The sequence below is a fragment of the Seriola aureovittata genome, chromosome 22, assembly GCF_021018895.1.
Source record: "Seriola aureovittata isolate HTS-2021-v1 ecotype China chromosome 22, ASM2101889v1, whole genome shotgun sequence".
NCBI classification, from domain to species: Eukaryota; Metazoa; Chordata; class Actinopteri; order Carangiformes; family Carangidae; genus Seriola; species Seriola aureovittata.
The window spans coordinates 302803-404416 of record NC_079385.1 but is presented as its reverse complement, the minus strand read 5'-3'; the positions used below and the strand labels follow the sequence as shown (position 1 = coordinate 404416).

At 40.7% G+C, this 101614-nt stretch overlaps 3 protein-coding genes across 16 annotated transcripts; 2 read left to right on the top strand and 1 right to left on the bottom strand.

Moving 5' to 3' along the window:
• Positions 1-14103: 14103 nt before the first annotated feature.
• caprin2 (caprin family member 2) lies at positions 14104-30924 on the top strand. 5 transcript variants are annotated; one of them, XM_056368175.1, is made up of 21 exons: positions 14104-14293; positions 14904-15159; positions 15255-15317; positions 15417-15503; positions 17471-17709; positions 18918-19000; positions 21184-21294; positions 21442-21479; positions 21609-21785; positions 22731-22769; positions 22863-22991; positions 23142-23226; positions 23873-23919; positions 24024-24131; positions 24219-24320; positions 24421-24561; positions 25853-25997; positions 26091-26267; positions 26420-26481; positions 27461-27515; positions 28099-30924. In XM_056368175.1, exons 2-21 carry the CDS (start codon positions 14917-14919, stop codon positions 28671-28673), a joined length of 2706 nt encoding a protein of 901 aa, XP_056224150.1. In that variant the 5' UTR covers positions 14104-14293; positions 14904-14916; the 3' UTR covers positions 28674-30924. The 5 variants fall into 5 exon arrangements, with proteins under 5 accessions (XP_056224150.1, XP_056224151.1, XP_056224147.1 ...); XM_056368176.1 differs by having other exon boundaries at positions 21561-21785; positions 26091-26207; XM_056368172.1 differs by having other exon boundaries at positions 21561-21785.
• A 1012-nt stretch (positions 30925-31936) lies between these two features.
• On the top strand, positions 31937-100519 carry ipo8 (importin 8). Of its 10 annotated transcripts, XR_008826400.1 has the most exons (29): positions 31940-32277; positions 33381-33462; positions 38958-39114; positions 39317-39475; positions 41721-41877; positions 42040-42129; positions 42959-43053; positions 43133-43217; positions 43307-43441; positions 51304-51403; positions 51759-51835; positions 58503-58619; positions 58713-58802; positions 63525-63690; positions 65153-65313; positions 65442-65567; positions 65653-65728; positions 67013-67138; positions 67642-67739; positions 67844-67939; positions 68656-68876; positions 77538-77743; positions 78566-78787; positions 82784-82913; positions 96930-96987; positions 97100-97148; positions 97236-97464; positions 97756-97859; positions 98017-100519. XR_008826400.1 is itself a non-coding variant. In XM_056367046.1 (28 exons), exons 1-28 carry the CDS (start codon positions 32194-32196, stop codon positions 86858-86860), a joined length of 3336 nt encoding a protein of 1111 aa, XP_056223021.1. In that variant the 5' UTR covers positions 31937-32193; the 3' UTR covers positions 86861-87580. The 10 variants fall into 10 exon arrangements, 7 of the variants coding, with proteins under 7 accessions (XP_056223021.1, XP_056223020.1, XP_056223022.1 ...); XM_056367046.1 differs by lacking the exons at positions 96930-96987; positions 97100-97148; positions 97236-97464; positions 97756-97859; positions 98017-100519 and adding exons at positions 84140-84239; positions 84911-84983; positions 85682-85725; positions 86789-87580 and having other exon boundaries at positions 31937-32277; positions 65653-65719; XM_056367045.1 differs by lacking the exons at positions 96930-96987; positions 97100-97148; positions 97236-97464; positions 97756-97859; positions 98017-100519 and adding exons at positions 84140-84239; positions 84911-84983; positions 85682-85725; positions 86789-87580 and having other exon boundaries at positions 31937-32277.
• Positions 68883-75339, bottom strand: LOC130163147 (uncharacterized). The gene is made up of 2 exons (XM_056367053.1): positions 72028-75339; positions 68883-71929 (listed from the first exon to the last, which is right to left on the bottom strand). Exons 1-2 carry the CDS (start codon positions 72421-72423, stop codon positions 71282-71284), a joined length of 1044 nt encoding a protein of 347 aa, XP_056223028.1. The 5' UTR covers positions 72424-75339; the 3' UTR covers positions 68883-71281.
• Positions 100520-101614: the final 1095 nt, after the last annotated feature.

The following is a 101614-nucleotide window of genomic DNA, read 5'->3' as shown; positions in this document are numbered from 1 at the left end:
GCTGAGCTTCCCTTGCAGTCTTAGAGCAATCGCCACTGTTTGAAACCTATTACAAATCTTTATACTCTCAGTCAAATCAGGTTAATAGAAACACAATTGTTGAATTTCTGAACTTTCTAGACCTTGCTATACTTGGTAAAGAAGTTAATGATAAACTTGTCTCACCAAAAACAATGGAGGAAACAGGGCTATTTCAAACTTGAAAACCTGCAAGTCGCCTGGTACCAATGAAAAATGCTGAAAAAGCCTTTGACTCGGTCGGTTGTTAAAGGTAGCCTCTCTAATTCCATAACTCTACAACGTGGATGTAGGCAGGGCTGCCCCACTAGCCCTAATCTTTTCAATTTATTAATTGAACCCCTAGCCCAAGCAATTAGGCAGGAGACAGAATTGAGGGGTACATTTATAGGAGGAGTGGAGTATAAAGTAAGTTTGTATGCAGACGATGTATTGGTTACAATCATGGACCCAGATTCAGGCTTACAACTCATGGAAACATTGGAAACATATGGGACATTTTCAGGGTATGCCCTCAACGTAAATAAAACTCAGGGTTTGACATTTATTTAGACTCCCACCCAAGAATGTATCACAAAATATAACTTCAACTGGCACTCATCCCACATCAAGTATCTGGGAGTAAATTTACCCAAAGATCTATCACAGTTATTCAATATTAACTATAATGACATTAATAAAAAAAAAAATATGATGACCTCAGTGGGTGGGGCCTGCTCCCTCTCGACTTTGGCAGTAGAATAAGATCAATTAAAATGAACATTCTCCCTACATTATTATATCTTTTTCTATCACTCCCAGTGGAAATTCCTCAGGAACAATTTAGAGAATTGAATAAGCATATCTCTCGATTCATATGGGATAAAAAGAGACAAGGGTAAAATTCTGAAATTCTCTACTCTTCTCCTGCCAGGGGAGAGGGGGGGCATGGCCCTCCTATTATTATTACATGTCGGCACAGTTGAAACCTCTTGTACTCTGGTGTAACCCATTTTATGTAGCCAAGTGGAAGAGTATAGAGTTATCTTTAATAGATATGCCAATACAGTCACTGCTTGGCTGTGTGGGCGGGCATAAGGAAATATTACAGACGTCGAGTCAATGGGTGAATTTTTTGTTAAAAGTATGGGTGGAAGTAGTTTAACACTTCCAACTCCAAAGAGAGGTTAAATTATTTAGATGGCCAGCATATGATCCTGGCTTCATGCCAGCTTTGGGGTTTTGGCTTTAGGTTTAAAGTCTCTGTGCGTGTGTATGTGCGTGCGTGTGTCTGTGTCTAATGGCAATGCATATCCCTCTGTTGACTGCTTTAAAATGCAATGTTTGAGAGATGCTTCTGGTGTTACATCTAATATGTTATATAGTTCAGTGTTTTATGGATATTCATAACGTTGCTTCTATGTAATGTATTGCTTTAAACTATGAGGACTGATGTTGTCGGCTATACCTGGTCATATTGCTGTTGGTTATGTTTAACGTGATGATTACATGATGCGCGAATACAGTATAAGATTTTAAAAATATACGTACTGTAGGTTAATAATAATTGTGCCCTCCCATGCATTTCTTGTGCCCCCCTTAAGACTGATGTCTGGCGACGGGTCTGGTCACCGACCATACCACAGTTCCTCCAGCATTTGTTGCTGGGATTGTTCTTGGAAACAAAAGTTGTTAGTGGTGTCCTGAAGAAGCTAATTTTGACCTTCCAGTCAAATTATTTGTATAGTTAGCTTCCAAACCCCCTATGGCATCTGGAACATATGTTTTCCCAAGAGTCATCATCTATTATTGCATTCAGCTCCAGTTCCCATTGTTGCTTGATGTGTAGTGTATTGTCTGACATATCCATCATTAATTTTTTGTACATGTGGGATATTAGTTTTTTTGTTAAAGAACAGTGTTCAAACAGATGTATGAAATAGCTTTCTATATTTGTAGGTTCCTTTCGTATATTTTCCCAATCTGTATTTTTGTGACATAATGTCTGATTTGTAAGTATCTATATAGATCACTTGAAGGTAAGTCAAATTTGTCTCTAAGTTGTGGAAAAGATTTAAATACCTGTCCATCCAGGAGTTGATTTATTATTATCAGACCAGTCTCTGCCCATCTTTTATAAGCCCTATCATACGTAGATGGTAAAAACTCTATATTCCCTGCTATAGGCATAGCCCGTGACAGGGTTACAGCTCCCTTCTTACATTATCAGTTCCCTGTCTATTGTTAATAAAACCCGTCTGGTCTGACTTTATAAGTTTTCTAATGTATTTTTGTATTCTATTTGCTATAATGGAAGTCAAGATTTTAAGATCTACACATAGGACACTGATAGGGCGGTAAGATGTACATAGAGTCGAGTCTTTATTGTCTTTATGAATAACACTTATCACTGCATCTGACCATGACCCAGGGGGGTGTCCTTCTGTTAGAGCGTAGTTATAGACTCTACACAAAATTGGAGTTAACTCATTTATCAGGGTTTTATAATATTCTCCAGGAAGGCCATCTACCCCTGGAGATTTGTTATTTTTAAGTCTGAGAATATTTTCCTTGATTTCTTCTTCTGTAATTGGACGTGTCATTGTATCTGCCTCCTCTACTGTTAATCTGGTTAAATTGATTGAATTAAGGAAGGATTCAATCTTTTCTTTTTTATGAGGCTGATCTTCAGCTGTATACAGCTTTTGGTAATAAGTAGCAAATGCCTCTGAGATATCTTTTGGTTGGGTTAACATCTGGTTATTATTCAGGCATTGTATTTAATGCACTACTCTGTTAGATTGAGCTTTACACAGCTGGAAGGCCAGTAGGCGGCTTGCTCTGTTACCAAATTCGTAGTACTTCCTGTTAATAAATCGCAGTGCTCCTTCTGCCTTGTAGGTCAATAGGTCATCCAATTTCTGTCTCTTCTCTTTTAATAATACCAGGACTTGGTGTTTTTTTTGATTGTTGATACTGTGCCTCTAGCTTTTTAATTTCCCTCTCTAATCCAACCTGCTGAGCTAGTCTTTGTTTTTTTAAACTGGATGAAATAGCAATTATGTTGAGTAGAGGGGGAGACTGCGTCATTATCATTAGATTTCAAATAGTCTGTTAAGTTTTCACAGATTTCTTGTTGAATTACTTCATCGTTTAATAATGATACATTGAGTCTCCAGTATTTAAACTGTTTGTTTGGTCCTATCTGTATCTTTAGAGTTACAGGAGCATGGTCTGATATAGTTATTGGTTCTATGTTACATTCACAGGTTCTGTAAATATCTGTTTCTGATATCAAAAACATGTCCAGTCTAGAGTGGCTGTCATGTACATGTGACATGAAAGTATAGTCCTTTTCTCTAGGACGTAGCTGGCGCCAGACATCCACCAGGCCTAGTTCATCCATCATTGCATGAAGAGTTATTGATTTCTTGTACATAGGGCCTACTCCTGCTGGAAGCCTATCTACAGTTTGCCTCAAAATGCAGTTGAAGTCTCCACCTATTAAAATAATTCCCTCTGCTTTGTCTGCTAGTAGAGCTGCTATCATCTTAAAGAAATTTGGACAGTCTTCGTTCGGGGCATATAGATTAACCAGTGTAACTTTAGTACCTCTTTATCCTCAATTGTTTTTTCATGGCTAAAATAAACTGATTTATTTAGCAAGATAGCAACTCTTCTTTTCCTCCCGTTTTAGAAGGAGGAGTTATATATCTGATCCATCCATTCTCTTCTTAATTTTAAGTGCTCTTTTTCTGTCAAATGAGTGTCTTGTATCATTGCTATAGAACATTGTAGTTTTTTAAGTTGGTTGAATTTTTTTTCTCTTAATTGGACTATTTATACCCTTTACATTATAGCTGACACAGTTTAAACTATCCATGAATTATTAATTTGTGCTTTTTAGTATACACTCCTTTCAGTATTTTACAAATACACCTTAAATCAGGAAAAACTGAAATAATGCATAATGACAGTGACCCATGTTCAATCTCAAGGCAAAATAGAACAAATAGCATTAAAGAAACAAAATATAGTGAACTTCCAAATAAATCCTCTCGTTTTAGATGAGCTTGCATAGTGCAGGGTTTCAGCAGCACTCTTGCGTTTTGGGGCACTGGCTTTAGACGTCATCCTTCTTTCACAATAACGCTCCACTGTGGGGACAGAGATTGTTTTCAGGCCGAGTATTCATTGCTTCATTCAATATGTCCTCCTGGCGAGCAGAGCCCTGCTCCCTGCACCTCTCCTTCCCGGGAGGCCCTGATCCCGCAATCCAAGCCAGGATGACCACAGTTCTTCTCACCGTTTGTCATGGTTTGCTATGGCAGACACTTTTTGTTAGTTTTGTTTTGGACTTTTTTGCACTTCCTGTTTTATTTTGTAATTGGTTTCCTTGTGTCAGTGTTTTGCTTCCTGTGTTGGTCCTGTGTCTGTGTGGTGATTGTCTGCCCCACCCTAATGTGTTTCACCTGTGTTCAATCACCCTTGCCTCCCTTGGCTATATAGTCCTTGTGCTCCCCTTTGTCTGTGTTGGTTTGTCTGTTTATTTCTGGGTTCGTCTCCAAGCTGTTCAAGTCCTGTTCATCTCTGGGTTTGTTCTTGTTGCCTGTTTATCCCTGCTGTCTCGCTGTTGTTCTCTGGATCTTGTGTCAAATAAACCTGTCTGCACTGTCCCCAATGTGTTGGCTGCATTTGGGTCCTACTTACCTTTAACCCGTGACACCGTTGTTCCAAAGCAGCAGTAGCCGCACCAAGGTTTTCATTCACACTTCCAGTGCCCTCCTCAGGCTGGAAACTTCTTGGCTCAGCTGCTCCACTCTACTAAGCAGCCCCAAGGCAACACACAGTGTTGTGTAGTTTTCGAGCAAGCTTCAAAAGCTGCAATCCATTCAGATGAGATGTTTGAAGCCAGCAAAACTACTTTTTACAATTGTGACTCAGAGTCCTCATTTTCACGACAAGAAAGTTCAAAAGTTCATCTTCAACTTTCACCTGCCCATCAGCCATTCTGTAGATCTTGGATTTTGCTCCATTACAAGTATAACTGTTGCATTCAAAATCCTGCTCAAGTAAAAGTATAGAAGCTAAATGTACTCTAAGTATCAAAAGTAAAAGGACTTACCCCTTGTGACTGATATCTGAATTTATATAATATTATCAGATTGTTAATACATCAGTGTTTATGCAGCGATTTAATGTTGTAGCTGCATGAGGTGGAAACCATTTTATAGACTGGTAGTTTTGTCCTGCAGTTTCCAAGCAAAGGTTCAGGGCCAGATGACAAAGAAAGAAGAACAAGACTAGGTCAAAACCTAATATATGTCTGGACGGCCTACGGTGAAATCCTGATTTGATTTGAGATAGAGAGGGATGTATTCCTGTATTAGGAACAGTGAAAATGCATCATTCATAGATGAATATCTTAATCAGAGATGGAGGTGGTCAGATAAAATGTGTGGGAGAACTTAAATGTCACGATAATAAAAAGGAAATCTATTTTCTTAATTTTTGAAGTACCAGGGACCCCGAGACAGACTATTTTTCTTATTTAGTCTCTCACGCAGCTCGTAGCCTTCATCTGGGACCCACAATAATTTACCCTTTATTTATTTATTCTCTCCCTCCCTCCCTCTCTCCTGCTTGGTGTGTCTTACGTTTACTTATTCCTTTGCCTCCTTAGCAAGGCTTAGTGTATTGGAAGCGCGCCTCCTCTTCCTTGCTCCACTGCCTATAGCAAGAGGTATAGCCCTAAGCAGTTGGCATCCATACACAGTCCAGTCATGAGGTCTATACACAGTCTGTTTGAAAAAAAGTCTTTAAAACTATAGACATTGAGCTGCAGCTGCCAACACCCCCGTTATAGAACCTGTTGGATCCAGAAACTCCAACTCAGTGATGAAAAATGATCAGTCATTTAGTCAGTCTGTCAGTCCAGTTCATAGGACCCCGCTGTTAAAATTAAAGTTCTTGTGATATATTGGATGATTTGACCTTTTGGGGCCTCAAACCGTTATATAAGTCATGGACCTCTGAAACATGACAAGTGGCCCCAAGCAGACGCTGTTTTTTGGGGGTTTTTTGTATTTTTTTTTTTTTGGAAGAGGTCACAAGCAAAAAAAAAATTGTGAACCACTGGTTTAAAGTCCAGATGAGGACTCTGAAACAGAGCTTTGATCTGGCTCTGCCCCTTCCCCGACCTTCTCCTCCTTGGACCTCAAATACTTGAAGAGGTAAGTTTGCTTTCACCCACATACTCAAACACAAAGGCTGAGCTCAGTCACTTACAACATGATGCTAATCAACCTGGAAAATGTTGCAGCTTAAGTTCAAATTCAGCAACTGCTTGTCCCCTGTTTGTTTGCTGTTACCAAACAATTATTGTGTACATTTATAATTATTGCTCACTGAGTAATAGATTTTTAATTAGGCCATCTATTTGTATGAGATTTATTTTAATTTACCTCTTGATATCTTTGTGGTGAACTTTTTCTCTTGACTCAGATTTCTGTAGAATAAAGGCTGATTTACTGTTTGTTTTCTCACCACCTTCCTTGCCTATTAGCATGTCTTCATCTATTCGCAGGGTGAGAACTGACATAACTCCACCCCACTGGCTTGTTTGATAAATATACTGACTGTGGCACCATGAGTCAAATCTTCATCTGAAAAGCTTTAGTAAAGCTGTCCCTCAATCGGAAAATAAATAGGCTAAATACTGTACATCAGTGTTGGCTGGAAAGGGCTTCAGACATCAAGGGCTTCTGCTTACACACTAATATGGGTGTAAATGTTGTGTAGCTTGGTACACTAATCTTTGACTCCCATCAAATAGAAAATATTCCTGTTTGTCATATCCATCATAAAAAATACTGCTCTGACTTAGTTTAATACATTTGTTCTGCCTCTGTTGCCACTTGTTCTGTTACAGTAGTGTTTATAAAAAGTGGCAACAGCCTTCATTTTAGTCCGCCATGCCATGCTGCTCTTGCTTTTTCACGACTGGACCAGTGTAGCAGGAGGGGTTAATATTAGATCTAATGTAATCCTTTACTTCTTAACAGAGTGGAATTAAAAATCTGTTAGATCAGTGTGTGTTGTGGCTCTGTGCAGAGAGAAAACAAAAGGGACTAATTTTAGTAATAAGTAATTTTACTAATTTTGTATCAAGTGACAGAAGTAAAGAAAAAGTACAAACTAATTTATTTGTTCATTCAAAAGTGTAAAAATAATTTAATATGCATTCTGACTCTGACTTATCTTTGTGGCTTTGTTGTGTATTTTCACTCATTGCACATTGTCTGCTAGCTTTTATTAACTGTGATATATACACACAGCCATCTATGACTAGCAGCTGTGTTCATATTAATGAGTCAACAATTGGCTGAAATGACCTGAACTCAATATTACAAAATGTATTAGACACTTTCAGCTGTGTGATCACCCTGGGGGCTGCAGTCTCCTGTGCTTTTGAACAGTACTGCATTACACAGACAGATGTTTCTGTTATTGAGCCTATCTTAATTGATGGTGTGGACAAAATAATAGAAATACTGTATCTATACTATAATCAAATATTATATTTCCCGCTATATGCAATGTTTTTATCAATCAATTTTTTTCAGTTTTGCAGATAAGCATTGTCCGACCTGCTCCTGAGTCCAACCATCATGTCACTGCTGTGCTTCCTACTTTGGCATGTGACAAATAACAATTTCCTGACCTGAAACTTAAAATACAATATAATTGTTATTATTATAATTAATTGAACATGGTGATATTTTGGGCTGGACTGTCAGCCAAGCCTGTTCAACAGCACCACAGACTGCAGCCTCCAGTGATCACACAGCTGAATCGAAAAATTAATCACTGCAATGCTATGTGTTTTTTTTCATATTATTGTCGCAATCTTTTGGACTAATTTAGCAAACGTTTGACAGCTGTAGGCCTTTTATGCTGCATACACTGTTTAGAGACCGACGGAGGAACGAGCGTTTGAAAAGTCTGAAAGATAGGCATATTGGATAGGCTATTCTTTATCGCTTTGAAAGTTGTCCTTGGACTTGGATACAATTACCAGACTGTGGTTTCAGACTGAGGAATGGTCAGTAGAAAATGCATTTTTCTTCCATTTCGGGGGGGGGTTTCAGGCACAGAAATTGTCCTTGCTTTAAGACCTGGTTATGTTTTATGTGAGCTGCTTTGAAAAGTCTGATCCATCCACATGTTCAATGTCCTATTCTTTTCAACCTTAAAAAAATAACAAAGCTGAGCTCTTCATTCTTTTCCAACAGTGCTCTTTGTTATAGTTTATTTAAACCCACACTGACAGAAATGTGTGTTGTGTTTCAGGCTAAAGGTGTGCTGTGGGGTCGTGTACAAAGGACTTCGGAGTCATCACCCCCACCTGTACAAGCCCTGCTGTCAGAGGAAACCAGCAGTGCACCAGCAACAGGAAGACAGTGGGGGGTGGACAAGCAGTTAACATGAAATGATGCTCTGATCATTTCCCCTACCCTGATACCCAACAAGAAGAGAAAGAGTGATGAAAGAGAAAGAGGGAGCAGATGGGTCCTAAAGCATTTTTGTCTGTTATAACGGGTGGTTACAGCCTGCCTCAGTACACAAGGTTTGTAAGAAGGCTGAAGAAAAAACAAATTATGATCTGATCTTCCAAGTGGTGGTCTTGGTCTTGATGTTACATACAACAGATCAAGTGTTTTATTTTCCCTTGTGGGACAGTCAATATACTGTGCGAAGCCAGTCAGGATAGAGTGACATGGTTAAAATCCCCCGATGTCGCAAGGTCTGTACTCTCACAACAATCTTATCAATGACATCACACACAACTGCAGGCTTTGCTTGTGGTTGAATGTAAACAACAGTGGTGATGATGTTAGATAACTCCATCAGTACATAGTACGGTCAAAGACCAACTGCCAATAGTTCAATATCCCGACAGCAAATCTTCTTCACTGATACCACCTTATTGTATTCACAAGGTGACGTCACCGTGACTTTGAACTTTGACCTTTGTTCCATCAAGAACTTACTAAGATATCACAGTCACGAGAATAGGTCTGATGAAGAAAACGAAAACAATTATTATATACACCTCTGTATGGTCCTATTCATCCTCTTAACTAACCCATGTGTGTGTAATTGGCCGCAGAGACCTCTTTTAATGTTGATTACTTTGCAGACATTTTTATTGATCTGTATTTAGAAAAGATAAATGTACACATATGTAATTATATGTACTGATTTCCATTGGAGGTGGTTTTCAGTTTTCCAACCAAATCCATGCTGATTAGCTCAAATGGTAGGTTACCTTTCATACACAGAAAGCATTAATAATTAAATAAATAAATAATTTTTATTGTCTTCAATATCTTTATTTCTGTTAACAACTATATTTGTCTATAAGTAAATGATAATAAGTTGGTGTGTACTGGTGCATGCGACACTGACTCATTTATAAGTATTATAATTTTCACCGGCTGAGTCATTTTGAATATTGTAAAGCTCATGCAGATTTCTTGTTATATTTTCAATGTGTTAGACATGTTTTTTCATATTTGCATAACAAAACAGCAACACTTCTGACAGCATTGTGTTAACAGAACATTTTAAAGAAGAAAGGAAATGTTTTTGTGATAGACCAAGTATGTATGGAAAGTGTGGGTGCTGACCCTCAGATTGGTGTGTGTGTGTGTGTGTGTGTGTGTGTGTGTGTGTGTGTGTGTGTGTGTGTGTGTGTGTGTGTGTGTGTGTGTGTGTGTGTGTGTGTGTGTGTGTGTGTGTGTGTTGTGTGTGTGTGTGTGTGTGTGTGTGTGTGTGTGTGGTGTGTGTGTGTGTGTGTCTGCATTTCTGCATGCGCTAGTGTGTGTGTGTGTGTGTGGACGTGGCTTCTCTCTCCTCTTATCACCATAACCATCTGTTGATGAGAGGAATTGTAGCTCTGTTCTGATCAGTTGTTTCAAAATATGTTTTCCTTGTAAAAACAAGAAAATACACAAAGAAGGTCTCTATGTTGTTGTGGTGGCAGTAACACACTCCCCCAATAAATTGTACCAGAGACTAATGTTAAAGTCAGGCACCCCTTCTGGAGTTAGTGTCCAATTATTGGATATTATACAAGTTGGGTAAAATACAAATTAGTGTACTGTAGATGCAAGAATGATAATACCCAGTGTTATTAAACCTACCTTTAACCTTAAGGCTCTGGGTGGTGGAAAAGTTCGTTTCTTTTTTTAAGGACAGTGTCATGGATCTAACAGTGGGATCCATGATGAAAAAAGCATGTTAACAGCTCCACTGTGTCAATTACGCTGTAGGCCAATGAGCAGCAGGTAGAGCTAGAGGTTGATGATGTTGACAAAAAAATGACAAGAAATAATTGTAAAAGTGAAGCAGAAATGCATATTTAAAAGAAAACCATAGAAGAATATTATAACAGCTGAAAATGACTGATCTGGGATGGGATGCTTTGGAGGAAATGGAGGTGGTCTCCAGTGCATGAGAGCTGCTTCCCCCCAGCATCAACGTGTTTCTCTGATACTGTTATAGGCACAGAGGGCACAGAGCAGGTAAAATAAGGATTAGGACATAGGTTATAAGGATCATTTCTTTATTTCATATATACCCCATCCATAAAACATGTTTATTTCAGTCCTATTTCTAAATATATACAATGATATAAGACATACCAATCACATATAAGCATCAGGAACAATACTATAGTGTTGCCTGTATTCATGTAAATGTCACACCTATTGAAGATATACTTTTAGACAGACATAAAATTATGTGAATTCACATGTTCTGAGTTTGGTCCAGACGACTAAAGCAGCTGTATACATATGTAAACTGGGTGATACAGGTTTAACAGGCTGCGTCTTCTCCCGCAGGCCACAAGCAGTTGATGGCAAAGATTCATGTTTTGGCACAACACCACTGACACAATAACCACTGATCTTTCTTAAAGCATATGTCCTGTGAAAATCAAAACACAAGGCTAAACAGTATGATTGAAAGTAGAGATGATCCAAGGTTTTTACCAACATCATTAACACTGGGACCAAAGAAGTGGTAGAGTTATCGTAGATGAGAACTGCAGCATCTAAGTCATAAAAGGAGACTAACCCTTCCTCATAATCCACAAAAAAACCCACCTTTTGAGGCTTCAAATGTAGAGAGAGACATGTGGGCAATCAAGAGCTTTGAAAAATAATATTCCTTCAGGTCCAAATTCAGTGGCTGGTTCAGATAAATTTTATTCACTGAGCAGTGGAGACAGACAATCACAAAAAGGTGGTACAATTCTATATGCAGGTCAACATTTATAGCAAGGTTATATACTATTTACATCAAGGCTAGCCTGGAACAATGGGTTGTGGGCTGGGCTATCAATAGGTCTAAGTGACAACAAGAATGACTAGGAAAACCTGGACTAATGGCTAATTAACAATACATTCTAATTCAATATGCCAGTGCCCCCATTTGGCTAATCCCTTCAACACCTCTGCAAGTGTGATATCTGTCTGTGTTGGGAGGTGTCTGGTAGATTGAATTCACATGTAAGTTAAAGAAAGATTGTCAAAGACAATCTTCCTGGAGGAGTAAATCAAAGACTTTCCCATGATCAATGTATGCCACAAAATAGAGCTAGAAAGACAGACACTTATTTTCTTCTACAGTACTTGTTTCCATTCTTCAGCCACATAACCGCAAAGTATTTTGTTAGACTTGCAGCGATTCGTCCCTAACTCTTGACTGACCGTCTGGTGACTCCTAAATCAATTTAACCTTAACTTCAGAGTAAATTCTGCCTGAGAAGAAAGTGACATGTTTTCCATCATCACACAGGATGAGAGCGACAGGTGCCATTTCAGAAAGACTTCTGACAGTGTGCATCATTACAGATGACCTTCTACTACACTCTTTATGACACCTGCATGCATAGGTGCAATTTATTAATCCAGATTTCCACTTCAGAGCTCAGTAGCCCCTTTATTAGTTATGCATGTACAGTCACATGTAGTCCAACACAACAGCCCTACCATAGCATCAATCTGTATGGAGCTTATGATGTTCAGTTTTCTTTGACATTATTGTTTATTACTGAGCTCAGACTTACAGGTGGTGTTGTATTGGATAACAATATACTGAGAGCACTTTCTAACTTTTTGATAGGGTTGATCAGAATGTTAGACACACCTCTGAATATAATGTCGTTCAGGACAATACCATCACTAACTATACCTCAGTGCTAAAATATATAATGGAATGAACACCTTCAGTGTCAACACTGAACTGTATAGACATCATCAGAGTTGTATTGGATTGCTTCAGACTGTACAGGAGCTCCTGACAGAGTGGAGACTAAGAGTATGATCCCATTAAGGGGTGGTGTTCATGGCAGACCCTGTAGATAGAACATAAGTTATCTCTGTTTGATTAATAATAAGTTTCTGATTAGTGACAAAAAATATAACCAACAAATAATGATGATGATGATGACGATTATTATTATCATCATTATTATTACCTCATTTTAGAGAGAAATATTGTGTTTTCACTGCTCTACATTTTCCTGACTGCAGTAGATACTGGCTCCTTCGTATATTTAGCAGGTTGTTAGATTAGATTCAAATCATTTTAATCTGGGATTTAAGTTTTATTTTCCAATAAAGATCTAAGTTTGGAGGTTTTGTATATTAAACTGTCAATCACTTAATAAAGTATATCAAACCATAACAAAATTGTGCTAATGTGATGTTAATGCATCAGTATAATGTAGCTGATAGTACTGTGTGACAAGGTCATTCTACATAATTATTGGTAGTCACTGTGATCTGTGTACTTGTGACCATACTTATTTTAGTTGTCAGAGAAAAGGCCATTAAATCATTTTGGCCCGTCTGAAGTTGTCCTCCTGCAGGATGTTGTAGCAGTCCTCCACCACCTGAGGGTGCTGCAGGACCAAACGTGCCAATGTACCAATGCGATAAAGCAGAGTACAAACAGATTATTATCTGTGTGTGCTTACTTTGCATTCAAACCAACATCTGTGATGAGTCCAGATATTTCAGTAGATATTTCCCATTCCCCCGGGTGACTCTATCAAGCACACACCTGATCTCAGGGACTACATGTGGCCCAGCTGACATTGGGTGAGGGCAGGGTACACTCTCCACAGGTCGCCAGTCCATCACAACGCTGACATATAGTGACAAACAACCACTTGCACTCACATTCACACCTATGGACACTTTTAGAGTCGACAATTAACCTATTGTGCATGTTTTTGGACTGTGGGAGGAAGCCGGAGAGAACCCGCGCAGCCACAGGGAGGTTGATTATTGACTCCTGACTTAAAGCTCCACAAATCATCATTTTTAATATTAAAAATGAATTAAATTACCATAGTGACAAAGGTGCCGCTCATAGTGACAGAGAATTGCCTCACAATTCTGCAGCTCCGTGGGACTTTATAAGATAAAATTTTTTTTTATCTCCTTTCATTGTTTTTCATTGGTTTTAGGGCCTGTAAACTTCTAATCTCAGCTGAATCAGACTTTTGTAAGGAAAAAGTTCTTCTAATCCCCCATGTGTGCAACATACCCAGCACCAAACAACATACCTATCCCAGCTAATGAAGAGTTAGGAGCCCAATGGTGGAGGCCAAAACAGAGCTGAGATGATTGAGGTCAGGTGATCACAAACAACATGGATATTAATGTTGCTTGCCTGTTAGTTGTTATTGTAAATAAATAAGTGTTTACAAACAAGTTCATCACATCTCCATATAAAGATATAATATCTATTTTGATACCAGGTGGTCACAAATAAATAAACAAATATAAATGAAATCAACAAGGCAGCTTTATATTAGTGATACAATAAAATAATTTTTAAAATCACTGTTCAGAAACACAAACGTTAAATCACTTCTGGACTGTGTGTGTGTGTGTGTGTGTGTGTGTGTGTGTGTGTGTGTGTGTGTGTGTGTGTGTGTGTGTGTGTGTGTGTGTGTGTGTGAGAGAGAGAGAGAGAGAGAGAGAGAGCGAGAGAGAGAGAGAGAGACAGGTGCCAGAACCGGATGTGGTGGCTTGTTGTCGCCCTCGACGGGGCTCGTGTGTGGACGGCAGGGTATATAAAGGTATGGGCTGACACCGGCGTGGCCTCTAAGAGCGAAACATCACGGTAAGAAGGGGTCCGTTTGTTTCGGGGCTTTCGGATGTCCAGCGGCTCTTCCTGAGAGGATTTAACGCGCACGAGCAAAATACAAAAGGTGGGTCAGCTGTTTTTTTTTTTGTTGGCGTGTCGTTTTAATACATTGGTGACGTAGGTGGTGATTAAATTTCAAATTGTAGAATCATGAGCGAAAGTTTGGACCGAGCCTCCCTGAACGAGCATCTGCCTTGAATTGGAATATTTGAAGCAAAGTTTGGTTTTAATCGACTGCACGAGACCCGGACTTGATTCAGCAGGATTCCTCCCGAGCCAGGCTGTGAATACTCTTATTGAACTTGGCTCTGCTTGTATCAGTCCCCACCCAGCCCTTAGGATGATACGAGTCGGTGAACAGGGTGCATGCACGCAGGGATATTTAATCCACAGCTACATATGCATAAAAATATGCTCTTTTCCTTCGTGGTTTTGTGTTTGAGTTTATCTTTCTGCTTCTGCTGCTTTCGTGATTCATCCAGAGAGAGCACGCTGCTCAGTGGCCGGCATAAATGCAATGTCACGGGGTTGGCGGCTGCCCAAACTGGGCTGATTCCACCTCCATCTCTATTCAAACGCTCAGCTTGGCATCAGCAGCATCTTTTCTCTGATGGCATTGCGTGGCACAGAAACGGCGTGGCTCTCACAACTCAAATGTGTCTCTTTCCTTCTAGTGTGGAGCTCATCATGGTGCAGCTGTCTCCTTCCCCTACCATGGATATTACCCCCCCACTTGAGCGCTTGGAGGAGGGCAGGAAAAGGCAAGAGGACCCAGTTACAGCTGGTAGCCCGAAGGTGGGTTCGCCCACTGGGCTAAGTGCCCTGCAGCTCAGCCTGGAGGTGTCCACTGCCTACCATGGCTACGAAACCTACATAGAAGATGGCCTCATCTGCCTCAAACACAAAGTCCGCAACTTGGAGAAAAAGAAGGTGGGATGGTAGCAGGGTAGAGTGAATGATAGGTGTGATACCTGAACAGGTGGAGGCAGCCACCTGATGTTTTGTGACGTTTCTTGTGTCCACAGCTGAAACTGGAAGACTACAAGAAGAGGTTGAACCAGGGTGAAGCACTGAACAAGGATCAGATGGTAAGACCTGTAATGGAGACTAAGTTAGGACCTCAGAAATGTCATTCATATGTTGGGCTCTGCATTTAATGTTTCTGCCCATATTCCTTTGTTTTCCAGGCGGCTGTGGAGAAGTATGAAGAGGTATTGCATAACCTGGAATTTGCCCGGGAGCTACACAAAACCCTGGATGGCTTGACAGAGACGGTAAAACTGTTTGTGTGTCTGCTAGAGTCAGTATCTTGGCTGTAATGTCGGTTAGCTGGGAGCTGTTGTTTTTCCATCCCAATACAGGACTCTGTAGCTCCACATATCATTTAGCTTTAGCTAATGCTCCAAGTGTACCTGGAAGTGTCCCTTAAAGAAAACATTTCATGGCTCACACCTGCTTAATTCAACATATGCAATCAATTGTTTTTGGAAGACAGTGAGCAGTTTTTATCTTTTTGTATGCATTTTGACTTGTTCTAACTGTTATAGGACTAATTGACAGCTGTTTTGATCAAGTGAATTGTGAGTAATGTTTGAATCTGCTACAGGGTCTGCTGTTCTCTCTTTGACATATGTGATGGTGAACTGTATTTTAAAGGTTTGAACTGCTGCTTGGACAAAAGTTGCCACATGAAAACTTGAGCTGTATGTAATGTGCTTTTTTTTTTTTTTTTTTTTTTTTTTTTTTTTTTAAAGAATATTCAGATGTATTTACAGAGCTAGTCCTGGTTCAGCCAAAGTGTCTGTCGTTACGTTCAGCTTCATGCGCTGACTTAACCTGATGCATGATGGTTAGAAATTCTGTCTGACTTCATCGGCGCTGCAGAACGTCACTATGTCACATGACATTAAAACCTCATGAGAACAAGGTGACTGCAGTGTTTCTCCTCCAGCTGCACTGGGCCAAACCACCTTTGAGATGATATCACTTTGTACTGATTGGCTGGCCCAGAGGGGATGCAGTTTATTTGATCTCCTGCTTCTGAAAACTATTTTTTTTTACATATGGTTACCAACACCATAGTTTTAATTTCCAGCAAAAAAGTTGTGAAAGTTTATTTCAGGAGTTTGTTACTGTTAATGAGCGACAAATAGATACGATTTTTGGACAAACTCTCCATAGAAGAGTCAGCCCTGCCCTGCGAGCGTTTGGCGGACTTTCCCTCCACAGACACACCTCTCTATGCTGGCTGCCTGGCAGCTGACATGACTTAGCGTCTAACTTTGAGTGATCATTTTCCAGTACATACTCCTAAAATCAAATCTGTAAGCAAATTATCATATTTCCTAAAATTAGCTATTGCTTTTAAATTGACACTTATGTTCTTTCAATTAATAATTAGACAAAATATTGATGACTATAAAAACCTGTAGAGACCAACATCCAACAGTTGATAGTTTTAAAATTACTGCAGTGAGAAGTTAGTCTGAAACACATTGGTCTATACCCTGATAATTCAGTGCCATGCATTTCAATTCAGTTGTGAAATCCAGCTTTTTCAACTGAGGCTTTTATCAAAGGTCAAGTCCTGCCTAATGATTTTGAAAGAGTCATCCATGCTTTTAGTTTGTCCCACCTTGACTACTGTAATGCTCTTTATGTTGGTGTTAACCAGAACTCCCTCTCACGACCACAGTTGGTCCAAAATGCAGCAGCTCGTCTTTTAACAGGAACAGGCAAGCAAGAGCACATTTCCCCCATGCTGGCCTCCCTTCAATGGCTCCCTGTACGTTTTAGGACTGATTTTAAAATTTTAACTTTTGTTTATAAATCATTACATGAGCTTGCTCCATTTAACCTGTCGGATCTTTTAGTGGCACATGTACCTCTACGCACTCTCAAGTCTGCTGACCAGTTGCTTTTAGTTGTGCCCAGATCCAGGCTAAAGCTCAGGGGAGACCGGGCTTTTTCAGTTGCAGCTCCCATACTCTGGAACGAGCTGCCTCTACAGACTGTCCCCCTCACTGCCTGTTTTTAAATCATGTCTTAAAACACGTTTTTATTCTTTGGCCTTTGAATCAGTATGAGAGTTTACATTTCTGTCTGTTTTTACCAGTTTGTGTTCTTGCTATGTTGTTTTTATGTTATTGATTGTACAGCACTTTGGTCAACAGCTGTTGTTATAAATGTGCTTCATAAATAAATTTGATTTGAATTTGATGTTTTCATCCTGCTCTTGCAGCTGCTGAGAGCCCAGAAGAAGGCGGTGAAAAAGGAGCAGGTGGCGAAGGTGGAGGTGGAGAGGAGGCGTCTGAGCACGGTGCTCCAGGTTCAGCATCTCCTTCACAGCCTGCAGCAGGAGCATGTTAGGAGAGACCTGCTGGCTGGACACAACCAGGCACCCCAGATTCCAGCCAAACAGCTGCACAGCCTGAGTCAGCTCGCCACCCTGCTGGGAGTCAAGAGGGATAACCGACTGAGGTGGGTGCTGTCACGGCGTAGAGATCCTCTAGTGATGGGATCAGACCGGCCATCTGATTTGAGTACTCGGTAGTAATTACTATATTATTACATGAGTACTAAGTAGTTATTACTACATCATTACAGGAGTCAGTCATGGATCGGACCACACCCATCTTTCAATAGTTTCTTCATTTTGATCTCAGCTTGACACTTGTAAAGTTTCATGACTGCATCTGGCAGAGTTGTGATGTCATCGCGTTGATAAATCTGTTGACTGATATACTCAAAGCAGACAGATGAAAGCCACCTCACTGTGGCCCCTGCACTGAGAAAAGATTACTGTATTTCATTATTAAAAGATCAAATGAGACTTTACTGGAAGGATATTGTTTGTGTATATTTTAGATACAAGAAATAGTCCATCAAACTATGTATTCAACCAATCACATTTACAGATAAAAACAATATTTATATTCCACGCTTTGTGGGGGCCCTTACCATGTTGGTCCCCTGATATCTTAGTGCCACTGTTGATCTTGTGTGCTTCAGCAACAGGACAGGGCTCCGATTCCACTACTGTCCTTCAGCGTCCTGTATACACTGGAAGTTGGGATGTGTTGCATTGTGCAGATTGACATCTGCTGCTTGTGAACACCTTCACCTGCATTTCATCAAATACATGGCCAGTTTTATCATCTCCACAGGATCTCCAACACTGGAATTTCAGTGCATTCCCAACAGTAAATAACTAAGCAACATTTGTTCTGCACTGATATCTCATTACTGTTGGATCTCTGCTAACATTAACTTTGTCTGGACACCAAACTGTCAGCAGAGAGGATCATTTTATTTTTGCCAATTTGCATTTCTACATTTCAAACAAACTGTATTATTTGCCCTATCTTGACTAACCAATATGAATGAAGTACAGTCAAATACAACAGATAACAAATAAAAGGGTTCAGTGCTTATTTAAGCATAGCTGTGCGTGACAAAGCAAAAACAAACATCACAGTGCCACATCAAGCTAACATCCTAAAATAGCATTATAGATGTATATGAAAAAATGAAACCAGAGTAACACTGCATGCAGTTAACACTAAAGTTGCACTGGAGCTGTGTAGACAAATGATAGTTGAACTAAAAACCATTATCTAACACAGGTTCACTGGTATAAAGAGTCTCCACATCTGAGTGACACTCCTTGTTCCTTTTCACTGTTGTAGTTTAACTGAGCAGATGGAGCAAGCAGCTCTGGTCTACCTGGACCTGCTGGAGGGGAAAGACATACCAGTGGCTGGATCCACTTGTGAGTATGTCTAATGTTTTCAGTATATAATGATCCTGTTAATTGTCATCTTGAGGTTGTTGACTGGTTATCGTTGGAGATAAAAGCATGAGAGGTCAAAACTTTTCAGCTTTTGTAGCTTTCGTCAGGGTCTTTTCCCTTCTCCATGCACCTTCTGGAAGTAGATGACATTGTAATACAGTTTATAGTATTATACCATTAGTGATTGCTGATGTGGCACAGTCACTTATAAAGATTTTTCCTGCACCTGAGCAATTAATGAAAGATAGAAACCTGTCAAAGCCTTTTACAATTTTTAAGTTATATTACTGTACCAGGTTTTTAACATTTGAATTGTCACCCAGAGGTTTACGGGATGCATTTCACCATTTTGTCTGTAAATGACACGTCTCCATCTTAATGCTGTAATGAAATGCCTAAATGGTGGTCCCATGCATATATTTGATCTGTATGGATTAAACAAACAAGATGTTTAAGGGATAAAACCCACCAGGTTGTTGGATGACATGTTTATTAATGTATAATTTACAAATACAACTATGTTGATCTCACTTTCCTGTTTTAAACACTATGAAATATAGACTTCCAGATCCCTGCAAATATGATGCATATTTAATAATTTCTCCTTTTTCCATTGTTGTTGGTGGTTGCACAAATAACCATAGCATACGGCAAACACCTTTGTCATCAGTGTCCAGTTTAACTGCCCTAGGGCTCCCACTAACGACTATTTTTCTATCAACTATCATTGTTTAGTCGACTATTATTGATTATTAATCTAAATGATTAATTTTCCTCCAGGAAATCTAAATGACCTACTGGCATGGTCGATGAGGCCAGATTCAGGCCTAAACATTTTCTCAAACACTTGTTCAGTGAAATTTCTAAGGCAGCAACAGATTACCTTATGATTTTCAGAGTATTTCAGTATCAGCTACAAGGACCAAAGATATTAAAAAGCTCTGTCTAATAATGAAGGGACAAGACTTACACATGAAGTAAACTTTCACATGTTTTTGACTGATCTCACTGTGCGCCATAGAAAAGGATATAAAAAGGAACATTTTCAGAACTAAATTAGAATTGATTGGGCTGGTTTGTCCCAGCAAGTTGCTGATAGATAATCAATTACACTTACATACCGACAGCTTTCCTTTTAGCTTTTCCTAACAATTCACTTTCAGCTTAACCAGCATAATGCTGTTGTGTAAAGATACTGGGTGACAGAGGACAAAATAGGTGAAAATATCTCTTTTCAGTTTGTTTTTTGTTGAACAGGTGGTTTGATAAATTTCTTATTGGCCTTTTACATTTTATTGTACTCACATTAAAGTCATCAACTTGAGTAATCTTCAGTTATAACTTTGACTGAAACTGACTGAAAATGTTTTAAATCTTATAAATCCAATTTATAATCATTGGAAAAGGGCCCTATCCAACAGTGTATTTGTCAGTCTCCTCATGTTATTCTGAGCTGCAGTGATGAAGAGTAAAAGCATTGACACTGTCAGCGATCATATTGGATTAAAGAATCTGTTCAATTAAAATGAAGCTATAATTGTTATAACATAGTTATTTAGTGTGATGAACTCTCCTCTGTTTGTTAGAAGCTCTGTTTTAAAACCAGAGTGGACACATGCAAGGTCTGGGACAGCAAAACGATTCCACTGATTTTATAAAAATGTCTTAGGCTTGTCTGAAGTTAACCTGGGCCAGAGCAGGCTAGGAGTTCAGCATAAGTCACCATGGTGATTTAACCCTGTAACAAGTGAACCACCATTGTAGGACTGAAACCCCAAAGTTAAACCGGAAGTTACCTTATAAACCTCAAATCCTGCTTCGTAGTTCTGACCTCTGGTTCTGTGTCTAGCACAGCCTTGTGTGTGTGTGTGTGTGTGTGTGCGTGTGTGTTAAAATCAGCTTCTGGTTCTAGCTTCATATTTCATGTGGTGTCAGTCCTTAAATTGTTAAGGAAGAAAAAATTTGCATTTCCCAAAATGTTGAACTTTTTCACAGGTACAGCAGGTAGTTGACTTTCTGTAAAATGATCTGTGTCAACCTGATTTTATTTCTTTGAAAATGTGAAATCCAGTCAAATCATGATGAATTCAAATTCAAGTTAATTCAGTTGTCTGAAGAACAGAGCTTTTTGATTGGCTCTCTATGTAACTTTGTCCTTTCAGTTAAGTCGTTGAAAGAGGAGCTCACCAGGCTGATGAATTCCAGGTATTTCAGTTGTCTTCCACCTCCACCCACCAAGACTCCAGAGGTGTTACTGAGCTCCACCAGCCACAGTAAGATCATGTTACACTAACGACCTGTGGGTGGTAATGGTGCCAGACCTTAGGGTTAGGCATAAAAAAACAGCCTTCAGTTTCATTTACTATAGTGAACCTTTGTCAGAGTCTGAATTACAGACTCGTATTTCTTTCTTATGTCAGGCATATCAAAGTCGAAAACAAATGAAGCTTCTAAGGAGGTAAGACCAAGGAATAGTGTTAGTTTTGTGTGACTGTGAGCATTTTCAGGATCCACTCATGCTCTGTGGGTGATATGGCAGTTTTTCAACAGACTGTACCTGACTGACATGGAGACTCCTCCCACTCAGAACTGGAAGGAGGACTTCCAGGGCATGAGGGAGAGGGAGCCTCCTGACTGCTGGGACATGGAGTTCCCAGATGGACCCACCTCACCCCATGCTGCAGTCCACAAACCATGGAGAGGAGCAGCCACTTTCATCCCCAAAGTCCCAGCCTGCACCAAGAATCAGTCTGACTGCAAACAGGTGAGGTCTAATCAAAGCCTTTATTCAGTACTTGTAAATGCTACTTATTGAGGAGAGTGAGGATATTACAGCCGGTACTCACTTTGACACACCCTCTAAAGGCTGTCTAAGGTTTTGGTTTTTCCACCTTCAAAATAAAATCTGGAGTAGTAAAGATTTGAAATGTTGTTGTTTCTCACTTTTCAAAGAGGCATGAACCAACAAAGGTTTCAGATTTTTTTTCCACTTAAAAGCTGATATAATTTTGTAGTTTGACAGGGGTTCGACAGCATCCTGTAGTTTTGTAAAAAAAAAAAAAAATTGTGTTCACAATTGAATTCCATCTAACTGATACGGTTGGGGTTAGGTTTAGAAATTGTAGGGTAAGGGTTAGGATAATTTTAGGTCAGGATGAGGTTAAGGTAAGGGTTCGGGTTAGGCATTCAGTCGTGATGGTTAGGGTAAGGGGCTAAGGAATGCAATATGTCAATGAGTGTCCTCACAACGATAGATAGGTGTGTGTGTGTGTTGAATGATTTTGGTGACTCCTAGTGGTAGCAGGCAGGTAGGCACTTGCAGGTACAGTCAGCCATAAAAGTCTTAACATCAGCAATCTAATAAGGTCAGAAGAAGTAACAATTCTATATGACTATTAACACGGCTATGCTGTCAGAGCACGAGGGAAAACATGCAGAGAGATCACTGAAATAATTGAAGTATCTCAATCTTCATCTCTTATGTACAAAGAAAAAACCTTTTCAATAAAGTGTGAAAAAGAAGCCACTTATGCATGTGAACAAGCCATTTATAATTTATTAATGAGAATCTGCTAAGACCTTTTCCCTTCAGGTGAAACCAGGACAGAGGAGGTTATGTCAGCTGATGTGTGTTGTAAGGCCATTATATAAGCTGTTATTGTTCATCAGTAGTCTCAATAAAATAATTAACACAGGATTTTCTACCCAGAGAAAAGAGAGGAAAGCCAGAGGAGTGCAAAATGTCAAGGTGAGTACTGAACGGCTGGTTTTAAAAAGTACACACATCCCGATCAAAGTACACAAACTATCTATACATTCATCCTCCTGTGGCTCTCGACAGGCAGTACACATGGACATGCCTGTGGAGATTTTCAACTCTCTGTCCACCTTACCCAAAGACCCGGTCCTGAGGAGGCAGCACCTGGAGGACCTAATGACAAAGATCCACGGCTCCTTCAGTTTCATGCAGGTGGAATTTGGCTGTTTGCAAACCAAAGCACATCTGATGTAGTAGTTTTTTTTTCTTCAGCACCTGGTCCAGGATTAGAGTGTGGTGTTAAGTATTCTGTCTGCTGTGCTGTAGTGACTAAAGATTTTAAAATGACCCTGTCCTGTTCAGGACTCTCTTCTTGATGGTGACAACTCTCCCACTAAAGGCCACCCTGGACTGAAGAGACGGCCTTCTGGATCTCCCTCTCCTCTTGGTAATGTGGAAGTCAACAAGTAAAACAAAACAATCCCAACTCAAGGTCCACTTCCTAGCTTTTTCTGTAGCTTTAACTCGTGTCGCATGGTCTTCCTCAGTGAATATAGTTTACTTGTGTAAATGATGAATATTATTATTCTCCATGACAACTGATGAAGTAACAAGAAGGTGGCTGGGATTGTTTTGTCAAATATTTTAGGTTCAGAAATGAATTTTGATGTTCAAGATCATGAACCTGGAAGTATACAAAATATTAAAAATCAACTTTGCTAATGTTTTGAGGAAGGATATGTGCTGTCTCCTATTGCCAGCATCAGAAATGAAGAGGCTAAAATATTTTGGCTTGTTTAACATCTCATCTCCCCTTGTCTTGATTTATGACTGGATTATGCTGACTGCCTGTGGAGTTCACTTGAAGATTTTTTTAATTATATTTTTTTAGTTACTTATAAAACCCTCCATGATTACTAGTTATGATCTTTGAACACTTTATTCTCCCCTAAGGCCCCTCAGGTCAAGTGGCACATTCAGCAATTTTTTATCATTTAGACTTTCTCAAACTGTGATGTTTTTAATGTTTATTTTACAGTCTTTACCGTTGGGCATTTAGTTTGTTCCAAGGTTTTGATGTCATTTTTTTTCAGCTCAGACTGACTTGAGCCCAGTCGATGTCCTGCCCAAAGTGATGCATGTAAGCATTTTTTTTTTTTTTTTCTCTATCTGTGATGAGTCATTGAAACTTGATTGGAAATGACATGGGCTTGTCATCACTATATTCCTCATCCCTCCACTCAGTCCACCCCGCTGCCTATCAGGCTGATGGAGCGTAAAGCCAGTCTGTCCAGTAGGGACCAATGCCTGGAGACCTGTGACCTGGAGCTTTCCTCAAAGGACCTACCTCATGTAAGATGCAGCACAATGACTGAGATACAACATATTATTTTAATCCCACAGCTTCAAGTGGCTGTTTAAATTGTTTCCACTATGCAGGAGCCACTTCAGTTGGCTGAAGGAAAGGAGTTTCCCTCACCACCCCTGTACCACAGGGAGGCGACCATCTCTGTGAGCGTGGAGGAGAAGAGCCGTCCTCGTGTAAACGGGCGTTCTTCAACATGTTAACACAGCACATTATCTTCAGTCAGATGTTGATTTGCTTTTTGACAACCCCTTGAACTTTCTCTGCACTCCACAGACGCCGGTAACTGAGTCAGGTAAACAGTCTCCATGTAATGGGGTGGGATCTTGCACCTCTACCCCTCCCCAGGGACAGACGTTCACTACCCCTCCTACCAGGAGAGCTCTCACTTCTGCACAGTTTCAGAACATCCAATCAGTAAGTCTCATAAACCTATGCCTCATTCTACAGCAGTCTGTCACTGATCAGTTCCCCTCACTGAGGCCCCAGTTGTACCTTAATCATAAGATCTGGAAATGATTTGACATCCATTTCATCCTTTGCCTTCATACCTGGTATAAAGCATTCATTTTATCTCCATTTTACTCACACGGCGGTTGGATCTCGATATTTAAATGAGGTAGGTCAATCAACAGCCCAGATCAAGGGAAAGAATGTGGGACTCTCTCTGGATGTTAATGAGACAGAAACAGCCATAAACAAAAGTCTTCTTTTCAGGAACTTTTTCATCTGCCCTAAAGATTTATCTAATGTATGAAGGTAGTTGGAGCCAGTGGAGAAGCTTGCTAGCGATTGTGCTAGCTTGGCAAACCCTCTTGGTCAAGGGACCCTTGTGTTGCACATCATAAGCTTTTCCTGGGGAGTCCCTGAAGCAGTGCCGCTGTACATCCATATTAATAAAGTGAGATTTGTAAACATCTTTTTTTTTTTTCATCCCTCCATCCATACTAAAACAGTTTTTTGATGCTGATTTTGTCAGATGATGATGCAATTATAAAATGAGAAGAGATTCACCTGTTTTCATGTTCAGGTATCCACAAACACTAATGTGGACACAAATGGTTTTCACATTAAAAACAGGTTTTTATCATTTAGATGTCTTAAAATGTCAATCTAGTTGCATTTGTAACAGCTGGAGATATTCTAACATGTTACCACACTATTACATTTACTGGACTGTCTCTTGGTTCCTTAATCTGTTTCTGCTTTATCAGAAACCGTTTGCATGTTAATCTGTTAAAACCACCTGCTAAAAAATGGGTCTTGTGGTGCAACTTGCTGGTCTGCTGTTTGGTTGGATTGTGAACAGTTTGCTTCTCAATAACATTTTGTGAGATTGCCGACTCGGGTCCAGGGATGAATGCACTCCAGAACACATGAACCCTTCCTGTCATTTTAATCCACATGTGATTCAGATTGATGCTTTTACACTTATCTCTTTTGATACTTTATAGCTATGAGTGTGGCTTGTGCCACATTTGTTGGTGACATGCAAATGCTGTCGGTCATCTAAGGAAAATGTTAAATGGTTTTTGTACTGTCTGTGCAGATGTCCTTATCCCAACAGAACTAATCAATGTAAACACAGAAGCATAATTAAATAACACATGCTCAATGAAGACACATTCTGTAACATTAAGCTCTAGATGTGAATTGGGCCATGCAGTTTCTTAATACTAATTTGATGTCCATTGTCTTTTCACCATAGGTCTTCAAGGTGAATACGTCCTTACCCCAGAATGGGGAACTGAGCTACAAACCAGACTCCCCAGTTTTCTCTGAGCCCAGGTACAGTACTGCCAGTACTCAAACACCACCTGAGTTTGCTCCCTCAGAAGACGAACCACAACCTGGTATGTTGGACAAATTTTTGTATTCCTAAACTCTCAACCCTGGTGGGCTGAATGGTCAGCAGAGACCCATTTTGTGCTGAATCGTCTCTCTAGTGTACCAGTCGGATTATACAGTGGGAAATGGTGGGCAGATCTTCCTTTCCCCTGGCCAGTCAGGTGGAAGCACGAGTCGACCCAGCCAGTCATACTACACCAAAGGATCTGTGAGAGGTATGGCACGAGGCGGCAAGGGACTGGCACAAACCTTTCGCTCTTCTGGTTGGCATCGAGGTATCTACCCTCAGCTTTCCTGTTTCTTTTGGGTTTTCACCACTCCTGTGATTCCCTTGTCTTTGACAGACATCTGTTCAGGATCAGTACCTTGGGCTGAAATTAATGTTGTTGAGGTTGGTCTGAGGCTTAATGCTGATTCTGTTCCTCAGGAGGACCCTATATCCCCCAGACTCATCTCAGGGACTGTGGCCCTCTACTCTATGCTGCTAGAGTAAGCAAAACCCTTGTTTGCACTTGTCCTCATTCCCTTTGTGTACAAATTACATTACAACACTTACATATTAAACCATCCAGTTGTTTTACAGTATTCTTGTTTATCTTTTTATATATCTTGTAGTTTTTTAATTATGTTAAGTTATTCACTCACCATTCCCCAGATGTTTTTGAATCGACATCTTCAGTGGTTCATATTTTTTAAATCAGGACTGTTTGAAACAACCTGACTCTAAGAATAAGCTGGTTGATACAATTAGTTCATCTGCTGAACAGAGTTAGTAATAGGTCTGAACAATGAACTAAAAATATCTAAACCAATATGTACAACTTCATCCTCATGTCAGTTAAGTCAGTTCATACTTTCCTCAATGTTGTCTACATCAAGTGTCCCCTTAAAAAAAAAAAAAATACTACCTCGTGTTCTGTCACTCCACCCCGTCCTACTAATGTTAGTCCACGTACAACATGTGCCCAAAGGTCATGCCACCAGTTGTCAACTGTCTCTTGTAAACATCCACCACATGCACTTGTCTTGTGCAATTAGAGATTTTAAGTGAAATTTATGGTACATTCACTTTTAGTTTTAAGCCAACTAAACAATTGAGATGATCTGGCTTTTTTACCTATTTGTCTGTTTTGATTGACTGGACATCATTGTAACAATGTTGCCTTTATCCTAAACCTCAGCAGTTACATAACTGTAATTAGGTGGCTAAAACTATGAAAATAAAGCCCCAGTTGTACATAAACCTTGTTTGGACCTTTACGGATAATTCTGTTTGACCCCAGAGAAGCTATGCCCACTAGTAAAATTATAGTGTATCATGTAGCTTAGCATGCTAGTAAAAACCGAAAACAAAACAGGTCATGTAGCAAAAAACATGAGCATAAGCACACCCTGTGTGATGTTCCTACTTTATCTGCACATTACAGTTCCTCTGGTGTGGGTTTTTTTTTTGTTTTTTTTTCTCCAGGACTCTGGATACCAACACAGCTACAGACGTGGAGGAGGAAGACATAACTCCAGTGGTAAGAACACCAGTTCTAACTATCAGTAATCTATCCCTCTGGGAAGAACCTCTGCAGTTAGATTCTTTTCTACAGGGTGGTGGCTGGATGGGATTTTGCTGCTTACTTGTGTGGTTGTTTGATTCTGCTCATGGATTTGTATGGGGGCAAAGTAATTGGTAAAATTTCAAGTCTGTTGCACCACAGCATCTGTCTAATTTCAGTACCCACCCCCTGTCATCTGGGAGATATCCTCTCTACTGAGAATGGGCTGGTGGTTGGTGTATCATCAAAAAAATCTCATGTCTCCAATGGACAAGGTTGCATGATTGAAGCACTTTTAACATTTACATGGACATGGAAACCGAGTGAAATAGGGTGACAACACTTGGGGAGGTGGAAATCTGGTAGGGATGAACTCAAGTGTCGGTATGTAACATTTTACTGTACTGGTGTTTATCATAAAGAGCAGCATTTAAGAAAGTACATGAAATCTAATGAACCAGTGTCAGCTTCAACTGGACAAACACAGGTTTCAAAACCACTGTAACCCCATAGTTATCACTGCACCCTGTCCGACATTTGTTTTGTCTTGACTCTCCAGCAGGCTGGAGTGATTCTTCCCAGGTGAGTAGCCCAGACCGGGAGGGAGCCTTCACGATTGTGGACTCGGGGCATGGCGACTCGCTGTCAGTCTCCACCGTGGAGGTCCCGCTCACCCCCCACGGCCACCACCACACTGCTCTGCTTCCTATGCAAGTCTACCCACTCTCCCAGCCTCTGCGAGTGGCCTTCACTGCCTCTCGCACTGCCAACTTCGCCCCGGGTAATCTGGACCAGCCCATAGTGTTCGACCAGCTGCACAGCAACCTGGGGGAGATGTACGATACCCATATTGGCCGCTTCACCTGCCCCGTCAATGGAACCTATGTCTTCATCTTCCACATCCTGAAGCTCGCCATCAATGTGCCGCTTTACATCAATCTCATGCGCAACGAGGATGTGATGGTATCGGCATACGCCAACGACGGAGCCCCAGATCATGAGACGGCCAGCAACCACGCCATCCTGCCTCTCTTCCAGGGTGACCAGGTTTGGCTCCGGTTGCATCGTGGCGCCATCTATGGCAGCACCTGGAAGTACAGTACCTTCTCAGGCTTCCTGCTGTACCAGGATTGAACTGCTGTCGGCCAAATGGCCCTGTTCGCCCGAAAGTGTGGACTGTTTGCTTTGCACTGAATGGTGATTAAAATGACATTTCAGTGTTATGGTCAGGCTGCATGCAAGTGTCATTTTCACCATAAAGCTCATTCATAACATATGGTATGCTTTTGGCCATGATCTGTATTCACAGCCATCATCTTTATTTGAAATGGGAATTGTGATTATGTGACATCTACCAAATATGCCTGATTCCCCATCAACGTGTAGTTGACGATGGTGGTGCTCAGTGTGACTGACACTAGTATAGCTGGGCCTTGATCACATTATCTTGCTGTAAATCATCCTGTAGTACATCAGCTGTTCAGCCCACAGGTCACTGATTTCAGTGAGAACTTTGATGCATTGTTTTGAATTTGTGCCTTTGTTTTCTGAATGGCTTTGGATGTCTGACCAGATGTTAAACGGCTAATGAACTGAATGAATGGCTGACTTAATGGATGAAGTATAACTGACTATCAGCACTTTGCTTGATGCCGGGCTCCTATGCACTCAGTCTCATCCTGCTGTATGTGGATGTGAATCTGTGGAGGAAAGATTGTTCTTGGTGGTGGGTGTGGTCTCAAACACTTGAGGCTAAATTGTTGCACTAACAGACTACTGTGGAGACATGGAAGTGGTCCCTTGATGTGCCTAATGTAAAATAAAAGATGAGCAGTTAAGTTTGCGTGCTTCATCTTTATTTTACCTGTTTTTACAGTGACACACAAAACTAATGCAAGATGGGTTTTATTTACATTGACATGCATCTTTTTCTTCCAACTGTGTCTACAGCAGTGATGACTACTCCAATTTAACAGGAAAAAGCTTGTGATAAATCACAGTGATCACCTGATCTGGGATTTAGCCTAGCTTCTGAACCCAACCTGAACTGCACTTTGCACTTGGAGCTTTTACCAGCAGTTCCCATTCACAATAAACAGACATGGGCCCACAGCTGTGCTAGCAGTTGTGTCAGGCTGTACTTGACCATATGGTTTCTTTGAGCTAAATGCTGATGTTGGTAGTTTGGTTTGAAGTATAAGTTGAGATAAAATAGAGATATTGTCCTTTATTCTTGTCAACATAGTGCCTAGACTGGGGAACAGTCTTTCTGACAGCACAGACGTTGCAGGCACAGATATGTATGCCGCTGCTAATTTTGCAAGTCGGATATTTGTTTCATTGGTTTTCCACCAGTCCAAGGGATTGATGTGGAGAGGTGGGCACTTGTCCTGGCAGTAATGATTTAGTTCAGTAGTTCTGTTTCAATGTTGCGATACTATATGGCCCATTCCATTACTGGGCGCCAGTAAAATAAAACTGGCAAATTATTATTATTTTTTTTAAGATAGTCACATAAACTATACATTTTTCTTCAAATTTAATGACTATTTGAATATTCAAAAATCATGACCCATCCCTAACCAAGACAGCGACCCTGCCAATTACTGTCGATTGGTGGTGGTGGTGGTGGTGGTGGTGGTGTTGAACTGTTCGTCAACTGATGCGTGTAGAGTGCCATTTTGTGAATTTTATCACAAAAGCCCCTTAAGGAAGGAGTAAAGCTCTGCCCCTCTGGTACACATATTCATGTACCCTACGGGATGAACCGTAATCAGATCTGTTGTGGTAAATTCTCACTAAAATATACATGCGTTATAAACATACTGAATGATAAACTCCAATTAAATAGCTATTTGCATGACTGAGGTTAGATTTGTCCGTTAACCAGCCTTTACTGAAGTAGGATTGTTATAGAATGGAACCTAGAGGAAATAAAGTTTTAAAAAAAAAAAAAAAAAAAAAAAAAATTCTGAAGGGCCCTGGGAGCAATGGTGTTGGAGTAGCAGCCGTAGTGAGGCCCAGGTTGAGGATAGATAGGAGCCTTAGTTGAGAATTGATAGGAGACTTTGAGGATAGATAGGGGACTTTCAGAATAGATAGGAGACTTTGAGGATAGATATGAGACCTAGGTTGGGGATAAATTGGGGGGTTCTGGACACCTGGCACCACTACTATACCCTGGCATGCCTGGTTTGGGGAAATTCCATGCAGGGCTGGACACCATTGTTCCCATGGCGTTGATAGGTTCGCTTAAGAAAATAGGTAGAGAACCTAAGAAGGAACTACTGTATATATAATGATGCAAGGGCACCCTGTCTTCAGTTCAGGTCCAGATCTGATGTCGCTTTTGTTCTTGTTGAAGAATAAATTCTTTTGCATTGGACTCTGACCATCTCCATTGACTTCATTTTTGAATTTGAAAATGAACATGAGAATGAACTTGAAATTGATTTAGTTGTACATCCTGTGGTGCAACACCATAAAGCAATAAGAAGGAATGGATCCAATGGCTCTTATAGTATTTTAGAGACAGTATTAAAAATTGACTGACAGAACTGGTGTAGCCTCGGAAATGTCCAGAACATATGTAATAGGCTTGCAGGGGCCTGTCTGCATCTGTTGCGGTAAACATGAAGTTAAACCACAGATTAATCTAACTGACTAACTAACTAATAAAGATCATGGATGTTTCATCCACCAGATGCAGTCCCTGGTCCTTCTGCTGTAGTTACCTACCTTAAATGTCTAACACAAGTTCATATAAAAGGTGCAATAAACGGAGGATTAGGCATCTGTCTAAGTTAAGTTTCTCTTACCTTTCCTCTTAACTGCTGAATTGAAAGCTAACTTCAGCGTCGTCGAGCAATGTGAGTTGATGCAAAACAATTGTTAACAGTGAAATCCAACTACACTGTAAAACAGCAAATTCATATAGGCCTGATAATGTTTGAATTGGAATTTACACATGAGTTGATTTAATACTGAAAATAAATGCTAACGACCCATCCACAAGGAATCAATCACATAAAAAAAATAAAAAAGGTAAGAGCTTTCTGTAGTTGAACAGAGCTTAGAACCAGCTCCTGATGTATGACCACTATACTGGTAAAAAAGGAATGTCTATACAAACTGGACTGGGGCTAGTTTGAACTTGAACCCAGATCTACTGTTCATCACTTAGCTAAGACTGGGACTAGAAGTAGCTGGAAAAGACAGACTAGTTGTAATAACAGTATCAGCACTCATGGTGGCAGCAACAGTTCTGACGTACCACTGTGGCGACGAAGAAGAGGAGGAAAACCGTAAATAGTCTGTTTACTTTGGTTTACGTCCACCGACAGCTGGTTTCTGGCAGAACGGAACTGCTCTTCCGGTAAAGCTAGTGAAAGTTTGATCGAAACAGCGGCTGTCCTGTCGTCAGGATAAAGGCACTAACGCTGCCCGAAATATAGTTACAGCCAGTCTTCCGCTAATGAGGCTTTTATTTTGAATGTAGTGACCGGAAGCTGTGTCAGTGACTGTCTGGTATTGACCCTGTTCGGGCCACAGTGGATTCAGATCCCATAGCTTGGCTGACTTCAGGACACTAACGTTAGCTCCCGCTACATGTATGTTAATAAAAACACAGAGGGAACAGTGGAATTGAACACTCATGGATCCCAACCGGATAATCCAGGCTCTGAAAGGGACCATCGACCCGAATTTGAGGATCGCAGCGGAGAATGAGCTTAATCAGGTGGGTGAGCTGAAGTAGTTGGTTGTTTTTTTGTTTGTTTGTTTTTTTCAGGGGCAGTATCACGGACCGTTTTTGGCCCAGAAATGATGCCGGTGTTTGTGGAGGAAGGCAAGTCGTGTTTTGGTGATTGAGCTCGGCTTCGGCCTGGTGAATCCTCAGCCCTGGTTTGGTAGTTTATATCAGGCCTGTGATCAGCAGTTTGCTTAAACCCCCCCCCCCCCCCCCCCCCCCCCCCCGCGGCGGGGAACAATAAGAGTCAGATGTGACAGCCATCATGGACCGTCAGGACCAGTGGTACCCAAACTTTATCATGTCACCACACACATGACCACATCATCCTGCTGTTTCACAGAGACCTGCGGTGATATAATAAAAAATAATCATGTTTCCTGAACATTTGATTGATAAAACTGAATGATTTATTGCACCACATTATGATGAGAATACATATAATATTTATGTGAAATGTTCCTCATACCCTGTGCACTGTGAACTTCACCCTGAAGATGTATTTCAGTGTTAAAACACTAATTGGTAAATAAAACAGTAGAGAGATTCCAGTTAATTGGATGAAGTCCAAATACAACGAATGGTCTAATTCCTTGTAAAGGGATGCATGAAATTAGACCTAGTGTCACAGGTTGAAGAAAACGTAGGTAGTTTGAACATGTCATTATCTTGTGCACACATGATAATAGATTATTATGCATTTTCAAAAACAATATTAATTAATTTTGTCATGCACACAAATGGAAAAAGAAGTTTTTCCATTTGTGTGCAAGCAGGGTATGTGCAGGTCTTAAAGTCTTAAACAGGATTGAATTCTGTTTCTTCAGAAAAAGGTTAAAGCATTAAGCTGCTCTTTGATGTTCTGTCTTCATGTGAGTCAAATAAATTTTATTATGTCATTGGAATTATTGTTATACACTTCTGGGAGGTCAGTAGTGGCTGCCTGTAATATTTTCATACTTTGGCAGTACGACCATGAAACGGGTGAAACAGATGTTCAGTGACATTCTGTGAATTAAAAGGTTTTAAAAAGTCTTAGCTGTAACTTTGCCCTCTTGTGGTTTTTCTCACTGAGTCTGCTCCTTGTGTTTTAGTCCTACAAGATCATCAACTTTGCACCGACACTGCTTCAGATCATTGTGTCCGAGCAGGTGGAGTTTCCTGTTCGTCAGGCAGGTAAGACACTAAACAGCTGAGAGAACAACACGGCTGCTACTCTCCTCTCACTGTTAAGGGTAATAATAATCTTTGTCTTTAATAATGATAAATATAATTAAAGGTAATTCTAATGTTTGATTTTCATATTGAGAAATGTTTACAAAGAAATGTCTCACTGGTCATGTTTATAAGGAAAAAATACCACTGCCTCAATTGGTCAAGAGGTAAAATTACAAGAAGGATCTTACTCTATAACAGAAAGGACTCCTGTCCATAATGTTGCCAGAGACCTGTAATAACAATCTGACCCATTGTTTACATTGCAGCAGCTTTTTATCATACAAATCATTTTAAAAACATGAAAAAATAGAGCCCAGAGTTATCATTTAATATCAACAAATCCTGTGAGAAAAAACCCAAACCAACAATGTGTTAGTCCACCGTCAACACTGTCCTACTCTGTGGCTCTTAGCTCTGAGCCCATTGGTTCCCACTAAAGATATTTCTTTAAAAATGTCTCACAGACTTATTTTGAAAGGCTCGGTAATATCCTAAAGCAGCTGGTCATTTTAGTTTTTTAACAGATATTCCGCAGTTAGTGCATTTGTCAGGGACAGTTTTCAGCAGTGGATTAATCCATGTTCGTTTGGTGCTCTAATGAGTATTTGTGGCAGCAGGATAGTATGTGTGGGACTCAAATATGTGTGGGAGTCAAAACAAACTACACTTGTTTCTACCTTCACTCAGTGTCTGCTGTTACTTAATGACATCCCTCTTCATGGGTAACTATAAATGACTGGTGTCTTTTGTTAACTGGTCTCACAGCTGCTAAGAGGATGTTATCTTGTCTCTGAAGGAACAGCTCTCTGCTTACTGGAGTTCTCTTTCAAACCTCGCTTTCCCTATGGGAAGCACCCTCTGGAATGACCTATCACAGAAGCTCCACTATTACCACATCTGTCAGGGGACAGACCACATTCATGTGTCCATTAGGTCATTGTTGATAATGATAATAACATTTAATAATAAATAAACAATAATTAAATTAGTCCACTTCCTTTGGCTGAGTTGTTGTATAGCCTGATGGCAGAGGGAACAAAGGATGTTTTGCAGCACAGTGAGATGAGACGTTTGCTGCTGTAGCTGCTTCTCTGTCCTGCCAGAATGTTGTGGAGAGGCTGGTTGGTATTGTCCAAGACGGCCGCCAGACTCCTGCCAATTACAGACCCAGCCTTTTTGACCAGCTTGTCCAGTCCCCTTGTGTTCATGTCATATATGCTTCTGCTCCAGCAGACTGCAGCATAAAAGAGTACACTGGCCACCACTGACTGGTAAAACGTGCAACATTTCACTGCAGATGTCAAAGGACCTGAGCCTCCTGATGAAAAAGAGCCGGCTCTTCCCCTTCTGGTAGATGGCATCTGTGTTCAGGGACCAGTCCTGTTTACTGTCCAGGTGCACACATAGGTATTTATAAGTATGCACCACCTCAATGTCCTTCCCATGAATGTTGACTGGCTGAAGGGTGGCCGTCAACCTCAGAAAGTCGATGACCAACTCCTTGGTCTCGGAGGTATTCAGAAGGAGGCAGTTCTTGTCGCACCATTCACTGAAAGCCATTGTCAGATTCCTGTTCTCTTCCTGCCCGTTCCTGATACACGCCACAATAGCTGTGTATCAGGAAGTATTTCTGGATGTGGCAAGACTCAGAGTTGTAACTAAAGTCCGCTGTATACAGGGTGAACAGGAACGGAGCCAGAACAGTCCCCTGTGGATCCCCAGCACTACTTTTCACAGGACGCAGTGATCCACCCCCATCACTTCCAGCTTGTCTTTAAGAATAGGTGGTTGGATGGTGTTAAGTGCGCTTGAAAAATCAAAGAACATAATCCTCATGTAACCACCTGGCTCATCCAAGTAAGGATGGGCCCGGTGGAGCATGTAAAGGACGGGATCATCCATTCCAATATGTTCCTTGTAGGCAAACTTTAGGGGATCTAGTGCATGTTCAACCTGTGGCCTCAGAAGGTGGAGAAGCAGCCGCTTCAGGGTCTTGATGATGTGTGAACTAAGGGCCACTGTAATCATTTATCTGAGCTGGTTGTCCTACTTTAGGTGCCGCAACAAGACACAATGTTTTCCACAGGACTGGGACTCTCCGTGTTTGTAGACTTAAGTTGTAGCTCCCCAGGAGAGGCTCAGTCAGCTGGACTGCACAGTCCTTTAACAGCCTCGGACACACACCTTCCGGGCCTGCTGCTTTTCCAGGATGTAGCCTCTTTGGCTCCGCCCTCACCTCCTCTGATGCAAAGGACAGGAGACTTAACCCCAGTGTGGAAGGAGTTGCAGCTGCACTGTCAGGTTGTGAAGGAGATGCTTAAGGAGAAGCTGCAGCTGAAGCAGTGGGAGAGAGAACAGGTGAGGCTGTGTCAAACCTGTTGTAGAACAGGTTGAACTCATTGGCCTTGTCCTCCACATCACCTGATGTTGCCTGGCTGTTCTTCTCTTTATAGCTAGTGATGGTCCTCATCCCCTTCCACACCTCTCTGGTGTTGCTGTGCTGTAACTTCCTCTCTACTTTCCTTTTGTAGTCCTCCTTCGCCTGCTTGAATCTCTTCTTCAGCTCATGTTGCACACACCTGAGCATTCCCTGTCTCCATCCCTGAAGGCCTCCTTTTCCTGGTTGAGGAGGGTCTTGATGTTACTGGTGATCCAGGGTTTGTTGTTTGGAAAGCAGTGTACAGTGCTTGCTGGTATTACAGTGTCCATACAGAAGTTGTGGTACATTCAACCATTCTATCAAGGTCTGCCAAGTAGTGGTAGAGCAGAAGCAGTGTAGGCCTCCTACAACAGATCAAGTGTCTTATTTTCCCATTCAATATACTGAATGAAGACAGTCAATATACTATTTCTGCTTGTACTGCAGTGAAGCCATTTAAATCCATGCAACGGTCCGGAGTGTTGTTGATTAACCAGGTCTCCGTGAAACACATTAGACTCCAGTTCATCATACTTGTTAGCCAGGGAGTTGACATTTCTCATGAAGATCGATGGTAGAAAAGGCTTATATCGCCATCTCTAGCCTTTAGCTTAGCTTAGCCTGGTGATTGCAAATGGTGATCTGGGTCTTGCGAACCCCCGATGGTGGAGCAATTGGCGTCATACCATCTTCATCCCAACTACCGATCCACCCGCGCCTCGACAGGACCTACCCTCCCAGGTAGGATGGAGTGCTTCACTGCCTCCACCAAAAGGTGTACAAGTCAGCAGCCCACTCCATTAGAAATCTGACTCTGGCTGCTGAATCAGGCCAAACATTTCCAGGAGATGTCTAGAGGTGCAGGTTGTGGCTGCATCATGGGCCTGGCTGTGTCAAGGGAAAGATCGCTGTGGCTAAATCTTTCCATTGGCCTATCACAGATGTATCGTATTGGCGCATGTTGTTTTTATGTAAATAGACTGTCTTGGTTCATCATTTCAGGGGGTGGGGGTGAAGTGTGTTGTTGTCACACTTTCCCTTGTCTGCCTTGTATCACTTTTGTGGAGATGCCCCGATTAGGCGACCACTGATCATGATTGGCTGATTTTCATTAAAAATACATGATTGGTAGATCAGAGTAAATGCTTTTAGTCACCGATCACCTTAAAATGGATCTGTGGTTAATACTCTGGTGTCTGTGGCTGTGAGAAGCACTGTGTGCTGTGTAATGTCGTCCCGCCTCCCACCAGGTGCACTGCACAGGTGCAACATGCCACCAAAACAAAACAGCCTTGGGAACTTTTACAAAGTGTGCGAGACTGATATAACTGATATAGACAAATATAATGTACGCCTTCTGAAATGCAGTGCACCAAACTAACTTTTTCACTGCTTGCAGCCATGATTTGGCCATACCTTTTTAAAATATAGCCTGTTTCTTCATGAAGGAGGCTCTTAGGCTACCTCCTCCCTAATTATGTTTAACAAAAATGTAAAATAACATCATGATCGATTTCAGTAATTGAGTTACAATAACATCCATGATTTTTGTGCAGGCATAATAACCTAAAACCCTGTTACTATATCATTAAGAAGTTTCAGAGCGACGGAGACACACAGCGTTGCGATAATCATAGTAACTCCCTCACCCACCTGCCTGTGTGTGTGTGCCTGCATGTACACACTCTGAGAGGAGCAGCAGAATGGGAATAAATGGCAAATTTCTCACTTTGCCCTGATGGTCTTAAGAACTCTCTGTTGCTCTGTGTTTTCTGTCTGTGTGCTGTCAGCTTCTTATCACGCAGCGACCTAAACTTACCATGGCGCAAAATGATTTCACCCAGTGACTAATTGTGCTATTCGCGCTGTTAGAGACCTTGTTGTCTCATATGCTATTAGGTTTACTGGAAGATTTAAAAAATATGTGATATGACCACCAGGCCCCGACCCGGTTTAACCCCTGGCTCTGATATAGGCAGAGTTGAATTTGATGACAATTTTGTTCTCCCTCTGAAAAGCAGTGGGGAGAACCTCTAGTCTTTTGGGTGATGCACCGGTGCCGGCAAGTTTTGGGCTTAAATTGCAGCAGTTCGGGGCGTCGTGTGGCGTAGTGGTCTACGCAGGTGCCCCCATGTGTAGAGGCTACAGTCCTCGCTGCAGTTGGCCCCGGTTCGAATCCCGCATCGGACAGCCTTTCGCTGCATGTCATTCCCCCTCTCTCTGCCTCCCCGTTTCCTGTCTCTCTCCACTATACTGTCAAATAAAGGCATAAAAAAAAAAAAAAAAAATTGCAGCAGTTCAAGCTTAAATTGTGTTGACTTTGTAACAAGTTTAGAGTTGCCTGCAATGAATGGCCCACATTGCTTACACTATGCTTGCAACATTGCTATCATACCGCAACCACGGGTATTGAGTTAGTACAGTGTCCCTGTCAGTCCCTGTATTCTGATGAAAGGTTAGGTAGTCAGACTGACTGAGCCAGCGAAGAAAAAAAGAACTACTTTCAACTACATCGCAGTACATGTAGGGCACCAAAACAGCCTAATGAATAATTATCATGCAACGACCATGTGTAATTTTTACTTGCACACTCAAAACATACCCGCATATGCATTGCAGTTTGGAGCCCTGCAACATCTGCCAAAAGTTATTGGTATCAGCCGTGGATCAGCTGATCTCACTCATACATAATAGGTATCGTGGCAAAAAACTTGATCAGGGCATCCCTACACTTTTGTGACTATCATGATGCTTCCCCTTCCTTATATAAATAACAGATCACAGTGATAATTGATACAGTGATAATTGTACACACAATACAATGTGTGTCCAAGGTGATGAATGACTATGTCAGTGCAACAATGAGACTCTTAGTAGGAGACATTAATGAGATCACTCAAATGGATACATGTTTACCTGACAGTCTGTCTCTGTCTGTCTTTGTGTCTGTTTCTGTGTCTATCTGTGTCTGTGTCTTTCTCTGTGTCTGTGTGAGTGTTTGTGTCTGTGTCTAACTCTTTCTCTGTCTCTACAGCGGCGATATACCTGAAGAACATGGTTAGTCAGTACTGGCAGGACAGGGAGCCGTCTCTGGGTGAGGTTGTCTTTCCCTTCAACATCCATGAAAATGACCGGCAGCAGATCAGAGACCACATTGTGGAGGGCATCATTCGCTGTCCAGAGTCCATACGGTACACACACATATTGTCATGTTTCCACTTCTTTTTATAATGCATCCGCCTGTTTTATAGAAAAGCAACTTCTGCCTTTTTAAATGTTCTCATAGATTTCACATAGTGAGCTCCTGAATGATGAACACTTACTGAATGATACTGACTGTTGGTGCCTGGCTGATGCAGCTGGTGACTCCATATGTGTTTATACCGTCTGTAGCGCCCAGCTGACCATGTGTCTGCGAGCCATAATCAAGCACGACTTCCCTGGACGCTGGACTGCCATTGTGGACAAGATCGGCATGTACCTGCAGTCTCAGAACAGCGGCAGCTGGTACGGCAGCCTGCTTGCTCTCTACCAGCTGGTCAAAACCTATGAGTGAGTTCCTCTGCTCGACTTCATGGCTCTGAACATCCTCCTGGGGAGACATCACCTCACACCAGGGCTGTAGGTTTTAAAGGAGCACCTACAGTATATGTGGTCCAATTGCCCCAAACAGACTGTTCCTCATAAAGAACTAGAGAGGAACTAGACAAACACAAAACTCAGAGAAACACTTACCTGCAGTGTTTACCCAAAAAGTTTCCCGGTTTTATCATGATTTTCCATATAGAAATAATGTATTTCAGATTGAAAGTCAAGCTTCTCTACAAACAAACACCCTTGTAATGATGATGAGGAGGACATGTCATATTTACCTGTAACATTCCAGGAAAAGTATGTTTGTCAGCTGTTATTTCTGAGCTGCCAAATTCTATCTAGTATCTAGTGTTTGAGTCTTAAAACAGACACAAATCTGAAGAACTTGGTCACAATATATTTCTCTGTAGGTTAGCCTTTGAAAGAATCCATGAGTTAATTTAGGGATCACCTTTAAAAAAGGGCTGGGTTGAAAAAATTGATTCTCCGATTAATATCGATTCATAAAATATATGTAATAATTTAATATGTCTTTTACACTCTCTTGTGGATGTGTCACAACAAGATCTGGTCAGGTGAGCGTAGTTGTAGCGCTGCTGGAACGATGCTCCGCCACTTTTTTTTCTCAAAGTAATGAAATAAATATCCACAGTTCGCAGAATCCGGTTGAAATGTATCTACATTTTTAAGCGCTTGAAGATCTGATCACTAAAGTGTATGTCATGCAAGATATCTAACAAATAGAAATGAAATGGTCAAAGTTGTCTTATTGACATTTAAGGTTTATTGATTGGTTTCCAAATGTCAGTCATGCACTGAGTGACAGCCAAGAAAACATTCCACCTTAAAAGAGTCCGGTAGTTGCCGGCAGCCTCTGGCCTGCTCAGTGAATTAAATCGTTAAGTAGTAAAGTTGAAAAGGCAGGAAACATCCTTTCATTCATTATTCACTCTTCTTAATGACAAAGCCAGTCTGTTACACTTGGACACCTTGCGCTGCTGCCTAGCCTGTTGGCTTCATCTGACCTCTGCCTGCACTGCAGCTTCTCCTCTGAATGGATATTTCCAATAAGGCGTCATTTGCTTGACACAAGTAAGTAAATATATGTAAACTAGCCACCGTAGGAACAGTGATTACAAAACCTTTGAAACGAATCACAATTCAATTGTGCGCATGCACCATAGTGCAAGTGACAGACAAAAACAGCAGACACCAATGAAATCAGCAGTCTAAAGGCAGATGTGTGGCTGCATTTAAGATGTTAGCTATATCCTTCCATTGTAGCTGGTGCACTGGGGTGCGTTAACGCACATTACAGTGATTCACCTGATGCCAAACACAACATGCACAAAGGAGAAATAGTGGCTGATCTAGAGATTTGGCCTCTCGCCTATTTTTCTCACGTGCTGAAATAGACAGAGAAAAGACCTGTTGATGTCATATTGACATCATACCAGCAACATTACTCAAGACTGATAGCTTTCACTATGTTTGTCTCTGTCTAGACTGAATCTTTATATCATACAGACATGAAAAATGTAAATATATATATTTTTTAACTATTCAAGCAGCTGCATGTGTAGACAGTGACATTTTACTGATGTTTTCTGCCAAAATTGAATCAGAAATTAATTAATAATGACAAGAAATTCAAGTAACCTGCCAACTCTGTGTAGACAGATACAGCTGCAGCAGCAACACGGCACAGATGCAGCCAGTGTGAACACACACACATGATTCTCTGCAGCAGTTAAGCGACGCCAGCCACCACCCTGATGCAGCACATCCACTGTGTTCCCAGCATAATCGTATAGTAGTGCTACTTATCTGTTTTTTAATTGGGGGGGTGGGGGGGTTGTAAAACCTGACCTCTTATGCTACAATGAACCATTTAAGAAATAAAGTCTTATTAGAATCAACTGTCTCATCATAGGTAATTTAAAATGTGTGTGTCTGACTTCTGCTGTCAGTAATGTTTGGATCAGGACCAGTCCAGGCCAGGGTGTTTTATTTCTCATGACTCATGAGCTGCGCTCACATGTTGTTTTCTGTACGTATGTGAAATTATCATGCGGGTGTTTGTTGTTAGTGATCTTAAACGTTTTTGTGATAGACCAACCAAGTATGTATGGAAAATATGGGTGCTGACCCTCAGATTGATGTGTCTGATGTGTGTGTGTGTGTGTGTGTGTGTGTGTCTCAGGTACAGGAAGGCAGATGAGAGGGAGCCGTTGCTGGCAGCCATGCAGATCTTCCTGCCGAGGATCCAGCAGCTGATCAGCCAGCTTTTGGCTGATGCCACCATCTTCTCTGTCCTCATCCAGAAACATATCCTCAAGATCTTCCATGCTCTTGTGCAGGTGTGTGTTTGTGTCTCTGTGTGTGGATGTGGTGGACTCACACCTGATATGTGGCTGTCTGTGATGGGCTCTAAGTCAAAGGACTCTAAGGACAGTCTAAGGGCTGTTGTGTGTGTCAGTGTCATGATGATGATGAGCATAAACCTTTCTGTTGCTCTGCAGTACTCGCTGCCTCTTCAACTGATCAACAACACAGTAATGACTCAGTGGATGGAAATTCTACGAGACATTATGGACCGAGACGTCCCTGCTGTAAGACACACACACACACACACACAGCACAGAGAAAATCTAGTTGATGTAAAGAATTTTGAAATCAAATTCATTCTGCTTAAATCTTACTTTATATACTGGCAATACAAAGTAGTGCTTTACAACACTATTACAAGCACTGTTTTACTGTCCAACTGTCAGGCTATAGATTATTATATAGATTATAACTGACTGTCTTGAAGTTAAAGTTCAAAGATTTTTTAGTTAGTTTCATATAATTTTATTATTTAAATTTTATTGACCTGTTTAATTCATGGACTCAGAAATGAGATGGTTGAATGTAGTCCCAGCTTGCACTGCACTGCTATTTCAGTTACACCCATAACTTTAAGGTACATTAAACACTTGTCTTTGTTCCACATCTGTTAGTAGTGTGAGAGTCATTTTAGTAAATTATGTTTTCATTAGTTTGTTTTGCCCATTTAAAAATAACATTAAAAAGGCAGTTTTTAGATCCAGTGAAACACAGATTATGAGGAAACAGATTTTTCTGAGCTTTGATTTTGTGATATTAACTGGATTTGACCAATTAACATCAATAAAACTATAGAAAATGTTGACGATCTGAATGAATGGTGGAAGATCTGTGATCCACTGTGTTCCTGAGTCTCTTTACCTTAGTCACATTTATCCTGGAAGTCTTCAAGTTTTCAAAGACTTTTCAGATTCTTTATTCTGCCATTAACCTGTGTTAATGAATCACTTGGAATCACTTGTTTACATGGTAGTTAAATCTGACTGAAACTAAGTGAACTGCGGCTGGGTCACACAAGCTCCTAGAACTGACCGTGAAGAGTGTGTTCATTAGGAGACGCTGGAGGTAGATGAGGACGACCGTCCTGAGCTGGCATGGTGGAAGTGTAAAAAGTGGTCACTGCGCATCATCACCAGACTGTTTGAGCGGTGAGTCCAGATCACCAGAAGCCAGATGTGTGGTTCTCATAGGGACCAGTTTTTCACATGCCTCTGCTATAAATTACAGGTATGGAAGTCCTGGTAATGTGACAAAGGAATACTACGAGTTTGCAGACTTTTTCCTGAAAACATATGCAGTGGGTATACAGCAGGTAAGCATGTGTCACTGACACTACAAGATGTTGCTTAAGGGGTTATCTCTTTATCTGGTGCTCAGGCTCTTTCTCTGTGCTACATCCAGGTCCTGCTGAAAGTGGTGGATCAGCACCGACAGAAGCAGTACGTGACTCCTCGTGTCCTGCAGCAGTGCCTCAACTACCTCAACCAGGGCTTGTTGCACTCCCTGACCTGGAAACAGATGAAACCACACATACAGGTAGGACAAACAGAGAGGACTCAGACAGATCATTAGTGCCACGGGTGCTCAGCTCCGAGGCATCTATTAATATTCCTCAGACTTATTATTATTCTTCCGCCAAATTTTGGCGTGTAACTTGTCCCGCAGCTTTGAGAAAACCCCAGTAATATATACATCAAAATATGCGTCTTGATCCCGAAAGAGGTGCTATGACTTTTGGTGTTAAAATTCCAATTTTTCCCTACAGTTATTCCCAAAATACTAGGAATAATAATGCATTAGGAATGCATTCGAATTTTCTTTAAAAACCTACAAAATTTCACCTTTTTTCTACAAAATTTCACCTTTTTGCTGAGTCACCCAGCTCTCTCATACCTGCAAGTAGAAATGTGATTCAAACTATAAAACGGAGGAAAACTTCTGCTCTCTCCAAAAGACAACTGTTTTTACATAACATGTAAACTTTTCAAACTATGAGCACTCAAAGGAGGAGTGGAAATCACTTTTTCTTCAAAGTTAGAGTGACAGCGTCAGTTGGCTAGAGTGCGTGAAGCAGTAAAAAATAACCTTTATTTTTAACTCGAGCTCACGGCCAAACCGTAAAAAGGAGACAAATAATTATTTCTCAAAATGTAGACATAGTTGTTGGGATTCATAAAATGTAACTTTGACAGGCAGGGTCTGCACAAAATTTAAACGGGGGTACCGAGTCCGGCAGCAATACCTGTCTCACTCTCATTGACACCTAATGTAATTGTCTTTTTTTTCAAAAGAATCTCACTCTGTCTTCGCACTGAGCTTACTCACTCGTTTTAAGGAATATCTGAATAAAATACAGACTGTAAGAAACTTCTGGCGTCAGTGTCTCTCACGGTGTTTTTCGGTTTTTGAAAAGAAGTAACGATTTTCTCATAATTTGCAATTGTTTGAAGCCATGTAGAAGCCAAATTCTGGGCAGATTTTCACATTGCCATGGCAACGGCAGCTCCTGACCTGTGTGCGCGTGTCAGCTGTAGCCTAGCAACCAGATAACCAACTCTCCAAGCTCCGCTAGCTTTACATTAGCCGCATGTTAGGTCTTAAATTACATTTAGTTAGGTCTTAAATATGTAAGTCCATTTACTGCTTCCTTTGTTGCTTTTTTTTTGTTTTGTTAAATGAGTGAATGAAGTTGTGACGGTCTCCGCTGAGACAGAGGAGCGGAGAAGCTACTAGCCCTCTCTCGCTGTCACTTCTAGTCGCGTTGCTCTCCTCCCCAGTAATGTTAAATTTAGCACCGAAAAAAACATAATAGTGGTAATTTAAATAGCGGTTCATGGGATTTATTAACCCTCAGGGGTCCCGCTGTCCTTTTTTGGACATTTTCTTCACTTTTCTTTTTTGATTTGCTGATCATTTTGGCTGTGTTACAGCTGAAGGTATGGATTTCTGCAAGAAAGTGTCTTTTTTGACATATTTTTAAAATCTAATGTCAGTTACTGTTACAGGTCTATTACACACTGGTAACACATTTTGTACCCTCTGGGGTTCCTCGCGTCCAAAAAAGGACACAAAGAAAATGCTATAAAATCATTATATATCAATATTATTTTCTGCTTTTTTTTGCGTACACCTCTTAAACCACTTCAGTTCTGCTCAAACCTACCAAATGTTTATTAGTTTTCAGGATTTTAACCCTTTAAATGCCAGTTTGAGGACATGTTGCCTCTTGTTTTGTTTAAAAAAACAGAACAAAATATGAGATATTTCCCACATAATACATGATGGAGGGATGTGACATTGTTTTATATCGGAGTCTTTTATATCAAGACATTTCTCAAAACCAGAATATGATCAGGGTGACTTTTGAACAATGGAAATAAATCATGTACTCATCCCGGCAGTAGCCCCCGTGGCACTCAAAATTTCCCTGGAATTTTTTGGAATGTTTTTCATATCCTTACTTGAATTTGACCATCAGCTGTGGCCACATGAGGGGTTCTTATCCCCAAACATCATCTTCTGTCTATTTTACCAAATCCTCATGGTTCTTCTTTGTGGACTTTTTGTTGTTGTTTTGATCATGCGCAGCAACTTTATTATCCTTAACTAAAACTAACGAAATAACAAAAACTAGATGTGAAATAACATTTCCATTCACTAGAATAAAAATAAAAATGAGTTTCATTGAAAAAAAAAAAAAAAAAAAAAATGAAACAATGACTAACTGGAACTGTATTGTGTGTTTACAACTCAAATTATACAGAAAATGGCGTCAGTTTTTTCATACATCAGCTGGTGTTTTAGAAGGATATGAACTCTATCTTCAGTTTTTTAGCTGTGCGGATGGAGCAGTATCTTTTTCTTTTTTTTTTCTATAAAATGTTTTATTTTCAATTTTAACAAAAAATGAACACAAACAGTGATGTACAGCCAATCATTAAAGGTATATCATCAACATCAGGTATCCTACCCACAGACTTTAGAGAGACAATAATAATGAAAAAGAAAAGAGGGAGCAGTCGGCCTTGTGGAACAGATTATATATGGAGCTGCTGGATGTCTATGGATTCTGGACTCTGACAGATAACAAATCTTGAGATATACAAAAGTCACAGTAGGGCTTTCATTGCCTCAGCCGCTGAGGGCCACATATTTACATTTTCCTCTTTAGCTCAGTTTATATGAGCCGTTGATAACTCCATATAAATGACATCAAGGAAGGTCAGTCCTTAAGCCTGTTAAGCCTGCCAGCACAATACATTTCTGATATTTATTTAGTTAGTTATTTTGTTTATTGTCCCCAAGGGGAAATTCATTTTCACAGTCCAAGGACGTACCATTTTTTCCTCCATTGCTCGCCACGAAACTGTTGCATGAAGGTCAAACCAATTAGTTTGAGAGTGAAAGACCAGTAATAGATTTTAAAGTTCTTCCCTGCTGGACAGTAGAGGTGCTCACACAGGGACGCTTCCCATTCCAAATGCATTTGGAAAAGGCTGCCTGGAGTTAACTCCAGTATCAAGCAGGGGGAGAGAGGGGGATCACAGAGTTGAAAAAGTTTATTTAGGGCAACATGTTCATTTTAATAATTGAGATTTGTGCCTGGAGTGAGTTGCGCAAGCTTGCCCACCATTCTAGATCACTTAGAACCTTATTCAAAGTCTCAGTGTAATTATGTTTAACAGTGCAATTTACAGTGGGGAATACTTTAATACCTAAATATCTGAAATGTTGAACACAGGGAATATTAGTAGAGAGGTGGTCCTAGCTGCTTCATTCAATGGTAAGAGAGAAGATTTGGACCAGTTTACTTTGAATCCTGATAAACTCATCTAGTGTTGATAGTAAATGCCAACTGCTGTGGGTCCTTGAGAAAAACTAAAATGTCATCAGCGTAGAGTGGCAAATGCTGCTGTGTGTCATGGATGTCGGGCAAAAAAAAATGTATAATCTTTGGCCAATGGGTTGGTCAGTCGCCACAGATCAGCAAATCCCAAGGCATTTGCCCATGCCTGTAGAGCAGACGATGCCCGTGTTTGGTCTCTTGTCTCAGATTTTCCTGTCCCATCATCAGCTGATTTCCAAACCTAGTTAAGGTCTCTACCTATTATAAATGAGTATTCACTTAGACCCAGCCTCACATTTGTCAGATTGCTGTAAAAACTGCAGACACAAAGGTGATATTCCTGCCATTATTTTCCGCTTTGAGTATAATCAGCCTAGCTGCTTTATCTGACCATGTATCCAGGAACCTGATTTTCCTGGCTACACCATTGATATAAGGGCAGCATGAAGGAGACGCTACGATCAGCAAGGCGTCTGACATCCTTGGAAAAAAGATGTGTCTCCTGTGATAATGCAATGCTAATTTTCTTCCTGCGTAATAATCCTAGTTTACTAGTCCTTTTGTGTGGGATATTCAGACCACCTGAATTCCAGCTCAAAATATTGAGTTCATTCATAAATTCCGAGCACTGGTTCAAAGGTGAAGGTCAACAAAGTATAACACCTACAACCATCAGGCAACATGACCCGATGCACACAATCATCACAATCCAGGTCCCTTACTCGCCATCGGTGAAAGAAACATACAGTACTCAACCTGTAACCAGCTCCACAAACTAATACTACTGGAAAAGAAATTATAAAAATATATCTCCACGTCCCTCCACCCACATCGCCCAACCAAAAGAGCTAGAACAAGCTTTGACCACTGAACCGACCCACATACTTCGTTCCGTGACCGTAGAAGGAAATGGGCAACAATAGGTCGGTCAATTGCCCATCACATCCCATCAAATGAAATTACAAAGCAAAACAATTCAGAACAGCCATCCCACTGAGTTTGACAGATGCACTAATCATATAGCGAGAGGTTACCAAAAGGCAAGAGCAGAAAAATATAAAACGAAATAAGTTGCCAATGATAAATATGAAACCAAAATCATCCCAGCCACAGTGCTACTCCCATCAGATCAGCATCAGTTCCTTCATATTTTGCAATGGAAGCTGCACCAGTAATATAACAAGACTATGGCAACTTGAATGGGGAAATGTGCATAAAGCAAAACTAAAAACATGCTATCCCACTATTTAAGAGTCTACTAAATCTACATTGTAACTGAAAATTGCCATATGACGCATCTACAATAAAACAAAAATTTTTGTAATGGTGTTGGTGCAACGCCTAACCTTCCATGAATTTAGGTGAGTCTGCAGCAACGCAGGTCTGAGACATGAAACGTTTAGAGATGTGCTAAAAGCGTAACCCCGTTGTGGTTAACTTATTATTTAGCATTCATTGGGCCACCATAATATCAGCAGGCACATAAGGAAATTGGAGGAGAGTGACGTTGCACCACTGCTCAACACGAAACTAGAGAAAAGGAATGCACTGATGGCTGGTGTGTGACACGATGCCTGCCTGAACAGTTGTCTCAGCACCACAATAGTTGGCCCACGAACTAAATGAGCATGTAAATTATACAATGCACGTCCATTAAAAACATTCAACCCACTGTTTGTAGGGCTGCCACAATTTGTTGCCATAATCAATGACGTCGACAATGAAAGTGCGTTAACGTCAATATTTTAACGTCCACAAAATCGTTTCCCATACATTGATTTATTTGTGGTGCCATTCACTATTAACCACCATATATTTCTGTTCTAATCATCTATGGTCGCACTGCTTCTCTGTCCTCTACCCTGCTCTCTATGCTCTCCGGTAGCTCTGTGTGCTCTGTGTGCATTTATTGTTTGGTGAATAGTTCGGCTTTTCTCTGTTGCCAAACACCTCATTTTCTTACTGATCAGGTTGTTTCAGTTGGTAGGAGATGTTATTTAATCGCTCAAAAACTCAACTTAACAATCATTATTCCCTTGTGATTGAGTCATATATTTTAAGTAATTCAGCATTGTTTAAGGTTTCCAGAACACTGTGATGTGGAATGACAGCAGCCTGTTATGATTGTTTGTGATTTGGTCTTAGTGAGTTAGGAGTCCTCTCCACCGCTTCTAAAATTCTCCCAGACCTATGTGCTACTTTTAGTGCTAAGTGGCTTTGTGAATTACTCTTAGTTAAAAGTTAGGACTGACACGCCCATTATTTTTAGGGGTTTCTCCTAAATCAGCAAGTTAGAAGCCACTTTTAGTTTTAAGATGTTTTGTGAATACGGGCCCAAAACTACATTTTATGTTCTGTTGTTGTTTCCAGTTGAATTTTTCTGGGAAATGGCACATACTCACTGACTAACATACCTATGTGTTTTTAAAATGATGTGATGTTGAGTTTTTACACAATACTTTTTTTGACCTTTTTGAATCTGATCCCTGACAAATGATAATGATAATAATAATAAAAATAATAATAACTTTTTATAGCACCTTTCAAGGTAGTAAGAAACACAAAGTAAAAAAATAAAACTAATAAATGAAAACAAGATGAGACAGAATAAGGAAGGCAATAATTGTAGGAGATGAGTGAGCGTGAAGCCATAGGCCTTGGTGAACAGGTGGGTTTTCAGCAGTGCAGCATGTCTAGATATGAGGCTGTGCGAATCTCTTCCAGGAGACAGTTCCAGAGGGTGGGGGCTGACACACTGAGTGCTTGGAGGGATTCATAGGTGAGGGAAAGGATTTTGTAATGAATGCGGGATTTGACTGGAAGCCAGTGAAGTTGGATGAGGGTGGGGGTAATGTGCTCCCAGGGCTTGGTGCGGGCTTGGTGCTAACCCAAACCCTGGCAGCTGAGTTCTGGTCATACTAGAGCCTGTCCAGGGTTTTGCTGGGAACCCCGAACAGGACTTCATTGCAGTAATCCAGAAGGGTGGTGACGAAGGTGTGGATGAGGGTCTCTGCTACAGAGTCAGAAGCCGTGTTTCGACCAAAAAGTACCTGGAACTTTAAGTTTGAAATACGTGACGATCCCGTATTATACGTGACGATCCCGTATTATACGTGACGGGCGGCAACCCTAGCCACTCCGGTTGTTGTGGTCCTTTATTTGTTTCAGTTTTTTCACCTTCTTCTGGACCTGTTTCGTGCTGTGGAAAATGTGTTTGCTCCCTCTGTGCCTGCTCACTCGCTCACTGGGGTCTTTTTAACATCGCGGGTGAAATAAAATGCAGCGAGTACTGACCAGTCATAAATGCATCACTGAAGACCATGCCCCCCAAAGTTCTAAATTTAGACCCTGGTTCCTGCAGTGGAAACGCACATAGTTCCTCAAAAGGTTCCTGGTTCCTGGGGAACGTTCCTGCAGTAGAAACTTGGCTAGAGAGAATAGATAGAGATGGAGATACATCATATTACACAAAAACTAAAGTTGGGAGTAATAAAAATTAAACAAATTGAGCAATCTCAAAGAATAAAAAACTGAGTGAAACAAACAAACCTGCTTTGAGTTTAAAACTAAAGTGAAATTGAAAACAAAAAGTCAAAACAAAATAAAAACAACAACTAATAAGGGCACCTCGGTTGCTTACCTGGTAGAGTGTGTACCATTAGGACTCAGCTGTGCACTGACTACGATGCACTACAGATACAGTGCTTTAATAGTACTTTTTATTATTTTGTAATTGAAAAAAGTAATTGAGAAAATTATATTGTTATGTACTCAATTAACATTCTCGAGTAACAAACTTGTTAAAACAGCATTGTTATTAACAAATCACTATTATAGTAGTATAATATATAGTAGTATATAATAGGAAATCTATTTTCTTCATTTCTCCAGTACTGAGAGCAGAGCCAATAACACCAGAGCTTAACGATTCTACAGTCTTTAAAAATTTAGCCACGGGGCCCATTTAATACCAGTTTCGGTACCGATCCCTAATTATATCTAAATGTGGGACTGTTCTGATTATCAGAATGATCTTGCGGGTCAGATGTTATTGCTAGTGAACCACTTGCCAACCACTGATCTATTTATTCTCTAATCCAGCGACCAGGTGGTGGACACACATACGCATAAGATTCACACCTAAGCCCAAACCCAGAAAGGTACCCACTAAACCAGACCTGATGAGACCTGTATTCTCATTCCCCGAAAGGTGGATGTAAAAGTTTCTCCATCAGGGCTGTTACCTTCTCATCAGGCCCGTTACCTCGATCACAGCTGTTTCCTCCATCATCACGCCTGTTACCTCCGTCAGGCCTGTTACCTCCATCATCAGGCCTGTTACCTCCATCATCAGGCCTGTTACCTCCATCAGGCCTGTTACCTCCATCATCAGGCCTATTACCTCCATCATCAGGCCTGTTACCTCCATCATCAGGCCTGTTACCTCCATCAGGCCTGTTACCTCCATCATCAGGCCTATTACCTCCATCATCAGGCCTGTTACCTTCCTCTTACTGTTACCGTTGTTTTGAAGCCACTTCCTCTCTTACAGACCATATGTCAAGAGGTCATCTTCCCGCTCATGTGTTACAAAGACGAGGATGAGAAGCTGTGGCAGGAAGACCCCTATGAGTACATCCGCATGAAGTTCAGTGAGTATTCAAAGTCCCTGCTGTAATAATGTACCTTTCAACTGACCTGACTTCATTAATCCAACCCATGTTTCTCGGCCAACATTATATCTGCTCCAGAGTCTTTGTAGTGTCTTGTGACTTGTGTCTTGTGACTGTATTTCATCTCCATGATCATAGAGACAGTCATCCACTGTAAATTGTTAGAGAACAGGAAAACTCACAGAAAGTGAATAGGCTTTAGTTCCTGATGTACACTCTGTAGTAGTGACCCCTCAGCTCCATTATTGCCACTATATTGGTGGAGGAAGGAAGTCCACCATGTTTTTGAACATGTAATGTGATCCCACTCTGTGTGTGTTTATCTCTCTCGTAGACCTCTATGATGACCACGCCCTCCCAGCCACAGCTGCTCAGAGCCTCCTGTGTAAAGCTTCCCGCAAAAGGAAGGAGGTGAGGAACAGAGCACATTCTCTCAACTGCAGTACTTAAGACACAGTCTGTAGGCAGTGTATCCATTTTATGACACTTTTACTTCTCTCCACTACATTTGTCTGAAGAATGTGGGTCACTGGCAACTGGTGCAAAGATTTAACTCAGTGCTTTTTTTTCACATCTCCGTCACTAATGGTTCTTGTGCCATGCTTTATTTTAAGCTGACACTAATCATTTCTGTTGCTATCATCAAATTAATATGAAAGGCTGTTATGATGAAGCCACAGATATTTTTCACCAGCTCTGCATTTCCTCTCACTTCTGCTGAGCTGACTCTCTATCAACCTCTGCTTCCAACAGGAAGCTGTGTTTACTGATAAACCCACTGAATGCTCTTTAAGATTAACACAGCAGCAAACAGCAAACAAAGTTAATGATGGGGACCAGCTGGTGAGCTAGATTTCACTCAGGAGGTAATGAGACCAAAACAGACCTGAAGGTGGACTCTATAAATATGACTTCAAATGATTTTGTTGTTTTGTTTCCTGTGTAAATAGACACACACACACACACACACACACACACACACACACACACACACACACACACACACACACACACACACACACAAACCGGAGAATTACACATATACACACACATACGCACATAGAGAGGTAGACAGACAGACGGGCAGATAAACAGGTAGATAGACACAATTTAATTTAGGAAACATTTGGCTGTTAATTTCAGCTTGAAATCTAACTGACTCCACATTACATATATTCTAATTGGTTGATTACTTTTTGAGCTCATCGTGATTGGTTGATTACCTTTGGAGCTCGTTCTGATTGGTGGATTACCTTTAACCAGTGTTTTCCAGGTGCTACCTTTTTCAAAGAGAAAGACAGGTGGGCACCCAGTAAAACAGCATTGTCACCATGGCAACCTCTGAGTGCAGGGAGGGGATACACAGCTTAGTCAAATTACCTGATTAGAGACTCCTCTGATATGTGTGGTGTTTATCAACCACTTTACTGACATTTCTATCAAAATCCAGCTACAGACTCCTCCAACACTAAATACAGAAAAAAATTTACACACTTCTAAACTGTTTTCACTGGAAATATGTTTCAGTCCAGTTGTAATCAGTAAGCATTCAGCAGTTAATTTCAATTTGTCATTCTAACTGACACATAAATACAGACAAGCAGAGAGGCACTCTGCTTGTCTCAGACAGATAAAAGGCACACAAACAATCACAAACAGACACGCCATTAACTGCAATACAAATTCAGGAGCTGATTTTTCTGTAACTCACTCCTTTTGTCCATATATTTGTATATATTTTGAACCTAGAATCACCAAAACCAGATATGCTGTGCACAAAGATCATGCGCCGGTCATGGTCCGCTCATGGTTCTGATAGGAGTTACCGTTTTGTCACAGATAGCAGCCGTTTGGGAGGCTCATCGTGCCAAAATCACACTCGTATTTAAGTCAGTTGTGTCCTCCAGCCAGATACAGGTGTTCGAACCAGCTTGTTCAGAGGCTCTTTGATCTCTGTGATGTTTTTAAACACAGCCACACACACGCCCGTGCACACACACGAACATGCAGGTGATACAAATATAGTATCTGGGCAGAAATTAGTAAAGCTGATTCCTTTTGGCTGATTAGACTAATTAAGTCTTACCCTTATTAGTGCCACGGGTGCTCAGCTCCGAGGCACTCCTCTACAGCTAGAATAGCTGAGAGGAGTTTCGGGTTTATTATTCTTCCGCCAGATTTCGGCGCGTAACTCGTCCCGCAGCTTTGAGAAAACCCTGGTAATATATACATCAAAACGTGCGTCTTGATCCCGCAAGGGGTGCTATGACTTTTGGTGTTAAAATTCCAATTTTTCCCAAAGTTATTCCCAAAAAACTGGGAATAAATAATGCATTAGAAATGCATTGGAATTTTCTTTAGAAACCCACCTTTTTTCGACAAAATTGCACCTTTTTGCTGAGTCACCCAGCTCTCTCATACCTGCACGTAGAAATGTGATTCAAACTGTAAAACGGAGGAAAACTTCTGCTCTCTCAAAAAGATAGGAACTGTTTTTACATAACATGTAAACTTTTCAAACTGTGAGCACTCAAAGGAGGAGTGCAAATCACTTTTTCTTCAAAGTTAGAGTGAAAGCGTCAGTTGGCTAGAGTGTGTGAAGCAGTAAAAAATAACCTTTATTTTTATTTTTAACTCGAGCTCGCGGCCAAACCGTAAAAAGGAGACAAATAATTCTTTCTGAAAATGTAGACATAGTTGTTGGGATTCATAAAATGTAACTTTGACAGGCAGGGTCTGCACAAAATTTAAACGGGGCTGCCGAGTCCGGCAGCAATACCTGTCTCACTCTCATTGACACCTAATGTAATCGTCTTTTTTTTTCCAAAAAGAATCTCTCTCTGTCTTCGCACTGAGCTTACGCACTCATTTTAAGGAATATCTGAATAAAATAGAGACTGTAGAAACTTCTGGCTTCAGTGTCTGGCACGGTCTTTTCGGTTTATGAAAAGAAGTAACGGTTTTCTCATAATTTGCAGTTGTTTTGAAGCCATGTAGAAGCCAAATTCTGGGCAGATTTTCACATTGCCATGGCAACGGCAGCTCCTGACCTGTGTGTGTGCCTGCGTGCGCCTAGCAACCAGATAACCAACTCTCCAAGCTCTGCTAGCTTTACATTAGCCGCATGTTAGGTCTTAAATTACATTTAGTTAGGTCTTAAATATGTAAGTCCATTTACTGCTTCCTTCGTTGCTTTTTGTTTTGTTTTGTTAAAAGAGTGAATGAAGTTGTGACGGTCTCCGCTGAGACAGAGGAGAGGAGAAGCTACTAGCCCTCTCTCGCTGTCACTTCTAGTCGCGTTGCTCTCCTCCCCAGTAATGTTAAATTTAGCACAGAAAAAAACATAATAGTGGTAATTTAAATAGCGGTTCATGGGATTTATTAACCCTCAGGGGTCCCTCTGTCCTTTTTTGGACATTTTCTTTACTTTTCTTTTTTGATTTGCTGATCATTTTGGCTGTGTTACAGCTGAAGGTATGGATTTCAGCAAGAAAGTGTCTTTTTTGACATATTTTTAAAATCTAATGTCAGTTACTGTTACAGGTCTATTATACACTGGTAACACATTTTGTACCCTCTGGGGTTCCTCGCGTCCAAAAAAGGACACACAAAGAAAATGCTATAAAATTATCATATATCAATATTTTTTTCTGCTTTTTTTGCATAAATCTCTTAAACCACTTCAGTTCTGCTCAAACCTACCAAATGTTTATTAGTTTTCAGGATTTTAACCCTTTAAATGCCAGTTTGAAGACATGTTGCCTCTTGTTTTATTAAAAAAAACAAGACAGAATATGAGATATTTCCCACATAATACATGATTGAGGGATGTGACATTGTTTTATATCAGAGTCTTTTATATCAAGACATTTCTCAAAACCAGAATATGATCAGGGTGACTTTTGAACACTGGAAATAAATCATGTACTCATCCCGGCAGTAGCCCCCGTGGCACTCAAAATTTCCCTGGAATTTTCTAGTTATTAATATGAGTGCATGTGCACACAGGTGGTGCTCGTTAACAGCCTGATTGATGTCTATGGGGTTTACAAGCACAGCCAGACTAACACCCACACACACACACACTTCTCCTATAGACTGCAATACAAATTCAGAAGCTAATAGCCACCATTGTCTAAGCAGGTGGCAGTAACACAGTAACTGGGCAGAAATGAACAAATCTGATTCTTATTGGCTAATTAGACTCATTAACTCTTACCCTTATTACTCTCAAGTATGAGAGCATGTATAAGACAAATCAGCACCCCCCACCCCCCATGATTGCGATTTCACTCTAGGCAGTCCACCTCAGTTGCAGAGAGAGAGAGAGAGAGAGCCTAGATAAACTCTGAAATAATAAAGCCGAATGAAACACACCACATGCTAATTACATAAGGAACTATGGCGAGAGTTAATGAGAGGAGTTGTGTTGGGTGTGTGTGTGTTAAATGCCGGTCTATCGTTTTGTAGACTCAAGTTGTTCTCCTGTTCATACTATTGACTAAAGTTAGTTCACTTTTTTAAGATCTATTAGTGACGTCTGTGTTTGTTTTTGTGTGTATGTGTGCATGGGGTATCGCTGAAAAACGCAACAAAGGTAACATTTTTTTAATGGCAGAATTACTTGTAGTCAGGAGCTCTATAATAATGACTTAAGACAATGTAGTCTGTAATCATAGGTCTCTGAATTGTAGTGGAGTGGGAAGTATAAAGTAGCATGACATGGAAATACTCAAGTGAAGTAAGTACCACAAAATTGTACCTCAGTATACAGTACTAGAGTAAATTAACTTTGTTGCTTTCAATCACCGTCTATATGGTGATAGGAATCAGTGAAAATGGGTCACATTTTCAGGGATGGCAGTTTGCAGTTAGTCAAGTCAATTTTTATTTGTATAGTGCCAATTTATGGGTTTTGCAGGTTGATATGAAATAAACTCTAAGGCACTTCATTTTGGCTGGATAATTTTAGAGGAAACTGGTGTTGACCAGATGACTCTAAAGTTCAAAAAGCTTCAAAAAGGAAAACTTGATAATAATTAAAAGTTATAAAATGACTACGACAAAGGGAGGCCAGACCCAGATGCAGAGTAAATTAAAATAAACTGGTTTATTTAACAAAGTAGCAACGAAAAATCACTTTTAGAAGAAATAAACGTAAGGTACCAAACAAAAGATCAACAAAGTACCAACACAAAACGTAGAACAGAAAATCACCAGTTTTTTATTTTTAATAAATTTGCAAAAATTTCTAAAAAAAACTTTTTTGCTTTGTCATTATGGGGTATTGTGTGTAGATTGATGAGGAAAAAAGGAATTTAATCCATTTTAGAATAAGGCTGTAACAAAGCAAAATGTGGGGAAAGTGAAAGGGTGTGAATACTTTCCGGATGCACTGTAAGAAACAATCAAACATCATTAGACAGGGTCTTATTGTTACAAACTGGAGATTTTGCCTATGTTCCCCATTTGCCTGGTGTCCATGTTGATCCTCTGGAGCTGACCCTTTGACCCTTGGTCCTATTCTGTGCTAAAAGCATGGCCTGTTTGTGAGAGAGGGGTCTTTTGTCTTTGTTTCCTATCAATTTGATAGTTTGATGGTGGGAAGAGTAACACAGTGTCAATTTTGCATCCGTAACTCTGCATGTCCTTACAATGAACTTCTTTAATGGCTTGTGACTGATGCCAGGCCAGGTATGTATGCTAAACTGTGATAACAGCAAGAAAGAAAACAGCAATATTGACTGTGTTCAGACTGAAAAGATCATTTCTTGTGACCGATAGATGGAAAAGTGTACAAATCAGACCAACAAGTTAACATTTCAATTTGGCTGGTTTAGTCGTGCACGAAGGACAGATCTGATGTAGGATGCACCAAGTCTCACTGAATGACAGAACTTGAGCTGCTTATATCGTATATTGTTCTGGGTATGGTAACTATCATCTGTTAACCTCAAGAACTTTCCCTCGGTGTTTCACTTTTATTGCTTACCTCCTCCTAGAAGTGAGTGCATCACTAAACCTCTGCTGGATGTAGATAAACTGCCAACTGCCAACAATATAACCATAAAACCCAGATGTGTGATGGACTCTTTGGTATCCTGCTCCCCCAAAGGTCAGCAGCTTACCTAGGTTCACATTCTTAACATCCTTAAACCAAAGTTACCAACATGCAAAACAAATACAACCTTACAATCCTCCCTTTTTTATATCCCCTTTATTCTTCAGGGGCTGAGGTTACATGTTGATAAACAAATGTTCAACAACTCAAGCATCTAATTAAAAGAAATACCATTTAACATCACATGCATATCATATCAAATTCCTCAATTCAAATAGGGGCGAAAAACCCTATGAAAAGGGAAAATTCCCCCTGTGACCCCTAGAAAGGCGGTCACCTTTTTAGGCTTGCGTTGGGCACATATTCTTTTCCTTCCACTTAGTTCTTCCTTTGATGTTTTCCTTTCAATACACTAACATGAATACATGAATATGAATAAATGAATATACATGCTAACTTAAAATCTAAGTATATTAAATATTTCAACTACAATTTCTGCTTCATACACTAAAACATACTAAACAAAGTTCACTCCCCTCTTTTTCTTTTTTTTTCAATTTCTTAGTTTCTAACTTAATCAAATTTCTGCATCAGTCCTTGTACTCAGATGACTATGCCTAGAAAAGTTATCGCTGTTAACAACTCTCCTTCATCTGTTCTAGTCTATGTTGTTGCTTCTCCAAGGTCCTCGGTCCACTGCTTCTTCTTGGCTGTTGCATTGGGTCCCGCCTTACTTTGCTGGCATGGACTCATTGATGCTGACCTTTAACCTTAACTGCCATTATCTTTTTTAATTCAACTTCCATAAATTCATGTACAAATTGTTTCTTTCGTTCATTAATGCTTGTCTCATTCCCAGCATTCTAATGCTTAATGCTTGTCTCATTCCCTTGGAAATGTATTTATGTAAATTTTGAAGTCATTCAGGTGAGTCACTCAGATACACCTGTACAATGAGCCATATGTTTCCTGCATTAGCCTTTTCTACATGTTATCTCTGTGCTCGTCTCTTGGCAGGTTCTTCCTCAGATGATGGAGTTCTGCCACCAGATGCTGATGGACCCCTCTGCTGACCCCCGCAGGAAGGACGGAGCACTGCACTGTATTGGTGCTCTGGCTGAGCTTCTACTGAGGGTACATACATCCACACATACACCTCTGTGTTACTGAGCCCTCTCCCTGCCCTCATGTGTTTTAAACACACCTGTTCTCTGTGTAATTCTGCAGAAGAGAATGTACAGAGAGCAGATGGAGCTGATGCTGCAGAACTATGTCTTCCCTTTGCTCAACTCTCCTATGGGTTACCTGCGAGCCAGAGTGAGTGAACCCCCCAGCCCTTCTTCACAGGGTTAATTTCTCTGTTGTAGAGTATGTCATTGAGAAAAGGCTCTATATGTTTCATCTATATGTTGTGTAGGTCAGAGTATCTGTTCATACTGTAGGTATTGTCTCGTATTGGACATTGAATCCTTTGGTTGCTGACATACTGTGAAGTGGATATAAATGTAATATTAAAACACTACAGAGGTCTGACTTCTGAATTACGCACAGTAAGTTAGTGAATTTCACACTGTATTATTGAGGCATTTCAGCTCTGAATTTGATTTAATAACTGTTAACAAATTATTATATTTTTCATTCTAATTGTAAGTGATTAATTTAATTTATTTCAAGATCTTGTGATTTCAAGATCCTGTTGCACCTCAGCTGACAGTCAAACTTCTTTCTGTGGACATTCACCTGCTTTTAGTGGATTAGTCATCGACTGACATCTCAGGTGGTGTAATCTCATACTCCTAGCTGACACTTCAACTCATTTGAGTGCTGTCACTTCATCTCCCATGTAATATCTCACATTCAAACAATTGATATTGTTTTGGACCGAGGGGTTTGACATGTAACAATGGTTCTCTGGACAGGAATTGAACCCTGGACCTTGCAGCTTTGTGTACTGCGCTCTAACCAAGAGGCTACCTGATATTTGAAAGGACCAGTGTGTAGGATTTAGGGGGTCTATTGGCAGAGATGGATTATAATGTTCGGAGTTATGTTTTCATTAGTGTATCAACACTAGGGATCGACCGATTATCGGCCGGGCCGATTATCGGCGCCGATATTCAGCATTTTGACGCATATCGGCATCGGCCTTTTTTAAAATTCGACAGCCGATAAGAGATCAATTTAAAACTGGGTTATTTTGGCTCTGATGCAGCCGCGCCTCTCTGTCTGCTGTCACTACTCTGTCGCCAGCATTGTCCCACCCACAGCACCATCTGATTGGTTACAAGCAGAGCCACGGTAACAGCCAATCAGCAGTGTAAGCTGTGCATGAACAGTCCTTACACACACGGTGGAGAAGGTCCGGAGAGCAAATACTTGTTTTGAAGGTAAGTTAAGGCAGCAGAGTTTCCCGAAATTGTAATAAAAATCCCAGTCCTCTACAACTCACAACTACTAGTAACATGACTGTGAGCCCATTAACGTTATATAAACATAAGCGGCAGCTCTGCTCGCTCGCAGTCCCTCCAGACGTGCCTGTTAATCACTTGAAACAAGGTTGCTGATAATATCGATATGTCCGGTTTTATTGCAGGGAAGCCCGTCGAGGTGAAGGCTGGTTAGCTTTTAGCGTAACGTTAACCCATCGGTCCGCGGCTCTAGATGCTCAGCAGACTGTAGCAATGGGGAGAATGTCTGTTATGGTAGAGAATAGTTTGTGTGGAAGTCACATGAGAAACTCTACAACTCACGACTACTAACGTTACTGTGAGGCCCAATACGTTGGCGGCAGCTGTCTGTTCCTACGATAAACACTGATTATTAAAGTGAAGATGCTTTAGGCTATTTAGTGTTTAATCCTTTGAAACAAGGTTACTGATAACATTGATACTGAAATAGTTAGAGTAAGAGTAAAGTAAGAGAGTTCCCAAAGTAAGAAGTGTGTGTGAGAAAGAGAGACACAGAGAGAGAGAAAGATTGCAGGGAAGCACGTTGAGGGGATGGCTTGTGAATAGTGTGTGTGTGTTTGTGTTTGTGTTTGTGTAAGCCACATGAGAAGCTGCAGAAACTGACAGCAAGTACCGTCTGTCTGAGAGAAAACTGTAGGGCAATAATGGCTGTTTAACTACCAAGTACTTTACCTTTTTCTGTGTTGATTGAGAGATCCCAAGCAGCAGAAAATGACATATTGTTAGATGAAGTGTGTCCTGAAGCTGTCTTTGATAGTTTCTTGTAGAGAGGAGCAGGATATTGCTGTTCAAGACTTAAGACATAATGTAACTGCATCATAAAGCCTACATGAACTGCATTCTTCAAACTGCAAACTCGGTCGATCTCTAATGAACACCTGTGTTTAGTTTACATTGAGCCTTTCATATCTGCAGAAGAAGTGGGTCTTCTTCCTTGGACCATGCTTCTACAGTAGTCCAGGATGGACAAACCAGACATTGGCTTTACAGAGGGTGTGTGTTTTATGTTACCTTAAGGTTCACATAACTCTTGGAAAGGTAAGGGTTAGAGATCGACCGATATGGTTTTTTCAGGGCCGATACCGATACCGATTATTAGTAGTCAAGGAGGCCGATAACCGATATTTGGAGCCGATATTTATTTGCAATAAAAGGGAAAATATTGGCGTGAAAATTTTGAATAATGGAAAAATTCCACTTAACTTTGTTCAAATGCCTTTAATCATATGTTTATTTAACAGCTTTTCAGATTTGCAACATGTTAAAGTTTTTTTTTTCTCAGACAATAGATATCTTTGTTTTAAAATTCTAACAAAAAATGCAGGGAGCTCCCAGGCTCAGCAGCATGTCTTATAAAGTTAAATGAAAACTTAAACAAATAAATAGCTCACTAAAGTTTTCTACAGTAAATAAAGTTTTCCAAAATTTCAATATAACTGAAATGTTAATCTTTCACTTATCTTTGTTTTAAGTTCAAACAAAAACAAAAAGTGCAAGGAGTTCCCAGGGTCAGCAGCATCTCTTATAAAGTTAACTGAAAATTTAAATAAATAAATAAATAGTTCCCTGAAGTTTGCAGTTTGAAGAATGCAGTTCATGTAGGCTTTATGATGCAGTTACATTATGTCTTAAGTCTTGAACAGCAATATCCTGCTCCTCTCTACAAGAAACTATCAAAGACAGCTTCAGGACACACTTCATCTAACAATATGTCATTTTCTGCTGCTTGGGATCTCTCAATCAACACAGAAAAAGGTAAAGTACTTGGTAGTTAAACAGCCATTATTGCCCTACAGTTTTCTCTCAGACAGACGGTACTTGCTGTCAGTTTCTGCAGCTTCTCATGTGGCTTACACAAACACAAACACAAACACACACACACTATTCACAAGCCATCCCCTCAACGTGCTTCCCTGCAATCTTTCTCTCTCTCTGTGTCTCTCTTTCTCACACACACTTCTTACTTTGGGAACTCTCTTACTTTACTCTTACTCTAACTATTTCAGTATCAATGTTATCAGTAACCTTGTTTCAAAGGATTAAACACTAAATAGCCTAAAGCATCTTCACTTTAATAATCAGTGTTTATCGTAGGAACAGACAGCTGCCGCCAACGTATTGGGCCTCACAGTAACGTTAGTAGTCGTGAGTTGTAGAGTTTCTCATGTGACTTCCACACAAACTATTCTCTACCATAACAGACATTCTCCCCATTGCTACAGTCTGCTGAGCATCTAGAGCCGCGGACCGATGGGTTAACGTTACGCTAAAAGCTAACCAGCCTTCACCTCGACGGGCTTCCCTGCAATAAAACCGGACATATCGATATTATCAGCAACCTTGTTTCAAGTGATTAACAGGCACGTCTGGAGGGACTGCGAGCGAGCAGAGCTGCCGCTTATGTTTATATAACGTTAATGGGCTCACAGTCATGTTACTAGTAGTTGTGAGTTGTAGAGGACTGGGATTTTTATTACAATTTCGGGAAACTCTGCTGCCTTAACTTACCTTCAAAACAAGTATTTGCTCTCCGGACCTTCTCCACCGTGTGTGTAAGGACTGTTCATGCACAGCTTACACTGCTGATTGGCTGTTACCGTGGCTCTGCTTGTAACCAATCAGATGGTGCTGTGGGTGGGACAATGCTGGCGACAGAGTAGTGACAGCAGACAGAGAGGCGCGGCTGCATCAGAGCCAAAATAACCCAGTTTTAAATTGATCTCTTATCGGCTGTCGAATTTTAAAAAAGGCCGATGCCGATATGCGTCAAAATGCTGAATATCGGCGCCGATAATCGGCCCGGCCGATAATCGGTCGATCCCTAGTAAGGGTATTCACCTGTAGCAATCTGCGACATCACCACTAGATGCCACTAACTACACACTGGTCCTTTTAGATATTGTGTGTACATTAACTTCAGGAAATGTTTCCTTTTTCTAATTGTTGTATATTTTGTTGTTTTATGAGCTTTTTTGAATGAAGATGTTTGAAAAGATATTAAAGCTTTGCAGAAAATAAGTCAGACATGAGAATAAGGGACTGTTAGATGTGTGTTCACTAGAGCAAGAACTACTGCATGAAGAGTAAAGAGTTGTGAATCTGACCCAGGTAATTTCCTTACACAGGCTAATTACACTTGTCACTTATACGTGACATTAGCTACTGCTTCAGTAATGTCAGCAGATGGCACCACAGTGCTGCTGGAGAAATTATATTCTGATTGTCAGAGAGCAGCAGACACATGGTCCTGTTGTCCACCTCAATGGGTTCTGAAGTGCTGCCATGAGTCCTTGGTGCACTGCTTGGTCAAATGTGTGTTAACATTTTGAACACCCTCATTTGTTTAATTTTGGTCACAAGATAAAGTTATTTAATTACTGTCCCTTTAGCTCTCCTCCCTGCAGTCCTGTTGGGTGTTCCATTCAGTCCATGTGAGTCAGTCCCGTCTGACACATCTGGTGCAGCAGCAGTGGACACTGTGGTGGTGGTGGTGGTTTCAGAGGTCTAGGAACAATGTGGAGATGTGCTTGTCTGCTGTATATTGACCTGCTGCTCTCTGCTGTTTGGGCAGTCATGCTGGGTGCTCCACTGCTTCAGTCCACTGCGTTTCCATGATGAGCTGGTGCTGAGGAACGCTGTCGAGTTGGTCAAACAGGATCTAATCGAGGACAAAGAGATGCCCGTCAAGGTGGAGGCCTCCATAGCTCTGCAGACGCTGGTCAGCAACCAGGAACAAGGTCTGTGGACAAATAAGGATGTTACTTTAGTGTTTGGAAGTTGATATATCAAACACTTCAATCTGCTGATACTAGAGGAGGATTCTCAGTAGCAAAATAAAGTGTATTAAATACATATGTAAACATCTGGGCTACCAGTAACATTTTGACATTGAAAATAAAATTTGGCATTGAAGACAAGACCTGAACTGGAAAAGGAAACAATGGCAATGAAAAGTTAGTAAGTAAGTATTGGAAAAAGTTGTATTGGCACTGATGTGAATATTGGCACTGAAAAAGGGTCCACTGAAAACACCAACATTAAAAAACTACAATCTTACAATATTATCTTATTTAATGTTGATATTTTTTGTGTTGATGATGTTTTTCAGTGTTGATTTTTTTCTTCATGTCTGTCTTGTATGTAACAATTTTTCAGTGTCACTGGTTTTCAGTTTCAACTTTCTGTCACCGTTTTAGTAGAGTGGGGGGGCTTGAGGGAAAGCGTAAGGAGCGCTTGATTAACTTACACTCAGACCTGAGACCTAAAAAAAAAATAGCTACATACTTGACAGACATGAAGAAAAAATCTGGATATTGACATTGAAATACATCATGATACAAAAAATATAAAAATTAAATAATATAGATAATATTGGAAGATTGTAGTTTTTTGTATGCTATTGTTTTATTTTTTCAGAGGAATCTTTTTCAGTGCCAATATTTATTTCAGTGCCAATACAGTTTTTTCGTGTTCAAGTTTTGTTTTTAATGTCAAAATTTATTTTCAATGTCAAAATGTTACTTTCGCTGTTGTAGCCCCATAACCAAGGATCAGTCTCGAAGTTACATTTCGTTAGTAGTCACGTTCACATAGTTCACATCACTATTCTACTTATACTTACTATACACAGTATATGTAAGTATGTGTGTGTATATATGCACTGTATGTACGTATACAGTATATACTGTATATTATATATATATACGCAGTGCCTTTCAAGACACCCAAAATACCTGTTGTGTTTCATATTCAAAGTTTTCAGTCAAGTCGACAAACTTACTCTAATTTGGGTGTTGGGCCACATTGAGAGAAGCACATATACATGGCATTCCTTTGTTTGTAATATCTCAGCTATGTAAACTGTGAGAGCCTTTCCTGTCAGACAGAGGTGGTGTTTGCTGTCTTCAACGCAAGGTCACTGATGATTCTTTGTCTGAATTGTCCTCATCATAAGTTTGGAACTGTAGTGGCACAGGAGAGTCTGAGTGATCTTTGTTATAAAATGAATCAATAGTTTCATCAAAGTGAGAGTACTACACAGGGAGATGACATCCCTCAAAGAAATGTCTACATCCCTTATGTAGTTGAGGGGCATCACGATTAATCGATCAGTCAGCCTTAATTTTTTTATCTGTATATATTTTACGTGTATTGTGATAGAGAATTTTACACACTTGCCTTGTGTTGATGTTCGTGTAGCCAAGCTGTACATCCGGCCGTACATCCGGCCAGTCATGCAGGAGCTGCTGCATGTGGTGAAAGAGACGGAGAATGATGATTTGACCAATGTCATTCAGAAGATGATCTGTGAGTACAACCATGAGGTGGCTGCCATCGCTGTGGACATGACGCAGAACCTGGTAGGAAAACATGACACATTTCTTATGTTTTCATGGGTGACAAGGCCTTTAGTGCAGAATATGTGATGTACTGCTGTTCTGTGTAACGGTGTGTAAGCGTGTGTAACATCTGAGTGTGTGTGTGACAGGCGGATATCTTCACCAGGGTCCTGCAGAGTGAGGAGTATGAGGAGAATGAGGACAAGACTGTCATGGCTCTTGGCATCCTGAGCACCATCGACACCATCCTCACTGTCATGGAGGACCATAAGGAGGTCCCTCATTTTCACACACACACACACACACACACACACTTCAGAAAATAACAAAAATCTTTCACAGTGTTCGTATTTGTTTCAGATCACGCAGCAGCTGGAGGGGATTTGTTTGCAGGTGATCGGCCTGGTCTTGCAGAAGCCCATCATAGGTATGGCAGGTGTGTGTGCGCAGGCCCTCCAGTGCTTTTACATGAACACACACACACACACACACACACACACACACACACACACACTCCTTCAGATCCCTGAGGTATTAACAGTTTGCTACTTGCACTTCATCTTGAAAATGTGGAATTGGTAATTGTTTAATCACAGGTTTGCTTCATGAATTAATTTGCTCCTTGCCACCCCCCACCCCACCCCCCACCACCCCCAGCTGCCTTACACATTCCTATTTCCTCGTCAGAGCTTTTGTGTGTCTCAGAGCTGTCGATGGTTTGGTTACTACTCACTGGTAGTAAGATAAAATACCTACTGACATAGAGGAGAATCTCCAGGGACTGCTACTGAGTGCAAATCAATGGTCATGTGACAGACGGATGGTTAGCTTATCAACCTGCTGTGTTTCTGTGGGCTTTTATTTCTGTTTATTTAAGTTTCCAGAGAGTCAGCAAAAGAATGTGTTTCTATGCACTGCTTTTATGTGAATGGCATGGATTGGCTCTTTCTTCCTCTGGCTATGAATGGATAAACTGATGACCTGCTGCCACAGTAGATAGCTGTGTTCACGGAAAAGCCTGATAAAGCAGCAGGAGAAGGTCATAATACCAAATTAAACGACAGAGGTCAAGGTCATATTTTCAACAGTAGATGTGGTCTGTGACAGTCTTGTGTCAAGATTTTTCATGTGAAGTGGTGCAGACATGATTCACGACTCCAGCTGCATTTTGTGTGTATGTTATGTGTTTTAAATAAGGATAGGTATCAGTGCTGATGTTAACTGCATTCAGAAGACTGGGTGTTAGCAGGGATGAAGACTGAATTTTGTGCACCATAGCAACCCCTTGTGTATAATGTTGCCTTGTTTATCAGTGTGGGCTGGTTGTTATCATTCTATCACTGTTTATTCTGTCTCACACATATAGCTCCCATTTTGTTTTTTACAGAGAGCCAGTATCACTAAATGATTAGTAATTCATAGCCTCTGCTTTAAGTTAAGATGTGATGCACAGTTATGTGCTTATGTTTCCTTACACATAGAGGAATGATCCCAAACAGTTTATACACTGATGGTTACCAACTGTGAATTGGGGAAAGAAAAAGGTTCTGGATCTGTACTTCGCATTGGAATCAGTATTGGAAAAGTCAGATTAGTTCATCCCTTATTCATCTCAGTAACTGTCATATTTTTGTCCACTTTCTTTTTCCTGTAACTGTATCCGACTCTAGGTGGAGTCATACAGAATTTGTCTAACAATCCTTTTTCATCCTCTCTGCAGAATTTTATGAGGAGATCCTGTCGCTGGCGTTCGGCCTTACCTGTCAGACCATCTCCCCCCAGATGTGGCAGCTGCTGGGCGTCCTGTACGAGGTCTTCCAGCACGACTGCTTCGATTACTTCACAGGTACCTCAAACACCAAGTTCTGATATTGTACACAGAGTCTGAGTCAATGTCATAAACACTGCTGCCAAATACTGGCTCTTCTGATTTGGATACTTATGTCACTTTGTACTTGTAAAGTCAGGCCAAAATGTCCGAACTAGTTACTAAAAGTGTGATAATGAGTCCTATTTAGTAACACTGCAGTAGGGACCTTTGTGTGCATGGAACTGAGGTACCTCCATCTTTAACAGCTGTAGTTATAAAATCTAATCAGCTCCTAGTTTTTACAGATATCTGATGATCTTGATAGAATTAAAGCTGTATTCATGAGTGACAATGATACACAGGGAATTGTAACTCATACTGAGACACTGAACTTACTGCTCACCAAAAAACAACTTAAGCACCATTGTTTTTCTAAATGATGTTTCAGTTTTGTTTCTGTAGCTCTACAGGAAATGTTACTGCTTGCATGTTGATACACTGACCCAGAAAAGTGTTAGCAATATGTGTTTGTGTTACAGATATGATGCCTCTTCTGCACAACTACGTTACAGTGGATACAGACATGCTCTTGTCCAACCCAAAGCACCTAGAGGTCATCTACAGCATGTGCAAAAAGGTCAGACTGCTGCTCATAGTTGCACAAAATCTGAACAAAGTTTCTTTAGCATTGCTGCTGAGCCTTGACTGGTTGACTGTTTCCTGACCTTTGACCTGTGGTAGGTGCTGACCATAGATGCAGGTGAGGATGCAGAGTGTCATGCTGCCAAACTGTTGGAGGTCATCATCCTGCAGTGCAGAGGCAGAGGCATTGACCAGGTCAGACACAGCCCTGGATCAGTCTCCAGAGTGACTGACACTCACTTTGAATCATCTATCATACATTTAGCACAACAGTTCTTTTCTGTCTGATGACACCACCCATCATGTTCCAGATGTGTTCATTCAGATTCATTACTTCTTGAAATGCTATTATTATTATTATTTTATTATTATTATTTTTATTATTTTTAAAGCCTTAGCACTGGCTTTGGATCCTCTTGAAACTGCTTTTTATTATTAGGGCTGAAGAAAAAACTATTGAGTAAATATGCAACACAATGTACAAACACTGTGAGAACAAGAGCATATCTTGGTCCATTCTCAAAAATGACTTAAAATATTATTTTATGTGCTATCAGCAAGAGGATGTTGATGTCTAATAGCTAGCAGTTGGGAAGCCTCGCCTAACAAAGACTCTTTACTCATTCCATTAAGTTGTAATTTTCATGTATTCTTAAATGATATGGAAATGAAACATTTCATCACAAATCCTTTCTAATTAAACTAAAGCTGCAGTGACTGGAATCAGATTGTTAAATCTCTAATCTGACTGTGTGACAATACATGAATTTGAGTCTGTTGGATATGACTCAAAATTGTTTGACTGCACAGTGTGAACTGTAACAAAGCAGATATAGAACAGGAAGGTAAACTTTTCTACATAAGTGAAATAAAGGATTAACAGCAGATTTCTCTGTGTTTCCTTGCTGCAGTGCATACCTCTGTTTGTGGAGGCAGTACTGGAGCGTTTGATGAGGGGGGTGAAGTCCAGCGAGCTGAGAACCATGTGTCTGCAGGTGGCCATCGCTGCTCTGTACTACAACCCAGTCCTGCTCATCCACACTCTGGACAACATGCACTTTCCACACAACCCGCAGCCCATTACTGCCCACTTCATCAACCAGTGGATAAATGACACAGAGTTCTTCCTTGGGTGAGGAGTCCCCATGATGTTTTTAACTGTTCAGGTTAGATAATCAGATGTTTAGGGTTTTTACTGTTAAACCCGAGAAGTTGAGGTACTGAGGACACAGAGGGAGAGATGTGAGGCGAAACAGACAGTAGCTGCTGGTGTTGTAAAAACAACAAGAACATCTACTTTCTGTACTCTCTGTACATCCACTGTCTTTACACTGTGTACATCTTCAGTCTGTACTCTCTGTACATCTACTGTCTATACTCTATCTACATCTACTGTCTGTACTCTATGTATATCTTCTTTCTGTACTCTGTACATCTACTGTCTATACTCTCTCTACATATACTGTCTCCACTCTCTTTACATTTACTGTCTGTACTCTATGTACACCTACTGTCTCTACTCTCTGTACATGTACTGTCTCTATGTACATTGACTGTCTATACTCTCTCTACAACTACTGTCTGTACCCTCTCTACATCTACTGTCTTTACTCTCTATAAATCTACTGTCTGTACACTGTGTACATCTACTGTCTGTACTACTTGTACGTCTACTATCTGTACACTGTGTATGTCTGCTATTTGTATTCTCTGTGGTTGGGTCTGTGCTTTGCACCTATGTTGGGCTTTTGGTTGTTTATCAGTTTATTGGCTATCATAAATTAAGAAATATTAATATGAAACATTAATATTAAATAATAACTTTAAAATGAATTAAAGTCATCGGGGGCACCAGCCAGAAACATAGGCAAAATAGTCAGTATTGGTTCAGGCTCAAATTATTACTGTTAATCTGGAACTTGATTATGATGATTAATAATTAACTTAATAACTATAACCAAATTGCCATATCAACAGTTAGGGTTAGTTGAAGTTCTACTGAGTAGTGGTTGGCAATACTCATATTTGTGCAACATTAAACACACCAGACAAAGGCAAGGTGGCCGATTCAAAATGGTAATTGTGACCACATTGCCTGAATAAAGCAGACTACACAAGATGGCAGTAGACGGTGAGGGGGAGGGAGGGTGTGAGTTTCTTTGTTAGTCTAGCTCATCTTGTCTGAAAGGTACCAGGATAGAGGGAGAAGGTTAGCTGCATGCAGGTGTAGCGTGAATACCACAATTTAAAATTTGCTCTCGTTAATGAAAGGGACACCAGTCCTCAGGGAGGACAATTTGATTAAAAGTATGGATTAATTTTTTTTGATCAATTTCACATTCAAAGTTGTGATTTCTCGATTACAGTGATCTCCGATCTTCACTTCAAAGAAACACAGGGCAACGACACGTCACGTTGATAATATTTACTAACTAAACACCTGGTAAGGCGTGTAGCCGGAGGGCCGGAGGTTGATGGCAGAATAAGCGCTAGTATTTAATTTACTTTGCCAGATAAGTTGGCTTGCTTAAGTAATAAAGACAAAAATCGCGCATAAAAGTGTAAGAAAATTGAGGATAAAGAACACGTGGAAAACTTGACGAGGTTGGTACCAAATTAACAAAGTAAAGTTAGTACTAGAAAACAAATGTGAGCTAGTGCGCAAGTGAGCGTCAAGAGCGTAAGAGACGTAAGTGTAAGAGTAAGTGCGTGCGCTGGAGGATCCAGCTGTTTTATCCTTGGGGTGTGTGTAGCCGGGGGGGGGGGCCTTGACAGTCGTCGCCACCCCTTAGGTTTTCCTTCTCTTTCTTTGTTTCAATAAAGAAAGAGAGAAATAAAACCTTCAGTTGTTTTGTTTAATTTGGTTTTACGCGCAAGTGTTGCATATTCTACTCCCACCATGGCCCATTCATTTTGGCAACGGCCTATACCAACTACCTAGCTACAGTTTGGAATATAAGAATAAACTAATAATATAATCATGGGTAATAGTACACATAGAATACATTGACTAATGAAAAGATAACAATTCGTAACCACACAAATATATGGCTAAAGCTACAACATCAAATAGTAATATTAAAGTGATGTATTGGATTGTCTATCAGTTACAGTTTTTTCTGAATGCTTAAGCACATTTTTTGCAACATTGGCTATTTTTGCTAAACTCTACACACAAATGAGAAAACCTTTCACCAAATTATCAAAACGTTATAGTTCTCTTGCAAAAGCGAACACAGCTTGATTAACTCTTCACACCTTAGTAAAAATGGTGTTTTCGTATCAAACAGTAAACACATGCCATCATTTACTAAGCACATAATGTGCCAACTACACACTGATGGTATGAATACAAAACACATCTGGCTTTTGCTTTCTCTGTGCACAAGATAGGCTAGGTCAGTTTGAGGTCATACTTTTGTCATAGTTCTGTAAACACACAGGGATCCAAACTTCAAGTATTGGTGTTTATTCACACTCGTCAAAACAAAGACACAGCACAGAACACAAAATAATAAATTCACAAAAAAAAGACAATCAGCCTACATCATGCCGTCTCTCTGGGTCCGGCCACAAAATCTCATCTACATCGCATGCGATGTCCTCCAGTCCAAGGCACCGGGGAAAATACCTCCTTGCATGCCGTATCCAGGCCTGACATGATGCCTGCTCAATATCTCCACATGCCTCCTCCATTGCCTGTAAAAGGGCTGCGTGTTGATGGGGATGGCGGTCGTGGACTTTCCAGCGCCAGGCAGAAAAGAACTCTTCAATCGGATTTAAGAATGGAGAGTATGGGGGGAGGTTGAGTGCCATGAAGAGTGGGTGATCGGTAAACCAGTTGCGGACCAAAGCAGCCCTATGGAAACTAACATTGTCCCATATGATAACATATCGGGTCTGCTCTGGTCTCTGAACAGTGAGAATGTCGTGTAAGGTGTCCAGGAATGCAATCATGTGTGCAAAGTTATATGGGCCAATAGTTGCATGATGGTGAACAACACCATTTTGGCTGATAGCTGCACACATGGTGATGTTACCACCACGTTGTCCTGGGACATTGATTATTGCACGGTGTCCAATAATGTTCCTACCACGCCTCCTTGTTTTACTGAGGTTAAAACCTGCCTCATCGACAAAGAGCAGCTCGTGTCCCATGGCATCTGCCTCCAGCTCCATTACTCTCTGGACAAGACAAAACAAATGCAACACATCAGGCCCATACACAGCACTACAGTAGCCTATGCACTTCGAAATTCAGAACCAATGACACTATAGCTTACCTGCACATACTCATATCGCAGTTGCTTCACACGTTCACTATTTCTTTCGAAAGGAACTCTGTAAATTTGTTTCATCCTTATTCTGTTGCGGGCAAGTACATGACTTAGTACTGACATGCTCACACTGCGTATATTTTGGAAGATGGTGTCATTATCAATTATACGCTGCTGTATTTCGCATAGTCTTATTGCGTTATTGGCAATCACCATATTCACTATATGGGACTCTTGCTCTGGAGTGAACATTCTTCCTCTGCCCCCAACATCTGGACGTCTAGCAATTCTGTAAAGTAACAATTTCAGAATTTTTGCATGTATGGTATTGTTGTGTTTCTCATTAGAGTAGGGCAGTGCTACAAATCTTAGTGCAATGTGACTGTACTTACCGATTTTCATTTCGAAATGTCCTAATGATGCTCGCTACAGTGTAGCGGCTCAAATTAGGCTGAACCCGTTGGCCAGCTTCCCTCAGGGTCATTCCATGGTTTATGACATGGTCCACTATTGTTGCTCTGATGTCATCAGTTATTCTATTTCTTCTTCTTACCCTTCCTCTTCCCCCTCCTCGTCCTCCTCTTGCTCCTCCTTGTCCTCTTCCTCTAACTTCCTCTAACCCTCTCGCTTCTTGACCTCCACGTCCTCTTCCTCCAACTCCTTCACCTCCACGTCCTCTCCCTCTTGCTTCTTCACCTCCACGTCCTCTTCCTCCAACTCCTTCACCTCCACGTCCTCTTCCTCCAACTCCTTCACCTCCACGTCCTCTTCCTCGGCCTCCTCTGATTCTTACTCTTCTTGCTCCTTCCATTGTACTCCACACAGACAGCTTACCTGTGGCTTATTTATAGTGCTTAGGCTGATTGCAAAGTGAACTAATTCTCTAAAATTGTTTTCACATGTGAAAGTGTGCCAGACAGTTGGCAAAATAGTGTAAATAATAGCCATACATGTGTATAATTTTGCTAGGAGTGTTTTGGAAATTTGGCAATTGAGTGTAAGCAGCGAGTTGTGTTTAAAGTTCTGCAAAAAGAGTGCTGTGCAGTGAATTGTGCCTACAGTTTTGCAAAGTGTGTGTTACAAAATTACAAACTGAGTGCAAAGCAGAATTTGTGCTTTTAGTTTGGCTAACTCAGTGAGCGGTTTTGCTATATGTATTAATAGTTTTAGAAATTGTGCTACAAGAACATGATTAGCGCTTAAGCATTCAGAAAAAACTGTAATTCCCTAGAGGATAAAGGGGTCCAGAGTGGTCCTTAGATGGCAGTATTGTAACGTGGTGGATATTTACCTTAGAACTGATAAAACATATCTCAGCCTTCTTTTGGGCTACAGAAATGAATTTTGGACTATACTTTATGGAAATCTTTCCAGAGTAATAATCCATGAATTACCTGGTGATGGGACATTCAGTTCAACGACATTTTAATCATGCTTTACAAATGTAGAATAATGGTTATCACTCCAGCTTGGAATGTAGGATGGTTTATGGCAGGGGCCTGTGGTTCCTCATGAGATCCCCCTTTGGGTATGAAAGGGTGTTAAAGGTGATAGTATTGTTTTCTCTTGTGAGAGAAATGAGTCAAGAGTGTGAATCGGGAAAAATAGGGCTAAATGTTCCTTTTCATGTTACTTGATAAGAGGTGGCACCCAACTATCATTTCCAGGTGAATCTCAGGGATGCAACATGAACTCAGTGTCAGTCTGTGGTAGGGTTGCAAAGGGGCGGGAAATTTCCAGAAAATTTCCGGAAAGTTTCCGGTAAATTTACATGGGAAGTTAAGCTTGGGAATTTTGGAAATATTCCATATTGGAAACTTTCCATGGGAATAATTGGAATTATTGGGAATTAATGGGAATTTAGGGGAACTAACTGGGAATATATTATATATATATATATATATATATATATATATATTATATATGTTTATTCCACAGGCTCAAATGTGTGCCTTCAATAGTCTTTGTGCTTCAGGCTCAAAAGTGGGGTCCAGTCTTCTAGAAATCTTCTGTACACGCAGTAAGCAGTGTGCTCTTTGCATGTGATTGAGGAATGGCATGGATATTCAAGTGTATTTGAATGGCATCTGTTTGTTTTGGTCAAGATTATGCTAAAATATACTTTCCTCAACTATATTTAAGTTCCCTATGAAGAGCCAACCTTCAATTTTGAAAATTCCCAGTTTATTCCCGTTTATTCCCATAATTTCCCATAAATTCCCATGGAAAGTTTCCATTTTTTAAAATTCCCGCAATTTTGCAACCCTAGTCTGTGGGGAGTCTTGTGTTGGTCTCCCATTTGTTGCAGGAGTGTTGATTCGGGATGAGTTCCATGAACTAGCCATGAATTCCGATGATATCTTAAAGGCTAGATTATTGGTGAGAGTAACTCATTTCCTCCCTGTTTTCTGTCCAGGTGATAGTTTGATGATGGGAAAGTGGACATGGGAGGCTCTCCATATAATCCAGAGAATCCCATTGTCCTTACCATAAATCTTGTGTCCGGTCACTGGCGTCCACCAGTGTCCGCTACACAGGCCCTAGAACTGGTACTACAGACTCAAGTCTCTGTCTCATGAATAGGTCCACCCAGTGGCAGATTCTGATCGTGTCTATTGTGTATAGCTAGCAGAGAGCTAACTTATCTCACCGGTTTAATCTGTACGCAAGCAGAAATGTACCACAACTGCCTGTGTGTTAACACTTCTCAAAGTCTTGTCGTCATAGTGAGGTCATCTGGTTTGGTTCCATTACACCTGTTCAGAGACCTTTACCAAACCTGTGCTCACTGACAGCGCCACAGCTGGAGATGTTGAACAGAAGTGCTGGCAGGGTGACCTTTAAACAGGGTTTCCATGGGTCCTTGAATCCTTTAAAGTTTGTAAATAACTGTGTAACAAACCACAGCCTAAGCAAACATTAGAACAACAAAACATTAACCTGCATATACATTAACAAAGGTTAAGGGTCCTGCTGCTTATCTGTGCTGTGTTGGGTGAGGTTAGGCTTAGTCAGTTAATGTTACCTAGTCCTTGAAACAAAAAATAGAGGTCCTTTCCGGTGTGGTTGAAGAGTCAAGTTATTTGGGTGGCTTAATGGTGGAGTGAAGTCCTGTCTGGCTGTGTGGCTTCTGCATTGTGGAGGAGGCTGCTGTTTTCTCCTTTGTTCTTCTCACAGAGTGAGCTGTTCCACGCATGAGGACACCACCCACGTGACACCACCCATGTGGTGTCACATGTCATACACCGTCCAACATTGACTGGTCAGTGAGGTCCCTGGGGGAGGGTAGTCCCCAGGTGTGAACAGTGAGGAAGTGCGGGGAAGTGAGTTCTTTGTCTGTAGAACAGAAACAACGTGGTCTCCAACACTTTGAATGTACTGAGTCCCTAAACTGCACATCTACTGTCTGCACTCTCTCTACATCTACTGTCTGTACTCTTTGTACATCTACTGTCTGTACACTGTGTAGATCTATTGTCTGTACATTGTGTACTTCTACTGTCTGTATTCTCTCTACATCTGCTTTCTGTACTCCCTATACATCTACTGTCTGTACTTTCTGTACATCTACTGTCTGTACATTGACTACATCTCCTGTCTGTACACTCTTGTCTGAGACCAATCTGGACAAAACAAGATCCAACATTTTTCTCCCATGATTATATGGGAAGTATTTGGATGTGCCGATTCCTCTCTTCTTTTTCTTGATGGATTATTGTGGCTGTTGCCTAAAAACAAGAATGTCCTACATGGGGCTGCATTTTCCTATGTGGAGTTAGTATTGTCTCTCCAACAATGAAATAAGATAAGATTTTTAGGAAATTGATGAATGATCACTTTTGTCAGCTGTTGTAAAAGCTTAGCAGTCATTGTATCTGTAGATCTGTAGATTCAGATCCCATTCAGACCAACACAGTGGATCAAATTTGCCTCGGGGATCCAGCATGCCTAATGCAACCTCCCTCACGACTGGGTCTGGACATGGTTTGGAAGCTCGTTTGCTACCAGGAATTGAAATAAATTCAATGGTAACATTATTGAACCTCGCCACAAACGGAGAAAGAGAAAGGAAGAGAGGAGAGAGAGAAGGCCAGAGGTAGAAAATGTACAATCGTGTATATGGACAGACAGAGAGGTGAAACTGACCCATGTGACTTTTATCTGCTCAGTTCAGGATGTAATTTATCAGTGAAGTGTATGAAGAACACGGAAGACTCAAGTCTCTGTCCCATGAATGGGTCCACCCATGGGCAGATTCAGATCAGTGGGCCTCATTCACCAATATCTTAAGTATTTTCTTAAATTCCTTTTTAAGTTGTTCTTAAGAAAGTCCTTAAGAAAACTTTACGTCAGATTCATGAACGTGTTCTTAAACTGCAGAATTATGCACACCTGTGTTCTTAGATTGATGAATGCCAATCTCCTCGTAAATTGAAAGTGTGTGCCAGTTGGCCCTAATTAGCATAGGTAAACGCCTGAAAATGCCCTTAAAAGGGCATGAGACTGAAGGGTCGTGTGCAGACACAGACAGAAGTTACAAAGAGATACCGTAAGGGAAAATTGAGAAAATGGCAAAACGAAAATCTAAAGATGGAGCACCGGAATCAAAACGCAAAAGGAACTTCAGTAGTTCTGAAGTGGAGGTACTGCTGCAGGAAGTGAGTTGCAAACAAGGGGTTAAGTGGTAATGTAGCATTCATTTATTTTAAAAGACCATAATGCTTTTTTAAAAAACAAAAGTTATTTAAAAAAAAAAAAAAATTTAAAAATTAAACATGACAAAAATGTTTTTGTAAATTAAGTAATTTAATATTATATAACTGTAGAACAGAAGAAAACGCAATAACCACTTATTTTGATCAAGCATGTCAGCACTCAAATGTGCATAAGAGTACTGTGTGAATGTTAGGATCTTCGTAAAAAGTGCGTAAGTGGGTTTTATGAAGAAATTTCTTCTTAAGAATGGTTGGTGAATGAGGCCCAGTGTCTCTGTGTTAAGTACAGAGCTGGAGTCAGGATGTGGTTAGCTTAGCTTAGCTGGAGTTGGAGATGTTGCACAGAAGTGCAGGCGGGGTCAATAAAGAAATAGTTCAAGTGACCTTGAAACAGGGTTTCCATGGGTCATCGAAATCCCTTAAAATTTGTGTATTTGAGGGGTAAAGTTTTTGAAAATGGACATAAATTGACATGGGTCATTGAAAGTGCTTGAATTGATATGTTTTGTGAAAAAGGGAACTTGAAATTCATTTAATGTTTTTAACATGTCTTTTCCTCTGTTTCTCTTAACTTACGCAGTATGTTGTTTTGCTGTACTGCTTTTGAGACTACATAGTCTACCATCTCTGTAACACAGCACCACTGACAGATGTTCACAACATTTAAGCTTCTCTCTCTTTTTTTGTTGTTGTCTCATTATAAAAATTCTTAGTGTATTGCGGATTCTGTAAAAAAGTCTTTTAGGATGCGATACTGTCATTTACCATAATTCCCAGCCTCTGTCTTCCTTCTCTCTTCAGGCTCCATGACCGCAAGATGTGTATTATCGGCCTGAGCGTGCTGATGGAGCTGCCCAGCCGACCGGCAGTCCTCGAGGGAATTGCCACCCAGATCATCCCCTCCATCCTGCTCCTTTTCCTGGGCCTCAAACACCTCTATGCCTCCCGTCTCATCAACAAGCCAGACCTGCTGGCCCGCGCAGGGCCTCAGGATGAAGACCAGAATGGTGAGAAAAGATCAGGAAAGAGAAAATGGAGGAGAGGAAGGAATAAAGCTGACTGGAGTAAATTTGTGGAGAGTTGAAGGCGGAGGTGTAGAAGACGAGGCAGAATGAATGAGGACCAAAAAAATGCAGAAAGGAGGAAAGAAATTGGCTTTGTGACAATTTGTGCCAACGTCTGATCTTCCACTGCTTGAATCTTGATTCAGCCCCAAGCTCAAATTAGCTGCAGCACATTTACTTTCTCACGTAAAAGACTGCTGTGCACTGCTTGTGGGGCAGACTAGTAAATTAAATTACTTCTACAGTGATGGCTGAGGGTTTCTCCTGCAGCCTGGGATTTAAAATGCATCGATGTAATTTTTAGAAAGGTGTGTTCTAAATAGAAAAGCTGACAAATCTCTCCACTCAAAACTGGGGCTGTGGCGACGCATCAACGTAATCGATTATGTAAATATGCCGATTTACGTAACGTTGATACACACATTGATACACACAAGGAAAACCAACTACAAAATAAAACAGGAAGTGACAAAATCCAAACCAAGCCTAACATGAAATGTCTGCCATGGCAAACCATGGCAAACACATAAAGATAAAAACTTCATATCACCTGTAGAACAACCCAAACAAATAAATACAATTTTCTGTGTTGAATTTTTGCTTTTTTATTATGTTTACAGTGTATTTATGTATGAAATAAGGAAAGTTCCATGATTGTTTTTTGTTTTTGTTTTATGGGCTATTAACCTCTATTATACTGTACTGAAGTATAGTATATTAATTATTATATTAAAGGCTTTAATCTGTGTTATTTTCTGGTGGCAGAGGAGATTCCAAGTGATGAAGATGAGGTGAATGAGAACAGAAATGCCATGCAGCAGCAGACCAGCACGCCGACAGGCCAGGGCGGCGAGGACGATGATGAAGATGAAGATGACTACTGGGATGATGATGGCTTTGAGGGAACACCCCTGGAAGAGTACAGCACGCCTCTCGACTATGACAATGGAGAGGACGAGTATCAGTTCTTCACCTCAGCCCTGCTCAGTAAGTGATCATTCAAATGTCTCACAGCTGTCAAAATGATAGCCTGAACTGCACAAAGGCAGAAGAGACGGAGTTAAAGTGACAGAAAAGAAAGGATTTACCTGCCATGGTTCCACAAGACAACAAATAACCATTAATCAAACTTTTATTCAATCAGTCATGTTTTGGATTAATGCATTACAACAATATAAAACAGAGAAAATTTGTAATTGTTGCCTGGTTTGATATTTTTGCTAAGATAATAAGTCATTTAAATCACAACAGAGACACATAGCCTAACCCCAACACATACTGCTGGAACCTGCTATTCTCAGTGTATCTCTCCTTTCTATTGAGGCTAAGCATCACTAAAATCACCCATCACTACATTTACAGAACTACACCCTATACCACCTTCTATTGAGGGAAAACAGATTAAAAAAAGAATTAGGTTTATAATCTGGAGGCGTATATTTTCAGTAGGGGGGTAAATTGGTGGCTGCTCCTCAAGTGGTAAAACCCTGGTGTGCCTTGAATTGCAATTGGTCAGCTAATGACCAATAACATGTGCTCAACTTCAGGCTAGTACCAACATATAATGGTTGTAACATTTAATGTGTTGTTCCTATTCTTCTTCTATAGCCTCAGAAGTAGGGATCGACCGATTATCAGCCGGGCCGATTATCGGCGCCGATATTCAGCATTTTGACGCATATCGGCATCGGCCTTTTTTAAAATTCGACAGCCGATAAGAGATCAATTTAAAACTGGGTTATTTTGGCTCTGATGCAGCCGCGCCTCTCTGTCTGCTGTCACTACTCTGTCGCCAGCATTGTCCCACCCACAGCACCATCTGATTGGTTACAAGCAGAGCCACGGTAACAGCCAATCAGCAGTGTAAGCTGTGCATGAACAGTCCTTACACACACGGTGGAGAAGGTCCGGAGAGCAAATACTTGTTTTGAGGGTAAGTTAAGGCAGCAGAGTTTCCCGAAATTGTAATAAAAATCCCAGTCCTCTACAACTCACAACTACTAGTAACATGACTGTGAGCCCATTAACGTTATATAAACATAAGCGGCAGCTCTGCTCGCTCGCAGTCCCTCCAGACGTGCCTGTTAATCACTTGAAACAAGGTTGCTGATAATATCGATATGTCCGGTTTTATTGCAGGGAAGCCCGTCGAGGTGAAGGCTGGTTAGCTTTTAGCGTAACGTTAACCCATCGGTCCGCGGCTCTAGATGCTCAGCAGACTGTAGCAATGGGGAGAATGTCTGTTATGGTAGAGAATAGTTTGTGTGGAAGTCACATGAGAAACTCTACAACTCACGACTACTAACGTTACTGTGAGGCCCAATACGTTGGCGGCAGCTGTCTGTTCCTACGATAAACACTGATTATTAAAGTGAAGATGCTTTAGGCTATTTCGTGTTTAATCCCTTGAAACAAGGTTACTGATAACATTGATACTGAAATAGTTAGAGTAAGAGTAAAGTAAGAGAGTTCCCAAAGTAAGAAGTGTGTGTGAGAAAGAGAGACACAGAGAGAGAGAAAGATTGCAGGGAAGCACGTTGAGGGGATGGCTTGTGAATAGTGTGTGTGTGTTTGTGTTTGTGTTTGTGTAAGCCACATGAGAAGCTGCAGAAACTGACAGCAAGTACCGTCTGTCTGAGAGAAAACTGTAGGGCAATAATGGCTGTTTAACTACCAAGTACTTTACCTTTTTCTGTGTTGATTGAGAGATCCCAAGCAGCAGAAAATGACATATTGTTAGATGAAGTGTGTCCTGAAGCTGTCTTTGATAGTTTCTTGTAGAGAGGAGCAGGATATTGCTGTTCAAGACTTAAGACATAATGTAACTGCATCATAAAGCCTACATGAACTGCATTCTTCAAACTGCAAACTTCAGGGAACTATTTATTTATTTATTTAAATTTTCAGTTAACTTTATAAGAGATGCTGCTGACCCTGGGAACTCCTTGCACTTTTTGTTTTTGTTTGAACTTAAAACAAAGATAAGTGAAAGATTAACATTTCAGTTATATTGAAATTTTGGAAAACTTTATTTACTGTAGAAAACTTTAGTGAGCTATTTATTTGTTTAAGTTTTCATTTAACTTTATAAGACATGCTGCTGAGCCTGGGAGCTCCCTGCATTTTTTGTTAGAATTTTAAAACAAAGATATCTATTGTCTAAGAAAAAAAAAACTTTAACATGTTGCAAATCTGAAAAGCTGTTAAATAAACATATGATTAAAGGCATTTGAACAAAGTTAAGTGGAATTTTTCCATTATTCAAAATTTTCACGCCAATATTTTCCCTTTTATTGCAAATAAATATCGGCTCCAAATATCGGTTATCGGCCTCCTTGACTACTAATAATCGGTATCGGTATCGGCCCTGAAAAAACCATATCGGTCGATCTCTACTCAGAAGTGAGTCAGCAAATTACAGGACAAATGTAATGATTGCAACATGTAGTAATCATGGACAAGATGGCCAGTGGTTTACATACTGTGAAGAAGCTCATTCACTGTACTGCAAAGTTCTCTGCTGGTGGCAGTCCATTTATTAGAGGAGGAATGAAAGCCTGGAAGCATGTTCATCAGAGGATTGAGGAGCATGGGAAAAGCAGTGTACGTAAAGACTGTGCACAGGCATATTTCCTTAAAGCCAGCAAAACATATCAGTAGCTTACTGAGTAGTAACCAGATGTCCTAACATCCAGAGCAAGTTAAGAAAAAAACAGCAGGTGATGGAGTGTGTTGTGGATATCATCAAAGTCAAAAGAGCCAGAGGCAGCATGAGACTGGGGGGAAAGATGGAGGGTCCCTTGTTACTCTTCTTTCAAAAGACACCTTCAAAGTTGTAGATGTCATCAGCCAATTAATTTCACAAACCATTGCAAGTGAATTCAGAGAAGCAGGGATGTTTTCTGTCCAGCAGGATATAATCTCCATAGACAAGTGCTCAGTTATCCTCAGATATGTAACAGGTTTTATTCATGAGAAGTTGATTGCTATTGCAGAATTCTACAAAAAGTCAACCTAGATGTGTCTTCTTGTGTAAGCAGCACAGCAGATGGTGCAGCTAACATGGAGGGACAATATAAAGGCTTTTCTACTTTTCTTTCACAACAGTCTCCCAACCGAGTTCACGTCTGGTTCTATGCACATATTCTAAATCTGGTGTTGGTTGACACAACCGGCAGTGTTCTACACAGTGCATCACTTTTTGGATTGCTGAACGACGTTGCAGTCTTCATATGTGAATCATATAAGTGCATGCAGAAGTGGGAAAGGATGAGTGCAAAGTCAATCAAGTGTCACAGAAAACTTTGTCCAATAGGGCAAACATGGTGGTGAGCAAAGAATGCAGCTCTGTCTAAGGTGTTCGGGTGTTTTGGAAACCCTGACAGTGCAACGTTTGTTGACCTGGTCCTGACACATCAGCCTTGTTGAAGTATTTGCAGACAAGTGGGATGGATGTCCTCACAGTACAATATCTGGTTGTGGGAACAAGTGTTTGTCCTGCCGTTAATTTCCCTATTAGTTAATTTCCCCTGTCAGCTTCTGCAGGTTGGAGAAGCGTTGGTCTATCTCTCGCAAGTGTTCATTCTGACATTTTTATAGAGAGATGTGACGTTTCTGAACGTTTATCCACCCACCGTTGATTTTCTGAAATATTTTTTACACTTTGATTATGAAAAACAGCGAGGGAAACGGGCCAAAAAAGGCTGACACAAATTGACTCAGAGCAGCCAGGTACTGAGGGGGTGGAATCAACAGCAATACTAACAGGCCCCCGCTGGTGCTATTTGCTGCTGTTTTCTGTTTGTTGGGGGTAGGGTATGTGTTGGGTTTAGGGTAAGTGTTAGGGTTTGGGTAATTGTTGGGTTTAGGATAAGTGTTGGGTTAAGGGTGTTGGTTGTGATGGTTAAGGTTAGGGTAAGGGGCATTATGTCAACAAGTATCCTCACAACTAACATAAGACATTTGAGTATTCGTGTTTTTTAGGAGTCCAGAACACTGATGCAGTCTGGTACCAGAGTCTGATGGCTCCACTCAGTGACGACCAGAAGAAACAGCTGCAGGAGATCTACAGCATCTCACAGCAGAGGAGGAGCACTGCCGCCAAGGGCCAATGGTGAGAGGAAACACAGGAGGGAGGAGGAGCTGGTTGGGAGCAGAGGCAAAGAGACATAAGAGAGAGAGACAGACAGAACAGGATGTAAGTCAGTAAGAGGCCTCAGCAGCATCAGGACCAGTGGAAGTCATTCAGTCTATGGAGACCTGAAAGGGACATATATTTTAGTTGGTGAAAAGGCCTACTTTTGTATTATATCAAGAAAATTTTCACATTATCCTGAGAAATGTTTATCTTGTGTCCCCCATGCAGTACCCAATACTTCAAAAATAAAAGCTTTATCTCTTAATTGACCAGAAAATTAAATTCACAAAAACTGTCATGTCAGTTTAATTTTGTAGCCCCAAATGACAAATTTGATAGTTTGGTTTTCCAGTTTTTACAACATACATAACCCGTTATGCCAGCAGTTTTTGGTGGGGTGAGGCAGGCCTCCCAGGGGGCAGGCGCCATAGAACTTCAGGGGAGGCTACAGTGTGAGAAAACATAAACTAGAAGCAGCACAGTTATGGCTGGGCGTCCCGTATTTTCGTTATGTCCTCAAAGTGCTGTAAATAATGTAATGTCAAGTAATAATGTTGCATAATCTTCCTGGGACTTCAGGCCGCGGTGGAAACCCAGACAACAATGGGCCACAGGAACCTTTTAGGTTCTGAAGAAAAGAACTTAAAGTTCCAGGGCGGAAAAGTTCGGGTAAATTTCCAGAAACTTTCCATGGGAATTTATGGGAATTAACTGGAAATTGGGGGTAATTTAAACAAACTGTATCATATCCAATCATAAATATAAAGATTTTATTTTGTCATAAGCAGCCATCCATGAAAAATAATACAATTTAAAAAAACATGACATTTCAACAGATTTATTTGTGAGCAGAACCTTTTTTAGGACTTTACAATCAGTTTTTTCATTGAACGACAAAAACATGAATGTTGAGTAAAATATTACTCATTCCCCCTCCCCCACACAATCAAAAAGTAAAAAAAAATGTTCAGCATTTTTGCCAAACCCTTTCAGGCAATGGCCTCTTCCTGGGCCTCATGAACATCCTCTATGTTCAACTCCTCAACATCCGACGACTCCTCTTCAGTGTCACTGTCCAGCCTTGTTGAGGATGGCTCTGTGTCAGGCTCAAAGAGCCTTAGGTTTGCCCGAATGGCCACCAGTTTTTCCACTCTCACATTTGTGAGTCTGTTGCGAACCTTTGTGTGTGTGTTCCCAAACAGTGACCAGTTGTGCTCAGAGGCGGCTGATGATGGTGGGATTTGGAGGATAATGGAGGCTACAGGTGCAAGGGCTTCAGATCCACAAAGTCCCTTCCACCAGGTGGGTGCAGATATGTGCTGGCATGACTGCCATATTCCTTCCCCTTCCCAAAGGACTTGCTTGGTTCAGTACTTCGCCAAACTGCCCAGCACTTTGCCTTCATCAAAGCCCAGGTGGTCAGATATGGCTGTAATGACAGCGTAAGCACCGTTAATCTCTTCCCAAGAGAGTATGCCCCTGTCATATTTTGGGTCCAGCATGTATGCTGCTGCATGCACCGGCTTCATGCAGAACTCCTGGTGCTTCTCCAATGACTTGACCAAAGCAGTTTCCTCTGCTTTGAGCAGTAGGAAATTGCTTCCTTTAAAGTTGGCAAAAAGACACTGGACATCTGATAAGATGGCATCATCACCCTCTATCTTGGCAATTGCTGCTGCAATTGGTTTGAGGATTCTCAGGCTGTTAGTCATTCTTTCCCAGAACACATCATCTAACAGGATCCTCTTGATGTCACCCTCGATGCCTGCAGTCCAGGATATGGCCATCTCTTGCAGAGACTCCTTTCCCTCCAGTAGACTGTCATACATGATGACAATGCCACTCCATTGTGTGATGCCGGGGAGCTTCCGTGTGGTACACTTGTTTTTTTCCTTTTGCTTTGAGAGGTGGGTTGCTGAAGCTACATGTTTGCCCTTCACATACTTCACAACTTGCTTTGCTCTCTTGTATAGTGTGTCCATTGTCTTCAGTGCCATGATGTCTTTCAGGAGAAGACTCAGAGTATGGGCAGCACAGCCAATGGAGGTAGGTCTCCCCCGCGTGTGCCCAGGCAACCTTAATGTATGCTGCATTGTCAGTGACAGTGTGAAAACCTTCTCTGGTCCAAGGTCATTAATGACTGCTTTCAGTTCATCAGCAATGTAGGGGCCTGTGTCTCTGTTCCCCTGTTTGTCTGTGTTCTTGTAGAATACAGGTTGAGGGTTGGTGACAATTTAGTTGATAATTCTTTCCCAGGTGTGAGCCAGTTGCATAGACTGCACAAGCAAAACACTCATTTGCATTTCTCTGGCTACGTTCATCCATCAAATCAAAGAATCCTCTGATACCAGAGGGTATCTGACTCTGATACAGTAGATTAATTTTCCCCTGGAGTGGAACTCTTGTCTGCTGCATATTTTGAGCCTTGAGGAAATTTTTGGCACTTTGCAATATGCCGCTGCATTTTTGTGGTATTCTTCACGTATGTCTTTCCACAATATTTACACATATACAAAAACTTTCCTTCAACATTAGCTTGTGTGAAATGCCTCTGCACATTGGATGGCGAACGTGTCATTTTTCTGTAGAGTAAGATAACAAAAGTTATAAAAACACTAATGCAATGGCATGAACATATATATATATATATATATATATATATATATATATATATTAGCTTAACCACTGGAATGGTCTTCAAAATATTTTACAGTTGATGTTGATAAATTCTTGTATGGTTACAGAAAACCGTCTTGAAGGAGGCAGAAGAAACAGCATCACATTTGAGGTAGCTAGCACCATGATAAGCTAGCCTCTTAAATGGTCAATGAAATGGTGCTACCTAGCTTACTTTTAGCACCTAACTTACCAGCTAGCTAGCTACTGTATGAATACATTTTCATTAAATATTTGCAAGTTAAACATTGATACCATAGATCAAATATATTTACCCAATAATATTATCAAAACTTACTTGACTTGACAAATGTGTGGCTTCAATACTCCAGGGTTATGGAAATCATCTGTGCATGTGATAGAGGAATGCACAGTGCATGTAGGGGGTGTGGCCTCAATAGCCCTGCAGTAAGCAGTGTGCTGTGTGTATGTGATTGAGGAATAGCATAGATATTCAAGTGTACTTGCATTAAATCTGGTTGTTTTAGCCAAGATTATGCTACAATATATTTTCCCCAACTATATTTAAGTTTTCTGTTAAGGGCCAACTTTCAATTTTGTAAATTTCCTGTTTATTCCAATACATTTTCGATAATTCCCATATATTCCCGTTTATTCCCATGGAAAGTTTCCAACTTTGAAAATTCCTCAAATTTTGCAACCCTATTCAAGATAGATACACAATGGTAATTATCCCTCTGCTTCCAGGATTTATGCTAAGCTAGGCTAACCACATCTTGACTTCAACTCTGTACTGAACACACAGACGTGAGAGTGGTATTGATTTTTTTCAGCTTACTGTCACAAAGAAAGAAAATACGTGTTTCCCAAAATGTTCAACTATTGCCCTAAAAATTTTTCAGACACATTTTAGTAATTAGTGTTTTCAGTTCATGTATGAGGATCAAATACTAGATTTCAGGACAATAACCACAAGAATTTAAAACATTTTCTATTGTTTATTCACAATTCTTGCAGTCTTTGAGATTTTGTAAGATCATGAAAAACTTTTTTTTGAGATCTCACATTTTTTGTTTCTTCCAAATTGAAGTCTTATGGCCCTTCAGGAACTCCATAGCAGACATTGAGAATGACCACCAGTAACATAATGAGCAGAGAAGCCTTTAAAAACAGTGTTGTTCAGTCTCAAGTCAAAATTAATCTTGTGTTTTCAGAACACTGAGGAGTCAGATGAACTGCAGAGTCAGAGGAGGGGGATGAAGAAGAGAGCAGCTGGTCTGACCTGAATTGACGTTAATTTCAGTCTATTCAGAATGATCTCAGTCCAGATCAGACCGTTTCTCAATGGATCCCACCAAAACCAGGTCCTGGGGTACCATCAGGACTGGATGGAACACCTGGGGCTGGATTGGCATTATATCGGTTTGGGACCTAGTGCACTGTATAGATCCACAGGCCCTACTGGAATATTACTATCACCAGGACAGGACTGCTGGCCTGTGTGTGTGTGTGTGTGTGTGTGTGTGTGTGTGTGTGTGTGTGTGTGTGTGTGTGTGTGTGTGTGTGTGTGTGTGTGTGTGTGTGTGTGTGTGTGTGTGTGTGTGTGTGTGTGTGTGTGTGTGTGTGTGTGTGTGTTTGTGTTTTTGTTTGTGTATGAAAAAAAATAGAAACACATCGAAGTGTGTGTTTGTATGTACTGCAAGCACTTGTTTTCATCTCTCTATAGCTGAACACTTTTTACCATCTCATGAAGTGAGAGCCGAAACAGAGCAAGAGGAGCCCGAATTGTGTCAGGGTACCTTGTACACAGACTGCTGATGGACGAAAAGATCAAGGTCATAGACTTGCGGCCTCCAACTATGACGGCACACATATGAAATGTAAACTGGGAGGGGGATCTTAGGAGAAGCAAATTTTTTGTCTTTCTGTTTGTCCCTGGCTTTTGTTTTTGTAACAGTTTTCAGAACTAATTTAAGAAAATCATAAAAGTTCATGTAACATCCAGAGTTTTTCTTGTTATTCTATCCTTCTTTACTGCTTCCTACCTTCACTAAACAACACTTCACACAAAGTACAGCTCAGACTGATGGGATGTCATTAGTTTTGCAGGTATATGGTCATAAACGAAATAAAAATTTTAACCTGGTGATGGCTCCAGAACATTAAAGTCTGTAAAAAGTTTCATGACAATGCATCCAGTGGTGGTCGAGATAATTCAGTCTCCAATAATGATTGTATATAAAGATGGACAGCATAACAGCTCTACAAAAGTGAAGCCAAAACATCTGGATTTCCCCCTGGTGGCCGGCTCCATTGTAGGTCATAATCCCCGCCCCCTCCATGTTAGCGGACTGGACATGGTCAAACATTTTAGATTGAAAGTTGTTGCTTGGTGTATGGGCGGATAGCACAGTTCCTCCGACTGATCCCTACTGAGCAAACTACTGGCTCAAAATGACATCACCACCGTATCTGGTATGTTCTATGTTCTGTTTTTAAAGTTGACTGACAAGTGACCTCTAGTCACTTTGTGCATCATGACTCTTACAGTAGCAAAAGCAAAGTTCAGAAGTAGTTTCCTACTGACAGTAAAAGCTTGTTTTGTTGTTTTTTTTAACCATGAACACAGTTGCTCCCTAATCCTACCCAAACAGTGCTTATTTTAACGACTTTCCCTAGTTTTAAACCACGTAAACTTGTTACACCTCGGGCGTTTTCAACTGTATATTTTAACAAGATGTCAGGAGCTTAAGTTATCGAAGAAAAAAGCCAGGCAAATGTTAGACAGCTCAGCTCCCAGCCGCTGGAGAATTCCTGTCCTGTGTCTGCCAAAGCATGTCAGCAAATCCTAATTTGGAGAACAATAAAGAGACAAAGGTAAGCAGTCTCTGTTTCCAGCTACTCCTTTTCTGCCAAAGCGTGTTGCCAAAAAGTGAAACTGCTTTATTTGTTTAGCAGTAACCTGTTTAAAACAAAACAGGTTACTGTTTTGTTTTTGATGGAGAGAAGGAGATCACTGCGGATCCTCAGTGTCTGATTCATAAGAATCGAAGGTAAGCAGTCTTAGTTTCCAGCGAGTCTGAGATGTCATTTGGGGGGGCTATAAAGCCACTCACTCTAGACTTTTCAGAACATCTGGGAAGAGGGATAAAAACTGATGTTAAAATCATGTAAACGTCGGCTTTAATACAGTTGTTAATACACTCCTTAAGACTTGGTACTCTCGCCCTGACTCCTCTCTCATGCTCTGATCCTCTCCTCCATCGGCACCTTCCACTTGTGGCTGAGAACAAGGCCTACTTTCAGTCCTGACAAATTAACCGTATCTCGTTAGTAACATGAATTAACAGAACTAATGATGTCTGTGCTGTTTTACCTGTCCTCGCCATTCTCCTCCTCAAGAACTTTCTTTTTAAAATAATCTGTGATTTGTCATTTCTGCAAAAAAACAAAACAAACACATACATGATGGGATGTAACGTTAATTTAGGGAAACTTCAAGAAGCTGGGTGTGCTTGGATGTAAACAAGATAATATTTGCCTGTTTGAAGAGCTGCAAAATCCGGTCGCGTCCTCCTTACACAAGCAGAAAATTGTTTGTATTTTTCTTTGGCAATTTCGGATGGCTCTGCCTGATGCATGGATTACAAATCCACTTGAGTACCGAGAAAACAAAACACACAACAACCTGCTGAGACCTGAGAGAGTATGCTATCAGCTTCTGAATTTGTATTGCAGTCGATGGGAGAGCTGCTATGATGATTAAACAGTTCCTGTAGCTCCAAGTAAGTACTTCTAAGTAATAATTTGTCAAAAGTACCAATTACCAATTTAACCCAAACCCACCATTATTCTACGTTGACGCATGATGCAGTAGTAGAGCTCCAAAGTTGGTCATTTTGAAGACGTTGTTAAAGTATGTTGCTTTCACTCACGAAGCGTACACTTGCTTACTCTTTGACCCTGCTGGGTTGTAAACTTTATTACAACTTAGGCACGTCAGGCTCAACATACAGCTCGGTCCGGTAACTCCGGTGGTGTCACTTCAAAACATGTCCATGTGTCACACTGACTAAAGACAAAGGTTCCTAACAATAATTCCTATTGATACATCCCTTCTCTTTTGAGAGTTAGTTCTTTTATCTCAAAATTTGACTTTAGCCAACATACAAGACTCCATAACAAAAGTGCTTATTAATTAATTGTAAACAGTTATACATGTTCATCAATTCAAAATTTTCTCTTAACAACTGATGAAAATAGCAGCTACCAAACAAAACTGTAACCATAACTTTCTTTCACAATCTGTATTATTCAACACTTAGCTCAGAACTTTAAATGTGCAAATGGTCACATTAATCTCAACATATGTAAACCATAACTTTTGTTGTTGTTTACTTAACCAGAGCATAACATGTAAACAAACATCAACATCTCACTTCCTCTCACAGTTTATCACCATGATAACACACAGTCCTTGTATCGCTGTGGCTGTACCACTGTGCGGCCAGCTCTGGTCGTGACAAGGGTATTTCTGTTATCAGTGTCTCTGGGTGTATGTGCTGCTGTGACAGCGTGAGGGAGCGGAACAGTCTCTGAACGTTCATTTCCCACAGCCTGTGGCTGACTGGGGATGCTGATCTCAATGTCAATAGGGTCACTGAAAGTCACTCCCGGTGCACGCGATTCCTCCTTATGACTCCTCCAGATTGCAACTGAACCTCATAGGACCTCCCATCGACTGGCTTCAGCACCTTGCCTAGTCTCCAGACCGTGTGGGGTGGGAGTGGCTGTATCCTCACAGTCACCTGTAGTCAGTATGTCCAGGTCTCTAGCTGCTCTGTTGTAGTACGTACTCTGACATTGCTGCTTGTTTTTCAGATTCTGACTGATCCGAACAACTTTTGGTCTTAGCAGGCTTGCTTTCGTTGGCAGCAGTGTTTTGGTACGGCGACTGAGCAGTCGCTGTGCTGGACTGCTCTCCAGGCCTTGCGACGGTGTGTTTCGGTGGTCCAGAAGAGCAAGATAAGGATCCTGCCCAGCTGCCTTGGCTTTGATGAGAAGTCTTTTTGCTGTTTTAACAGCTGATTCGGCCTTGCCGTTGCTCTGTGGGTAGCCAGGTGATGAAGTCAGATGCTGGAATCCCCACTGTTCACTGAATTTTTTGAAGTCCTGGGACGCATATTGTGGTCCATTGTCCGAGATTACTGTATCCGGAATACCTTGGCGGGCGAAATGAGCTTTCAGTTTCCTTATCACTGTCGTAGATTTAGTGTCAGGCAAGTAGTCTATTTCCCAAAAGTTTGAGAAATAATCCACAGTGATGAGATAGTCTTTACTGTCAAACACAAAAAGATCTGTGCCTAACTTTGCCCATGGCCTGTTTGGAACTTCATGAGATATTAGTGTTTGTTTCTGTTGTTTATTGTCCATTGACCTACAGATGTCACACTTGGCAATATACTTTTTGATCTGATCGTTCATGCCCAACCAGTAGACACATTCTCTGGCTCTGCGTAGGCATCCTTCAACACCCAGATGCGATGAGTGTAATCGGCTAGTGATGTCTGATCTCAGAGCGTCTGGAATAATGGCTCTCTCACCCCGGAAGACTATTCCATCTTGGTGAGTTAGTTCATCTTGTAATGCGAAGTAAGGCCAAATTTCATTTGGTACCTGTGCCTTGTCCTTGGGCCATTTCTGGATCATTGCTTTAATGAGAAGCTGCAATGTATTGTCTTTTTCTGTGGCAGACCGAATGTCATGTAGCCTGTCAGATGAGATTGGCAAGTGTTGCACCATGTTGACAGTCTCTACTTCATCTTCCACAGGTGTACTCTCAGGAAGATAGGCTCTGCTGAGCGTGTCGGCTAGCAACATGTCTCTTCCAGGCACATATATAACGTCCACATCATATTTTTGTATGCGCAGCATCATGCCCTGCAGCCTTTTGGGCGCGCTCAGCAGGGGTTTTCGTGCTATGGTTTCTAACGGCTTGTGATCGCTCTGGACCGTGACTTTGCGACCATATGTGTAGTGGTGGAATTTCTCCATGCTGAAAACCATGGCTAAAAACTCCTTCTCTATTTGGGCATAACGACCCTCAGTCTGTGTCAGTGCCCTGCTTGCAAAAGCGACTGGTTTTCCCATCTGCAGGAGTGCTGCGCCCAAACCTGTATCCGAAGCGTCGCACTGTACTGTCAGCTCCTCATCCGGGTTATAATACTTAAGTACTGGAACATTCACTATTGTCTCTTTGAGTTTAAGGAAAGCTTCGTCGTGCTCTGCTGTCCATTTCCACTCACTGTCTTTGTGTGTCAAGTCTCTCAGCACTTTGCACTGGTCTGAGAGGTGAGGGCAGAACTTGGTGAGGTAATTAACCATCCCTAGAAGCCTTTGCACTCCTTTTACATCCGTCGGTGCCGGCATCTGCTCCACAGCACGCACTTTTTCAGGATCTGCTTTGAGACCATCTGCCGTCAAGCGGTGTCCAATGTATGTGGTCTCCTTTTGTCTCAGTCTGAATTTTTCTGCATTCAGTTTTATGTTCTTTTCCCTGCATCTGTCAAGAAACTGTTTTAGTTTTTCATCGTGATCCCGTTCTGCTTCCTCTTGTGTCTCCCCTTGTCCTGTGATCAGGACGTCGTCTGCAATGATGTACAGACCAGGTACATTGTCCAACGCCTGTGTGAGCTTCCTCTGGAATATTTCAGGGGCATCCTCAGCCACCTGTAACGTCCGAAGGGAGTAGCGAATGTTGTCAAATAGCTGGATTCCTCCTCGAGCTGTACATGCCAGAATCCACTCTTGACATCACACACTGTGAACACTTTAGCTTTTGATAAGTCTGGTAAAATGTCCTCGATGGTTGGAAGACAGCCGTCTCCCGTAAACACATCAGCATAACTTGCTTTGAATTGCTCCATTGTCCACTGTTCTGTTTTTTCCATTTTTTCCGTTGTGACTATACTGTCTATTGTCATGATATTCTCATGGTGCACTTGAATCAGTCTCATGGCCTCACTGGCTCTCCTGCCCAGCAGAGGTACTGCACCGTCCGCATTTACCACTTGAAACTCCAAGCGATATTGTTTGTGATTTCTTGGATTTCTTATTTTGATTTTACATTTCCCCAATGGCCTCAGTTTGCTTTTGTTGTACATAACTAGTACACTGTTAGTGTGTTCTAGCTTGATGTCTGGGTTCAGCAGGTTAATGGGGATAATGTTGCAGCTAGCACCACAGTCTATTTGGAATTTAACCAAGTCTTTGTCTAGTAGCATGCCAGCATACAGAAGCTGAGTGTCCCCTTTAACTGTGTCCTTCTCTTTTCCATCCTTTACTCTCTCTGCTTCCACATCTTTGCTTGCATCTGTCTCTACTGCATCCACTGTCTCAGTGATACATGTTATATCTTCATATTCATCACTCACATATTCTGTTGCTACAGTACTCACATTTTTCTTCCCCCTTTGTTCCGGTTTTGCTTTACATTTTGCTGCGAAGTGGTTCTCTCTGCCACACCTGACGCACTTCTTCCCAAACGCCGGACATTTCTGTTTATTTTTTTCATGTGTTTTCCCGCAGAATTTACACTCCACTGTATTGTTAGTTTTCCTCTGGTACTGCGCTCCTTGAACAGCATGCACCTCCTCTACCATCGGTGCGGTGATGGTTTTCACGTTCTCCTTAGAGAGCTCCGCGGCTCTGCACAGTTGCAAACACGTGTCCAGTGTCAGGTTTTTCTCCCGCAACAGTCTTTCTCTCATAGCCGTGTTGTTGCCTCCACACACAATCCTATCACGTATGAGCGAGTCTCTCAAAGTCCCAAAGTTGCATGTTTTTGCCAACAGTCTCAGTTCCGTGACATAACCGTCTATCTTTTCACTGGCGCTTTGATTCCTCGTGAAGAAACGATAACGTTCCACAATCTCATTCACGCTGGGGTTGCAGTGATCATCAAACTTTTTGATTATGTCCTCTATTTTCCATGCATCCTTAGCTGTGTCGCCCATGAGGGTATCCAAAAGTTCTCTGCCACTCTCGCCGACAAGATAGCTGAACAGTTTTACCTTTTGTTTATCATCAGCCTCGGCCATTGCCAAATCCACGTAGAGAGCAAACTCGTCCCTCCAATTTTTCCATGTTTTAGAAAGGTTGCTGGAGTCCAAACACAGCGTCTGCGGCGGCTTCAGTCCCTCCATGGCTTCACACGGCAGTCTCACACTAGCGGCCAAAACTAGCATCAGATAGCTAACTCTCTTCCGACCGGAGAAAACTTGCACACACGCAGACCGAGTCCTCTTCCGCTGCCACCATGTTAAAGTATGTTGCTTTCACTCACGAAGCGTACACTTGCTTACTCTTTGACCCTGCTGGGTTGTAAACTTTATTACAACTTAGGCACGTCAGGCTCAACATACAGCTCGGTCCGGTAACTCCGGTGGTGTCACTTCAAAACATGTCCGTGTGTCACACTGACTAAAGACAAAGGTTCCTAACAATAATTCCTATTGCTACAGACGTCTCCCCATTCATTCTCTATGGGAATTTTCTCACCTTTAATTGCCATTTACATTGCCATGGTTACTAAAATCGCTTAGAAAAGTCATAGCACACCATTCCTGATCGACCGCATGCATTGACATATATATTGTTTGGGTTTTGTCAAAGCTGCAAGACTAGTCATGCGCCGAAATAATAATAATAACTAGAAAATTCCAGGGAAATTTTGAGTGCCACAGGGGCTACTGCCGGGATGAGTACATGGTTTATTTCCAGTGTTCAAAAGTCACCCTGATCATATTCTGGTTTTGAGAAATGTCTTGATATAAAAGACTCTGATATAAAACAATGTCATATCCCTCCATCATGTATTATGTGGGAAATATCTCATATTCTGTGTTGTTTTTTTAATAAAACAAGAGGCAACATGTCTTCAAACTGGCATTTAAAGGGTTAAAATCCTGAAAACGAATAAACATTTGGTAGGTTTGAGCAGAACTGAAGTGGTTTAAGAGATGTATGCAAAAAAAAGCAGGAAAAAATATTGATATATGATGATTTCATAGCATTTTCTTTGAGTGTCCTTTTTTGGACGAGAGGAACCCCAGAGGGTACAAAATGTGTTACCAGTGTATAATAGACCTGTAACAGTAACTGACATTAGATTTTAAAAATATGTCAAAAGAGACACTTTCTTGCAGAAATCCATACCTTCAGCTGTAACACAGCCAAAATGATCAGCAAATCAAAAAAGAAAAGTGAAGAAAATGTCCAAAAAAGGACAGAGGGTTAATAAATCCCATGAACCGCTATTTAAATTACCACTATTATGTTTTTTCTGTGCTAAATTTAACATTACTGGTGAGGAGAGCAACCCGATTAGAAGTGACAGCGAGAGAGGGCTAGTAGGTTCTCCTCTCCTCTGTCTCAGCGGAGACCGTCACAACTTCATTCACTCATTTAACAAAAAAAAAAAAAAAGCAACGAAGGAAGCAGTAAATGGACTTACATATTTAAGACCTAACTAAATGTAATTTAAGACCTAACATGTCTCCTTTTTACGGTTTGGCCGTGAGCTCGTGTTAAAAATGAAAATAAAGGTTATTTTTCACTGCTTCACGCACTCTAGCCAACTGACACCGTCACTCTAACTTTGAAGAAAAAGTGATTTCCATTCCTCCTTTGAGTGCTCATAGTTTGAAAAGTTTACATGTTATGTAAAAACAGTTGTGTTTTGGAGCGAGTAGAAGTTTTCCTCCGTTTTATAGTTTGAATCACATTTCTACGTGCAGGTATGAGAGAGCTGGGTGACTCAGAAAAAATTAGAAATTTTGTAGAAAAAAGGTGAAATTTTGTGGGTTTTTAAAGAAAATTCCAATGCATTCCTAATGCATTATTTATTCCCAGTATTTTGGGAATAACTTTGGGAAAAATTGGAATTTTAACTCCAAAAAATTATAGCACCTCTTTTGGGATCAAGACGCACGTTTTGATGTATATATTACTGGGGTTTTCTCAAAGCTGCGGGACAAGTTACGTGCCAAAATTTGGCGGAAGAATAATAATAAGCCTGAGGAATATTAATAGATCCGCCCCGAGGCACTCCTCTCCGCTATTCTAGCTGTAGAGGAGTGCCTCATAGCTGAGCACCCATGGCACTAATAATATATGCCTTCAATGTTATTGCATTGCAGGTACATAACTAGAAAATGCATTTCCTGCTGAAAATGCGTGTGAATGCTGAGAGCTTAAGAACATTGCTGATGCAATGATGAAGTAGCTAAAGTAATGATAAAGAAGTTTGAACAATTGCTGAAGCAATGCTAAAGCAGCTGAAGGAATAGCTGAAGGTGAAAAGCAGAATTTGTGAGCTGGATGTTGAATGTTGTGAAATGGTTGAAAAAGGCTCAAATTGTTGAAGCAAGTTGTGAATAATAGTACAAAATTGTACGAAAATGTAAGCTACAAATCAGCAAAATATGTCATTTTAAAACTGAATGACCCAACATGGCCGAAAGATACCTAAAAAAGAAGCGCACAAACAAAACAAAAGCTGAAATCTCAAGATTTATGAAGCAATGCTAAAATGATTGAAAAAACAGCTCATATGAACTCAACTACAGTACCTCATAACTGTGCAGTCGGGCAAACATAGAGCTATTGATTTATATCTTTGTTCACCAAGTTTCACATCGGATTTGATGCTGAAGGTAGTATTAAACTCTTTCGAATTTGAGGGCCAAAATTTGAGGCCAAAATATTAAAAGAGGGTTATATACATCACCAAATGTCAAGATTTTTGATGGATGACCCCCTATTGTCTAGATGTCATCAAGGTTATGCTAATGAGGGGGTGGGCGTGGGAATGAATTGCTAATGTAGTAGACTTTCCCAAGGGGGGCATGTTAAAGATGCGTACTGATGTATGAGATGGGTATGTATAATACCTTTAAGAAACTTTAAATGGTTGAATGGGTATAAAGGAATAGGTCATCACGCATCCATATTCACAAGCAACAAGTCTTGATGACGAGGTGTGAGAAACGTACGTTCTTAAAGCATATTACCGCTGTGAGACAGCGGTTTCAAAGGAACAGGTCATCATGCATAAGTATTCACAAGCAACAAACCATGTAACGTTTTTTTAAAACATAAAACCCTTTATTGTAAAAAAAATTAAGTTAAACAATTTGTTCATCAGACGCAGGATTCACTGAAAACAGACAACGCTGACGAGATGAGCCACGATATGAAAAAACTTAATTTTATCAGGCTTAGAAATTTAAACGTTATAAACGTTATCGTTTGAAGAAATAAAAAACGTTTAAATATACCATTTATTTATTTTAGAAAATAAAGTTTCCGCAGAGGTTCACCATCTTCCTATACAAAACAGAGACAACACTAGGTAAGTAATATATAGTCCTTCTCCCTGAATCACTATTTATTTCATTTTTAAAAGATCTACGCTCATTTTTAAAAGGTCACAACTATGATATTTTTTTGTCTTTTTTTTAAAGTTACCCCCCGATGAGCTGGAGGGTCTGTACCTTACGCAATCAGACTACGGTAATGTTACCATTTGTTTGTTCTTGTTTTTCTATTTAACAATGTCAATATTGGAAACGGTATCATTCATTCTCTAACTACCTACAGATTTAATGCTGATCAGCTTAACTGGGTTGGAAATCCAACCGTTTTCCATGGGGAGTTAGGAGGCGTTGAAGAGGGAGAGAGTTCACGGGCAATCCGTTCTGAGAGCCGTCTGAGGGTCAACCGTTTACAGCTTCCAAAACATCTTAAACCCAGTCTGACGGATTCAGCCTTCCGAAAATATCCAATGAAGGTCCGACGAGGGAATCTGCCAACAGTCTGGATGTAACTGGTAAGTCAATGAAAACTTGTTTAAACGTTTCTTCGGATTAAAATATTTTATTTATTTATTTTTTAACAATTCCTGCGGACATCCCGCTTTTACCGCTTACACATTTAAAATGAAGACCAGTCTTCCGGTGGACTTCCGGAATTTCAGGGGTGTGTCTGTGACGCTTTTCTGGCAGTGTATTTGGAAACCAGCGCCACTAGCGGGGTGGCGATGTAATGTCACCTTCATTTAGTTGCATGGAGTGCAAAATAAATATTGTTTTATTAATTGCATTTTTCTGCCTATGCACAGGGGTTCAGTCGTCAACTATACCGCCTGAGACTCCTGAGATTCCTGTCACGCAGTCGCATCTACCCAGCCCATCAGTGTCCCCTTTGCAAGGACACTGATCAGAGGTAGGCTATGTATATTTTATTTATGGCGCATGATATAAAATAAAATTAATAAAGTACACGTAACCTAAAATGAAATAAGCCAAATCATTAAATCCTAAAGCTAAAAGTACATGACATGCAGAATTAAAACATTTCCTCTCACTGTCTTTTGTCACAGAGGGGATACCGAGGAGAAATCTGATTCGTCAGTCCAGAAAAGGGCGAAGAGGACCTCCCTACCTATGTCGGAGAAGCTCAAAAACCCACTCTGTCGATCCTCAGCGTCTGTGTGCGAGCAATTGCAGAGTCATTTTACAGTTGGGTCAGGGTCTTTTATCTGCTTTTATGGCTTTGTGTGAGAAGTTAGTAAAGTAAAGTGTGACATTTCAACATGGATAAAGATTTAAACTTGGGTTTTTGGGATCTTTGTCAGTCTGACGTAGTTCCAACTGAATTAGAGAAATATGTAGAAGAATTGAACCGTATTCCACCCGCTTTTGCAGTAGACGTTAGCATAGCTAACATAGCTGAAAATTCCTCAGAATCTGATCCTTTTGCAGAAATCCATCAAATCTGCTATACGGAAAGTTATTTCCAACCTATAGAAGATGCTGTCAGACTAGTCGAACAAATACCATCACCCACCCCCTCCCAGCAGCACGAGTCTGACGCTCAAGCCTCTTTCGCCGCCCTTTGCGCCACTCGCTCCTTCTCCTCACGCCGTGCCGATAGAGACCAATAATGAACCTATTTCCCCTGCTTCACACGCCACTCATATGCGTGTGTGAATCAAACCCCGCTCAATAGAGCGGAGGAAATTGAGGGTGGGAAGCTGAACCGTGCAGAACACTATCCCGCGACCGTTTCAACAATCTAGAAATGAGACAAGTTTTTACAGTACCACCTCCTAGAAACGTGCCTGATCTAGCTCAATTTTACCAAGACGTCGTCAAGACCCTCAAGGATCTGGCCGACAAAGTGAAATTAAAGGCTAAACGTAAAAGGCGAAAACATTTAAAAAAAATCACATTAATGTGACCATCGACGAAGCCGGGGAAGCTATCCTGCCGGCTTTTGAAGGTTTACTAGAGCGCTTAGTGCAATCCAACACAAATATAGCCTCAGACGTTAGTCTTGAATTAATCGTTCAGGTGGTGCGAAACCCCAGAGGGGGTAAGAAATGAAAAGCAGTCAAAACTTTAGACTGTGAAATAATAAATAGAAAAAAGCAACATTCTTCGTCATCAGCTTAGCTCATCTTATCGACCCTCAACTCACGAACAGAGAGGCCGAAGAACGAGGAAGAGAGTGGCAACATCTCGCCGGTCTGAGCGATCAGACAACCGTGACCTTTAGCGATGTAGGCAAATTACAAAAATATTGTTTAACGTAAAATTGTGGTGACGACCGCCCCCTCTCAATTTGAAACTGACTTTTCTGATCGATCTAACCCTGTTTCTATTTTTATTCCAAAACCATTACTCCTGTTGGGTCTGAGCTCTACCTCATGAGCTGGACACCAAATATGTTGGAATTCGGTTGTTTATCAATTTATTGGCTATCATAAATTAAGAAAATATTAATATTAATTAATAACTTTAAAATGAATTAGGTTCACGGGGCACCAGCCTAAATTAATAGGCAAAATAGCCAATATGGTTTTAGTCTCAATTTATTATCATTAATCTGGAACTCTGATTAACCATTAGCTTACTAACTATAACCAAATTACCATATGTACAGTAAGTTAAAGTTGAAGGATTGGAATTCTACCGAGTAAAGGTTGGCAATATTCACGCTTGTGCAACATTAAACACACCAGTAGATACTTGAAGGCATTTATTTACAATGGAGCAGAGTAAAACACAATGTCTAATCTAGTTTATACAGGTGTGTGTGTGTGTGTGTGTGTGTGTGTGTAGGTGTATGTGTGTGTGTCTGTGGGGACACAGACAAAGGCAAGATGGCCGATTCAAAGTGGTCACTGTGACCACATGACCTGGTTGAACAGTATTGCATTCTCAGGTGTAACTGATATCTTTATGACATGTAAACATGAAATCCATCATATTCTTCATGAATGCTACTCAAATAGACAGGAAAACCTATCCTGAAGTGTTCTGTGTAGAAATCCCACTAAATGTGAATGCTGAGATTTTGGAGACACACAGACAGCTTTAACGAGGAAAAGAGCCGATTTAGGCGCTGGAAACGTGAAAACAGCGCTATTGAACAGGATTGCATTCTCAGGTGTAACTGATAACTTTATGACATGTAAACATGAAATCCATCATATTCTTCATGAATGCTACTCAAATAGACAGGAAAACTTATCCTGAAGTGTTCTGTGTAGAAATCCCACTTAATGTGAATGCTGAGTGTGGAAGCTATTTGGTGTTATTTAGTTTATTGTTTAGATTTCATTATTCTATTTTGATTTCATTATGATTAAATTTCTGTTAGTATTCTGTTAGTTTATCATTTTTGTAGTTTGGGTGTTTTGTTGTTATTTGTTTGTTTCATTTGGGCACGGTAGGGAGGCACCGTAGGTTATATAGGTAAGCGCACGGTAGGGACCAGCATGCACCTGGGTGGGCAAATGGTTTTTTACCGGAGCGGGAGAGGCACAGGAATTTTTCTTTGTTCTGTGTTTGCTTGTTATCCGATTGAATAAATCACGTTTTTTTTGTTGAAAATTGAAAGTTGTTTGGACCTTATGCTTTCTCCCATCCCTGTACACCACAACCCACGGTGCAAATGTGGCCTTTTGAGTTTTTTATGATTTAAAGTTTGATTAGAAACTTTTCGTTGCTCTTTGTGGACAAACGGCCACTAAACTGAGATTTTGGAGACACACAGACAGCTTTAACGAAGAAAAGAGCCGATTTAGGCGCTGGAAACGTTAATACAGCGCTTTTGAACAGACTTGCATTCTCAGGTGTAACTGATAACTTTATGACATGTAAACATGAAATCCATCATATTTTTCATGAATGCTACACAAATAGACAGGAAAACATATCCTGAAGTGTTCTGTACAGACAGGACAACAGTTAGAAAAACTCAGTTCTCAGACACAGAGAAAGCTTCTAACGAGGAATTAGAGCCGATCCTGACGCTTAAAAGCACTTTTGAACAGGATTGCATTCTCAGGTGTAACTGATATCTTTATGACATGTAAACATGAAATCCATCATATTCTTTATGAATGCTACTCAAATAGACAGGAAAACCTATCCTGAACTGTTCTGTACAGACAGGACAACAGTTAGAAAAACTCAGTTCTCAGACACAGAGAAAGCTTCTAACGAGGAATTAGAGCCGATCCTGACGCTTAAAAGCGCTTTTGAACAGGATTGCATTCTCAGGTGTAACTGATATCTTTATGACATGTAAACATGAAATCCATCATATTCTTCATGAATGCTACTCAAATAGACAGGAAAACCTATCCTGAAGTGTTCTGTATAGACAGGACAATGAGTGACAAAAACTCAGTTCTCAGACACAGAGAAAGCTTCTGACGAGGACTTAGAGCAGATCCTGACGCTTAACAGCGCTTTTCAACAGTATCGCATTCTAAGGTGTAGCTGATAACTTTATGACATGTAAACATGAAATCCATCATATTCTTCATGAATGCTACTCAAATAGACAGGAAAACTTATCCTGAAGTGTTCTGTGTAGAAATCCCACTAAATGTGAATGCTCAGATTTTGGATACACACAGACAGCTTTAACGAGGGAAAGAGCCGATTTAGACGCTGGAAACGTGA

Excerpts from the sequence above, each read along its gene's own strand:
- caprin2 (XM_056368172.1), top strand. The coding sequence starts at position 14,917 with ATGGTGCAGCTGTCTCCTTCCCCTACCATGGATATTACCCCCCCACTT. Across the intron at positions 15,318-15,416 it reads CACTGAACAAGGATCAGATG|GCGGCTGTGGAGAAGTATGA; the intron begins GTAAGACCTGTA and ends TTTGTTTTCCAG. Across the intron at positions 25,998-26,090 it reads AGAAGACGAACCACAACCTG|TGTACCAGTCGGATTATACA; the intron begins GTATGTTGGACA and ends TCGTCTCTCTAG.
- ipo8 (XM_056367045.1), top strand. The coding sequence starts at position 32,194 with ATGGATCCCAACCGGATAATCCAGGCTCTGAAAGGGACCATCGACCCG. Across the intron at positions 33,463-38,957 it reads GTTTCCTGTTCGTCAGGCAG|CGGCGATATACCTGAAGAAC; the intron begins GTAAGACACTAA and ends CTGTCTCTACAG. Across the intron at positions 63,691-65,152 it reads GGTCAGCAACCAGGAACAAG|CCAAGCTGTACATCCGGCCG; the intron begins GTCTGTGGACAA and ends ATGTTCGTGTAG.
- LOC130163147 (XM_056367053.1), bottom strand. The coding sequence starts at position 72,423 with ATGAAAATCGGTAAGTACAGTCACATTGCACTAAGATTTGTAGCACTG. Across the intron at positions 71,930-72,027 it reads TGCGATATGAGTATGTGCAG|AGAGTAATGGAGCTGGAGGC; the intron begins GTAAGCTATAGT and ends TGTCTTGTCCAG.